Raw genomic sequence first — 126318 nt, 5'->3', positions numbered from 1 at the left:
GATGTCTTTTAAAAGCTGGAAGTCAAATCCTGCTGAGGAAAATAGAAAGGAACAAAAACTCTGGCAAGTCAAGTGTAAAAATCTAGTTAGGCAGGTTAAAAAAGAATTTGAAGAGCTACTAGGAAAAGACACAGAAACTAACTGCAATTTTTTGTAAGTCCATCAGAAGCAGGAAGCCTGCCAAACAATGAGTGAGGCCACTGGATGACAGAGGTGCTAAAAGAGCACTCAAAGAAGACAAGGCCATTGTGGAGAAGCTAGATGAATTCTTTGCATCGGTCTTCACTGCCAAGGATCTGAGGGAGATTCTCACATCTGAGCCATTTCTTTTAGGTGACAAATCTGAGGAATGTCCCTGACTGTGGTGTCAAGAGAGGAGGCTTTGGAACAAATTGATAAATTAAGCAGTAATATGTCTCCAGGCCCAGATGGTAGTCACTCAAGAGAACTCTGAAAGAACTCAAATATTAAATTGCAGAACTACTAAACTATGGTGTGTAACCTATCACTGGAAATCTACTTCTGTACCAGATGACTGGAGGATAGCTAATGTAACACCAATTTTTTTTAAAAGGCTCCAGAGGCAATCTGGCAATTACAGGCCAGTAAGCTTAACTTCAGTACCTGGCAAATTGGTTGAAGCTACAGTAAAGAACAGAATTATCAGACACATAGATGGATGTGATGAATTGGGGAAGCGTCAACATGGCTTTCGTAAAGGGAAATCATGCCTCACCAATCTATTAGAAGTGTTTGAAGGGGTCAACAAATGCAGACAAGGGTGATCCAGTAGATATAGTGTACCTGGATTTTCAGAAAACTTTTGGCAAGGATTCTCACCTAAAGCTGTTAAGCAATGTAAGCTGTCATGGGATAAGAGGGGAGGACCTCTCATGTATCAGTACCTGGTTAAAGGATAGGAAACAAAGAGCAGGCATAAATGGTCAATTTTCGCAGTGGAGAAAGGTAATTAGTGGTGACCCCCAAGGAGTTGTGCTGGGACCAGTGTTGTTCAACATATTAATAAATGAGCTGGAAAACGGGGTAAACAGTGAGATGGCAAAGTTTGCTGCAAAATTACTCAAGATAGTTAGGTCCAACACAGACCGCAAAGAGTTACAGGGGGATCTCACAAAACTGGGTGACTGTGGAACAAAATGGGAAATGAAAGTCAATGTTGAAAAATGCAAAGTAATGCACATTGGAAAACATAATTCCAACTGTATGTAAAAAGAAAGAGATCTTGAGATCATTGTGGATAATTCTCTGAAAACATCTGTTCAGTGTGCAGTGACAGTCAAAAAAGCAAACAGAATGGTAGGAACCGTTAGGAAAGGGATAGATAAGAAGACAGAAAATATCATATTGCCACTGTATAAATCCATGGTATGCCCACACCTGTAATACTGCATGCAAATGTGGTCACTCCATCTCAAAAAAGATATTTTAGAATTGGAAAAAATATAGAGAAGGGCAACAAAAATTATTAGGGGTACAGAACAGCTTCCATATAAGAAGAGATTAAAAAGACTGGAACTGTTCAGCTTAGAAAAGAGACAACTCGGGGAGATATGATGGAGATGTATAAAATCACGAATGGCAATGGCATGGAGAAAGTGAATCAGGAGGTCTTATTTACCCTTTCATGTAACACAAGAACCAGCGATCACCCAATTAAATTAATAGGCAACAGGTTTAAAACAAGAGAAAGTACTTCTTCACACAATAATGCACAGTCAACCTGTGGAACTCATTGCCAGGGGATGTTGTGAAGGCCAAAAGTATAACAGGGTTAAAAAAAGATAAATTCATGGAGGATAGGTCCATCAGTAGCCAATATGGTCAGGGACACAACCCCATGCTCTGGGTGTCCCTAAACCTCTGACTTCCAGAAGCTTGGACTGGCTGACAGGTCTGGATCACTCAGTAAAGTGTCCTGTTCATTCCTTCTGAAGCACCTGGCACTAGCCACTATTGGAGGACAGGATATTGGGTGAGATGGACCACTGATGTGACCCAGTATGGCTGTTTTTATGTCAGTGGGAGAAATGTACATTACTGCTCTTCATGCTGCATCTGTTCTATGTATTTCGTGAGGATTTCATTCCACAGGGTTGTGTCTCACAGTAACAATTAATACTCACAATCACTTAGCATTTCTAAAGCACCTGTATAACATGACCTTTATTGAACTTTTTATACAGGTGATCCAACAATATCAGCAATTAATCTTTCTTTTGCCAAATTTGAGCAAAAATTAAAAACAATTAAATATAAACATGAACACTAAGATGCATTACTCTGTTAGGACACGAAACCCTTGAGATGAGATCTGAGTGTGACTCTGAGCACATCTATGTTAGATAGTAACAGACTGACTACAGAATCCAAAGAACCTTGATCATTTCAAGTAGCAGACTGAGCCAGTTAAATTCAGCCTCAGCTGTTTTTCAAGGTCAACAATTGAAACTAAATAGTCTGACAGATTTTGCAAAAGAACTGAGGAGCATAGTGACCAACTCTTCATTTTCTGACTGGTATAGTGTATCAGCCTAGGGATTTATTTGTGGGGGATGGGGAGGTGGGGAAGACATGGAAATACTCTGATGTTGAACAACTGTATCTTCCATGTCTTTTTTCATGCCTGCCACTCCATGGTTGGAATAATTTCCAACATGCAGAATGCCAGTTCCTTTCTTCCTCTCCTTTAACCCCCTCTAATTCTTTCCTGAAGCCTTTCTATGTTGATCTCCTTCCTGATGGCATCTCCTAATGTTCCCTCTCCATCTTATCACATTTGAGCTGTTGTCCTGTGTGTTGTAGTTGCCCAAAACATGTATTTGAAGTCAGTGGGGCTTTGAACTGGTTACGGGGTCCACTCATGCAGAGTCAGTTGCAGAATCAGGGCCTTCAATTGGCAACCTTGTTGGCAACATCACCAGAGAGTCCAAGGAATGAATGGATCATGGGGCTATATGGCATTTCCTGTAAAGCTGTGTGGGTATTGGTGGTGCTAGATTAATAATTATAATTTAAATAACTTCTCACCCAGGGAACGTGGTTCTCTTTTGCCACTTGTTTGTCTGTAGTTTGCTTTATCATTTGCTTAATATCTTATTACATACTCTTCTTTAGCTCAGTCTGCAGCTTACTAACTTTTGCATGGCTTCCTATGACACCTCAGCTTTTACAAATAAGTGACTGAGCCTAACAGCCCTCCTGATTCACATAGGGCTTGGTTCCCATTCTTAAGTGGGGGCTATCCCTCATATGGCTACTGTCTTTTCTCAATCTGAAGATTACTGGCAGAAAAAAAATGTGGCTTCTACATTATCTTGTTCATATAGCATATAAAATCCCAAGAAGTTAAATAGCAGTTATGCATAAATATGATGCAACAGCTGCAATGTAAAAGTTACACAATTTTGATTTTTGGCTGCTAGCCTGGAAAATTTTAACCCCCCCCACACACACACACTGTCCAGCTGTATTGTATCTCATCTCTTCTCCTGAATGAAAGAAAATGTACACATAAAGTATGAGAAACAAATCAGACATCCATTTCTTTTTTATCTGTGTTGCTCAGTTGCTAAAATGGAGTCAGTGTCTCTGTTCTAGGGTTTACATTTAGCTCTTCATGCGTTCTAAATTCTCAGTACAAAATTTCATTAAAAGAATGCTAGGGTTGGGAGACCAACCAACAAATACAAAGGAAGTGGGAAGTAGTCAAGCCAGGCAAAGTAAGCTTACATTGAGAGCAGTGCTTAATTTATGTCAGGGCTTGCCAGGGCTGAGCTCTGGCACCTCTAGGCTTGGCAGTTTGTAGCCTCGGCACCTCTGAGCTGGCTGCGTCAGTTATGAATGTAAAAAAATTGCTTGAATTCCAGCACATAATTGCTTGAGCCGCGGCACCTCTTTCATTACAAATTAAGCACTGATAGAGATGGCATGTAATTGGTCTAGTTCCTGGAAATTCCATCCTGATCTGACTCAAGTATTTTATATGGTGTTTGGGTTATGTGGATACCTGATGTCTTCTATACCAGGAAGAATGTATCTAGTATGGATGCAGTTATCATGTAAGGAAGGTGTTAAGCAGTTTTTCTCTTTAATAAAGCCTGAACCTTGCTTCTCCTTACTCCAGCTCCAAATTAGAACATTGCTCCATCAAAGATTACTTTTATCTCTGGCTCATAAAAATACTTATAAAGAACAATATTATTTTGTTATTTTCTTTTATTTTTCCTGTGAAGTGAGCCAGATTGCACTGGATGGCAGATATTTTATAAATATTTCTCAATCTGTTCCCCTAGACCCTTCTAAAAAGAATTTATTTCTGCCACATCTTCCTACTACTGCAATTTACTAATTTCAAATACTGTTTAACTTTCTCTTAATGTGGAATTTGTTTTATTAGTTTTTTGTTGTGTTTTGATGTTAAGTAACTTTTAATCATTGGGTCGATACATACAGAAACCCTGTCAAATAATATAGTGATAGCATAGATTTATACAGTTAAGATTGTTAGATCATCACATCATTCTGTAAATATGTTGTATAATGATGTCATAATTCTGGGTAAGCTGCATGAGAAGTTGTATTGCCAATGCATGACATACGATTATTTTGTATACAATGGGTGGATGCTCTTTTTACTTCTACATCTCAGCCATTAGAGAATTTTCCTCCCCTCCGCCATGTTCCAAAATGTTAAATTAACAGAATAGATTTATCCTGCATAAAAATTATTAATCTTTGTAGGGGGAGTTGTAAACATTTTTGGATGAAAATGCATTTTCGTAAATAATGTTTTCTTTTCATTTAAATGAAGGTACAATAGAAATAACACAATCCAGGCATAAAGTAGATGATGCTTTACAATATTCACACGTGCACAGCTCTAAAAGACTCCTTAGACATCAATTCCATGTATTATTCTAGTCCTCCACCAATGCATGTCACTCCTGGCCTGCCACGCCCCACACCAAGCATACCTACTACAAGAGTTAGCATGAAGATGTTTCTTTCAGCAAAAGCAATGAGACTTTGGTGTTCAATTCAAGAAATTGCTTGATTTAAAAAAAAAAATCAATCAGAGATCACGGGACAGATTGTATGTTTAGAATACACCACCTAATCTGTAGTAGATCTGTACAGTTATATCCCTGTTAGAGAGCAATTCAAAACAGTTTTTAAAAAATCCTTCCGTCCTTATGGGAAAATTTTATAAAAGGGGCAGACTATCAATATAGGTTCAGTTTGAAGCCTACCAACCTGGCAGTGACCTTTTGAAGTATCCTACATTGGAGGCAGTTTCTGAGCATTGGCTTTGGAGTCAGAGTGTCTATGGTTTTCGTCTGAGCACTGCCACTGAGTCAAACCCCTATTACATGGGTTCATCAAGTCTGTTCCGATGCTGGACTCTTGGGCTATTAAGTCCGTGTAGCCACGCAGGAATGGAACAAATGGCCAACGATCGCTACAGCCAACTGTTCGGCTAAGCATTGAAGAAGAGAGACTGCCACTGAGTGACTATGTGATTTTGGGCAAGTTACTTAATCTTTCTGGGTCAGTTTAATAAGGGATTAATAATAATAGTTAAAATGGTGACAATAATTGTGGGTACTGTATGTAAATTCCTTTATAAATGATAAGTATTGTTACTATTATCATGAAAAAGCACTACACCTTACCTCAAAACTTTAGAACTCTAGCTTAATCTAAAACAAACTCTCAAACACTGGCATGTTAGAAATCAAAGGCAGACATTGGACTTACTTGTGGTAATGGTGATGTCAGTGTTAATTCCAACCAGTGGTAAAGAAACAGCAGCTGGTTTTGTCAGCCCTACGAAGCCATTTCTGAATGAACAGTTTCATTCTTCTATACTCAGTGATTATGACTGTGTTTGTTTTTCTGCTGCAGTACAAGGTTGAAAGCTTTAAACACAAGCTAGATAGATTGAAAATAAAAGGTTTGCTTCCACTGTAGCACCAGGAAAAGAATCAGCTTGCAACTTGCTGCAAGAACAGAGGTTTTAACCTCAGTCACCAGGCTTTGGGTACTTACATTCTGCCTATCTTAATTCCCCATGGAGTTTCAAATGGCAAAATTATTTCCCACTTCCTGAACTAAATGGTTAGTTAGTTCTGTTGTGCTGTATCCAAAAGGAATCATTGCTTTATTATTCTTCTGTACCTTGTTATAAATCAAACAGGGCTAGATTCATCCTTCATGAAACTCCATTGATGCCCTAGGGATGAATGTGGCCTATTGAAATTCATTAGTTCTAATCTGAGTTTTGTGACACGCTTAACATAGCAACATATATGAGATCTTTTGATCCATTTTCAATATTTCTCAAAAACAGTTTACGTTCTAATTAATTACATTTTTTGCAAAGCTTTTCTTACCTACCACAGCCATGCAATGGCAAATAGACAGACACCCACACAGCTGGCTGTGTTCTTTCTTTCTCTACACCTTGCATCAGAAGAGTGTACCTTCCCACCCTGACAGAAGCATTGTACTGTGATAAACTGACCCAATGCCACCAGGGTGTGGAACTTTACAAAACAATTCCTGTTCCATTAACAATGCCTTCAATAACTGCTGGAGTTGTAGAAAAATGTAGTGAGGCCATGGCTAACATTCAAAACCAATTGCCAGTGTGTTTCTCCTGGGTGATTATTGAAGCTAAAGAAAAAAGGTGCAATTCATATTCTAAGCAAAAAGGTTTTAGCTGGAATATTTTCAGGGAGCAGAAAGTTTCATTTCATTTTGATTTTACAACCTGGTATGTAATGGTGTATGAACCAGAGCAGTAGGGGGGCTCCTTGCCATATCAGTAACATATGCTATAAGGTCAGGTACTAATGCTGTTACAGAGCTACACAAGCAAATTTCTGCTTTCATAGTATGGGACTTTCATTTATTTATTTTGTGAGGGGAGACTTCATTCCTATCTCATTTACCTTGCTATTCATCTAGATGCCAGACCATATAGCCCAGCTCCAATAGATAGCTGCAAACCCCCTCTCTTTGATGCTGGTTTGCTCCACCTATTTCTTCTTCATCTGAAAGTCTCAAACTCTACTGAAAACCCGGGAATCACCAATGGTGTTTTGTCTGGACTCGTACTGAAAATGAAAAGTGGTAAATTTTGGATTTTCACTTATTGGAACACTTGGAAAAGCAAGGCTATATCCTACATTCCTTAGTCGTATCAAACAGACAGTTCTAGAAGTTATACCTGAGTAAGGAGTAAAAGTACTGGCTGTAAAAAAGTCTCCTGACTGGAGCTTTATGGGAACCAGAATTTTAATTCTGTGGGAAATTCCACAATTTCAAATTTTTAGTTCCAAATCAGAACAAACCAAAAATTTCTTAATGATACATTGTTTTAAAATGAAAAATTGAAATGTTCCATTCTGAAAAAGTCCTTATTGAAATGCTTCATTTTCATTTTTTTAATGAAATTTTGTTGAAATTGACATGTTCAGGCAGAAAGTTTCAATTTTGATGCAACAGCCTTTTCCTACAGAAAAACCTTGTGTTGTAAAATTTTCAACCAGCTCTAATTCTGGTGAGGCAAACAACTGCACCTTGAACACTAAAGGAGCTGAATCACTTACTTGTCAGGAAGAAGCCTTCCCAAAGGGTTATGTTGACAAAAGGTGTGTGATATGGAATTATAACTAACCATTGAATCCAGCAGCTAGTGTCAGGAGGAGGGCAAGGATTCAAATGAAAGAGGAAAGGAATTTGGTAATGTTAATTACTTAACATCTGTAAAGTGCTTTGAAAATATGAATCTCTGTAAGAGCTCTGTGTAAACTTAAAAGCTTCTCTCACCAGCAGAAGCTGATCCAATAAAATATATTATCTCATTCATTGTGTCTCTCTAATAAGCTACAACACTGTATATAATTATTATATCTTTGCTACTTGCCAAGGAAGTAGCTAACACTTCCAAATCCGTGCACACTCATACATTTCCTTTCAGTGGTATTCAGAGAGAAGACTAATATTATGTGAAATATCAGGTACAGGTGCTCATGGAGATAGTTTGCATATTTAAAATAAATCATAAGAAGGAATAATTGAATTACAGACAGCTGTCAGCACCACTCTTTACCTCCACTGTGGCCTTTGATAGGTTGGAAAACACTACACCAATCTTGTCTTATTTCATGCAAGATAATCTGACTCATATGTTCTGTCACAGATGTTGAGAAGGTCTGGTCTGCATAGGTGTTGTCATATCATCCAGGAAGATGACGAAATTCTCTTAAGTCTGAAAGGAAGACACTGTGGTATTTTGCAGATAGTTCTACTGCTGCAGTGGTCTTTTTTGTGGTGTCATACAGACCTGTGCTACTTCCTTAATAATGCATGAGAGCATAACTGTAGTATTGAGGTTTTAAGCTAAAGTAGGAATACATTGGTCTCAAAGACAAATACTTTTAATTATCTGGTTCATGGGGAATTTAGAGTCAGTGTGGGTTGTATGGTTTTGTGTGCCTGGAGTTTGGCTTTGAGATTAAGCTTTATCCAAATCCAGTGTGATAAAGGAGACCCAAAATAAAACAGGAGTAGCCTTAAAAGCTGTCATTACATGAGCCCTGTAAGGCTTTGTGAGGTTCATGAGGGTTCATTTGACCCAGAAGCTCTGCCATGTGAGAAACAAATTTCATTACAAAAACAAAACCATGATGGTGGAGAGGGGCAAAGAGTAAGCAAAGCTATGGTTCCATCCCCCTTATGCACTGGCCATGGGGGATGGATGGCCATGCAGGGGTAGAGACAGTATATACTACCTTCCCCACTTCTCCCCAGAATAACCTTGAATCTCCATAGACCAAGCATATTTGATTTGAACTAGTGATCTAGAAAAGCAATTGACATAATAATAATAGACACAGGAATATACTGAGGTATTCATAGACATGCAGGTAAATGAATAGAGGAGACAGCTAGATACTGGTAGCTCATACTGCTTCTCCTGCCATCCACGGAGATCATTTGAAACCAATTTGCTGTATGTATCCAAAGATAGAGTTAAAAAGTTAGCCAATGCTGAGAGAGAGAATGCCAAAATCTGCTCTTAGTTATTTCACTGATTTCAGTGGAGCTGCAACATTCACTGAGAGAATTCAGTGGATTTGCATCTGCTTACCCAGGAGTGAAATTGGTCCATATATGTTCATACCATTATTTACTATCATGTGAAGTCTATCGATTGCATAGGCATAAATGGTGACACAACTTGGCCCACATACTATACAGCAATGAAAGAACTAGAAAGGAGAATAAGCTATTACACCAAGAAAGAGGAACAAAATAAAAACTAGCTACAGAAGAAAATTCCTACAGAAACCACAAAACTGAAATGGCAAAACAGTGGCGGAGAAGCTCAGCAACTTAAAATAGAAAAGAAGCAAATGCCAAACAATTAGTCATTTCAGTGATTCAAAGATATAAAAGAGTGAAAGAAATAAATGATTAACTCTTGCAGAAGTAACTTCCACATTTACTATTTCTAAATAGTTCCTGAAATATCATGTAGTTCTTCCTCGTTGCTTAGCAGTATATACATATACAGTACATATATGCACAAAATCACAGGGAGAAAAAGACAAGGATGGAAGTAGAGAGACAGTGTCAACAAACAAAGTTTCAAAATATTTTTACTTTTTTCATTCATGATTTTTAACAGAACCAAGTTAATAACTGCAACTATCTCCAAGCTTTTATTAATGTAGGTTAATTTTCCTTTTATGTTAACTGATAATGAGTGTATTAATGGCAATGAGAATCCTCTATTGCTCCACAAATGTCAAAAATGGTCAAGTTTTCTGTAGCTCTCCTTTTGGATCACTTGTATTACAACAAGGAAAGGGAGAAGTAAGTATCCTATGTTAACAACAGGTTACACCCTAACACTTTCACCTAGAAAATGGATGCTTTATGTGGAATAAGCAATACTGTGTTATTAATATTGGATATCTGTGTTATGGCCATACAGCTGCTATTATTGGGATTAGAGCTGGTGCCATCAGAGGCATTGGGTGATGTTAGTACATATTCAGATAACCTCACTCCAAATGGAATTAACTAAATAATGAAACATCGTTCTCCAAACTATAATATTACTTTGCACTTTTATATCATCTTTCATTCTAGGATCTCAAAGCACTTTATAAATATTAAATAAGTTTCCCAACACCTCAAATAAATATTTTATCCCAGTTTTATAATCGAGTAAACTGTTCTGCAGAGAGTTTAAGTAACTTGCTGACCGACATACAGCAAGTATGCTACTAAGCTGGGGTAGAACAGCTCGTCTGATCCTAGTTTTGTGCTTTAACCATAAATCCATCTTTCTTCCCTACTGTGAGCAAAGTATAATTTAGTATCAGCAGTTGGTATGGCTACACTTGAAACTTCAAAGCGCTGCCGCGGCAGCACTTTGAAGTGCGAGTGTGGTCGCAGCGCCAGCGCTGGGAGAGAGCTCTCCCAGCGCTGCACGTACTCCACATCCTCATGGAGTTTAGATTGCAGTGCTGGGAGCTGCCCTCCGGGCACTGAGGCACTGTTTACACTGGTGCTTTACAGCGCTGTATCTTGCAGTGCTCAGGGGGGTGTTTTTTTCACACCCCTGAGCGAGAAAGTTGCAGTGCTGTAAAGCGCCAGTGTAGCCAAGGCCCTGGTAAATACTGTAACAGATCATCTGTTGCACCAATTGTTGATAAATCCTTTGTACATTTCCGGTGTCACAGCCCACAACCATTTTTCATATGGAATATCCATAGACTTTGGTAGGAATTATGTGATCGTGAGGAATGGAAGCTCAAGCCCTACTTTTGCAGCACACCAATAAAAATTTTCCAGTAGGAGGGGCATTTGGATGTGACTGTGATTTCTTCTTATATCTCAGTGGGGCTATCTTTCTACTACTGTTTTGGCATGTGGATTTTGGGCAACAAAATTTGAGTCCAAACAAATCAGATCCCTTTGAGTAAGAAAAGGCAGACATATCCTCAAAGACCATTAAAAAATCCTACAAAACCAAAGGAAAGGGAAGTGGGAAAAAGCTGCTTTTTGCAAGAAGATCCACCATGCTTTAGTCTCTATTGTGCAGAAGATCACAGAGCCCTTCAGAAATCTTGAGACTCAGATATCTTAGGGTCTACTTCTCTTTCTGTCCCCAATCAGCAAATAGGATGCTTCAGCTGACGAAGACTGTGTTGGCACCTCAGGTTTAGAGTGTTGTCAGTAGAAGGAGCTATGGCTAAGGAATTGACTGCTGTTAGAGATCAGGCTAAGCCCTAATTTTACAACCTCAGGAGTATGGTGAAAGACTCACTTATTCACACAGATTTTTCCCCATTGATCAAGCCATGAGTGTCCCGGACAACGCTTTTCTGGAAGTCAACCGATGGGATATGGTCATTATAAGGGACTGCTATAACTGAGGGAGGTGAGTAGTGTTCTCATTTAGGCTAGAAAGAGGTTTCTCTAAGGAAATTATGAGAAATTAATAATAACTATGTTATTTCAAAAGACAGTTTAAAGCTTATTCCCTTGATTGAAAAAAGCTGTGAAATGGAGAAATTGCAGATGCACTGCTCAGTAGTTAACAGCACCAAGATCTGTACAGAAGCAGACCAGGCATCTCCTAAAGGTTAAAGTGCCTAAAATGTCATTGTCTACTTTTGTCTTGTTTTCACAAACTCTGATACAGTTTTCCAAAGGAAAACAGTGTCTCTTCTACAGCCAAGAGATTTCCTTCCTGAAGCAAAGAACTACTGCCAGCAAATATTACAGCTTCTTCATGAAGTGTCAGGACATGCCAAGAAGATAGCTAATCTAAATAATATCTGTGAGCTATATAATGTTCTGTAATGTTTCATAATCAGTAGATGGTGCTGTTGTTTAAATGGTAGCTTCAGCTATTCCTGGTGTGAGAGACAAGCCAGCCATGATGTTAGGTCTGTGTGTGCAGGTTTTCCTAGCAGATTGAGTGTAACCTGTATTGGGTGAGGGAGACAGGATCAACCTTAATCACAAACAACATCTTAGGGCCCTGTGCTTTGGGGTGCCTCAGCATAGACTAACAATCCCTGGGCCAGTGAAACTGGAAGAGAAGGCATCTCCGCTGACCAATCCTTTGCCCATCTTGAGGCCTCTCTCTTACTTGGGGCCTGCAAACTATAAGGTCACCCCTGGTGGGAGGACTCATATGCATGTGGACAAGTCTCAGCAGAGTGGTGACTGAAAATCTGCAGACAAATTGTTCCTATTTACCTGTTTCTCAAGGCCTTCCTACTCCATGTTTCCATGTAGTCAAAAGGAATGTCGCCCTAATTTTCCCCCCAGGTTGTCCATTTTTGTTGCTTTCAAATGGTAGCAAGTTAATGAGAACAGGGAGCTAGTATCAGGAATCCCGGGTCCAACTCTGTGCACTCTACAGAGGGGGATTAATTAGTGCTTCCATGCTTCACAGGGAGGTTGTGAGGATTACATCATGTTTTAAAAACACTTTGAGATCCTTGAATGTGTCTAGCTATAATGTATATTATAATTACAGAGGGATATGTTAACTGTGGTGTAAAGCAGAAAAATATTATTATCTTTTTCTGAACTAAGGTGTAAATAAAATAATTGTTGTTACATTTTCAGAGAGATCAAAGCATTAAACTTAGCAAGTGAAAGAGGAACTCTGGGAACTGAACTCCTTGCAGGATTTAAATTAAATATTGTTGGTTGGTTGTTTCATTAGCAATGTGACAGTCAGCAGATCTCAGCAGAAAGGATTTAGTTGTTTGGCTTATTTGAAAGCCTTTTGTTCCAAGGGGTCATTAAATATTGCTCTTGGGGGTTGGTATAAAACAGACATTGTGGTTCTCTTCTGTCTTGGAAGCCTGCAGCATCTATTTCCTGAAGAACTAAGGGACATGGTTGATAAAGCAGTTTATTTGGGAGTGCAATTGTTTTAAATTCTATTTACATTTAAATCCAAAGTGGAATGCTGGCCACCTCCCGCAATTTCTATTTGCATGCTCCCTTACTCTTTAGCAGGAAGAATTATCTGAGCCAGCCTTCAAGAGAAGCACTGGAATCCTGAAAAAAGGCATGGCCCTTCTCCTCACATCTCATCAGGAATAAATGTGTGAAATATGCACTGCATTGCATCTCCTCTAGCTACAGAAGGATTTCTGCACCTGCTAGGGTCGACTGCATGAAATCAAAGGACTGAACTTTGCTCTCAGTAGCATCCAGGCAATCCTTTTGCCTTTCACTGAGTTGCATTGGTATTACTGACAGCAGAATTTGGCAAGGATTGAATAAACTACAGAAAGTAAACTATTCTTTCTCCACTGAGGTAGTCCTTCTGTTTGGGGTTCAGGCACAGTAACACGGCAATGTGAGGAAGGTTTCCCGTGCCTCTTCCCTTGTAAATGTTCCTTGGATAAGTAGGGATCTTCAGTCTCCACACATTTCAATGCCACATCTTTCACAAATACTGGCACATATGTTAAATAGTCAAAAGAATGAGGAATATTTGTGGCACCTTAGAGACTAACAAATTTACCTGGGCATAAGCTTTTGTGTGCTAAAACCTACTTCATTGGATGGATGCAGTGGAAAATACAGTAGGAAGATATATATACACAGCAAACATGAAAAAATGGGTTTGCCATACCAACTATAACGAGACTAATCAATTAAGGTAGTGTGACAAAGTTCCTCCTCTACCTTGGTGGGTCCTGCGGTTATTGGCAGATTTGCTCACCTCAGTGATCTTCCCCATAGTCTGGGTCAGCTTCTCCTGTGTCTGATCAGAAGTTGGGAGGTTTGGGGGGAATCTGGGCCTGCCCTCTACTCCAGGTTCCAGACCAGGGCCCTGTGAATTGCAGCTGTCTATAGTGCCTCCTGTAACAGCTGCATGACAGCTACAACTCCCTGGGCTACTTCCCCATGGCCTCCTCCAAACACCTTCTTTATCCTCACCACAGGACCTTCCTCCTGGTGTCTGATAATGCTTGATTGTCTGATAATTCCTCAATCCTCCAGCAGCACACACTCTCACTCTCAGCTCCTTGCACCTCTTGCTCCCAGCTCCTCACACACGCTTCCTCTCCTCTGGCTCCTCCCCGCCTGACTGGAGTGAGCTTCTTTTTAAACCCAGGTGCCCTGATTAGCCTGCCTTGATTGGCTGCAGGTGTTCTAATCAGCCTGTTTGCCTTAATTGGTTCTAGCAGGTTCCTGATTACTCTAGTGCAGCTCCTGCTCTGGTCACTCAGGGAACAGAAAACTACTCACCCAGTGACCGGTATATTTGCCCTCTACCAGACTCCTGTACCTCACTGGTCTGGGTCTGTCACAGTGGGCTATTATCAGCAGGAGAAAAAAAAACGTTTGTAGTGATAATCTGGATGGCCCATTTCCAACAGTTGACAAGAAGGTGTGAGTAACAGTAGGGGAAACATTAGCATGGGGAAATAGTTTTTACTTTGTGTAATGACCCATCCACTCCCAGTCTTTATTCAAGCCTAATTTAATGGTGTCCTGTTTGCAAATTAATTCCAATTCTTCAGTTTCTCGTTTAAGTCTGTTTTTGAAGTTTTTTTGTTGGAGAATTGCAACTTTTAGGTCAGTAATTGAGTGACCAGGGAGGTTGAAGTGTTCTCTGGCTGGTTTTTGAATGTTATAATTCTTGATGTCTGATTTGTGTCCATTTATTCTTTTGCATAGAGACTGTCCAGTTTGGCCAATGTACATGGCAGAGGGTCATTGCTGGCACATGATGGCATATATCACATTGGTAGATGAACAGGTGAACGAGCCTCTGATAGTGTGGCTGATGTGATTAGGTCCTATGATGGTGTCCCTTGACTAGATATGTGGACAGTTGGCAACGGGCTTTGTTGCCAGGATAAGTTCCTGGGTGTTTTTGTTGTGTGGTTGTGGTTGCTGGTGAATATTTGCTTCAGGTTGCGGGACTGTCTATAAGTGAGGACTGGCTTATCTCCCAAGATCCGTGAGAGTCATTTATTCAAAAAATATACAGTCAACATGAATTTTACAACAGGGAAACAAATAATATACATATTTTTTAAATAAAGCCCTCTGTACAAATATAAGGCTGTATTTTTCCTGGGGTTTGTGGTGAGAAAATAAAGAGAACAATGCGTATGTAACTGGAGCCCTGATTTTAAAATAGAGCTTTGGTATATGTACAGTTTAGGTGTGGTTCTCTCTTTATAGCAACATCAGAAACACAGACACACAGGACAAGATTTTCAAAAGCACTCAGTGTTGACCTAACTGAAAATGCGACCCATACAGGAGAATTCCCTGTGAATCAGGTGCCCCCATCTCTCCTCCTCCCCCACCCAAGAATGGTTCTGGCAAAGGAAGCCCTTTGCTGGAGCCACAGATTTGACTCTATTGGGTCTATAGCTCCAAGCAGTTAACACTCAGCCATTTAACACATTCCAAAGTACAATTTGTCTTGTTTACACTAAAGATTTAGAACCTTTAGTTAGAATGCGGTAGCTAAAATATGCTAAAAACAATCAAACAAACAAAACCCCATCTTGTATCCTAGTTTAGACATATTCTGGCATCATCTTCTGCAACAATATATCATAAATATGGTGCTGACCGTAGCATTTTTTGACAATAGATTTTAAGTTACTAGACATTTGCATTTAAAGTATTTTTCTCAGAAAAGTGTTACTAATTCCTGAAAATGTTTTGCTTAATATATTACAAGTAATTATATTAATGACCATACTTGAATAGTTGGTTTAATTGACTTTACTGTTAGAGTTAATTATGTTTATTATATTATTATTGCTGTGGAAATTAAAATGTGTATAATGCTTAAAAAGAAAAACGTGAAACATTAAGTATGAGTCATATAAGAGTATCTGCATTTTTGTTGTATTAACATGCAAATGCAGTGGTAGAACTACAAAATATGTCTCTCCCTCCCTCCCACCATAAGAAAAAAATGTAATCAGTTCTGTAAGTAAATTTAAACCTATTATTTAAAAGTAACTTATCCATAGTTACTATCAAAGTATTCTGAAGGTATGAACTAGCAACTTACATAAACTAAACAAAGTGTCCAAAAGAATGACATAATTTCCCTTGCCTACATACTAATGATGGGTAAAGAACTAGTATTTGGCATAGTCCGTACTTTCAGATTTCTGTTATCTTTACTGGACAATATATTTTTTAAACAATGCAGTAGTTACATAAAGCAGGACACATAATTTAACAGTCTCTGCTTGCTACTGTGAACTCTGTTTCTGATATGTTGAATTCCTGCACTGCCTGTTAAAATAGTTTGAACCATACAAGCCACTAAATTCTGCCTCTTGCGCTCTTTGTAATGTGAAAGTGATGAAACACTGAAGACAAGATTTTGTTACATTTCCACTATTAGCTGTTCTCTTGTAGTATATAACATTTCCTTCTGAATAGTCAAATTACAAGTTTCCTATTGCAATATGCAATCCACATAGAAGGGTAGAGCAACATAGTCCTTGGTGGGTTTTAATTATTGTTGTTATATTCGTCCCAGATGTCCAGAATGAGTAGGCTGAAGTCAGCCTTTTCTGAAAACTTCAGTTAACAAGACTTCTACAGGCTTTCAAGAATAAACTAGAATAAACAGGTCAAAAGAAAAATAATACATGCCATTTTTCAATCTTTGCAGTGTTTTAAATGTGTTTTGTGTGCTTTAAATACAGGATAAAAGTTCACAAAAACAATGTCTAATTCAAATCCACAAACACAAGGAAAGTTTAATGTAAAGCTAAACTGTACTGTTCCTTATCTCATTTGACAATATGTTGTAAATAAGGTCATGTCTACACTATAAACTTCAGTTGACGCAAATTACGTCAGCATACAGCTGCTGAAGCTTGTACTGTATATCACTCGGATGCATGCAGACTTGGTTGCTTGCATTGGCCGTTTGTTCTTGTGACAGATCTAAGACCTGGGAGTTCAAAAGACTATATAGAAAATGTGCCAGAAAAGTATGGACTTTTAGGAGAATAAGCGTTAAGTGGATTTCCTGGGGAATCCCTTTGGAGAGGTTAATACAAATTTCCTAACTCTGGAAAGGAGAAAGGGTCATTGTCCACTCATTACCTGTTACAGAAAGCCAAGATCAAAGGCCTGAGCTGTATAAAGAAACAGCTGACATGCACAGTCTGGGTGATGGTTTGAGATCTAAGATGGATGAATTTGTAACCAAGGGGAAAACCCACTTGTAGGTTTTGAAGGACTCAAATCTACCAGCGTCCTACGTTGGAGCTGGGGGTGGCCTCTGGTGACCTTTTTAATATGTGTGTAGGTTCTTTTATTGTTTTAATGTTTTCTCTGTAATGCTTTTACCTTAAAAATAAATGTGCTTGCTTACAAATTGCTGGCTGGTAACTTATAATAGTGAGCAATACAGGGGTTGTAGCCCTCAGAGAGAAAGCAAAGTGCAGGCACTGGCTTATTAGGCAGTCTGGTTTGCTGGGGATATCACAGTGTAAGGCAGAAAGCTATATAGCCTTAAAATCCTCGATCAGAAGGGAATAAGATGCAGGTCTCTGCCCAAAAGACAGGATGGCATGTAGCTGGAAGCTTATCTGGGAATACAGAGAGGGAATACAGATGCAGTTGCTTTGAAACGGTGACAGTACTTACCAGGAGTGCTTGAGTCGATGTAAAGTGTGGTGCACCATGAGTAGCTATCCCAGTGTGCTGCATGCTGTGGTCTAGTACAATGTCCTTTGTTTTATACGACAGTAATGATTCACCCAGAGATTTCTGGGAGCTAAGAGTCAAGTTCCCAGGATGCAATTTTTTCCTTCCCATATTACCTTCCACAATCCATAATTTTTGTTTTTTTTAAATATCTCACAAACCTGTGCAGCACTTTCAGTCTCAGCAACTATAACATGCAGTTAATTGTAAAAGAGGCTGGTGTGCAGGGCAACACCAGAGGTTTAGTTGCCCTCCCTCACTGGGTAGTATCCTTGGAGAAGTTCCTTCGCTTTCATGCTGCACTGCAGCTGATCTCTGTCATGCCCTTTGCCCGTGTCCTCCATGTCTGCGTCTGCTCATAGATGTCCACATTTCTATGGCTGTTCCATAGCTATGCTTGTACAGACTCTTCTCCCCGCAGGCCCAGGAGATCCAATACTTCTTGCCTGCTCTGAGCAGGTGCATGTCTAGTACATCTTTATGTGCATGGAGCCACGGTTGGCTGGAAGCAAGCAACAAAAGTGAGCTGCTAGGTGTGCTTGTCAAAGTGGGCAACCAGGAAAGAGCATTTAAAAAACACACAGGGTTTTTTAAAGGTCAGGGGAGCTTCCTGTCTCTGCAGCCCCTTAGCAGTGGAGTTTAAAATTATGAGCAAAGCAGTTACTGCTGTAGGGACTGAGCCAGTGGCAGGAGGACTGTTAGAGTCGACACAAGTCATGCAGTATTTACACTCACACTGTGTACCCAAGTAGTTGACTGTGGTTCTAAGCTGTTCAGGGAAGTTGTTTCACTGTATCTCTATAATGGAGTGCTTACGTCAGCCGGAGACAAATTTGATTATAGACACATGCCTAAATAGGTTGATGCAAGGCGATGTACAACAACAGTTAACGTCACTTTGCAGTGCAGACCGTGCAGTGCATGTGGGGATTGGATGGGAAGTAATCACAAAGGTTTGAGTTACAGATAAAATATCTGATCTTGCTCCCACAGAAATAAATGGTTCTGATTTTCCCCTTTGCTGAAAAAGAGTAACTAATTATTTTATCCTGAAATAGTTTCCGTACTCAGGATTAGAATATGCCTTTCAGACACAAACCCATGGGTTAGCGGGTGTTGGAGACACATTGTCCTAGCAAGTGCTCCTGAAGTCAATGTGCCTGAGTAGGGGAAACAGGGTCACTGCTACAGCCACTGCATGGATGAAAACATATGCTGTCTCAGTGGTGCACCAGCTCTTCTGCTCTGTGCAAAGGCCTTGTTTTCTTCCTTTTGGAAAGCCAGTGTCAGCCACTCTGTGCACTATTCTCAAGCAGGCCTTGTTCTGCCAGAATTAAGGACTGGGGTTGTGTTTGGCCTTTGCACTAAGGCACAAGATAGGGCAAATCATCTAGTCTATTTAGATTCAGTACATCCATGTAATCTGTACTCTTCACAGGCTATGCCTAAAATGAGTACAGCTACTGGTGAGGCCCCTTTTATACACAACACTTGCAACCCTTAGGTATATGGTATTGCCATTGCAGCCTTCAGGAGAGCAAAATCTGGATGCCTATATCTTGCATCTCAAGTGCTGTAGTATTACTTAAATGAATGATTAATCATTTACAGTACAGTCAACAAAATAATACAGTTTACAAAGCAAGCAGCTGTGAACTATTAACTGTAATTTCTGTCTTTTAGTTCTGTGTCAGATGCTGAATTTTTCATTCACTTTATTTGTAAATATAGGCAACACTGTATTCGTATCCTTTGGTTATTATTTCTAACTTACTGAGCACGACAATACAAAGTGCTGATGCACTCTGCAAAACTCATATGTAGTTTTAAACTATAATGAACTCTTTTTTCCACAGAAGACAGACAAGGATGTTGCTTCAAAGCTCGAATTTTATGCTCAAATATTTACAGTGGAGCCTGACCTTATAGTATTTGCTTGAGTCATTGAGAGTTTGCTTGTTAAAGAACTGCCGGATGGGGCCCACTGAGTAGCCAGACCCCACAATTCAGAGATTTTAGTCTTCATCAGAGCTTCTTTCTTCTCTGAATTTCTTAAGACCAAATCTTCTACTCTTTATTCAAACAATATCCCCTTCATCTTCAAGAATTTGGCCTCTATTTAGGAGGAATCAGTCAAAGGCAGTTCCCTCTGCCCTAAAAAGTCTCAGGCGCTTCTGGGAGGACTTTCTCCTTTATTCTTTTCAGCCAGTGTCATGCATCTGAACCTTCATTTTTATGTTTTGTGTAAACTTAATAATGAACATTTAATAAAGAATGAATAAATAATAATGCTACATACCTGCTTTCCCCACCAACCAATGTGGCAGAGTGGGGTCAGTTAGGAAGTTTTTCCCTTTATTCTTCAATAGCTGATGTTCCTGACCAAGACTAACAAAGATCAGGAGGAATCATCTGTTCTGGGAAGGATTACCAAACAGTATAAAATAAAAATATTTGGGCAGTCCTGTTTTTTTGGTTTTTTTTTGTTTTTCCTCCTCAGTTGCGATCTAATGGTTGAAGGTGTAATCAATCCTTGTGCTGAAGACAACACACAAAACTGTTAAATAAATCACACACATATGCCTCAGAAGTTAGGATTAGACCTTTTAAACTTCAGATCTAAAAGCACAGTCCGCTACCACTTGAACTAAAGGAGGTCAATTAAACTCATTACCCACACTTCAATCTTTACTGTGTACCTAGTTACTTGAAAATGCATTTTTTACCGAGACGTTACTTTCAGTGTTTTCAATAGCAATTGCTTTTTCACCCCTAGAGTACTAATGGGCTGCAGCTGGTTCTGTGGGCTAGTTGTAATATTTCATTAACGATTTGTTTGATCATTAATACTGATTTTTTAAATCATGATTTTAATTATGTTGAGAAGAATGTGCAGTCCCTCGTTTTGATGTTCCTAGGGTGCCCCAAATAAGCATGGGCTTTCCAAAGCTACCACTTTTAGGCCAACCTGTGAAAAATTCACACCCTTGAGCGATGTAGTTATAGCTACATAACCTGTGGTGTAGACAGTGCTATGTCAATCAGAGAGCTTCTCCCATTGACACAGCTACCGTCTCTCACACAGGTGGATTAACTATGCCGATGGGAGACGCGTCTTCACTAAAGCACTACAATGGCACAGTTGCACTGGTGCAGCTGCAGAGCTGCAGCACTGAAGGTGAAGACAAGCCCTAACTTTGAAAGCTTGTCTCTCTCACCAACAGAAGTTGTTCTAATAAAATATATTACCTCATCCATGGTATGGCTTTAAGAGCTTTGAGTCATTTTCTCTGAGCGACTCCCTCTGGTGGAAGTTCTTCCTAGTGTTTTGTTTTCAATTATATTTCTAGTAAAACTGATTCCATGTATGGTACTGCAACACTGGAATTTATGTCTGTTGCATCTGTGTTATCTGTTTAAAATTATTCTTTATGTATGTTTTATACTGTACTCATCACCATAGTATTTAAAGTATCATAGGGCCTTGACTGTAACAGTTGTGAAGAAAACAAGTTGATGGACATCAGTAATACAAATTTAATAGACTATCTATCTATCTATCCTTTTCTAATGTGCCTATCACTGTGGTATCTGTTTTGTATTGTTCGTACATATTTTGTATTTATTTTTGCTATAGATGTGAAAAAACAAATAAACTTATTATTTCTCATGTAGTTATTTTCAGGCTCATGCCATAACCTCTGCCTACATATTCTTGGCAGTGGAATTCCAGTGTCTGCACAATGAGAGGCTGAATTGTGAGCAGGGAACCACTGTTTCACAGCTGATAGAGGTCAGTTCATTTAGGGAGGATTTTCTACACAGCTGTACACTGAGGGAAAGGAATTCGTAGGGTCAAAGTAGTAGTTAGAAATGGAAAATACTCAATAGATCTCCTGGAAGGATAGGATATTGCCATGGGATCTTTACTATTAATCTTGATGGGCAGCCAGGATCTCAAATTAATGTTTTATGGGAAAGCTGGATTTGTATCTTACTTATGGTGTGCATCATCATATCTTGAAAAATATGCTACTGTACAGGAATCATCATCACAATGTGTTGATTTGTCAGAATCCACGTTGGTGTAGTTCTGTATATCTGAGATCAGAATTAAGCCCTTATGCTTCAATAATTTAGTAGGAAGAAAAATAACAGAATCTAGATTTAGTATCATATATATATATGCAGAACCATTAGCTCTTTCCAAACTCACTTAAAACCTAGTGAACTTTTAATCCTAAAACTAGTAAATGGAATCTCTTCACCTGCCTTCATTGAGGCTTTTGCTTTTGGCACAATTAAGCTGACAAAGCAGTCTGTTCATTCTTGGAATCATAAATCATGCAGTGAAACCATGCCACATGGCTGCCCTCTAGCAGCTATTGTAAGAATCTCTCTCTCTCTCAGTAGAGATGTGTAAATATTCTTAACAGGTTTTCTAGGCTCTAAAGGTTTCTAAACAAAGCAATCCTAAAGACATTTCAGCTGAAATACAACCTACAGTTAAAGTGCTACTATGAAGGTTAGCCTTGAATGCTATTAATCTTGATTTCTAATGTCTGAAGGCAATAAATGTTTCTATAATTTATGTGTTCATATAATGAAAATTCATGTATTGGATAATAATTTTATTAAACTACAAACACATAGAATCCTTCCATAAGGTTACTTTTGACACATTCCTCCATCTTCTGAGTCACTCGATTTCAGTTCTCTTTATTCCACATGTTGTAGATTTCTGTACTTTTAGGCCTTCAATATTGCCAGCTGCAAGTTCAGAAATCCTGAGACACACACAAAAAAAATCATTAAATTGATTTAAAAATCATGAGGCTTTACAAATAATAAATTTTGGGTTCTTTTTAGTTGTGTTCTGGTTTTCAAGCCTTTAGAGTTCATGTTTTCAAGCTTCTCTCCACAATCATGATGGCTAGAAACTTTTCCTTTTTTGTTTTCAATGAAAGGTGAGAGCCTCATGTAATCACATGACTCCAGGAGCTGGAGCTTTAAGAAAAATGCCAATTATTGAAAGCTTGTGATAAAATTGTAAGAGTTAGCAACACAGCCTCGTCTAGACCTTGGTGAGCATAGGGTTCACCTTAGCCAGCTAATGTATTGACACACAACTTTGCTTGTTTATGTTAGGGTTTTAAAGCATATTTGTTAAAACATAATAACTAACGATAAACAAAACAAAACAAAAGCCTTTTTTCTTAATCTATATATACCCATAAAGGTATTCTGTCAAAATGCTCTGGGAAAAAGTTTGGATTTATTAATGTATATACATAAATATGTGAATACAAATGTCATATATTAAGACTGCTTTCCTTGTTCCAGCTACTATTGTTCATTTACATTTTATTCTCATTTGGCTATATTATCAGTTTTCAACTCTTTTAACCATTGGAACACATCCCTTCCTTATCTATCTTTGGAGATATGCAAAGATACTTTGTTAAAGTGTTTTTCATTCATGGGATAGATCTTTCTAGAGGTAAGTCTTCTGCAAGAAGACCTGGTATGACCATCAACTGATTATAGGTTATAATTGCTAGACTTTATTCATTAGTATTGTAGGTGATTTGTTGATAGGAGGGCATGTACTCTAAGGACCCTGATCCTGGAAGGCATCCACTTGGATGATTAATTAAACCTTGGTTGGGTCACAACTCACAATGGACAAACTTCCATAGCTGCAATTGATAGCATCCTTCTTATTGGTCTCACTGATAAGAGATTGTCTCTAGTATAAGGACATTACATTTTTGTTCCAATTTCCAGTTGAAATCCATATAACATCCATTTCCCCTTATAACGTTGTCCTATGAGACTCCTGAGCTCTGAATTGTGCTATTGGTTAGGAAAATGAAAGCTCATTATATTAACGTAGATGAAAATGTTACATTGTGTAAATCTGCATGTAGAATCTTTTATATTGTATAATCTGCACTCAGACCCTTAAAGTATAGAGGGTATTGACCCAACATATAGACCCAACACACTGGTCTAACTTGTGTATCCATAGCATTTAGTGCAATCTGAAGTCATATTATTAACTCTTGAGGTGTGAGTACACATATTTTACCCCTTCCCATAACACAAGAACCAGGGGTCACCCAATTAAATTAATAGGCAACAGGTTTAAAACAAACAAGATAAAGTACTTCTTCACACAATGCACAGTCAACCTGTGGAACTTATTGCCAGGGGATGTTGTGAAGGCCAAAAGTATAACAGTGTTCAAAAAAGAATTAAATTCATGGAGGATAGGTCTATCAATAGCTAATAGCCAAGATGGTCAGGGATACAACCCCACACTTCCTATGTCTGGACAACAGGGGATGAATCACACAATAAATTGCCCTGTTCTGTGTATTCCCCCTGAAGCATCTGGCACTGGCCACTGTTGAAAGACAGGATACTGGGCTAGATGGACCATTGGTCTGACCCAGTAAGGCCATTCTTACGTTCTCAAATTCTTAAGTACTTTTAAGTGTGCACATATTTGTAATAATTTTTTAAAATGTATTATTCAGCCATTTAAAAATAGCTTTAAATGTCCAAAACCCCCACTAAGGACTAAATAGATGTACAATTTCCTTTTAAAAGACAAAAAAGCTTGGGAATAGCAGCAAAAATATTAATAAATTGAAAAAAATGCATTTCCCCCACCCTACAACAGACAAAGAGTGTGGTGGGTAACAAAGCAATCAGAAGGCAAACCAGTGCACCTAGAAACATCTCCCTCATCTTTCAGAGCTCAGATACTAACTCTACTTAGGGTGGATTAATGCCTGATGAGGGTAAACCTTACTCTGGTTCAAATTATACTTTTACTGAAGTAATAATATCGATAATGTGTTGTATTCATATAACAGCACTACTCCAAGTCTGAAGGAAGGTGGGAAACATGATGTGTTTCTATGTCATTAATGGCCTTCTAGGTCATGGCTATTTTGAGTGCCAAAGGTAATTGTCTTTACACTTTTGTTAGTTTATGCTTTACATTATTGTTACTCATGGATCACTTTTAGTCTCTCAGTAGGCCACAACAGCAAATCATAGTCCCTTTGTGAAACTTCTTGATGTACCAGTGTCTCTAAGAAACAATGTATTTGTGTGTTTTTCTTGTGTCGGCTGATTAATTTGTGTGTGTAAGGGAGGGGTGGGGGGAAAGAGCGAGGAGGTCACACATTGAAACCCTGATAGCCATCAGTAAACTATCATTCTACAGTGTAGCATTATGGCCCACTGCCATCTGGCAGCCTGTGTTGTTGCTACCTCCTATTGTGAGGCTGGTGTCTTTACATGTGCTGTTTTTGTGGGTTTCCTTGTGTCCTTTCATTATTGTGTAGGTGGGACATTTGCTCCCTGCTACCCCAGCGACCAGCCAATGGTCATAAAACACAGCGCCTCTCCTTATTGCCATGTTGCCCCTGATGTCTGTGCTAGTGTTTGCCTCCTGACCCCTTTTAATTTGTCAGGGTCACTTTGTGACACTCACCCCTGAGGCAGTCAACAAATTGCCATAACATTGTGGGGCTGGGTTGGGACAGGCTGAGGTGGTTCATGCCAGATCCCCTCACTGTGGTGCCAGGACACTGTGTCTCTGTGTGCGCCAAGTACGTGCCCTCAGCCCAGGGCCGACCAGAGGATTCAGGGGGCCTGGGGCAAAGCAATTTTGGGGCCTCTTCCACAATATTATAGAATACTATGTTCTTGTGAGGGGCGGGCGGGGCAAGTTGCCCCACTTGTTCCCTCTCCCCCCATCTGGGTGGCCCTGCCTCAGCCATTCCTTTGCTTGGGCAGTTAAGGGTCCCCTGCCTCCTCAGCACCGCAGCAGACAGGGAAGAGATGCCGACTGTGCGGCACCGCGCTGCTTTAGGCTGCACCCCCCCATCTGCTGGGGTACGAGCAGCTGTGTTGGGGACACTCTCCCTTGGTGTTCAGCTGGGTCCCGACTCCCCCTTGGGGGCGACGGGCACTGGCTGAGAGGCGGAGCGGGATGGGGGAGCGCACGAAGGAAGAACGGACAGCGTCGATCATCGGCTCTTATCCAGGCTAAGCCTTTTCCCGCCCGCCCCAGCCAGCGCGCGACACTCCCAACGCGCCAGGAGGCGAGAGGGAGCGCGTCACCAGACACGCGCGCGCCTGCTTTGGGCACCGCCCACCGCGTGCTGTTAGGCGCGCCCCACTAGGGCACGCTCGCTCTGTGATTGGCCCGAGCTCTGAGTCTTGCGCATCGCTTTGTGCAGCCGGGGCCCGTTCACAGTGGGAGGGGAAACCCCGCGCACCGAGCACCGCCATCTTGGATAAGGGGGGGGATGGGGGCGCAGTCGAGCCGTCAGAACTGAGCCTGTGGGAGCCCCGGAGCGAGGCAGAGGCCCAGCCCGAAGCAGAGCCGTACAGCGCCCAGAGGGGACCGGGCTGCCGCCGCCGCCGCCACCGAGAGAGCCAAGCTGCACAGCCACCAGCTCCCCGAGCCCAGGTAATAAGGAAGCGGCGGCACCTCCTCCACAACGCCTGGCCCAGAGAGCCACCCCCCCACCGGCGCCCGGCCGGGGATCTGCCCAGGCCCGGCTAGTGAGGCCTCCGCCCGAACCCGGCCGGAACCCCTCCTTGCCTGGCGATTCATCCTAGGGCTGCCCTCGGAAACCCGTCTGCTGGCCCCCCTGCCCTGGAGCCATTCAGATCCCACAGCGGTGCCCTCCTTCCCCGCCCCACAGCCACCCGCGGCCTAGCCTGGTGATCGCTCAGTCCCCAGGCCTCGCGGGGACCTCTGCTGCCGCTCCCCTTGCTGGGAGGCCCGAGGCGGATGCAGCCCGCACCCCGCACCAGTGGGCCCGAAGCGCCGTCCTCCGCCTGCTGCCCTGTCACCCCCCGCGTTCTCATCTGCAGCGATGAGGCACAATGGAAGGGGAAGGAGCCAGAGCTCTGCGGGCTGGGCCTGCCAGGTAGGGTGAGGCTGGCTGGGCAGAAGCTAGGCCTCTGCTGCGCCGGTTCTCTGGCCTTGGCCTCCGCCTTCTCTGCGCCGCTGCACACTCGCATTCCCCTCGTGTGTGTGCCCCTGCATAGTGCGTGTGATTGCACACGTGCGTGTGTGCATCCTGTGTGCACTCAGGGTTTGTATACAGTAGCGTATGTGCTTGCGATGTAGGCTGTTTCTGCTGTCCCTAACGTCAATATTTAAAATTTATGTTGCATGAACCTCTGATAAAGAATCTTTCATAGAGGAATAATAACAAATCCTCCAAATCTTTGTCTGGGAGTCCCCCCCAAACATTCTGTAGTTCACTTTTAGACAAAATTATTCTAAATACTTCACAGGAAAATGGATTAAAAGACTCAGATTGTTGTTTTGTGTGTCTGCCTGTCTCCATCACATTTCTGAATTGTCCTTTAATGATATTCTGGAGTGGGTGAATGACTTATTTTTGGAAACAAGTTTGTGACAACAAAAACACTTGTAATCAATTCTGTGAAGAAGGAAAGGTGTTTGTTAGGCTTTGTCTACAGTTGTAGTGCTGTCAAGTCCATACTGTTGTGGCCTTTTTTGCTACTCAGTTTCTTTCTGATAGTCTTAAATGGAGTGGCTACATGAGGGGTGGGGGACAAACAAATATAGATACAAGGTCTAAGAAGAATTTTTAATTGTGACTATCCTGACCACACTAAAAATTGAAAGGTAATCCAAAAAATTCTTTGTATTGGGTTTTGAACTAGAAACTGATTCTGTAGTGGATGTTTTCTTTGTGTATTAACTTTTTTTAATGGCTAGAAAGTCTTTAGCAGTTTTTATGCAAGATGTTTCAGTTAACATTTAAATTATAGTATTACTTAAAGTTTGGTTCTGTGTTATGCTGAGCAATTTACAAACATAAGTAAAAGAATTTCTGCCCTGGGGGAGTTAACATCTAAAAATGTAACTAACTACATATGGATTAAAAAGGTAAGGTACTAACTCCTGTGAAGGATTGGGAAACCACTTAAATCAAAGCTGTGGTAAGAAACTTCAGTGTCATGTTTTTATGACTTGTTGGGGGTCTTGAAATTGGGGAAACCTGGTATTTACAAGTGTATTGGATATGTTTGTCCTGAATGAAGCCATCATTAAAGAAAAAAATAATTGTTTAGCATATTAAAATTAGAGGTTTTAGAAACCTAGTTAAAACATTTTTATCTTGTATGTTTATTTCCATACTTCAGTGTATCTAGTGGGCTCTCAAGACTTTCCTCTCCCAATGCCTTCCTGGACCAGTGAAATGGAACTTTACCTACTGATCAAGAATGTATTAAACAGCCTAGTAACTAATTGCTAGAGAATCATAGCTAACTTTTGTTATATGTCTAGTTAACAAAACTTTTGGTGTAGTAGGTGATTTGCCTGTTCAGGCTTACCTTGCAATAGATATCTGCTAAGCAAGCAGTAAAAGGAAATGCCTCATATCCAGTTGATTGAATATAAAAATTTATTTTGGTTCAGAGTAGTTGATAAAATGTAGCTTTCTGAAGGTGTGTGTGTGTTTCTTTTTTTTTTTGTTTGTGGTTTTTTTTTTCTTAAGTAAGTTGTCTTACCTTGGGCATTATCTCTGGTTTTGATTGGGTGGGCAGACCCATAATCACAAGATGAAATCTCATTACTATTGAGACTTCTGTACACAGAGAGAAGACATCCAGTGCATCTTCTTCCCCTTACCCCTGTACCCCCTCCCAAATTTGTAGAGTAATATTCTGTTCCATTATTTTGGTGCAATGGGCAATAAAGGCTTGGTTGTAGTGTTCAACATGATTTTTAGTTAAAGGGAGTGTAGGGTTTATTAATTGTCAGTGAATCAATATCAAAATTGTTCCATTTAAATGTTAGAAACGTTCTTCCTAACTGCTAACCCTACAGTCTCGTCCTGGGTTCTTGCAGGATTACACATCATCCATGCATATTAAAGTCCTCTAAGCCAACGTTGTCTTGCATGCAATTCATAGCCTTTAGGTTGGTTGCAAAGGTATAACTGATACCAGGAAGGAAGAACATTAGTTGCTATGGCTCTACAGTGCTAAAGAGGAAAAAAAAAATCATTGAATTATTTGTCAATAAAATAAACAGATTAAAATCAGAAAAGGAAAAACTGCAGTTTCAAGAGTGCTGTCGTATAGTCACAGAAGAACTGCACTCTAAATAAACAAGATTAACTGAGAAACTTTGACTCAGCTTAAATCTTACCAGAAAGCTGCTTGTTATGGTAGGTCAAGTTATGTGCCTACCAGACTTCTTTCTTTATATGCTGCTTTCTCAAAAAGCCTCAAACTTTCTTTATTAAGGAACACAAGTGCCATCAGTTCATTACTCATATACAACTCTACCAGATGAAACCAGTTTGTCACTGGGAAGAGAGAACAAAACCTTAAACTACTGCTATATCAGATAGTTCATAAATGCTTGCAGTTGGAGTCCCACTATTATTAGGAGGGGGGATGGAGGGCAGAGGCACATGTAACTAATTGTCAGGGGGAAAAAAAAACCTCAACAACCTTAAAGAACATTATTGTAACTACATTTCTTTTCCTCTTCTAGTTAGGAATTTAAAGAAAACTAGCATGAAGCAAAACTTAGTGGCCATAAATGGCATATGATTATTAGTAATCTAGACTAAGCTGTCATTCTCTGTGTGTGTCCTTTCCCCTCCCCCCCCTTTAAACAGTCACTCCTACTTTGGCGCATATTGCTGACTATTTAATGGGGATTTGACGAATGCAGATCAGGGGATCTGTCATACTTAAACAGCAGAAAGTATAATACTCACTTTCTCTTATGGAGGAATGTCTGACAGCAGAAGTATAAAATCCCTTACGTATTAGTTTTTCTATTGATGGGAACTTCTCAGGAACAGTGATGTTTCCAGAAAATTGAAGGCAATGAGATGTTTTCTGATAAACTAATAACTTAGAGTTAATTCTGATGGCTCAGTGGTTTGAGCCATTGGCCTCCTAAAGCCAGGATTGTGAGTTCAGTCATTGAGGGGGCCATTTAAGAATTTAGCTGGGGATTGGTCCTGCTTTGAGCAGGTAGTTAGACTAGATGACCTCCTGAGGTCCCTTGCAACCCTGATATTCTATGAAAACTACTATTCATATGCCACTGTGTAATAATGTGGTGTGACCTTGGTACTTCCTCTTTGCTCTGAGTAGTACTAGTAAGATTGCAGAGGTAATCTATTTAGTGTGTCTCCTGCAGTCTGTTATCTTTTTGCACCTGGCTGTTCCAGTACCACCTCCTGTAAGGATGAGGGGGACAAGAATAAAATGTGGTTTAAAAAAAATCTTGTGAACTTCTCGAACACTGACTTTACCCAAGGACTAGGTTAAAAATTGGTACTCTGTTCATCAGATCTGTTCCACTTATAGTCTCACGTCTGCTGACTTCAGTGACACAGTTGTTGCTTGCATTTTAAGCTTCTTGGCTGTCTTGCCTTTCAATACTAAGAGCAAGTGTTCTTCTGTTCAATCATGCACATAAACAGAATTGTTCACAATGTACCAGTTACTCCCATGCAAACCCATTCAGAGCAGTGGAGTTGTGCAGATATAAATAAGGGGCCTAGTTTGGCCTGCAAAAACTACTATTTAATGGTAGTCCACAAGATGAGAAAAATAATCTTGATGCTTTGAGCTCAGGATGAGTTTCCATGACTGCCAATTTAATTTCTTGTTTTGTTTTAAACAGAGCAAACTCTCTGCTTGGAGATCAAGAAACACATGTGAAAACCTATGATGCCATGTTATGTCACTTTTCAGAGTAGAAGTGCATTATAATGCAATAGTCATAGATGGGAGGGTATAGTTGCTTTCTGGAGCTTATATGGGTGTGTGAAGTTAGGTGTGTTTTATATGACTCTGATGGGAACCTGTACCACTAGTAGGAATGTAATTACTGAGACAACATTATGTCTAAAGCACATTGATTATAACTAGTATTCAAATATACTGCTTCAGTTATAACTTGACAAAACCTGATTGTATCAAGGGCTAGTCTACACGGGCAATGCTAAAGCGCTGCTGCGGCAGTGCTTTAATGTGGCTTGTGTAATCGTGGCAGAGAGCGCTCCCGCCGCTCTTAAAAAAAACCCCACCTCCACTCTCTACACTGGTGCTTTACAGCGCTGAAACTTGCTGTGCTCAGGGTTTTTTTCACACCCCTGAGTGAGAAAGTTGTAGCGCTCTAACATGCCAGTGTAGACAAGCCGTAACATGAGAGTAACCACTAGGCCACCTTCAAAGTGTGAGAGATGTAAATAGTAAGTACAAATGTTGCAACACTTATATGGGTAAAGGGGGGTTGAATGGCACTAAGTTGCATAAAGACAAGAAGGCATATTTAAGGTTGCTTTAGAGTAGTTTTTTTGGGGAGCAGGAGAAACAAACTTTACTGATTTTGAACTGTGTCCATGTAGAACTACTGTTGATGAATTGAGGTGGTGGAGAGTGTAAATCACCTGTAGACCACTTTTTCCCTTGAGGATTTAGTACCGAAGACAGTACTTGGGTCATTAAATACATTACTGTTCACTTCTATCCTAGGAATTAACAAACACTTTACAAGTCTCAAATGAATTAAACTTCTCAACAGGATTGTAAGAAAAGTGTTTTTTTGGGTACTTTAGTCTTGGATTTTTTTTTTACCATGTGAATTGATAACTGCAGGACAAAAAATCCCTGGTCTTTTGGGTCTTGAAACTACTAGTTGTTTTAAAATAGCTATTATTGGTCCTGGTCTACACTGGGGTGGGGGATGATCGACTTAAGTGATGCAACGTCAGCCACAAGAATAGTGTTGTTGTTGTTGAAGTAGATGTAAGTCAAACTAAGATACCTCGCATCCTTACGGCGCGGGGTCGATTGCTGTGGCTCCCCTGTCGACTTTGCTTCCGCCTCTCACTGAGCTAGAGTTCAGCAGTTGACAGGAGAGCAATCAGGGATCAACTTATTGCATCTACACTACACATGATAAATCAATCCCCGATAGATAGATCCCCACCTGCCGATCTGGTGGGTAGCGTAGATGTACCCTTGGAGGAAAATGCCTCTCTTCTAAACTAGAAGTCACTTTATGTAGCAACACTCTTGTCCATGATTGGGGAAATAAAGCAACTAACACGAGGAGCTAGAACCAAGAAGATGCTGGGGAGTTTCAACAAGATGAGGATGTTGTTTTGCATTTTTTTTTCTTTTTCCTTAAGCTTGGAATGGTGAGGAAGAAAGCATATGGTCCTAGAAGAGGGCAGAGGAGACCATGCACATGGCGATTAAGATAGTAAAATGTGGTATTTATACATCTGATTTATTCCACTTTAGTGTTTCTCTGAAATTTTCCATAGTCCCTCTGCCATCTGCTGGATTAGTAGTATCTACCTTATCGTTTAATGTTGAAGAGACTTGATAATGAGTACTACTGAGAAGCAGTGTGTCCCAGGGGACAGGGTGCTGGGTAGGGACTTGGGAGACCTGGCCTGCTATTTCTATTTTTGGCCTGCTAGTTGACTTTTTTGGAAGGTCATCCCATGTCTATAAAATTGGGATAATACTGGCTTCCCTTGCAAAGTTCTAGGATCAACTGATGAAAAGCTGTATATAAGAGTTTTTACTATGCTGTAGGGTATATATTCACTGTGGACTAAATGATTTGACCCTTTAAAAATGGAATGCTATAATCAGCATGTCAAAAGGCGTTGTTTACATGGGAAAGTTGAATGGGTTTAATCAAATTCATGACTTTGAAACCCGCACAAACCCCTGAGTGGCTCTTTCGGTGAAGTCACTTGGGAACTGGTTATTCCACTTCAGAGTGTTAAGATGCCCCCCCCCCCCCCAAAACAAAACAAAACACAAATGGTTGCGCTGGTTAACTAACCTAGTTCAAACTAATTCCAGTTAAACTAGTGCAACTATCCTATGTAGACAAATGCTTAATCCTCCATATTTCATTACCCTTCATGTTCCTATGCTCTCCATAGAAAATGAAGTTAGTCATTAAGTAGCCCTCTAATTCTGTTTTAAGAGTGGCCAGTATTAGGTTGAGTTACTTTTTCATGTGGGACTTCCTTGGGCCTGGAGTTCTGTCAATGGAATGAGACTGGATAGAGATGATTCTGTTGCTTTGACTGAAAGCTATGAATATGGGATAAATGCACATAATCTCATCAGATTTGAATACAAATGATTTGGCCTGAAGGTGGCTAGTCAGTTTGTGTGCTGTGGCTGTTTTATTATATCAGGCATGATAGTTCTCTGTGCCTTAACTTCCCCCTCCTAATGTCTGATAACATGTTAAGATTGCAAGCTGTTTTAGGCTCTGTATGCACCTGTAACAAGAAATAATGTGTTACTATCTTTTTCTCTCCATCATGCTGAGATACACACTAACCAACCTTTTATGTGTTTGAGGCACAGACTGTCACTATGTCTGTTCAGGGGTGTCCTGACCTGCTTATGGCCTATAGTTGCTAATGCCATGTAAATGGTGATGAAACACTGCTACTAATAATGTAGGTTAAATAAACTAAATGCTTGTTAGATAAGAGCTGAAGTAATTTAAACCAAAGATCTAAATCAAGTCAGTTTTTTAAAATTTTTAATTGGGTTGAGTCTCGAACTATTTTTATGCGTTTTCAATTATAGATAATTATGAATTGTAAATATTTTAAAATGCCATTACTTAGTAGGGCATCTTATTTGAATTGTACAATATTGCTATAGGCAAAAACCAAAATACTGAAAATTAAGGCCCTGATCCAGTAAACATTTAAGCAGGTACATACCTTAACTTCAGTGGGACTTATCTTGTGTTTTATAGATCAGCACATAAGTGATTGCAGGATCAAGGCTAAAATTGTTTGGGTTGTTTTGTTTGTCTTAAGGCATAACTATAGCTGAACCCCTTGGTAAAAGTGACTATAATGTAATTAATCTTAGCATCCAAAATAATACCAAAAAAATCCACCATGGTAACATTTAGCTTTAAAAAAGGGGAACTACATAAAAATGAGTGTTTGTTACATGGAAAGTAAAACACGTGATCAGAAAGATTAAATGCCCACACACAGCATGGGGACAACTTAAAAACACCGTAACAGATGCTCAGACTTAATGAATACTCTTTTGGTCCTCTTACTATACTTTCTGATTTGGTGTATCACCATGGCTAAGCAGCAGAGTAATGGAGACCATTACAGGCATCCTTTAAAAACTGGAAGTCAGATCCTAGTGAGGTTAATTGGAAAGTACACAAGAACTTGAGAAGCAACTTGCTAAAGAAAAATTCTTACTTTTTTAATTTTTATTTTTTTCCCTGAGTACGTATGGGGTATGCCTACACTGCTATTAAACACCTGCAGCTGGCCCATGTCAGCTGAATTGGGCTTGCAGGGCTCAGGCTGTGGAACTGTAAAATTCCAGTATAGATATCTGGGCTTGGGCTGTAACCTGAACTAACATCTATACTAGAATTTTACAGCCCTGCAGCTTGAGCCCTGTGAAACAGTCAGCTGATGCAGGCAGCTGTGGGTGTTTAATTGCAGTGTAGATGTATATCCTAAGAAGCCTGCTAAAAAGGCAGAGGGGCCAGTAGGTAACCAAGGTGTTGGAGTACTCAAAGAGGACAAGGTTTTAGCAGAGATGCTAAAGGAGTTCTTTGCATTGGTGTTCACTGCAGAGGATGTAGGGGAGATGCCCCAAAAAGATAGCTCTAATATGGGTATCAAATCTGAAGTACTGTCCCACAGTGATGTATCAGAAGAATTGATTCTGGCAACTACAGGCCAGTGAGCCTAACCTCTGTTCTTTACTATAGTTTCAGTCATGTTGGTAAAGACTTTTTGTGTGGGAAGAATCAAGACGGCTTTTGTAAAGCAAAGTCATGCTTCATCCATCTATTAGAATTCTTTGAGGGTGTCAACAAGCATGAGGGTAGGAGTGATCCAGTTGATACACTGTACTTGGTTTTTCAGAAAACCTTTTGATAAGGTTCCTCATCAAAGGCTCTTAAGCACACTAAGCAGTCATGGGATAACAGGAAAGGTCTTCTCTTGGATCAGTACGTGGCTAAAACAGGGGTGGGCAAACTTCTGGCCTGAGGGCCACATCGGCTTTTTGTAAATTGTATGGAAGGCTGGTTAGGGGAGAGGGGTCGTGGCCTGGCCCCCACCTCCTATCTGCCCTTCCCTCCCCCGACCTGTGCCCCATCCACACACCCCTGTCCCCTAACTGCCCCTGGACCCCTGCTGAACCATCCAACCCTTCCTCTCATTCCTGATGGCCCCCCCAGGACCACTGTCCCATCCAGCCACCCCTTCTCCCTGTCCCCTGACTGCCCTGGGACCGCTGCCCTTGACTGCCCCCTGCCAACCCTCCCCTCCTTCCTGACTGCCCTCCTGGGACCTCTGCCCTCATTCAACCCCCTGTTTTCCCCTGACCACCACCCTGAACTCCCATGCCCTCTCTCCAACCCCACCCCCTGCTCCCTGTCCCCTTACCATGCTGCCTGGGGCACTGGTGGTGCTACAGCTGCTCCACCGCACAGCACAGAGACCAGGTCAGGCTTGGCTCTGCAGCTGTGCTTCGCCAGAAGCTCACAGCCCTGCCTCCCAGAGCATTGTGCTGGTGGCAGAGCGAGCGAGCTGAGGCTGCGGAGGTCAGGGGGGCACTAGCCTCCTGGGGCGGGAGCTCGGGGGCTGGGCAGGATGGTCCCATGGGCTGCTGTGGTTTGCCCACCTCTGGGCTAAAAGGAAATAAAGGGTAGGAATAAATGGTCAGCTTTCACAATGGAGAGAAGTGAACAGGGGGGTCCCCAAGGATCTGTACTGGGACCAGTGCTGTTCGGCATATTCACTGTTCGCTCCCTTTTACAGATCATTAATGAAGTGGCAAAATTTGCAGATAATACAAAATTATTCAAGAAAGTCCAGAGCTGACTCCAGAGAGTTACAGGGTGAGTGGGCAACAAAATGGCAGATGAAATTCGATGTTGGTAAGTGCAGAGTAATGAACACTGGAAAAAATAATCCAAACTACACTTGTATAATGATGGGTTCGAAAGTAACTGTTACCACTCAGGAAAGAACTTGTAATAACCATGGATAGTTCTCTGAAAACTTCAGCTCAGTGTTCAACAGTGGTCAGAAAGGCTAACAATGTTAGAAACCATTGGGAAAATGATAGAAAATAAGACACAAAATATTATGCCTCTATATAAATCCAGGGTGCACTCACACCTGAAATACTGTCAAGTTCTGATCACCCCATCTCAAAAAGGATATAGTAGAACTGGGAAAGGTTCAGAGGAGGGCAGCAAAGATGATCAAGGGTATGGAATGGCTTTGATCTGAGAAGAGACTAAAAAGATTAGGGTTGCTCAGTTTAGAAAAGACAACTCAGGGTATATGATAGAGGTCTATAAAATCATGATGTGGAAAAAGTGAATACAGAAGTTATATCTAGGAATGTAAAATATTAAACAGTTAACAGGGAAGTATTACTCTTACCATTAACCCACCCTAACCGTTAACCCTCTGGTCATGGGTCTCGAACAGGTTCTCTTGCAGCAGAGAGGCCATTTGGGGATGCTAGCAAGAGGTAACTATATGGCAACCAGGGAAGAGTGGGCATCACAAGAGGTCACTGGGAGCCCAGCCACCTCTTAAAGGGGCTGGGTTGGTGATAATGCTCTAGTCCAGCTGCAGTGGGCAGCCAACCAGGCTGGGGGAGGCGTGCATCTAAACCTAGGGGGTGGACAAGGGCTGTGGGCCCCATCAGGGGTAAAGTAATCTCCAACCACCCCCATGCCATTGAAAGGGGTTTGGCTGTGGAGGCGGACAGCGCTCTGGTCAGGGAAGTGAAGCTGCTGTTGGGGTGGCATGGAGCATCTGTAGAGGCTGCATCGGAACAAACTAGGTACCTGGGCCCCATACATCCTCAGTATCCAGGAAAAAGTGAGAACAGGTTACTGGGCCCTCTGAACTGCCTCAGGCTTTCCTGGCTAGGCCTGTTGTCACCCCCGGTATGAGCTCAGCTGCCCTTCCCCATCTCTCTGGGGCAATGCAGGAGAGGAGATGTGCATCCTAGGAACAAAGTTCCTGCCTGAAATGGAAAAAGAGAGGTGCCTGCATGCGAGGCCTGAATTGATTAACTGTTTAAATTATTAAAATGATATCGGTTATCTTTTTAAATGACATTTAAATCCCTAGTTATATCCCTTTCCCACAATACAGAAACCAGGGGTCACCTGATGACCCTAATATGCATCCGGTTTAATACAAGAAGACAACAAGAGGAACTACTGTCTCACAATGCACAATTAATGTGTGGAATATATTGCTGTTGGAAGTTGTGATGGCCAGAAGTATAACTGGTTTCAAAAAAGAATTAGATAAATGTATGGAGGATAGGTCCATTAGTGGCTATTGTCAAGGACACAACACTATGTTCAGAATCAGAGGGGTAGTCATGTTAGTCTGGGTCTGTAAAAAGCAGCAGTCTCCTGTGGCACCTTTATAGACTAACAGATGTATTGGAGCATAAGCTATATGGTGCCACAGGACTCTTTGTCACTGTGCTCAGAGTGTCCCTAAACCTCCAGCTGCAAGAGGGTGGGACTGGATGACAGCAGATGAACAGACTAGAGCAATTTTAAGTGATCCATTACCTCTGAAGCATCTGACAGTGGCCAAAGTCAATACTGGATGCTGGGCTGGATGGACCATTGATCTAACCCAGTATAACTGTTTTTATGTTCCCCTTAATATCTTGCTCTTTTGCCATTATTATGCACAATGACGTCTAGGTCTATCTCTGTATATGATTAGCTCACACTATTCTTTCCAGTGTACATTGTGATATCTTACTACTTGCAGCGTAGTCAAGTATGACAATCAGCTAGTTTTGATGGGGCAACCTGATTATATAAACTTGTTCCTTAATGTCTGCCTCAGACTAGTGGTTTTCAACCTTTTTTCGTTTGCAGACCCCTAAAATTTCAAATGGAGGTGCAGAGCTCTTTGGAAATGCAACCTGTGGTGTGCGGACTCCTAACATAGGAGTCTTAGGCAAAAGACTGATTGAACAGAATTCAGCTATAAATGTTGCATGTGCTTGGGATGGCCTTTGATGTAGCATGGAAAAGGGTCTGAACTGTGGGCTTCTATGGTGGTGACAATAATTCTGTGTTTTGACCTGTGGGGGTATTCGCATTTTTTTATCAGAAAGAGTGCCTCATTTGGGATCTGAAACTGTATTCTCCTAGTAACCTTTTGCAGACTCTGGACATAGTCTGTGAATCCCCAAGTTGAAAACCACTGCCTTAGACAATACAAATTTTAAAGAGGTATCCAGTTAAATCAAGAGTCTGACTTGCATGTTGCTCATTCTTTAGCATTTTAAGACAATAAAATAGGAAGGAAGTAAAATGGATGTCTTATACTTGTTTGTTTAATTCCTTAATTGTTAGTAAAGTTTCAGATGTCATAGGTTCTCTACTATAACAAGTTTCCTATAAAATTCTTATCTATGCTGAAGAAAGTTTAGGGCCTCACTAATATCCTGTCTGTTACATAACTTTTGTGTTGAAAAACTTTTCATTGTTAACACCGAAGCAGTTCTGTTTGGAAGGGTCATAAGAACTGGCATACTAGGTCAGACCATTGGTCTATCTATCCCAATATCCTGTCTTGCATAGCGGTCATTACTAGCGCTTCAGGGGGATCATACAGAACAGGGCAGTTGGAAAGATTCCCCCCCCCCCCCCCCCCCCAGCTTCTGGCAGTCAGAGCTTTAGAGCCACATTCCTGAGGGTCTTGTCTAATTGTCATTGATGGATATATCCTCTCTCAGCTTATCTTTGTTTAAAAAGACTTAATTGTACATTTGCCTTTGCATTATCCCATGGCAGAGAGTTCTACAAGCCAATTGTGTGGTGTTAAGAAGTACTTATGTTCGTTTTAAACCTGTTGCCTGTTAATATCATTGGGTGACCCTCTAGTTCTTGTGTTATGTGAAGAGGTGAATAACAATTCCCTATTCACTTTCTCCATACCATGATGGAGGTTTATAAATCAAATATCTGCCCTCCTCCCCTTAGCCTCTTTTATAAACTGGAAGAGAATCTTGAAAACATGCTTCTATTCTATAAAATTGCTGGTACACATAGTTCTTTGGTAGTCTGAAGTCTAGTTTATGCCATTCCAAATAACATAGTAGAAATAGAAAGGTCCTGGGACTGGCAATGAAAATGACTAGAGGTGCAGAAAGTCTTTTGAATGGCATTAAAAAGAGTAGTACACCTCTACCCTGATATAACGCTGTCGGGGGGGGGGGGGATTTCACTGCATTATAGGTGAAACTGCATTACATTCAACATGCTTTGATCCACTGGAGTGTGCAGCCCCCCCCCCCCGAGCGCTGCTTTACCCCATTATATCCAAATTCGTGTTATATTGGGGTAGAGGCATACTAATTAAATGGGACATGAGGTATAACACATGATAAAAGAAAACTAATCAATGGAATGCTGTCTTTATGTTGGTTGGCAAAGAGGTGTAGTAGGAATAAAGGATTAGACATCATGATTTATCCTAATATGATTAACTACTAGTATCAAACTTATGGCCTGACAAATCTCTTGATGTACTTAAAGTAGCTTAATTACTTGGGGTTAAGATTTCCCCTAGCATGTTCTATGGACATTCATTATAAGCACAAAGAGTCCTGTGGCATGTTATAAACTAACAGACGTATTGGAGCATGAGCTTTTGTGGGTGAATACCCACTTCGTCACATGCATGTATAAGGATTTTTACAGCTTTTGGAGTATCTGATAGTCCACTGGTGGAGACAAGATAGTGGCCTAGTAGGGCATTCTTTTATGTTCTGTGTAGCGATCTAACTTTTAGTTGTATAAAACTAACTATATAACTCATCAACAAATTTAGATGCTAATTTCAAATTGGACTTACCTGTATTGGACCCAAACACTTTCAGATATCTGGAAATGGTTAACTGAACTTGACTTGGTCTTCTAGGCTCTTGAGTGGTCATTAAGATCTTGAACTTACTTCTGAATTTGCAGTTGAGATACTATTAATTGGAATGGCAATTCTTTAGCTACTTTATGTAGTGTACTATTTCAGTATTGATTAGACACTTGTAGTGTTACTGATTTGTTTAAAATAATGATTCACAGTATGCATCTGAAAGTTTTGTGGTTTCATAGAATTTTTTTTGAAGTGATATTATAGCAACTGTAGATTGAGGAAAAGCTTTTATGTGGATTAACTTTAAGGAATATTTTGATCATTCAAGAAATATTTGACTTAGGCTTTGTTTCTGAAATATCTATTCTTGATGAATGCTCCACACAATCAAAGTTGTAACTCTTTCTAGTTTTTAAATCTTCCTTTGGTCTAGTTGAAATTTTTAATCATTTTGGTGACATGGTTATGGCTGTTAGAAGTATAGGCAGGGAGTTGCACCCCAAATTGACATCACTATGCTGGCAAAAGCCTGAGGCCTGATCTACACTAAATTAGATCAACCCAGTGAAGTTACTTAGAGCTGTGAAATTTCTTCATGCCCTGAGTGCTGTAGTTAGGTCGACCTAACCCCCAATATAGATGTGTCTAGGTTGATAAAGAATTCTTTATATTGTCCCTATATATATGGGAGAAAAAGCAGGAGCCAAACTTAAGTTTATTCTGATTTTGTTAGTTCAGCAAACCTGTTTAATATTTTTCTGATACTGAATGGTCTTGCTCGTTGGGAATCACTCTGCTTCCTTTCCAGCATATAAAACCTGGAAGATGCAGTCAGAAAATCTACAGCATCAGGGTGTGTCCACACTGTAAAAGCTGCACTGACATTGAACTCTTTATGTACTTGGAGTATTAACGTTCATCTGACATTGAAGTAATCTTTATTTCTAAATATGATGAAGATCTTCAGGAATATAGCAAGAAGTATCACTGCACATCCAGTAACTGGTGGTGTAAGCTTGAAAGAACTTGAGCCTTTTATGTGGAAGGAGAAAGCTCAATCCTGAAGTTACAGCCTACATCAGTAGGTTGTTTGACTCCACAATTGCTCCTCTACCGAGTACAGCAGCAAGAAGTATTGTCCTTGCAAAACTACTGTCTTGCATTGCTTTCATACAGTCTCTAGAGGGGGAACTAAAGATCCCACAATAGTCTGGGGTGGAAGGGGAAGAAAGCTATTGTCCTGACCATTTCCTCTCCAGTTCCCATTCCTCACCCCCCAATAGTATCAAAGGTGTGCTGAGCTACTGAGGAGCATCGCATGGTGGAAACTTACTTTGCTATTACATTACCAGAATAAGTCTTTGTCAAAAATTCCTTTGGACTATCTAGGCTTAGTTTAGGCCTAATAGAATTTAACTTACGATGTTTTAGATCAGTGGCTCTCAAACTTTTGTACTGGTAACTCCCTTCACATAGCAAGCCTCTGAGTGTGACACCCCCCCCCCCGATAAATTAAAAAGACTTTTTAAATATATATTTAACACTATATTATAAATGCTGGAGGCAAAGTGGGATATGGGGTGGAGGTTAACAGCTTGCCCCCCCCACGTTATAACCTCGCAACCCCCTAAGGCGTCTCAAACCCCTGTTTTAGATGATTTGCTTAGCTGCTTGGGGTACATGGAGTGGAAATTGCCTAATTCAAGAGACCTGAGAGAGGTAGAGAAGTGATGTCTGGTTGGACAGAGTGGAATTCCTCTGAATAAAACAGCTGGGGAAGGGGGAAGTCACTGGTACTTCCATGTCTTGTCTGGCACACGTTAAGATTTTAAACTATTCTCTGCACTGCTCTCCCGCCCCCCCCCCCCCAAAAAAAAAAAGTTCCTGCTGAAGTCTTTTCCTTCTGTCCTTCCTGCTGTGCTCTAAACTATTGTCCACACCATCTTTTTGGATTCACTGTATGCAGTTCCTGTTATAGTTTAGTCAGCTCAAGCCTTTTCCTTGCCTTGAGTGGTCATTGGTTTGGATTAGTTTCCTTTATAGGTGAGTAAGAAGAAATGTGTTTTTTGTGTGTGTGTGTATATATATATATATATATATATATATCAAAATGCCATTGAACTGTCAGCACTTCTGTAGTGTTCCCCATTGATTTTACTTGACTGATTCTTTTTGTATATAAACACACTTGTGCTGTCTCTTGAGGTGAAGTTGCACAAAATTGTAATATGACTTAATTGGGCTAGAGAGCCAAATCCCTTATAAAGGGGAGCACCTCTATGTAACTGGTGGTGATCTGACATGCCGGGGGTAGGAAAAGAGAGTGAGTACGGAAGATGTTGAACTAATGAGAATACTTGACACTTAGTCATGTGGGTGAGCAGCACTATCTTCATTTTAAACTGGTGGCTGGGGCGGGTAGGAAATTAGATGCATGAGAAGTGCCACCAAGGGAATTAGCAAAGGGACATGGCTTCCAAGGAAACATCTGAGCAGGACTAGACTCAGACATAGCTGTACTTTGAAGTAGTAAAAGGAGTCTTCATTGAGGCAGAGGAGTCATACGTAAATGTTAAACTCACAAGAACTATAGTTCTAGTTTTTAAGCAGGTATCTGAAATTGTTTGGATCCAAAAATTGCATAAATTAAAGGTAAATAATGGAAATGACTTGGTTTGTCAGGCTAGACAGAACTAAGTATTCCTTACTTCTATGTATTTAGACTTCCCGGAATAAATCACCTTATCTTAGTATACCATTTATAGTAAAGTTTAAGTCAACATTTTTAATAGGTTGATATAAAGTCAGTTCATATAAGAAACTTAATCATGTAAAAGTAGTCAAATTACTGAAGCTTGTTCACTGCTGTCTGGCTGACAAAGCAACAATTATTGACTAGTTTCCTGAACATCTGACTTGTGGCTTAAGTCTCTCAGTGCCTGGGTATAGGAAGTCTAGACTTCTTACTCAACAGAGCATGGGGCCTGAAGTAGCCTTCTCTATAAACTAGAGTGATCTAACTTAGCTGACTTAAAATATGCAAATCTGTAGTGTTTACAAAGAGAGCATTCCATGGTATACTGTAATTTAAGTTATTTGTGATGGCAAAATGGTGTTTATGGCTTTGGTTCAAGTATTAAAGTGCACTTTTTTTAGAAAAGCCTTGGGGACTTTCTTTGATTCCAGAAAAGGTGTTTTAAATCATAACTAGCATTGTATTGTCAAACTGAGACTTCTCGACACATGTGGAAGTTGGAATGTTCTATTTTCTGTCAAACCACCTGCACTAAAGAATCTGATGATATAGTGCAGTGATCGGCAACCTTTCAGAAGTGGTGTGTCGAGTCTTCATTTATTCATTCTAAGGTTTTGCATGCTAATAATACATTTTAACAAGTTTTAGGATATCTCTTTCTAAAGTCTATAATATACAACAATAGTTTAGTTATGTAAAGTAAATAAGGTTTTTAAAATGTTTAAGAAGCTTCATTTAAAATTACAATGCAGAGCTCCCCAGACTGATGGCCAGGACCCGGGCAGCGTGAGTGCCACTGAAAATCAGCTCATGTGTCGCCTTCGGCACACATGCCATAGATTGCCTACCCCTGTTATAGTGTATTATATTATACACTTCCACTGGTGTCAGAAGCTACTTGAGCCTTTCTATAGAGAAGCTAGACTAGTACTTTTAGTGGTGAGAATTTGTTCATGGAAGGTCCCTAGTGCAGAAAATGCTTCACGAAAGGGCCTGTTACTGGATGTCTTGTGTTCTGAGTACTTGAATATGTCAGTCTGTTGGCTGCATGGAAATACAGTAGAAACCTGAGATTGAAATAAAAAGATAGCTCAAGAAAAAAATCATGCCCTCATTTTATACTCTTCAGGGAGAAGGGATATATCTAAATTAGTGGTTTTAGATGGTTAATCTGTATTGCTGATCTATTTTATTTCTTTTCTTTTTTATAGTGCCACAATGGCAACTGCACCTTACAACTACTCCTACATCTTTAAGTACATCATTATTGGTAAGTATGAACTTGAAAAATGTTTTTACTTTAAAAGCAGATGTTGGGATAAATACATATGTATATACATGGATGCTTGCTTACAGATATTTTAAAGTGTATCTGAACTCTGGGTGAGTTCTTACTGAAAGGATAACTTTCTGTTAAGTGTGCATCTAGAGCAATGTTCTTCATTAGGTACACTTCACCTTGCATCTCCTATCGTTCCTTTTTTTTTTTTCCTCCAGCCCCACAAAACTTCATCTATGGAGTATTGTGTGTCAAAGTTTAGAGTAGTAAATATGTGCTATTTACTGAAATCCACCTACCTTTTCTTTCTGAGCACCGCTTACCAGGTATTTCTCAGCAGAAAGCACTACGCTTGACACACTATCTTCCAAGGGAAGACAGGTTTATGAGCAGGGAGTGAGTGCAAGTTCAGTATTCATTCCCTTAGCAGGGTGGGGCTATATTCTGGTGTAATCTTACAATACTGAAATGTTTGTCAATCTCAGAGGGTGACTGTAGCCCCCATTTTTGGCTATTCTTGATCTCCAGTATACACTTCCACAGTGTAAAGGGCTTGAAGGTAGCCAGATCTCTTGCTTTTTTTTCCCCCTTCCACCATGTGTAGGTGGCTGAAGTGTAGAATGGACTTAAATCACCAATTTTAATCATGAATTAAATCAGTTTCTTCCTTGCTGATTTAAATGGATTTTTAAATCTTGTTTTGCATCTCTACCATCAGTTTCCCTATAGAGAGTTTGATTCTCAATGGTTGGCATAATTTGGTGATATTCTTGCTGACCAGGAAGATAATTGCTTAGTAAGTATACAGATGTAGTATAAAACTTCTCAGATGCTTAGTTTTTACTGTTTTAGAAACTCAAATGGTACATTTTTATTTGATTAATTTTTGACTAGTGCTGCATTTGGTGAGAATTGGAATTCAGTTAAATACAGACATTTTAAAACTGTTTTTATTAAATTCTTATGTGCTGGATACCGAACATTTTTCTTGTTAAAACACATTTTTACATTTTAAAGCTGATTTTTATTAAACAAAAATAGTGAATTGAATGTTTCTGGTAACTATGTCCTTCAGGATTTTATAACTAGTAAATCTCATCCTCACACCTCATTTTTATTCATAGATGGGAAGAGAGAAAACAAGCTTTCCTGCTTTTTCAACTCCAGTTGGTTTCTCAACTTAAAACTGAAATAGTTGAATAGACAGAAATGAAGAAAACATCCTCTCTGCACCTGCAGAAGAGGCTAATGCTGTCAGAAAGTTGGTTTAGCACTTCAACAAACTCTGGCTCTGGATTCTTGGCCAGTGACTTCTACCAGTTCAGTAGTCTGACTTTTTCTTTAAAGCTTTGGCAGCAATTGTGTACTGCTTTAAGATTGTTTGTTTGTTTTTTTATTGAAATGATTTTAATAGATCATAGTAAGCTTAGGACTTAATATAGGTTGTCATAATTTTAAATTTTTAAATATAAATGGGGTGGGGGAAGTATTTAATTTAAATAAAATTAAAATGTTGAGTCGTCTTAAATCCTTTTTTTGAAAGCCATCCTGGGTGGATGTGGAAAGATGCTGGAAATCAGCTCCCACAACTGCTTTAACTTGTATTGCCAACCATGAATCTACAGACAGCCCAGAATTTGGGAGGCACAAAGGGGTATCTCCACTTTTAGATGAAAAATTCAGAATTTGGGCTGTTATCTTTAATGCAGACTGTACTTGTCTTTATTAGGAAATTAGTGTTCATCTCGGCCTGGGAGAAAGCTTTTGTGCACTCTGTATTTAGAGTTCCAATTAAACAAAACAACAAAACCAAACTAAAAACTAGTTTGCAGTCACAGTCTGACTAAATTCAATTCAGTTGTTTCTTATGTACCCTCAGTGGGAGACTTTCTGTTCACACTTACAAAAAAGTTTCATAGGTAGTGTTTTAAAAATACATGTGAGGTACTTTGTACTGCTAGATTCCACTGAGTGGCCTAGTTCCAGGATTGTACAGGCAAACATATGCAAGTGTATGGTTAAATCAGAGTAATGATTTCTGTAACCCTCTCTAAAATACGCTGCTGCTCTTAAATGTCCCTGTCTTAAAACTGCAACCTTGTATTTATTTAAAAAAAAAAAAAAGCTATGTGAACATACAAATTACCGTGGGTATGAATGCGTGCAGTGCAACTTAGGGGAAAGAGAGGCTACAGTGGCTTTAAGACTCCTTCATTCTCTCAAAGTCTGGTGACCTGGTGCAGTCCTTGGTGCAATTTGGGCAGCTCTGGAGGGTCTGCTCACCCTAATTATACCCCTTCTGCCAAAGCCTACAACATTCTATTTAAGACTGGTATGACGATGACTATGCTGGGGAAATCTTTCCTTGGATAAGTGGCTGTTCTGATACTTTTGCTGCTGCAGCTGCATAAAAGAGCCACAATTATGGTGTGTGTGTGGGGGGGAGGGGCGGGCGGGAAATCTTCTTCATGTTTGTCAGTTGAACTTGGAACCTACAGCATCGAAAACAAATTTTTGTTTCTTTTCATTTATAAAAAACTTAAGTGAGAGATTACGCTGCATAGTTACTGGGGCCAGCAGCTTGAGGACATGATTGCATAGTGTCAAAATTAAGGTACTTGTAGTAAATTTATCTTGACCCTACAAGAGATGTGTGGAGTATTGTGGGTTATCTCTACTGTTGCATTTAAAATTATAAGTAAACTAGGGAAATGGAATGACCATGAAGCAGGTGAACAACTGGTTGAAAGACTATATTCAGAATAGTTACCAATGGTTTGCTGTCAGACTGGATGGACATATCCATGGGGTACTGCAAGATTGTCTCTGATCCAGTACTATTCAATTTCATTAACAACTTGGATGATGGAGAGTAGGTGTATAAAAGTTGCAGATACCACCACACTAGGGGAGTTGCAAGCACACTGGAAAGACAGAATTAGATTTCAGAATGATCTTGATAAATTGGAGAATTTGGTCTGAACTGGAAATGAAATTCAGTAATGACAATTGTGAAGCACTACACTTGAGAAGAAGAAAGTCAAATACACAAAATAACCAGTTTTCCCCATTGTAGGCAGCAGTACTGTATAAGAGGATCTGGGAGTTAAAGTGGAACATAAATATGAATTAGCAACATGATGTAGTTGTGAAAAAAGCAAATCTCATGCTGGAGCGTATTAGTGAGGCTTGGTCTACACTACGCGTTTAAACCGATTTTAGCAGCATTAAACGGATTTAATGCTGTACCCGTCCACACTACGAGGCCCTTTATATCGATATAAAGGGCTCTTTAAATCGGTTTCTGTACTCCTCCCCAACAAGAGGAGTAGCGCTAAAATTGGTATTACCATATCGGATTAGGGTTAGTGTGGCCACAAATTGACGGTATTGGCCTCCGGGCGGTATCCCACAATGCACCACTGTGACCGCTCTGGACAGTAGTCTGAACTCGGATGCACTGGCCAGGTAAACAGGAAAAGCCCCACAAAATTTTGATTTTCATTTCCTGTTTGCCCAGCGTGGAGCTCTGATCAGCACGGGTGGCAATGCAGTCCCAAATCCAAAAAGAGCTCCAGCATGGACCGTACGGGAGATACTGAATCTGATCGCTGTATGGGGAAAAAAATCGGTTCTGTCAAAGCTCTGTTACAGAAGACGAAATGCCAAAGCATTAAAAAAAAAAAAAATCTACAGGGTACACAGTGCCGCGTGATAAGCGTAACGGGAAGCCAGAGACTCAAACGGACGCTCATGGAAGGAGGGAGGGAGGGTGTACTGAGGACTCCAGCTATCCCACAGTCCCCAGCAGTCTCCGAAAAGTATTTGCATTCTTGGCTGAGCTCCCAATGCCTGTAGGTTCAAACACGTTGTCCGGCGTGGTTCAGGGAATAGCTCGTCAACTTACTCCCCTCCCCCCTGTGAAAGAAAAGGGAAAGAAATCATTTCTTGACTTCTTTCAATGTCATCCTATGTCTACTGATGCTGCTGGTAGACATGATGCTGCAGCAGTGAAGAGCAGTATCCGCTCCTCTCCCCTGCCTGCCGGCAGACGGTGCAGTAGGACTGGTAACCGTCCTTGTTATCAACCCCGTGAGTGCTCCTGGCTGGCTTCTGGTGAGGCTGACCGGGGGTGCCTGGGTGAAAATAGGAATGATTCTCGGTCATTCCCAGTAGATGGTACAGAACGGCTGGTAACCGTCCTCATCATAGCCACTGGGGGCTGAGCTCCATCAGCCCCCTCCCTTTCCTGTGTAAAGAAAAGATTCTGTCCTGCCTGGACTATCATAGCAGCGGTATGCTGGGCTCCTCTCCCCCACACCGCTTAATGTCCTGCCTGGACTGTCATAGCACTGGGAGGCTGCCTCCCCCTCATTTTATCTCACTAACAAGTCACTGTTTCTTATTCCTGCATTCTTTATAACTTCATGACACAAATGGGGGGGACACTGCCACGGTAGCCCAGGAAGGTTGGGGGAGGAGGGAAGCAATGGGTGGGGTTGTTGGAGGGGCACCCCCTGTGAATGGCATGTAGCTCATCATTTCTGCGGGATCTGACACGGAGCAGCTGTGCTCTCTGATACACTGGTTCTCTAATACACTTGCCCCATATTCTAGGCAGGACTGACTCTATTTTTAGAAACCATAAAGGAGGGATTGACTCAGTCATTCCCAGTTTTGCTTTTGCGCCTCCGGCAGATCTCACCCAGGGGCACCCATGATAGCAGCAGACAGCACAGAAGGACAGATAACCGTCATCTCATTGCCAAATTACACTGGCAGCAGACGGTACAGAACGACTGATAACCGTCTCTGCTGTCATGCAAAAGCAAATGAATGCTTCTGTGTAGCGCTAGAGTATCGTCTCTGTCCGCGGCATCCAGTACACATACGGTGACTGTATTAAAAAAAGCTGAACGGGCTCCATGGTTGCCGTGCTATGGCGTCTGCCAGGGCAATCCAGGGAAAAAGGGCGTGAAATGATTGTCTGCTGTTGCTTTCCCGGAGGAAGGAATGACTGGCATTTACCCAGAACCACCCGCGACAATGATTTTTGCCCCATCAGCCACTGGTCTCTCAACCCAGAATTCTAAGGGGCGGGGGAGACTGTGGGAACTATGGGATAGCTACGGAATAGCTACCCACAGTGCAACGCTCCAGAAATCGACGCTAGCCTCGGACCATGGACGCACACCGCCGAATTAATGTGCTTATTGTGGCCGCATGCACTCGACCTTATACAATCTGTTTCATAAAACTGGTTTATGTAAAATCGGAATTATCCCATAGTGTAGATGTACCCTCAGACACAGAATGTAATTGTTCTGCTTTACTCTGCGCTGTGAGGCCTCAGGTTGGATACTTGTGTCCAGTGCTTGGGCATTACACTTTTACGAAAGCTGTGAACAAATTGGAGACAGTCTAGAAGAGAGGAATGAAAAGAAGAGACTTGGAAAAATATGACCTTCAAAGAAAAGAGAGAATTGGTCATCTTTAGTCTAGAAGAGAAGGCTGAGGAGGGACTGAAGTCTTCAAATAACTTGCTAGAGGACAGTTATCTATTAACTTTTTGTTCTGTCCTTGGTAGACATGGGGAACAAGAGGTAATCTCGTGTGTGTGTGTGTGTGTGTGTGTGTGTGTTAATTCATAAGGGGGGTCTCACTCAGAGCTTTGCTGTGTGAAAGGGGTCACCAGTACAAGAGTTTGAGAACCATTGGATTAGATGATCTCCTCATGCATCTTCCTTCCCTGTTTTGTCTTTTGATGATTCACAGTAGGATTGGGCTCACTGTGTTGATTATTTAACTCTAAAGCGTTTTGTGTAGATGAATCTGGGGGCAGATTTGCCTTAAAGGTGTGCAGATCAAGGTTGCTATGAGATCTTTGATTGTCTTAAAGAGAACAGACAAACAATTTATCGTTTAGTTCTGTATTACCTGAAGCGCACTGCCATGATTGTGCTGAAGCCTAATACAGGACTAACATGACTGTGTAGCAGCTGCCTCACACTTTCTCACCTACTGGGAGATGCCTACCTTCTGGTGTAAAATGTTTATAATTAAAGGTCTCTGCTCTAATGTCTGTCAGTATGGAATTTTAAAATTTCTGTTGCCCTTCTGAAAGTTGCAAATAACCTGGGTGTCTCTCTCCCACTTAGTGCCTAATGGGTCAGCTTTCTGTATGACTTTGCAGACCTCAAACAGTAATATCGTGTAACCTGAACTCCTTTCCTTCTTGTTTATTCCTTGGATGCCTCTACTACCCTATGCCTGTGAACAAAGCTATAGGGGAAAAGTACTGTCACCAGGTGCACTATGAAACATCATCTTGCGCATACAGGCATAGCAGAGCATGCTCCAGGCACTTGTGTTTTCAATGTAAACCTTGTCAGATGTTTTTAAATTGAAGCCATTGTTACCAGTAGAGTAACATTGTTTTCTGTAACAGGGGACATGGGTGTAGGAAAGTCCTGCTTACTTCACCAATTCACAGAAAAGAAATGTGAGTATCTTCATTTGGAGCCTCTGTTTTCACTGTTGGTATGCTTCCTCCCTCTTTCCTGCTTCTGTAGTTCTGAAAGCTATTTTCCAGCATGCATGAGTTCCTTCTGGTGCTTCACCCATTGCAAATACATAGACTAATCATAGTCAGAATGATGAAGATAGAAGCAAATAGTTATTTAGCATAATCTGCTGCCCATCAGATCATTTGTCTGTCCACATGTTTGGAGAGTGATTTCTGTGAAATAAAGGCTATGGCATTCCCATAGGATATATCTGTAACAGGCATGGTGCTGGGAAAGGTCCTGTTACATGTTGGCTTCTGATAGTGTGCTACTAAACTTCAATCACAAACCCCACTTTAAAAAATATTCCTACACCTTTTTGCATTGGTATTCGGTGAGAGTAGAGCCTCTGTTGGAATGCAAAAGTTCATTTTGAGGGGAGTTAGTACTTTTGACATTCAAAGTGGGATATAACGACTAAAAATCAAAGGCGGCCTCCTGCAGGTTTAAGTAACACTGGAGTTAATTTTATAGCTTGATTGTCATGATTCACAGCTACTGCATCTGAATGATACATATACTCCTTAAGGAGCATGTATCACTGTTTTATAACTGCAATGTCCTTTTTCTCATCTGTGGTTTGAGCATTGGCCTGCTAAACCCAGGATTGTGAGTTCAATCCTTGAGGGGGCCATTTGGGGATTTAGTTGGGGATTGGTCCTGCTTTGAGCAGGGGGTTGGACTAGATCTCCTGACATCCCTTCCAACCCTAATAATCTATGATTCTATAAACATTGACTCAAGTGTTGCTTCCCAGTTCTGAGGCTTTGCTAGTTTTGTTTCTTCAGTGTTGAAAGTTTGCTGTGGCTCTTAATTCTGTCTTATCCTTTCCATGCAGTTTACCTATAGTGGATAATGTAGCTTAGTTTCCATGTCCTTGGGCTTGCAAAGTAGTTACACAGCTTCAAAATGTGCTTGTGTGGTGAGAACTAGGGTTCTGAAAGTGACTTACCTTCTGATTAACCAATTCACACTGGAAATAGCAAGCAATCACTTGCATGTGGCCTGACTTCTGAAGAGACCACCAAATATTATCTGAGAGAATGCTTTAATTGTTTGTAATTCCTCAGAAGTTCTATAAACTTGAAGCAATAGACCTTAAATTTGAGCAAAAGACAGGGCATAAGCTGATCTCTGGTAGGGATTGGGAGGAAGAATTTCCCATTAACAGGTTATCCTAGAACTGTCTTCTAAACGTTCCTCAAACATCAGTTACAGGCAAGTCTTCAAAATGTCTTACTAAACTGGATGGATCTGTCGTGTGATCCAGCATGATCACTCCTATGGTCATGTGCAGGGTTTTTAACCATCTATTGGAAATTTATAAAAAACTTCATTGAATTTATTTCAAGTCATGGTTAGTGTTTCTAAGCCTTCAAGTTAAAGTTGTTTCCACAAGGGTTGGTTCTGCAGCAATCTAAACTGACTCAGTTACTCAGCTGTAGTGCCAAACACATCAATTATGCGTACTTTTGCAACTTCCTTCAGGAATTTTCTGATTTTTTTTTATGAATTGACCATTCTTAAATGCTTGGCAGTGCATTAAAATGCTCGTTTTCAGAAAATAACCAATAATTCAATGCTGCTTAAATTAAAAACAATTTACTATTAGAAAGCTGGTTGATCTAGATTAGATTTTTTTTTTTTCTTTCAATATGAAAGATGGCATTACTAAAATATCCATCTGGAAGAGGGAGGTGACTTCCAGCAGAAAAATGTGAACCTCTGATTTATCTTTCTGTGACAGTTATGGCTGACTGTCCCCACACAATTGGGGTCGAATTTGGTACAAGAATAATTGAAGTTAGTGGCCAAAAAATTAAACTGCAGATCTGGGACACAGCAGGACAAGAGCGATTTAGGGCTGTAACACGAAGCTACTACAGAGGAGCAGCAGGAGCTCTCATGGTCTATGATATTACTAGGTAAGAGATTCTGTCTCTGTGTGTCTGTCTGATTTTTGTCAACTGTAGTTATAGCTAAAATAGAATGTGGTATGACTACCAATTTATTTCCAAGCCTGTTTGGCACACTGCTTTACCATGTCACTACATTGTACGTGACAAATTTTCTCTGGGTCTCAGTCCTTTTGGTTTTCTAAACTAGTCAGGTATCTGGATAGTGGATTTTTTCCACCCTTTCTTATGCAACCTCCCCTTTATTTCTCTCCATTCTACAATCCCCTTTTTAAAAAGTATATAGCACTGGTAGTTTACTTTCAAACTGACTTTGAAGTTTCACATTTATTAACCAGAATCCCGAAGTCCTGCATAAGTAAGCTTCTCCTTGGAAACTTCCATGATTGATTCTCCTCCTTCAGGCATCGTTGTGTTAATGCATTCTGCCAATTTATTTAAACTATCTTATCTAAAAGGTGGTTCTGTGTATTTAAGATTTCAGGGTATGGAACTTAAGTGTCTTATTTTCTCCCCCTACTCCCCCCATCATGATCTTCATGATGGGGGATACGGGAACATTCCCAGACTCAAGTTGTCTCCCTCTGGGGATCGTATACAGTGGAATTCTGGGGTATGGCATTCTGTTACATAAATCTGTTTAAAAAGCTTCTGGCCTGTTCTTGAACTCTCCCATTTATCTGTAGTCTTTCAAACAGAGGTGCCCTACCTTTCCCGGAAAGGGAGGAATACAATAAATAGTGAGTAGCTAGCTGCTTGTATGCACTCATACTCAATGTAGTCATTTTTTATAGCAAAGACTTGGTGTTTTTTTGGAATATGTAGTATCTTCCCTGTCACTGAAATTGTTTTTGTCAGAGTAAAACTAAATATCTTCAGGGTCTTAACTAATGGTCACAAATTACATTGCCAACTACAACTATGTTTCTTTTTGGTGTATAATCTGTAATTGACTTGTATATGGATGGTATACCTACATGCATCTTATCAGTATATTAGATTCAGTGTATGGAAACACAACTGAATATTCACAGTCCAGTCACAGATGAATGAATGTCCTGTACTCTGTGCTTCACTAGGTGATGGTGGTGTTGAGGCACCTATTTGATCCCTTATTTGTATGTATTTAGAGAACTAAAACATTAGTTTTTTTTCTCGTTATCCATGAAGAAATGGATGGTGGGTTTTATAACCATGAATAAAATTATACAATGTATGGAGAAGCTGTTTTGAAACTAAGTTGCATTGCCCTGTAGAAATGATTTAGAGGATACTCAGCATGCATCTGATAGCCTCTAAAAGGAGCTATGGGAATGCAAGATGTTTTCTTACTGTCGTCATTCTTTATGAAATGGTATATAGGCTATTCACAGGGTAAGAAGAACTTGTGAGTTCTTTCCAAAATAAGGAGCAAAGCATATAAAAATCTGCTTATTGCCTGCAGGGATGCAGGCATATACCAGTTAGGTTCCCTCAGAGGAGGTCATTGTCATTTCATGGCTTTGATTCCACTTGCAATCCAGATTTCCCCACAGACCAGGACATAACTCAAAGCGGCACCAGACCCTGCCAGAAAAGATGCAGAACCTGCAGACATATTTGTACTGCTACAATAACAATTTCTTCCCCCCACACCACCAGCACCACACCTTTCAAGATCCATGGATCCTATGCCTGCCTATTACAACGTGGTACACTACATTCAGTGCACTAAATGCCCTAATAACTATGTGGGTGAAAATAGACAATCACTATGCTATTGAATTAACTCACAGGAAAATAATACCACAACACCATATCACCTGTGGATGAACACTTTTTTCACAAAGCAGTCACTCTCTCTGACCTGTCAGCCCTCATTCTCAAAGGAAGCCTGCACAACACTTTCAAAAGATGAGACTGGGAGCTTAAATTCATAACTTTCTTTTCAGTCCATGATTTTTAGTGTCTAGCAGACACTGAATTTATGTCTTCTTATAACAATCTGTAACCCATTTAATCCCCCCCCATCCTGGGGGGGGGGGGAAGGTTTTAATGAGCCACTTCACCTTGAATGGAGTCTTAGAATATGTGCTAATTACTTATGCTAAACAATCTGTTGCACCTTGGGTTTAGTGGTGCTGCTGGGAGTACCTTTCCCAGACTTGGAGAGCTCTGTGTAGCTTTAAAGCTTGTCTCTCTCACCAACGGAAGTTGGTCCAATATAAGATATTCCCTTGCCCACTTTCTCAGTTCAAATTCTCTTCATTTGAGCAAGCTCAGCTATTGATCTGCTGAAGAGTATACAGTCAGATAACAGTAAATATATAATCAGTTTTTTAAAGGAATAGACTTTAAGGTCAGAAGGGACCATTATGATCATCTAGTCTGACTTCTTGCGCAATGCAGGCCACAGAATCTCACCCATCCAAATACAGAATGATCAATGAGACTTGATGGCTTAGGAAAAAAAGCAACCTGAAGGTATTGTCTGGTTTCTAAGCTAGGAACATTCTCTAAGCACCATATAAATCCTCATATGGTTTGGGGCACAGTTGAAGGCACGTCCTTAAGTGTGTAGCTTAGTGTTCAGTTTTTCTGCCACCCTATGCTTTCTCTCTGCATCTCATGCACACTTCTGTATGCACCCTATTTTGCTGGAAATAGTTATTACTTAAAGATCTCCTTTTATGCAGTGTTACCTAAGCAGTATTCTGCAGTGCAGTATTCTTTACGAGTATTAGATAGGAAATCCTTTGAGTTTTATACAACACTGTGTGTCTTAACATGTTACCCTCATGGAAAGCAGTAATATTGCATCTGTGAAGTAGCTAAACAACTCAGCCACCCCAGGAGAATAGGCTAAGTTCTGTTCTGAATTCAGAATAGAACTTCATCGCTGGGACAAATCTATTTTAAACACTAAAATTCTGAAAAGTGGTACTATTGAGAGTGACTACATACTATAGTTAAATTCTCCTCACTTGGCTCTTCACAGAAGAAGCACATATAACCATTTAAGCAGCTGGTTGACAGATGCAAGGAACCTCACCAATCCGAATACTGTAAGTTGCACTGCTTTTTATGTTTTTATAACACTTCTTGTCCCAAAGCAAGAAATCCAAGGTTGAAACTGAAATGTATTTCCTTGATACATAGTAATAATCTTTTAAATATGCTTGCAATGTGCTGTCCTTGCTATATGGCATACTGAGAGTTCATTCCAGGTTTTTCTATTCCTAGTTTTAAACCTTAATATTGAACATACATTTGACTGTCTTCTGCCCCTTTTCTCACCCCAACTTGTTGCTTTTAAACTGAAAGTTTAACTTGTCCTTTACTTAGTAAAAACTTACATTGTTCTCAAAATTTGAACATGGGTTTAAATCTTATCCAAAGGAACTACCCAATGTCTTTCTCCCAGGGTGGTCTTTGCTCCTCCTTGGAGGCCAGAAAGCTTTCTCAGGCCATGTCTCCATCTAAAATTTTGCAGCGCTGGTTGTTACAGATGTATTAGTACAGCTGTATAGGGCCAGCGCTGCAGAGTGGCCACACTTACAGCAACCAGCGCTGCAAGTGGTGTTAGATGTGGCCACACTGCAGCGCTGTTGGGCGGCTTCAAGGGGGGTTCCGGGAACGCGAGAGCAAACCGGGTAAGGAGACCAGCTTCGCCGCGGTTTGCTCTCGCGTTCCCGGAGCCACCCTGCAAACCGCAGGGAAGGAGACCTGCTTGCTCGGGGTTCCGGGAACGAGAGAGCAAGCCGGGGAAGGAGACCAGCTTCGCCGCGGTTTGCTCTCACGTTCCCGGAGCCACCCTGCAAACCGCAGGGAAGGAGACCTGCTTGCTCGGGGTTCCGGGAACGAGAGAGCAAACCGGGAAAGGAAACCAGCTTCGCCGCGGTTTGCTCTCGCTTTCCCGGAGCCACCCTGCAAACCGCAGGGAAGGAGACCTGCTTGCTCGGGGTTCCGGGAACGAGAGAGCAAGCCGGGGAAGGAGACCAGCTTGATTACCAGAGGCTTCCTCCTTCCACGGAGGTCAAGAAAAGCGCTGGTAAGTGTCTACATTGGATTACCAGCGCTGGATCACCAGCGCTGGATCCTCTACATCCGAGACAAAACGGGAGTACGGCCAGCGCTGCAAACAGGGAGTTGCAGCGCTGGTGATGCCCTGCAGATGTGTACACCTCCTAAGTTGCAGCGCTGTAACTCCCTCACCAGCGCTGCAACTTTCTGATGTAGACAAGCCCTCAGCTCCTGTAGTGTGGTTCTAATCTTATGTCTCTCGCTATTTAAAATGCTTTGTAAGGGCTGGTCTGCACTAGTGGGGGGGGGGGTGATCTAAGTTATGCAACTTCACCTGCGTGAATAACTTAGCGGAAGTTGACATACTTAGATCTACTTGACACGGTGTCTTCACTGCGGTGTGTTGACGGGAGATGCTCTCCTGTCGATTTTTCCCTAGGTGCTTCTCACTGAGGTAGAGTGCCAAAGTCGATGCTAGAGTGATCGGCGGTTGATTTATTGTGTCTATACTAGACATGATAAATCGACACCCAACCCCTCTTGTCTCCCCTCCCCCCCAGATTGATCACTGCCTGTCAGTTCTGCTAGTAGTGTAGACAAGACCTAAGACTTCGTATTTGTCTGACTCTGAGAGTAAAGCCGTGTTCTTTCAGTTAGTGCATTTCTGATCGCAGAACAATCCCTTTCCTACTCTTGTTTTGCCTCTGCAATGTTTGTGGGTTTTTTGGGTTTTTTTAATGAGCATTCAAGTTAAATCAGCTGATGACTTTGAACACACACGAGGTAGATATGAGAGAGGACTGCTTTGACATAATCACGTTTTAGAATAAACCTGTATCTTTCGCAAGCCCTCAGGCCATTGGAATCCTATAGTGGAGAAGAGCTGAATGTGGCATCTGGAGTTCCTATCATTCCTGTCTTCATGGTGGAGATGTTGCTAGAGAAATGAGATACTATCCCTAGTCTGCCCTACTTGCTAGAGTAAGGGACTGTGCCTGGGTGACCTGTCACTTAAACTTTTGGGCAGTGTCTTCACTTTTACTGAGTCTTGTCGATCAGATGAATGGGTCTGCCTGTTTTTAGGGGGAGGGAACACTTGGAGTTTAGGGACAGACAGCGATAGCATTGCTCTTTCAAAGCTTGTGGAGGTCCTGGACATCTGCAGACCCTCTGATATGGGAGGTTGTAGCCACTTCCCTTTCCCTGGTGGGGGCGGGGAGGAGGAGGTGAACTTCCTACCCCTTAGCTGGCTATCTTAGGGCTTGTCTACACTGGCACTTGACAGCACTGCAACGTTCTTGCTCAGGGGTGTGAAAAAACACCCCCCTGAGCGCTGCTAGTTTCAGCACTGTAAAATGCCAGTGTAGACAGTGCACTAGCTCTGGGAGCTATTCCCCTCATGGAGGTGGGTTTTTTCAAGAGCACTGGGAGAGCTCTCTCCCAGTGCTATGCTGCGACTACACAAGCCGTGTTAAAGTGCTGCCAGTAAAAATGTGCCCAGAGATACCCTGTGAGTGCTTTGGCATTCTCCCATTTATCATGGGCAGGGTTTGTGTGAGAGAGCTGCCATTATTCTAATTTCATGCCTTAGTTTAATAGTAACTTGGTTTGGGGTGGGGGTAAAAAGGCAGTTGAACTGTTTTTCAGGCTAACGTTTTTCTGTTCTGAACCAGGTGATAATCCTCATAGGAAATAAAGCAGATCTGGAAGCACAGAGAGATGTTACATATGAAGAAGCCAAACAATTTGCGGAAGAAAATGGTGTGTTTGCTTTTGTGCTGTTACGTTTCAGTGAGGTTAGAGGTTTTAAAGTGAACCTTCTGCATTAGTAACTGGAAGCTGTTTAGAGCACGCTTTTCAAAGTAACTTAGTTGTATATAAAACTTTAGACTATTTGAGGCAAAGTAGAACTTGGCCTAGCTTAGAACCAGGAGTGCAATTTGCATATTGATGTCCTACTTAAAAAAAGAACCTTAAATACTTCCAAAGCAGTATTTAGCATGAAATTTCAGTGGGCCCTCACGTGTTTATCTCAGGATTCAAACTTCAGTGACTACAATATGGTTCTCTCGAAGTATGTCATGTATCCTAACCATTTCAATTTTATTTCTAAATAGGGTTGTTGTTCCTTGAAGCAAGTGCAAAAACGTAAGTGGTAGGCCTACTATCTCTTTAAGCAAAAAGACCACATTTCCCATAAAGACCGTCTTAAATTTAGTATGTTTTCATAGAAGGACTTAGTCTGTGGTTTTGTGGATGAAAGTGAACTTGATTTCTCAGGTTAGATTGCAGTAAAAATATCATCAGGAGATGGGGGAATAGAGTATGCCTAGCATTTTTGCTTCATCTTGACCTTAACTTGCAGCAGCCATCTTGTTACTCCACTTTTGGGCAATCTTCCAAGCAAATAGTTGCTGAGTTGTGATGGGCTGACACTTAAAAAACAAAACAACAAAAAACCAACCCCACCTCAATTGAAAACTGAAACTACTAAACTAATTTCACCTGAGAGCTCACGCAACACTTCCTCCATCAGTCTCACTGATAAAATGGAGCACTTTCTTGTGTGTGCTTTAAGCTGCAAGCTGACTGTAAAATTTAAATTATGCTGGTCTAATAGATTGTGCAGCTTCCTCGTTTTAAAGACCCTGCTACTTCTGTGGTGGGCAGAGTTCAGACTTGAAGTGTGAAACCTCCTGTATGGAGTGTTCAGGGTGTTTGCATCTGTACAAGGCTATGCAGCTGCGTGACAGGTGCTATTGCTGGATTGTGGTGCAGTAATTCCAGAAGCTGCTCTGGGCATTTCCTTTTGACCTCCCCAAAATAAGAGGGTGACAAATTGCTCCCCTTAGCCGCAGAGGACAGGACAAGAAGCTGTGGGCTTAAATTGTAGCAAGGGAGATTTAGGTTAGATGTTAAGAAAAACTTCTTAACTGGCAGGGTAGTTAAGCTCTGGAACAAATTACCTAGGGAGGTTGTGGATGCTCCCTTTATTGAAAGCTTTTAAGAACAGGTTAGTCACCTGTCAGGGGTGGTCTAGATAATACTTAATCTTCTCTCAGTGCAGGGGACTGAACTAGATAACTTAGCAAGGTCCTGTTCTACATTTCTGTGATTTCTACAGTTTATTTTGATAAGAATTATGAGATCCAGTTGACCTATATATTTGTGTTCTCACAGTGCAGTAAGCCTAAATGGCTTGGCAAGTCTCGCAACACTGTTAATAGAAACCAGGCCTACCATAGCACCTTGCTGCTCTAACAAGTATCGTTTGGGATTTTTTTTAATTGAGAGGCTTTACTAATAGCATGTCACTGTACAGATAATAAGGGCTTTATGCTATGCTGTGTGTACACTGGTAAAACTTGTCTAGCAGTTGCTAATGGAGCTGGTTGGAAAACTTAAACAAACAAACTCGTTCATTGCAACTTGCTGATTTGTCAGAATTGTAAAGTTTTGTGACTCTTGTCTGTTTTGACAGAATTCAGCTGGAAATCCTGCCTGCTGGGGAGAACAGCTTCAGACTTACAGCATGGCAACCTGGGCTACCAGGGACCCCTGCTCCAGTGTAGGCGATCGGGCACGCTGCTCCAGTGCCAGGTCTGCTGGTAGAACTGGGCAAAGAACAAATAATTCTGTTTTGCTGAGAATTTTGAAATTTTTTTCTTTCAAACTAGAATGAAAACAAATTCTGAAATCTCAATCCTCCAAACCAGAACTACAGTTCTTTGCCCATCTGTAGCTGCTGGTCTCGCTACTAGCTCAGTACTAACTCACAAAGATCAGTGCTATGCAACAGGATAGCTGTAAAGGTGCTATGGTAGATGATCTAAATAAACCCTAACTTAGAAAGAGTTACAGAATCTAATAGAACAGTTGATGCAAGTTACTACCACAGATCCTCATTATTGTGCCTTTTATTATAACCGTCAAAACCATTATATGAAAATGCTTGGGAGGGGAAAAAAGCCCATCTCTGTTGTGTAGCCTATTTTAAAACTGATGTATTTGAAATCCAAAAGTACTAATGGCTAATCTACGTCAAGGGTGAACTGACAGATTTGATTCTTTCCCCCTAAAGCTGGAGATAGCATCTGAAAACTGTCCCCGGTGCCAGGTAATCTGTAAAAGACGTCATTAAGCAGTTTACTTTTTCAAAATCTTTTGAGGGGATAGCTGCTTCAGGTGGGGAACATTGGATTGTACCCAGCTTTGTGTGTCTTTTTAGCCATTCTTACAGAACATCTAATCAATGCACAATTGCTAGTGACTGAAAGAGGTGGATGGTAGGCCAAGCACGTTCATGACTTCTCATTCAGTCTAGAATGTAATGTAGTGCACAACTTGAATTAATTTTGCTGCTTCTTTTGAAGAGGAGAGAATGTTGAAGATGCATTCCTGGAGGCTGCCAAGAAAATCTACCAGAATATCCAAGATGGAAGCCTGGATCTGAATGCTGCAGAGTCAGGTGTACAACACAAACCTTCAGCTCCACAGGGGGGTCGACTAACCAGTGAACCCCAGCCCCAGAGAGAAGGCTGTGGCTGCTAGTGACCTTTCTTCCATGGCTCCATTTTTGACCTTTCACCTCTGTTGGAAGCAGTACTTTTGACTGCTTCATTGTCTTCTGTACATCTTACTGGGTTTAATTAAACTCCGAGACAACAGTTTAACACAGTACTAAACTGCTAAACAACTTTAGATGTAATCAGGTTATCAAAGGCAAGTAGAGTAATAAAACCTCTCCTGCATGGTAAATCTAGAATTTTTTTTCCAGTTGTCCTTGTGATAGTGTCACCAATACATGATTTAAACTGAGCACTGATGCTGGACTCATGATTTTACATTTTTGCAGGGCCTTTTCTTGTACGGTTTAATTTTATGGTTCTTCAGCCTTCCTTCCCCATCTGTAACTGTTCTAAATCTGTCCATAGTAACTGATGTTTATTTGCTGTGAAATAACTTGATGGTAGAAAGTGGGCTCTATAACAGTGTGCTTTTGTTGGAGGAATTCCCTGTGGCGGGTGTGTATGTTGGTGGGATAACTTGTTGCAGGAGTATACTTCTTGCTTCTGTCTTAGTCTAAAACAGGGAAAACAGTCCACTCTCTCTCTCTCTCTCCTTGTGCTCAGTGGCTTTACATCATTTTTTGCCATTTTATCCTTTACATTTGTTAACAGAACGTAAATATGTATAAAATTTGAAGGAACGGAGCTAACAGTTAAATACATTGTGTATATGATTTTAATGAAGAAAATAAATTGATTACTGGCATTAGAACAGTATATGAGAAAATATCAGTTTGTACAGTATGATCTATGTGACCACATTGCCCCTTTAGTACAAAAATAGATGTAACTGCAGTTCACTAACATAGGCGTAACTCCTTGGTGTCAGTAGTGGGCATTGTGCTGGGAACTTGACTCCCAATGCAACAATATTAACACTAGTGGAATATCAGTCTCTGTTCCATCTTTGCACTGTGGTATATCGATGCCTCTTTATTAACCCTGTTTTTTGTGCAATCAGTGTGCTAACCTGCTTTTTCTCCTTCTGTACGCATTTTGCATTGGGCTTAATTTCCTGCCTTGCACTGTATAGAATGGCTGGTTCTATTACACATTTTATGCTTTTATACCTTTTTTTTGGAGTGGTCTAATTCTGAACTGGGCAGTCAGAACTCTCTAGGGATTTTTAACTACTTCTGCATTTTTATTTACACTACAGTGAAACTTTTTTAAACAATTGGGTCCCCTCTTACTAAAAGCATTTAGAATACTGCCTTCATGAAATTACACATGTTGAAAGTACTCTTTATAAAATCGTACTCAGACATATGCAGACCTTGTAAAAGTACATGTGATATTTTCTATTTAAATCTACACACAGTACCATGCTTCATGTGAATTCTGATTTTCATTTCTGAAACTTCAGATTTGATTTAGAGGTGGCAGGGGGAAAGAATAAGTGGCTAAGAAAGATAGAACATGCGTTTGTACCTACCATTCATTCAATATTTAGTCAAACTGCAGTGTTTAAAATACAAAGTAGTCTTAAAATCCCTCTCTACAGACACTAAGAGAAACTATCCAATGTTCAGACTTGTAAGCAAACAGTGGTACCAGAGTATTGTACAGTCAATGTTAAATAAAAGCCAAAACTGAAATGTGCAGACAATAGGATTTGGGTGACTTGTGCACTGTCCCTTGTTTTTGTCTGGTTAGTCTTTTTTTTAAACCTAAGATTATTAAAGTAGATTGGTATAATGTTAAAAATTTATGGCTGATGCATTTTGCTAAAACAAAGTTGCACTGCATAGGGGTTGCCCAGGGACCATGACCTGCTGATGAAACAAAATTTGGGTGAAGTAAACAGCATTCTAATGACTACAGCTTGTTGAGGTGCAATGCCCTTATTCCCAAAGTAGGTTACAGTAGGTCTCATTGTGTCTGTGACCAGAAAGGACTTGTTTGGACTGCTGTACTCTTTTGGTGTAACTATGCTATTAATCTAAATATTTGTAAATAAAGTACCTGTATCTAGATAAATTATAGTGGACTGCCTTATTTGAAACTTTCACGAGTTGGTTCAGTCATCCCATGGACTTTTAGAATCTGAAATTAAAATACTTTACCTATCCATCTTGCTGCTTCTGACAAGGCTTGGTTTACGTAAGTGATGCTTTACTACGTTTCTTGCTTTGCACTCTTATAATCTCAGTAGTCAGACAGAAACTGACTTCACACATGGATCTCATCTCAGAACTTTATTCAGAATTACCTAAACTTGCATTTCTCAGTACCTCTAACTGCTAGCGAAGAAGGGCCCTCTGCCTTTAACTGTTGTGCTGTGGTGTAGTACGCCACAGGTGATGGCTGGGCACTAGCTATTTTTCAACTGCTTGGAAGTGCAAGAACCACTTGAAGCCTTCATCAAGCAGGTGGGTTCTTCCCTTTAAGTTAAACATGAAGGCAAACAATTTTTCAACCTCTAAGTAGATCCAAATACTTGGAGTAGAGAACACTCACCTCTGTAATAAGTCATTGATGTGACACAATGTGCTTGAAGGTGAAATGAATCTGGTCAGTAACACTTAAGTGCTGATTGTACAGCAGTTTAAAAAAAATCTTTAGTTCATTGAGTAGGATTTGTTAACTACACATACTATCTAGCTGCACTAGAAAGCTTGAAAGCAGGTCTTAAACACCTAGTGGATTTAGTCATGTTGGCTTGCTCCGTAAACTCGTAGGAGCATGACCTAGGACTACTGCCTATAAAAGCATTTGTGTTGGTAAAAAGATTTCTATATGTTCACTTTATAAAGCAGTACTTGCTGCTTCTACTTTCCTTATTGCTTAGTTAAGAACACCTTAGAGTTGTACATTATTTCATGTGATTGAGTCATAAAATGGTACCTTGAAGCGAGTTCATTTATCTTATGAATGTTTAACAAGTTAGAGTGAGATTTAAGGTGGGCCACTTGCATCTTCCAAAGTCAATAGTAGGAGCAGTCATGTACTTCAGCTTGAGAAGCTACTCATGGGCACTGCCAGAAAATGAAGTTATTAACTGAATGCCTAGTTAACGGCCAGTAACAGTTATACTTAAGTGAAAGTGCATATTCTGTTTGTATCCATATGTATTGCATAGTATTCTTGGAATTTAATACACCAGAGCTGCACAATCCTAGTTTTATTTGTGCTTTTCTTTCTGTACCAAATCTCTGAGGTGAAAGGAGTTTGGGGCCTGTAGCCCTAAACACTGCCTTAATAGCAACCTTCCACATTGCTGGTATTAAAGTGACTGTTTGGTACAGGTCTTACTACAGCTATGCTATGATCTCTTTATGAAAAGTTAAATACCAAATTCATGGAAAAACAAGGGAAAGTAAGGTACATGTAACATCTTAAAATCAAACTTTATTTTGTGTAAGAAATATTCCATTTAAAGTCATGGTGCATAAAGACAGAGGAATAATGGCATTTGTTTGACAGCAGAGGAAGAAACTAACTGTTACCAGATATGTGTCATACCACAGAAATTCAAATTTGTGGTGGTGGTTTTTAAATTAAATGTTAAAGATTTGAGATAATTATTGGAACCTTTGTGCCCCAGAATAAAAAGTTCATCTCTCACATTAACACCAGGCTTTAACATAATAAATATTACCATTATCTCTTGCATAAGTAACTTAAGTTACAGTACCATACACAACTTTAGAGTACTGACAGACTTACAGCCACTATTTACATGGAACAAATATTCAGGAACGGTGGACCATACTGCCTTGACAATTGGCTGTATGGTGTGTCTGGTTATCCAGACTTGTAAGTTAATGAGGTAGCAGTCTTCAGGTTGTATATTTGGACCAGGGGCTAGAAAGAGTGTCATTCCCAGCCACAGAACTGTTAGCATTGCTAAATGTCAGCATTCTTCTACTACAAAGAAAAAAGTTTGGAGAAAGTTAGTGATTCTGCTAGAACACTGGCAAGATATTTTGTTCTGGATGCAAGATGTTCTCTTGTGCTCTAAGAGCAAAGATAGCCAGGACAGCCATTGGATCACATCCTGCCAGCCTTTTTTAAATGCCCTTGTGTATTATGTTCTTCTTGATGTACATGTTTCCAGCTTCACTGTATAGAAAAAACTGGCCAGCATGAATTTATTGTAAAACAATTCTTTGTATATCTCCAGTGGAGCAGTCTGTTAGAGACTAGGGTGACCAGATGTCCTGATTTTGGGGTCTTTCTTATATAGGCTATTACCCTCCACGCCCTGTCCCAATTTTTCACACTTGCTGTCTGGTCACCCTAATTAGAGACTACTGCATGAAGTGATAGCTCCTCTCTGAGTAAAGAGTGGCTCAAATCAAAGTACCTCACTAAAATAGCATCATTAACATGAAGGATCTGCATTCATTATAAGCCAGAATTTTTGGCAGTGTAGAACCTACTGCTGAAGTTCTCTTGAAAAACAGAGTACACAGGTTTACAGCTAGACCTTAGCTACTGCCAGATTGAACAGTTGGCAAGCTTAAAGATAAAATGCCCCTGTGAAAAGTAACATCCATAATGCAGAGTACAATCCTCTCTGCTTCCTGTAGAAATGTATAACCTGTTAAACTGGAGGGTTATGGGGTGCTCCCACACAAAAGGCAAGAGTATTTTCACCAAACATGAGCCAAAACCATTTTAAATGGGAGATGAATTTAAAACAAAGGTGGAGATTATTTCCTTGGGAAGCCTGTTTTAGGTCCATAAAGCACCTATTCTGTGGAATCAAGAAATGGTAGCATGTATCAGTATAGTAGTAAGCACTATTAGCTACCTAACTTTGTTCTGAGAAGATGCAGTATATGCTATGCCCTGCTACACACAGGTCTTCAAAGAGAAGTTCTGTTTAACTTTGTCTATATGGATCTATGTGACTTAATGTAACAGCTGGCTCTTACCTCCATGGTTTAGTGGGATTATTTCTTGTGTATGATATTGGTGGAATCGTTGAGATTGAGATGAAATACCTGCTGGCCTCCTGTCAGGAGATCTGACAACTCCTGTCAGAGCAACCTAGAAAAAAGAAACCATTTGAGAAACTATGTGTGAAAGGTAATGCATGTAGTGAGCAAATTCAAATTAATCTCTGAAATACCCCTTTACTCTGGGATATAAACTTCAAGTTTTATGGTAACCTTCCACCTCCAAAGGTTGGTTTGTTTTAAACAATGTCAGACTTACATGTAAGCATTTTTCCACAAGTAGGAGTCCCATACATACAGACAGCGGAATTTAGCATGAAGGTTATAAATACATAAAGTTTAAGCTGCCACCCCCCCACATCCTCCTCATAATAGGACACCGATTTTAGTCAGTGGTCAGAAAATAGATCCACATCTCTTGACAGGCAAATTCTTCCCCACAGACTATTCCTCATGTTGCTATTCTTATGTCAGTTTAGAGGGCCATCTTTGCATTTAGGCTAAGAATCAGGAAGTGTATATATAAAAGGTAGGTAGTCCCTAGTTACAAAAGAAACAGATGTAACTTCCCTGAGGGGGCACTCTGATGTTATAGATTTAGGTACCAGAGAGAAATGGCAGAGATGGTTTTTACTACTGATTTCAGACATGACTTAATTTGACCTTGAGTAGATAATGTAAACTGTGTCTTTGCTTCCTCATCTGTAAAATGGAAGACTGGATATTTGCCTACTTCACAGGGGGTACAATTGGTTGTCACTGTTTGTCATGCAGGTTTGGAATCTTGTACTGCAATGGTACAAACTTCCTAAACTTTGTAAAACCGGCATGCAGAGGTTAAGCTAACGGTGTCCCTCTATCTAGTAACTTTTTTAAAAAGTTTAAAGCTGTTTCAGTTACTATTGCCAATTTTTGTGGATTTGGAGTCACATTCCTGTCTTCTTCTTTATAGGGAAAGGGGAAAAACTGATGATGCACAAAGTGCATGAATTGGAAAAAAACCAGATTCCTCCCCCTCTAGTGTTTTGGCTACAATTATCTTGAATTTACTTGTAACCAATAAAGGTAGGAAATGTTCAGGCAGAAACTTTTAAGTTAGTATTCCTTTAAGAGCTCCCCAGTTCCTGTTATATACAAATTGCTTTTAATATTAAGTCCAAGAAACAGTAAAGTGATTTAAAACAAATTCAGTTTCAGACCCAGCCATTTCAGAGTTGGGACAAATCAAAAGGAGTTACGGAAGAGTACATGGAGCAACTACCACTTTTGCATGCGTTTCAAAACACTCATTTGTATTAAACTTTCCAGGACAATTCTACAGCAGCGTAAGACTATGGCTGTGAAAGCACTAAGTGCATTAGTGTATCTGGCTACGGCAGGTGGCCATCAGAGTTAATAGACCACAATGATTTGAAAATGTGGTATTGTAAAATGCTCTAAAGTGTTACCTGGTTCTGTGTAACATTAAGATCATCGTTAAGGGAGGACATTAGCCCTGATGAGCTTTGGGACAGAAAGAGTGAATCTGTAGCAGTGCTGCTAACCAGTTCATCTAGTGCATCGACTTGTCTCTTTAAGCTATGCAGGGTGCCCTCCGTTTGCCGTTTTCCTTTCATTAATACTTCCACTTGCTTGGACATGCATTGTCGAAGTTGAGCCTTAGTAAAACAGAACAACTAAATTATTTCCTTTATATCCAATTTCTGCTTCATTTCCAGGTTTTAATTGATAGTGGAGGTCAGACTATTAAAAAAAGTAACATAATATGATGGAACCTGTTTTGCCTATTCTCTTCTAATAATCTTTTACCTGTCCTGACCATTCAGGAAAACAATATTTGTATGGTATGGTCTATCATCATAAAACATTACTCAAAGAACAGCAGCAGATGTGTGCTAACCAAATTCTGGTTCCATTTGTGATTGTGGCTAGACTTGCATTACAGGCCATCACACTGGTAATGCAGTGCACTGTGTAAGTTAAAGAATTACGACAACATTCACATAAAAAAAGCCTTTCTGGAAAAGTAGTGTTAAGGGAAGCATGTTTAAATACCGTGAACTTCGCGCAAAAAATTAATTTACATTGAAAATATACAGTGCCTTCCTCTCCTTCCTTTTCATCCCAATGGAAAGAGCTATGATATTGCAAAAAATATTGTATGGTTGTTTAAAATGTATAAAATTATGGTTCAAGAACCAAAAGGAAAAAAGACTCAAGAATTCTTACAAAGGAGCCCTGCTAGACTTAATAAATAAATGCATTATATATAGTGTGTGAGATACAACCTTGAGCCGATCTTCCTGGTGACGCAGCTTTTCTCTGAGTGCTTCTCCACGCCACTGTTCATCCTTGAGAAAAAAGAATCACTGTCAACAGCCAAAACACAAGGTTCTAAATCTGTTTTTTTTTTTAAAAAAATCTATACCCTGCTATATAGACCACAAACATAGATATGTGTAGTAGGACCAATCTTCCATTCCTTTCACATGCAAGTCAAGTCTTCCATTGAAATCAGTGGAGTTTGGGGTGTGTGTGTGTGTAAGGAATGCAGGATTGAGTTGATTATTAGTAACCAAAAAGATGTACCAGAAAAATTTAGTTTAGCTCAACTAAGCAATCCAGTTTTAATGAGAGAGAGAGGTTATTAGAAGTATCCAGTTATGCATCTGAGATTGAAATGAAGTACATAAAATACACAATCAAGGGTTCAATTTAAACAAATAAGGCCACATTTAACCCTGGTATAGATAGATGCAGTGTTTTGATTGTATTTATAAAAGTGTCTTTAAAAGTAATTTTACCATTAAGTGGATTTTGGACAAATCCCTCTTCTCTTCAAATGGAAAGTTCTCTCTTAAGTTTTCTAATTCACACTCTAGACATTCTTTTGCTTCAAAAACAGCTTCCAGATCATCCAACAGCTCTGGAGAAGATAGGCTTACATCTTTAAGGCCAGTTCTCATTTCATCTTTCACCACCAATTTTAGCATCTTCACTGCATCCTTTATCTCCTTTTGTCTGTTTTCCAAATCTTCCTGAGTTTTAATCTAAATAGCAGTACAAAGACAGATTTATGCTCTAAAGAGGGATGAAATCTCAAAATGTTGCTATCAAATTCTTAAAAAGTTAAAGCACCAGCCTATGGTCTTTTTGCATTAACAACCCACGCCTACTTCTAAAACAAACATTTTAATTGAACAGTTATACATGGTTGTAGATTGGTCTCATTACTGCTGTTAAAAATGAACAGTAGTGGCTTTCTAAACAATTCAGAATTTGGGCTGTAAGACCAAGCTAAGAAGTTTTATCCTGATGTGTGTATGAGGCATCTGTAATTCAAAACAGAAGGGAACTTTTGTCATAGCTGTAAACTGCTTTTGAAGTTCCCTTGAAGTGCAGATTGGCAACATTAAAACAAGAACATTTTGTTTCCTATCTTCTGTTAGTCCTCTTGAATTGCTGTATAGGTACTGATAGCATTCCTCTCTGAAGCACTCTCAAGTTAAAATTAATGGACTAGGATAGTTCAATCAATACAGCAATTTTACTGGCTGAATGTTACAGTTTAAGGTAAACTAAGTATAATAAGAGGGAGACTGCATTTTTGTGAGATTACTGCACACATTTCAAATCTGAAGTACAAAAGAGACAGTATCTTTGACCTGAAAACTGCAATCATTCTTTAGAAACAGACAAAGTTCTACAGAGATTGTGAAAATTACATCCTAAAAAAAAAAAGCATGTATTTAATGGGAATTATTAAAATACATGACATGACAGAGTTTGAGGCTTCAGTTTTTTCCAGAGTTGTAAAGTAATTTCATGGTTATACTCTAAAACCTAGCCATGCATCAGTAATTGAAGTTGGCCCTCAAGAGCATACTCCATTTCAGGTATGCAATAAGCATTTCACTGAATAGTTTCCTTTCAACAGATGGCTCTATTTAATCTTTAACGTGTTAGAGGTTTTAACTAAACCAATAAACACGTGCTTGATAACGTTACTAGTGCTAGCCTGACTGAAAGACAGAGATACTAGGATTTCCATTGATGTGCACATAATAAATAAAAGCAGGTTCACAAAATCACATCAATTTAATTTCCAAAAACACTGATTCTTGAGACAATTAGTGCCTAATCCTGTAGTCCATGATTCAATGCAAGTTTTGCATAAGTAAGGACTGCAGTATTAGGCCCTCAATAGATTATGAGCTGTTTGGACATTTTAAATGCATTTATTCATGCTAATAACAGAAGTGAACATAGACTGAAAACGAACTTGTTTAGAAGATACATAATTTCCATGCAAAAACTTCCCATTGAAAAACATGGAATTATGGTTAGGTACTAGACTATACCTGTGACTTGAGATCCAAATAATCCTGTTGGATCTCACCCAGCTCCTTAATCAGGCGTTTTGCTCGTTCATGATTATCATGTGCCACTCGTTCTACTGATGCCATTTCTTTCTGCAAAAAACTGTTTTCATGCTCTTTTTCCTAAGAGATAAATGTGAAAATTGCTGAAACGTTACTTTGTTCCCCTATGGACAAACTCATTTAAGAAAAACCCATTCATGTCAATATAAACCCATTTATCTGACTTAAAATAGTGTTGTTCTGAACAGTTAGTACACTCTAAATGGGATCAGCTAAGAGTATTTGCATGGCATCGTAGGAACAGCCGAGTGTGGGTGGCTGACTTCTGAGCTGATTGCCTGAATTGTATCCTGTACGCTCGAAAGGACATACAGGATTTTTCTCTCTAAAGAAAAATGCCAAGTAATTATTTGTATAGCAACACAATGAAAACATACATTAAGTGCTCTCTCAAGCTGGGTCCTTTGCGTTTTGATTGCTTCCTTCAGACCTGTGATTTGCTTTTCTGCTTTCTTCCTCTCTGATAGGATCTGATCTTGGACATGGTTTAACTCTGCCTTTGAGAGTTCCAGTTCTTTCTGGAGGGATGAAATCTCTTGGTTTTTTTCTTGTAACTGTGTTTCTCTTTCTGAGAGCTGATGTCCTGGAATTAAATAAAATACAAAAAAAAACCCCACTTTAATCAGCAGAAAGTCAATGTATCCACTCACACTGGGTGTATGGCACTAATTGCAGAATCATCGGGGGAGGTGGGGTAACATGCAACAAAAGCTCTAGAAGTCCCTAGTTTAAAGGTTTCAGAGTCATTACACATATTGAATCTATTTCCCGTATTAAGTATCCTCACACCTTGTCAATATACTTGTTGACTGGGCCATCCTGATTATCACTACAAAACTTTTTTTACATCCTGCTAATAGCTCATCTTAATTAGCCTCTTACAGTTGGTATGGCAACTTCCACCTTTTCATGGTGTGTGTGTGTGTATGTATGTATATCTCCTTACTATATGTTCCATTCTATGCATCTGATGAAGTGGCCTATAGCCCACAAAAGCTTAGGCTCAAATAAATGTGTTAGTCTCTAAGGTGCCACAAGTACTCCTGTTCCTTAATTTAATTTAAAGTTTCTAAACACAAAACTCATAGTTTCTTCAGTTTTCAGGGACCCGCAACTTCTCCATACTGCTGTGCTAACTGCTTCTTTTATGGTGGAGAAACTGAGCAAGACTGAAAATAATAACTTCTGTTTTATCTTAAAAAAACCTCAAACTCTTGCCACTAAAAAAGTGCAAGAGAGCACTGAAATGAAATTCCATTGGTCTTCAGTGGTTGAAGTTGTATCTAAAGATTATTCTCCAATTATTACCAAGTCCCCTTAAGAGATCATGACATTTCATTTTCAATTCGATTTCATTTTACAGTTCTTCACGCTCGTCTTGCTGGTTAATAGAACAGAGGAGGAATTGCTTTTTCCTTCTGTTATATTCATGCTGTCAAGATCAAATCCTATGAAAATTACTACCATGCAATTTTTCCCATTTTCATGAACACTGGTCTAAACAAACAGTAAAACAACTGGGTCTAGCGAAATCAACCTGGGAACTCTCCATTCCCAAGTAGGGAAGCTCAATCAATATTTATTAAGAATCCGCTTCAGTGGCCTGATCCAAAGCCCAGCAAAGTCAGTAGAAAGACTCTCATTCACTTCAATGGGGTTTGGATCAGCCCTCATATATCACAGTTATATGCACGTAAGAAGTCTCTTACTGGTTCTTCTCACTGTTTCTTCCAGTGCTGTATACCAGGTCTCCTCCTTCTCCAGTTTCTCAACCCTTTCTTCTGCCAATCTTACTTTAGCTATTGCCTGCTCAAATTTACTTTGTTGGTCTGTCAGCTCCTGTTCCAAGAGTTGTTTCTGATCTTTCAGTTTAGCTGTGTACTCTTCTAATTTTTTTTCTTCACACACAATTTCTGCCTTGAGGTGCTGAAGAATCTACAAAGACAGGATGTCAAGTATTAACTTTTGTTGAGACAGTTGGGTAGTATCAGCTCAATAACAAATACCATCATCATAGATTCTATTAGAAAAAGATGACGGGGGGGGGAGTCAGAACCCCTTTTTTCTATTTTTTAATTTCAAAATTTCCCATGAAATGGTATGTTTTCTTTTTACATAAAATTTTTAACAAGAGTTTAGTTTCCCCCCAAACTCTACTACTGCTCATTAGGCTAGATACTAAGCTGGATGTTTGTACATGACATTGGTGCTCAGAGTTCTCTTCTATAGATGTTGAGTCTCTCAGATGCATCCAGCCACTGCCAATATCAGTGTGTGACAGCACTGCAATAAGCTAACTGTTGACTCATCAGACCAACACTAAGAGCATTCTCTCAGATGCAAAACTGCTGTCCATGAAACACAGCTGTTAAGTATGATGATTTATTTCAATAAGATTGTGGCTTGTACACATGGAAAAAAATAACTAATATGAGAAATTAGTTCTAGTTATCTACTATTATTGTAGCGCACACAGAGGTCCAGATCTTCATCTGCAGCTGATGAGCTCACATAGCAATGTGGTGTGGGAGAGGGATGTAAAATATGGCATTGAATAGAACTGATGTCAAAAGAAAAAAAATCACAATTAAAAAAACCTGATTTTTCAAAATGTATCAAATTCCAAGTAGCTTTATAGCTGGTCAAAATGTGAAAGGGTAAATTTCATTAACATTTTTCCTGGTTTATTTTTAAAATTTTAAAATTTGTTGAAACTCAATTTTTGATTGTGTCTCAGTTTATCCAGCCTTTATGCTCCCACAATCCTAAATCAGCAATATGCTTGCTTAAGTCCCTGGTGAAGGTCAGAACAGCTTAAGAGCTGCTTTAAGTTCTGCTAACTATCAACAGCTGAGGATAAAAGTGTGCAGAGAAACCTCAGCAATTATCCATTTTCCCTTGAAATACCATCTACACCTGCAGCCAGAAGGGTAGGTGTGAGGTGGAATAGATACCATGTACCAACCTTCTTCTGCAAAAAGATTCCCTTACACTGGGACAATCCTTCCATTGCTTTAAGAAAGCTTTGTGCTGCATTTCAGCACAAGTGGTCACGCCACAGGGGAGAATCTGGCTCGCTCTTATTATTAATGGATTGCTATTGTTTTGTAGTATAAAAGTTTCTGTTCCAGAACGTCAAATCTCATGCTTTATTGCTATTTCTCTCCAAATGAAATAAGAAAAAACATTTAGATAGAAGTATTATATTAAATTGCAAACTCACACCTATGCCCTTTTTGCCAAAATAATTTTAGAAGCATAGAAGCTGTGTCTCTACCAGTCATGCAAAGACGAGAGAGAGAGAATCTGAGTCTCATACCATTTCTTGTTTGGCTAGTTCCAGTTCCCTCTCTCCTATTTCTCTCTGAAGCTGCTGCAGTTGGTTCTCCTTCCTTTTCTGTCTCTCTTGGCAATCCTTATACTTTTTTAAACATTCACTGATGTCTTCTTTTAGGGTTGCCTGCTCTCTAAGCAACTCATCCTGATGCCTTGTGGTATTTTTCAGATCCTGCATTATAGGTCAAATATAAAATCGTGAATAGTGCCTCAAAATATATTCTCTAAGCATCCTACACAAAACAGTCCTCTCACTGGGCCATATTCTGCCAACCTTATGTTGCCTTATTGCCGATGTCCAAAATTAGCTGTTGAGAATTGCAGGATTGGGAAAATTTCTGCAGAGTTGGAAGAGGACATATCTTAAACTGTGAAATTTATACTTTGGACATGAACATTGTCACAGGTCACCCTTCCTTCCATGTGTTAACAACAAGAACAAAAAAAAATCTTGGAAGCTAGTTAAAATGGTATTGTGCTCCAAGTGACTCGAGCTCATTTAGGATTTTTTCCTCATGATGGAAGTCTAAAATATCTAAACAATCTATAAAGCCCGCACCCTTGAGCTGATATGCACTAGTGTGACCAGACAGCAAGTGTGAAAAATCAAGACGGGGTGGGGAGTGATAGAAGCCTATATAAGAAAAAGACCCAAAAATTGGGACTGTCCCTATAAAATTGGGACATCTCGTCACCCTAATCTGCACAGATCCAGAAAATGGCTGTATTACAATACATAGATGAAAAAAATATGAAACTGTGGGATTATGAAAAATCATCCCTTGGTTTATGCTTCAGTGTTTGCGTTGTTGTAATGTAGTTTTTAGTTTATGATTAAGCATATATTCAATCTTTAAGCAAAGCTAACCTGTTCTACCAGCTGAAGTTGTTGCCTGGAGTCACTCAGTTCACCCGTCAGTGTATCCAGATCTTCCTTTTTTTCTACGGAAAACAAAACATGTTTGGGAAAAGAAAAGAAAAGAATCTAAACTGACAATCCATGAATTAACCCCACACACTGTGTGTTAGTTATGTACAGAGAAAGAACTTCTTATAATAGTTAAAGAATGAGTCTAATAGAAAACTGTAATTTAAACCATGATATATCACTTAGCATGTTACATTATATAACTGATTGACATACACTATGGTTTTAAGTAAAAATATGAAGCTATAAATTGTCACTTAAACAAAATTCGCAACTTTTCTTTACCTTGAAGATGCTGCTCTATTACGGCAATGTCTTCATTTAGTGATTTTTTGTGTCTGTTTAGTTGATCAATTTCCTGTTGCAGTTTTCTGACATTTAAGTCCATTTCCTCTACATTAGACAGTGCAGCTTTGCTACTATCTTCAATAGCAGTTAAATTTCTGTAAAATGTGAAAAAACAAACATTCTTGGTCTATTTAAAATATTTGGCAAGGATTTTTTTTAAATAGCTGTACTACTGCAGGCAGTTTTATGGGACGTAATATCTCCTGTCCCATTTCAAGACTGAACATGTTGCTTTCAGATTGTCTCTTTCTGCACTGCCATAGTATCACAGATGTAGCAAGTGTTCAACTGAAGCTCTAAACAAAGCTACAAGCCACGGCAGGAATGATTAAGAGAAGACATCTCCACAGTAATGGATAGTATAGTCATTTATCCTTTTTAAAAATGAACAGGTTGTTCACGACAATAAATGTAAACAGTAATTCATGAGAACAAAGGCTCTCCAACCACTGATCTTTGAAAAAGTTTATTTCACCCACTTTTTAGTTTGTGACAATTTTCCGTCCAAACTCTGACAGTTTTCTTCAAGTTGTTGCTTTTCTTTTCTCAAAGATTCAGTACTTTTTTCCAGAGTCCGCATTTGAGAAGCCAGCACCTTCTTTTCTTGCTGGTCTTTCTCAAGGAGCTGTCTCTGCCACTCCACTTCCCCTCTCTGACGCTGGGACAGTTGCTGGAGATTCTCTAACTCTAATTTCTCCTATGAAATAAGACACAAATATAGTAACAGCTGCAGATATTAAAAAAAATAAAATAAACCCAAACACCATCTTTCTGTACATCTACATAGGACCTTTTATCCACAAAGTTCCCAGAGTTCATTGCAGCCTGCATATACAGCACTCACTACTCCTGTCACTAAACTATACACAAAGGCAAATAGCTTGTGATTTTACAAGTTATCATGAAATATAAACTGCACACTGGCACTTTCTACTGCACTGTGTCAGATTTAATTGAGGTTCTTTGAGAGGAAGCACAGTGAAGTGGTTAGAGCATGAACCTGGGACTTGGGAGACCAGAGTTCAGTTACCTATTCCACCACACACCTACCTTTAGTACTGCAACTTGAGTCTTTTCTAATTCATTAACTTTTTGGCTATGTTGTAGTTTTAGACCTTGCAGTTCATTATTTTCAAGCTGCAACATTTCCAGAATGTGCTTCAGTTCTAATTGAAATAAATAAATAAAATCAAGTCAGTTATAGGAAAACTAAAACACCGTGGTTGCAAAGATGCATTAAAACAGGATTCATCTAAATGAACTTTGTTGCCAAGAGTGTCCCATTCACTAAAGGAGCCATTTTAGAATTTTTAAGAACTCACAGTGTGTGAATGACTTTAAAAACATCAGTGGGCGCAATTCCTCTGCACTGAGTGAAGTAGAGAAAATACAATATTTGACAATGTAATGAAAGACTGTCTTACAATGCATATGCACAAGAGTTTTCTAATTTTTGAGTGCTTAATTTTGCAATTCGTGTTTAAATTGAGATTTTAAAATGTAATTCCAAATATACTGTACACATTGTCACGGAGTAGCTGGCCCTTTAAGGGGAGTCAGGGCCTAGTCTACCAATGATGGAATTCATTATGGAGAATGAGCCCATCTTGGTCCACCTGGCTGACTGCCAGGTAGCTGACTAATGAGCACCCAAGCCTGAAAAAAGGCTAACAGAATCAGTTGAATAAGGGTCTCCAAAGGAGGGAAGGTCTTAGAGATCCTAGTGGGATGATGACGACGACTGCCTGCTAATCTCTCCAAGCTGCCTGGTGAAAGGAGTGAATAAAAAGAGAATACCTGCAGAAAAGCTGACTGAGGGCTACAACTGGTCTGAAGTATAACCCAGCTTCAGAAGAGCTGAGGACTCCTGATTTAAGAAGAGAAGCCCCAATCTACAAAAGGTACTTAAGCCCCCAAATACACTTTTAGGCTCTGCTGTGAACCAAAAAACTCCTGCAAACTCCGTAGGTGCCTAAACTGACTTGGCAGGTAAGTTTTTGGAGTAAAAGTGCCCTTGGAGCCTATGTTTCTGCCTCAGGCTGGTGTCTGGATGCCGTTCTCCCACCTAAGCTTCACAGTGGCTCACAAACTGGAGAAGATAAGTGGATGAGTCTTGTGTGCAGGGCCTGATACAGTAGGTGTGCTCATAGAATAGTTACTGGGCCAGACAGTGGGAGGGGGAGGGAATAAGTCTGTAGCATGGTGGGTAGGGAGGTGGGAGATCCAGGGTTCAAGTCTCCCTGCTCTACTCACTCTTTCCTTATTTATCCACAGTGGAACAGCTTCAGCAGGAGAGAGACTGAAGGAGCCCCACATCAAAATATTTCATAGCTGAGTGGTTATAGCACATACCTGATTGGTGGGAGACCCCTGTTCAAATACTTTCTCCTCCTCTGATGGAGATGGGGGAATTGAATATGGGTCTCCCACATCCCAATCCAGTGCTCTGACCACAGGGCTAATAGTTATAAACTAGGCACTGGCACCACCACCACTTCACCTCACTGACCCTCCTCCATTTTGTGTTGGATGAGGCAGTACCTAAATCATTCCTGCAAGGAACTACTTTGGTGCCTACGCCGCCTGACTCTAGGAGACAGGTTCCTGTTCATAGGTCACTAAGCAGAGATAGGCACCTCTCTGAAGCCCAGGCTTAGGCCCCCTGTAAGAAAGGTGAGGCTTATGATGCATCTCTCTTGTTGCCATCTTCCATTGGCTAGCTTAGGCAGCTCCCCACCTAGCACATTGGCTTTTGTGGATTGTGTTCTAAGGTGCTTATTTCTCCCCAGTCACTGTACACTGAGCTTAAGTGCTTAACCCAGGCTTTGTGGATCAGTGTAGTTCCTGTCTTTTTTTTTTTTTTTTTTTCCCTAGATGCTCAGTGCTCGAATGCCTAAGTCCCTTTGTGGCTCTGGGCCAGTGAGACTCTTTGAATGATAAGCCAACTCGGGGAGGATTGCTGGGGACTCTTGAACTTGGAAGAATATGCTTGTCATTATTAGCGCCAGGGTCAAAAGTAGTGCTGGACTTGAGGAGGGGTTTTGTGCACTATAAAAGGAGTTAATGAGATCCCGCATATGGTGAATTTTGGTTTTAGAACCCATGTCTGAGTAAATGATTCAAACCGCCAGAAGGATGCTGTGACTGTGTAAGTGTAAGGCCACAAGGGGAGGAGGTGTGCTTGAGGGCAGTGCCCCATCTCACACTTTTAGTGAAAATCCATTCTTAATTGAAGGGGGGAAAACAGGACTTTCACTTCTGAAACTTCTAAAGATATTTAACCCATGACAGGTTTTCAATAAAACTTTCATTCAAATTTTGACTTCATTCCAGAAAAGAAATGTAAAGCAGTGTGTTGTAAGCAACTTCTTTGACAAGTGTCTGATAATAATGTTAACTTGAAACAGTTTAAAAATCAATATGAGCTGGAAAAGGAAAAAGCAGAACTTTAAGTGTTCTTAAAAAAAAAAAATCAATGCACAGTCCAAGCCTGTACAAAGTAATGTATCACGGCATTAGAGACATACCTGTCTTATGTGTAGTTATTTGTCCTAGTACACCCTGCAGATTTTCTTCTTCTTTTCCAACGTCCTGCTTTATGAGGGAAAGGTGTGTTCTTTTTTCATTTATCTGGGCATTCAGCTGTTCCAGAAATGACCTTACTTCCTATAGCAACATGCCAGGGTTAAAATGTTTAAAAAAATCCTTAGCTGTATTACTAACGAGAGATTAATTCACTTTGAATTTTTTTTTTATGATCACCATTCTTGCTGTGTTTACTTTTTGCATTTAATTTAGTTTGGATAATAAAAACAGACTAGTCAGTTTCACTTGAGCTCATGTTTTAGCAGAATGCTGCAGTGTTTGGGTTGCAAACATGAAAGAATGTAATTGCAGATCTTCTTTGAAGAAATATTTTAACTGAAAACATTTCTATTGCTCTTGAAGTCTGTAAAATTTTGATTTTACAGACTTACATAAATCTAACAATATCCCTTAAATAAACTTAAAAAGAGAAAGCTTTACAATATCAGTCTTGGTGCTGAATTTTAATTTCACAATACCAGGGCAGAACTGACAGCCGGGGCCACTAAGATTTCTCTTTCCACTAGAAATGTATATACCTAGAATCACCAATTTTCTTCCAGAAAACTGAGGATAGAAGACCGATTATTTTGTTGTTGTTGTTATGGGATATTTTACACAGACTAGCCAGATTAATTTTTCTTCACCAACCATTTGTCCCAGCAACAGAAATTCTAGCTACATTCATCCAGACCAGTGGTTCTCAACCTGTCGCTGTGGGCCACTTGCAGCCCATCAGCAGCAGCCCGATATGACATCCTCAGGGCCATACAGGGTGGGTGGATGCGGCCCACAATGGTAAATAGGTTGAGAACCACTGATCCAGACATTTCTGTTTAATAACAAACATACCCACTACTGAAAAGTAACCAAGGGACTAATTCTGTACTTTAACTGATCCGGATCAGGCCCTTTATGCATTAGTACCATCAAAACAGCAATTTTTTTTAGGGGGTGGGGAAATTTTTTTCAAAACTTTTAATATTTTAAACTTTTTTTCTTTCACTAAACTACACACACAGTTAAGAACTGTAAAAGACTTTTGAAAATTTACCTTTATTTGTCGTCGTTTATCAGTAACTTCAATCTCCCCTTCTTGAAGAGCTTCTTTGAGGTTTGCTTTCTTCTGAGCAATGCCATCTTGAAGCAGGTGCAGCTCTTCTTTTTTTTGACCCAACAGTTGGTCCAAGAGCAGCAGCTCTTGCTGGTTAGCTGCTATCTACGGTACAAAAGAAAATTTAACAATCTTCTGCCTAAACTACTTTCACATCTACATTAAAATATGCCAGGGTGTCAAATTATTGCTAAAGAAAGTGTCTTTCTTGGAAAGTTTTCAAAATATTATTTGTATTGTGACAGCATCTAGCAGAACCTGTTGGAGCCCTGATCCTCATTGTGCTAGGCACAGTATAGAGAGACAGTTTAATTAAAAAAAAAAGTCCCTGACCCAAGAAGCTTGCAATCTACAACCCCAATCCAGCAAATATTTATGCCCATGAGTAGCTTTTATGCATGTGAGTTGTTCCATGGAGCTCACCAAGATTACTGATGTGCACAAGTTTTTTTTGGGATGGGCCTTAGTTTTTACTAGAAGCAACAGGTGGAAGAGAAGTAGTAGTAATATATTCAACTGTCACATTAAGCTTGTCTTTACAGCATATTTTCTGCAAAAACTGTACACACTAATATGGAAGGCCTACCTGCTAAGTATTACAGTAACACCACATTTTTGTAGATTTTTTTTGGTACAAAAATGGAACATATCTTCAATTTTAATATATTCAAATTTGAGATTAAAGGAAACTTGGATTATAACATTATTTCTACAGATAATTTTTATATACTGTTCAGCTCTGATTTCTTGACAAGTACTTGACAATAAGTGATAAAGAGTGCAGAATGAATGGGTATGTAATGTACACGTCAAGAAGATTTTGGCTGGTGTGAAAATTCATTTATCAATGCGCTGGTGTATAAGTGAACATTCTTAGGAGCATGTGCATATAGTATTTAATTTGTAATACGTATTGACTAGCCATTTAAAAATAGTATTAACTTCATGTTGAAGAGATACTGACACTAAAATAAACCTACAAAATTAGGTGCTTCTGACAAAAAATAAAAAATCAGAACATAATGGATTACACTTCCAGTGCATGGAGTGGGCAGATTTTTTTTCTTTAAAATTTACCTGATCTTTCAATCTTTCCAGCTCAGTTTTTTTGCCTTGAAGAATATTTTCTGCTTCTTTAAGAATCTGGAGATGATGATCTTCATTACCTTCTGCAAACTGAATATCTTCCTGCAGCTTCTGAAGACTAATGATTAAATTTAGGGTTAAAATATGTTCAAGAACACTTAAGTAGTCCCTTCTCTTTGCCATTAGATGAACTAAACGTATGTGTTTAAAATAAATTAAATACTTACCTTTCAGTCAACATTTCTATCTTCTGGCTTAAGGACTGGAACTCAGAATCTCTTGCTGATACAACTTTATCGATTTCTTTCAAGATACCTTCTTGTTTAGTTTTGTGCTGTTCTAAATCCCTTGTATCTGCCTGAAGTAACCTGAAATACATTCATTATTTCCCAGAATATCACAGCATTAGGTCTCCAAAAGCAACATCATATTTTTCAAACATGAAACACACCTTCTTTTGTTCCTTCCATTTCATGAATCTACACTACAATGTAACCAGAAATATGAAATGTACCTTAACTGATGATCTGCTTTCACAAGCTTAACAGCCATCTCCTGTGCTCTTCGCTCTAGCTCCTCAGCATCAGTCTCAGTACGAGACAAGTGTTGCTTGGCATGATTGTACTTCTGAATAGTTTCTTTGGTCTAGAAAAGAAATAGATTTTTTTTTTAATTACTGAAACAAGATTCACAGCAATTCCATTTGGTGGTGTCACTTAAATAAAAAGGCTTAATATCTAAGTATGGCAAATTGGCATACCTGGTTTGAGGGAAGTTTAATCAATCACCCCTCCCTCCTCATTACTAATAATGTGCAAAAATTAAGTCATAAAATGAAAAATTTCCCCAGGCTTTAAGTTCTTCACAGAAACCGAGACAGTTGCTATTTATACTTAAAATAATGAATAAGAACTTGCCTTCACATCTCCCTCTCATCAAAGCAAATGAACAATTTTAGATTCAGATCTAACCATCCTTGGCTGCATCTGCCTTGCACCATGAAAATAAATATTCTATCCATTTAAACACAAATATCTTCCTTAAACCAAACAGATACAATACAGAACAACTTACTTTTCCCCGGGTACTTTCAAGTTCAGTTTCAGCTTCCGCAAGAAGTCGATCTGCCTCCCGTAGCTCTGCCCGTCGTTTTCGAAGAGTCTTTTCTATACATTCAATTTCATCTACAATGTCTTCGTGATGTTTGAGAGATTTTTCTAATTCTAGCTCTATAATAAGACTGTCAACATGTCCTTCAGTGAAGTCCCTAAAAGAAAGGGAGGGGAGAAACCAAACAAACCAAATAATTCAAAATTCAAATGCAAAAGGTCTGACCAATCTTTCAAAAAAGGTATACACTCTTACACAGAGACTACAGAAACATAAGTTATGCATAGTAATACAGTGGAACCATCTTTACTAACAGATTTTGAAAAGTCTATTAATCTGAATAGGCATACTTTTAAATAATACATATAATATCTACTCTTACTTGCGTTTACTGCGTTTCTGGGCTGTCTTACGTAGCTCTGCTACTTCACACTCCAGCTCTTCCCTTTCATGCAAGAGATCTTCAATGTTTTGATGCAATTTTTCCATCTCTTTCTTAGGTTTATGCTCAGATACTCCTGTCCACTTATATTCACATCTCTGAGATCTTAAATGATACACAGTATCTTCTAGTCTTGAGATTTCCTTCTCCTGAATGCACGCAAATACAAAGTTAGAACAAGACTGACTCCACAAAATCCTCCATAACAAATATGTTCCAAAGCAAAGCTAATGATGTTGTTTGAAACTAGAGGAGCTGCTGTATTCCTATGCTGTGGGACTATATAAAACTTAGTCTGTAGGTCTCAGAACACTTAAGAAACGCAAGGAAATATCAATGTCCCTATTTTACACATGGAAAAATGGAGGCACTGAGGATCAAGAGATTTACCCAAGATATAACAGTGATCTAGCTGCAGGGTTCTGACTAAAAGTCACATCTTATTACTTCTAGGCCTGTGCCTTTATCTGCTGGGCCATATAGCCTCCACTTGTATAACTCCAACTGTATATTTTCCGTTCAGACACCACCCAGCAAATTCCTGTGCAGTCTCTTGAAAAACATATCCTTAGGAACTGTCTCCCAGTACGCTCTTAAAGTCAAGATGATACTCTGCAGGAGCATATGGATTTAAGTCAAACCTTTTTACGCTTTTCAAATCTATAATCTATGAAATGGTAAGATGGAATAATGAACACTGTTAGCTAGAGAAAAAAATGTTGAGAGGGAAAAGTTAAGAGAGGCTTATAAGCAGAGTCAGTACTATTTGTGTAGTTTTACAAATTTATTTTCAAAACCAAACAACAGATGATACTAAAAAACCACTACCACCTATTCTGAGTCAAGTGTATACAGCTGGGCCTGTGCCATACACGTACCAAGTCATGATGTTCAGGCACATTGCAGTGAAGCACTCCAACAGGAATGAGAGGGACAGAAAAGTTAGTAGGTACAGGGCCATAAACAATCTGAGTTCCAGCAGGAGGTGGTCCAAAGATAACTGTTCCAGGAGCAACTGGTCTACCATTGGTTGGTATAGGAGGAGGTCCATAAACTACAGTCCCCTGAGGTACAGGGGCACCATCTGGAAGGACAGTATAAATAACTGAACCAGAAGGTGCTACAAAGGGAGAGTCACTGGGAGCTTTCATTTCACCATCTCCTCCATTATTTTCTCCATGTTCACCATCTTTAGAGGGGAAAAAAAAAACAAAATTGTAATTTCTTTTTTAGTTAACAACATTATTAATAATGTAAAAGCAGCAAAGAGCTCTGTGGCAGCTTATAGACTAACAGAAGTATTGGAGCATGAGCTTTTGTGGGTGAATACCCACTTCGTCGGGTGCATGTCATCCGACGAAGTGGGTATTCACCCACAAAAGCTCATGCTCCAATACTTCTGTTAGTCTATAAGGTGCCACAGAACTCTTAGTCTGGATCTGTAAAAGCAGCAAACTCGGCTACCCCTCTAATACTTGACATTATTTATTATGCATCTCCTAAAAAAAGGCCCTAATCAGCAGTTATGTTAAGTATTCAGATTGAATAAAAAGCTCAACACTAATAAAACATTTTTTTTAAATTCAGTCATTGATGCTAAGAAAATTCTCTCTGAACTTTAGGGAAATACAAACTGCTTATTTATTTAAACAACATAGTATGATCAAACTAACATACCTTTATTGGAATCTGATTTGGAGAACCCACTCCTGACTGGGGAATAAACCCAGCATCCTCTTGCAGTGGGTGAGACACAGTCTTTCTTCCTTATTTGCCTGCCCTGGCAATGCCAGGATGAGACAGGATACTGTAAGCCAACTCCAGAGTCTTTTGTGCTGTGAGAACCAGGAGTTGAGACCTAAAAACCCAAAGAGCAATGCAAGTTTAAATTCTAGAAGTAACAAATAATGAAAAATAAACATCTGATTGAAGACCAGTTTGCAAACTGGTCTTCAAAGAACAGGTTGATCACATGGTGCTTTTTACTGTTTATCCAGCTGCTACACTGAATTAAAAGATAGGGAAGTATTTAAGGAATACTTAATTGTTGTTATGTCCATGTAAGCAACAAGTGTGGCTGCCATGGGGTTGTTATGGGATCACAAGTTGAAAGGCAGATGACAAACAAGACAATCTCTGTACAAAAATTATCTGCACTTGAAAAAGTCTGGGAATTTGTCTTATTAGATATGGCTCCTTTTGGCCTATCATCAATAGTTAGAGCAGAAACAGTGATTAAAAACTAGATTTGGAGGTCTGCAATATTTTAAAATCTCCACACAACTTATTTTTTGTTCGAGCTTTTGGTGATGTCTCTTCACTATTCCAGTTAGTGAAGTTGACATTGAGTTAGATGGGGATTTAAATGGGCTATTAGGTTAGCAATAAAGGACGTGTGCTCTGCTTGAAATGTTCAGTAGCTTTCAAAACAGTTAATTAAATTAAAATGAAATTTGAATACAAAATTGAGAAGGATGGAGTCAGTAGACAAGCTATTTTGAGAACTGTCTTAGCTTTAAATAAGTGTATAGTTTAGATTCTGTGCTAATCTGGGATTGTTCAACATTGTTTTTAAAGGACAACTGTCAAGATTTTATTTAAGTTACATGTTCTTTGCTGTCTCAGGTGTGGCTTAAATTAAACCCTGAAATACTATAACATGCACTGAAATGCTGCTAATTTGTATGACTAACTGGGAAGCCCCTTGCAATGTACTGAATTTTGCAAAGAGCTGACCTGTAAGAGACAAGACGGTGTATGACAGTACATACTTCAATGTAGTATAAGAGATCGCATGTGTGTTGTGGACAGAACATGCTAACATAAATATGCAAACATCAACTATCATGAAAATGACTGGATTTGGAAGCTATGGTATGTACATGATCCTGGAGGGGGTACCTGAAAAGAGTTTTGTCTGCGTGAAGTGCCGCCTGAGAGCTGATGGAAGAAAAGATCCGAGGACTGGAGATGCAGGTGGAAATTCTGGTTTAGTTTGGAAGGGGGTTCGAGCACATGATGGAGCAAAGACATGAGGAGGCTGAAGGGATAATCTCAGACTTGCAGATGGAAGCAGGACCAAAGAACTCTGAGGGGAGATTGTTGGGTGAGGAAATTGACAGTGGAAGCATGTGACCAAGAGAACCAGGCAGAGGAAAAGATGGGCTAGTGAAAGAGAAACAGAGCTCAGGAACAGGTGTGCGGAGTTGGAAAATGAAGAAGGGGCACAAGCAGGTGGTCACTGAAGGTGGGAGGGCAAGGAAGAAGAGAAAAGTAGCTAGTTCTATAGGAAGAGGGGAAGAAGATACAGGATGGGTTGCAGAGGATTGCAAGAGAGAACAGGAATCGAGAGGACTTGCAGCCAGAGGGAATAGGGGATAGACCAGAGAATTGCACCATCACGAGGAAAAGACAGGTCTACGTGATTGGGGACTCCTTACTGAGAAGGATAGACAGGCCTGTAACCAGAGCTGATCCAGAGAACAGAAGGGTGTGCTGTCTGCCGGGTGCTAAGATACGGGATGTGGACCTGAAGCTGAAGAGGATCTGAGCAGGAATGAATCCACTGGTTGTCCTTCACGTGGGAACAAATGAAATGGCTAGATTCTCGCTGGAACGTATCAAGGGAGACTATGCCAGGCTGGGAAAGATGCTTAAGGAAATCGAGGCTCAGGTGATCTTCAGTGGAATTCTGCCTGTTCCTAGAGAAGGGCAACAAAGGTGTGACAAGATGATGATGATGATCAACAGATGGCTCAGGCAGTGGCTTTGGGAGATATGGCCACTGGAGGCATTCATGGACAGAGGACTGTTCTCTTGGGATGGACTTATCCTGAGTAGGGAGGAAAATAGACTTCTAGGGTGGAGGCTGGCACAACTGATTAAGACAGCTTTAAACTAGGAATTTGAGGAAGATGGTTGGGAGATGTCCAGGTAATCTCCATGCCAGATTCTAACACTGAGAAGGAAGAAAATGAAGTAAGAAAAGATACAGCTGTGGGTAGGAGAATGGACATAAGGAGGAAGGGTAGTGTAGATACCAGTCTAACAGGTGATACTGGCAGTAGAATGTATGTGGCTAATCGGGTAAAGAATGTGAGCGAAGCCAAACAGCAAAAATTAAGGTGTTCGTACACCAATGCAGGAAGCCTAGGGAACAAAATGGAGGAACTAGAGTTACAGTGAAACCAGATATTATAGGGATAACAGAAACATGGTGGAATAATAGTCATGACTGGAGTACACGTATTGAAGGCTATGTGCTGTTTAGGAAAGACAGAAATAAAGGCAAAGGGGGTGGAGCAGCATAGTATATCAACGATGAGGTAGACTGTAAAGAAATAAGATGTGATGGAATGGATAAGACAGAGTCTGTCTGGGCAAAAATCACATTTGGAGAAGCTACTAGAGCCTTTCCTGGGATAGTGCTTGGGGTGTGCTACAGACCGCAGGGATCTGATTTGGATACGGATAGAGACCTCTTTAATGTTTTTAATGAAGTAAATACTAATGGGAATTGTGTGATCACGAGAGATTAACTTCCAAGATATAGACTGGAGGACAAGTGCTAGTAATAATAATAGCGCTCAGATTTTCCTGGATGCAATAACTGATGGATTCCTTCACCAAGTAGTTGCTGACCCAACAAGAAGAGATGCCATTTTAGATTTGGTTTTGGTGAGTAGTGAAGACCTCATAGAAGAAATAGTTGTAGGGGACAACCTTGGTTTGAGTGATCATAAGTTAATTCAGTTCAAACTAAATGGAAGAATAAACAAAAATAGATCTGTGACTAGGGTTTTTGATTTCAAAAGGGCTAACTTAAAAAAATTAAGGAAATTAGTTAGGAAAGTGGATTGGACTGAAGAACTTGTGGATCTAAAGGTGGAGGAGGCCTGGAATTACTTCAAGTCAAAGTTGCAGAAACTATCAGAAGCCTGCATCCAAAGAAAGGGGAAAAAAAATCATAGGCAGGAGTTGTAGACCAAGCATCTCAGAGAGGTGATTAAGAAAAAGCAGAAAGCCTACAAGGAGTGGAAGATGGGAGGGATCAGCAAGGAAAAGGTATCTTATTGAGGTCAGGACATGTAGGGATAAAGTGAGAAAGGCCAAAAGCCATGTAGAGTTGGATCTTGCAAAGGGAATTAAAATCCAATGGTAAAAGGTTCTATAGCCATATAAATAAGAAGAAAATAAATAAAGAAGTGGGACCACTAAACACTGAGGATAGAGTGGAGGTTAAGGATAATCTAGGCATGGCCCAATACCTAAACAAATACTTTGCATCAGTCTTTAATGAGGAGCTTAGGGATAATGGCAGGATGACAAATGGGAATGAGGATACGAGGTAGATATTACCACATCCAAGGTAGAAGCCAAACTCGAACAGCTTAATGGGACTAAATAATTTAGTTTAATTATGATCGGGGGCCCAGATAATCTTCATCCAAGAATATTAAAGGAATTGGCACATGAAATTGCAAGCCTATTAGCAAGAATTTTTAATGAATCTGTAAAGTTAGGGGTTGTACTGTATGACTGGAGAATTGCTAACATAGTTCCTATTTTTAAGAAAGGGGAAAAAAAAAAGTGATCCAGGTAACTACAGGCCTGTCAGTTTGTCATCTGCAGTATGCAAGGTCTTGGAAAAAAATTTGAAGGAGAAAGTAGTTAAGGACATTGAGGTCAAGAGTAATTGGGACAAAATACAACATCAGGCGAGGGATTTCCAGTAGAGATAAGGAGGTGTTAGTACTGTTGTAGAAGCCACTGGCGAGACCTCATCTGGAATACTGTGTGCAGTTCTGGTCTCCCATGTTTAAGAAGGATGAATTCAAACTGGAACAGGTTCAGAGACGGGCTACTAGGATGATCTGAGGAATGGAAAATCTGTCATATGAAAGAAGACTCAAAGAGCTTAGCTTGTTTAGTGTAACCAAAAGAAGGCTGAGGGGAGATATGATTGCTCTTTATAAATATATCAGAGGGAGAGGAATTATTTAAGCTTGGTACCAATGTGGACACAAGAACAAATGGATATAAGCTGGCCATCAGGAAGTTTAGACTTGAAATTGGACAAAGGTTTCTAACCATCAGAGGAGTAAAGTTCTGGAACACTCTTTCAAGGGGAGCAGTGGGGGCAAAAGACATATCTGGCTTCAGGACTAAGCTTGATAAGGGGATGGTATGATGGGATAGCCTAATTTTGGCAATTAATTGATCTTTGATTGTTAGTGGTAAATATACCCAATAGCCTCTGATGGGATGTTAGATGGGGTGGGATCTGAGTTACTACAGACAATTCTTTCCTGGGTATCTGGCTAGTGAGTCTTGCCCACATGCTCAGGGTTTAGCTGATCACCATATTTGGGGTCAGGAAGGAATTTTCCTCCAGGGCAGAGTCTCTGGGGGCTTTTCACCTTCCTCTGCAGTGTGGGGCACACATCACTTGCTGATTCTCTGCACCTTGAAGTCTTTAAACCACGATTTGAGGACTTCAATAGCTCAGACACAGGTTAGGGGTTTATTACAGGAGTGGGTGGGTGAGATTCTGTGGCCTGCATTGTGCAGGTCAGACTAGACTATCATAATGGTCCCTTCTGACCTTAAAGTCTATGACTCTCTGTGTTGAAAAGACAAAAACCCAAATTAACAAGGTTCTGAGCAGCTGTATTATGAAACATACATTTTGTACAGAATGAGGTATGAAAGTTTTAAGTTGGTATTGCAACATTTGTCTTTTTTACACCCATCAGCTTTCCCTCTAGTTCCTCCTCCAAATATTAATGAGGTTCATAATAGAATTTTTCCATATCAAATTACTTTCCACAAAATCCCATGTTAGTTTTCATACTTGTGGTGATGATGGCATATAATACCAATATCCCCTTCTTTTGAATGGATCTGCTATACCGGTGATGTAATCATTCTGGTAAGAAAGGGCATGTCTGAGTGCTGCAATTTTATCCAGTAAATTGTCTATTTCATCCTTGTTACCTGTAAAATAACAACATGGTTACATAACCTTAGAATGTACTTCAGTAAAGCTGAATGCTCTATAGTTATGGAGGTACCCACAGGTCTATATATTTAAGATAATGAAAATGCCAATTTAAAGTCTGCCACACTCCAATACATTTTATTTCTATGTTATTTCGTACCAATAACACAATATATTGAAGTTATTACCCAACACTTCAAATAAACACCAGATACAGTAATTTCATCTTTAGATGAAAGAAATGTGAGATCAGAAACACAGTAATTTAGTACTGTATATACTTGATCATAAGCCGGTTCATTTATAAGCCGACCCCTGCAAGATGGATAAGTAAAAATGGAAATTTTTTATGATCCATTCATAAGCCAACCCTATAATTCAGGGGTTGGCAAACTTTGGCTCCCAGGCCATCAGGTTAAGCCACTGGCGGGCTGAGATGGTTTATTTACCTCGAGCGCCTACAGGCATGGAGGTAAACCTAAGTAAACAAAGCATCCCGGCCCGCCAGTGGCTTACCCTGATGGGCCGGGACAGTAACTGGTGGGGAAATTTTTGTGGGGGAGAAGCTGGGGGTCAGGAGAGTAACCCCTGTGACCACTCCCTACACGACCCCACCCCTAGTCCGGGACCCCCACATTCTTCCCATCCCACCCATTCCCACCTTAGCTGGGGCAGGCCAGGGGAGGATGTCTCTGGCCTGGCCAGAACTGCTCCGGCAGGCTGGGCGGCATGGCTGCAGCCTGCCAGCCCTGGAGCTGCAGCTGCTTTGGAGTCTGCGGGGAGAGCAGCGTGGCCAAAAGTGGAGAGACTCTGGCCCTGCCTCTTCCCTTCTGGCTCTGTTGCCTCTCCTTATTCCCTCTGTTGGGGGGGAGGTGCTATGTCCCCCCCCCCCACATACCCATTCATAAACCGACCCCCTTCTCTGATGCTTCCCTTTTTTTACTAAAAAATTTTTGCTTATGAACGAGCACATATGGTACTTAAATATAGAGGGAACTTTAAGAGTTCTGAAATTACTTAAAATGCTTCTAAATTCTTTCTTTTTCATTACACTTGGTCATGAATAGACCTCTGATACCAGTTGTGAAATGTGATTTCCACACTTCTGCCGCAGCTACGAGCTAGGTTTCTGCAATAACTGCTGAATGTGTAACCCAGTTAATGTGGCTTGGCCAATAAAGTTGGGCACCAGTATTCCTAGACTGTTTTTTAGGTCTGCCACTTATGTGCTGTGAGACCTTGGTCAAGGTTGCAGAGGTTAAGTAACATTTCCTCATCTGTGGGTGTGATGATAATATGCACCTATATCACAGGAAGGGTGTGTGGTTTAATCCAAGATCCTTCATCCTGGATGAAAGAAGCTACATAACAGCATTATATGCAAAATAAGCACATTATGGAAGTGCAAACTTACTACATCCTGCTCACTTCACTTCCATACACCCATACCCTTCTCTTCACTCGCTCCTCCCCCACCCCCCAAAGTTAAAAACAAATCAAAAAAACCCTGACCAGGAGGAACAAAGTGTGCATCTTAGAAACCCACTTTCAGAAGCCTCACAGAATAGACTGAGTTTTGAATACATCCCCAGGTATATGAAGTGAGCAGGTGGTGAGAAACATGGGGTAGAAACTTATTTCCTTTAAGCCTGTGCTGGAATGCAAGGTACAGAGACAAAAAAATAAAGTATTACCTGCCCTGCCATTGTCTAATAAGCTTTTCAGTCGGTCAATTTCTGCTTTCTGACGTTTCAGAATCTGGTTTAATTTATCAATCTCAAACTTCTGAAAACTTGATGCAACAGCTCCAGCATCAGGTTTTTCCATTTCATACTGAAACCATTTTTAAAAAAAAAAGTTTAAAATCAAAACTTGGTCTAATTTATAAAGCCCATTCTAGAAACACATCTCATTAAATAAAAAATCACAAATTCAGCATGTGAATTAATTGGCTGTAAGAATGATTTCCCCTTCTCCTCCCAAATGATTGTGATTATGCAATTACCTACATAAAGACATTGTAATGAATGATAGTCCAGCGGATTCTCTCTTATGTCTAACAGAAATGAGTATGCGGAAAAGTCCAGCACTAAGTTTAAAAAAAAAACCAAAACCCTAAAAATCTAAAATTGTAATTAGGAAGTCAGTAATTTAAAAAGTTATCATATAATCAAAGAACTGGAAGGGACCTCGAGAGGTCATCTAGTCCAGTCCCCTGCAGACGTGGCAGGACTAATTAATTATGTTAGGCTGTTTCAGATATTCATTTAACCATGCGCCTATGTTCAAATTGATCTCTGCATATTTCACTCTTACCCATTTAGCATTCATATCTTGATGTACAGCAAAAACTACTACAATTTACCTGTCCTTCTTTTTCTTTTAAAAGTCTCTGCAACAATTCTATTTCTGCTTCTGCTTGGGCAAGATCCTCAGCTGCACGAGCTGCTTGCATACAGAACTTCTCTGCTTCCTGAAATTCCTACAACAATAAACAGAGCAAACCTTTAATTTTAAAAGCTTATTTTACAGAGCTGCTGATGCCTCATACAGCATTGAGAAGAGCATAGTAACAAACAATCATGCTGGTCTGTTTTCTTTTTCTTTTTTCACCTTTTTCTTCATTCCTATTATCTACATGAAAAACCAGATTCTGTTTCTTTTTTAACATGTTAGATAAATACCCACACTTATAAATATGGAGACAAGGTTCCTGACCTGAATAACTTGAAGTCTTAAGAATGTACTTACATTGTATCTATTCCTGTTAATTTATCATGACCTTATGTCACAATATTACTGCAATCTGCTTTTCATTTGTTAAATGGCTATTATTCAAATCATTGTAAAAATTATGTATTCATAAGCTTTCAGAATGTAATGAGACAAATTATCCAACCTGGAAATTACCTACACTACCTTCCCAGGCTACATCAACTATTTATATATTTTACAATAAATAAGACTTGCCCTCAGACTGAGACCTTATGTGCCAAGTTTCAGTCCAGTGTGAGGATTTGTGGTTGAGCCTTAAACTCCACATGATAAAGGCACCACCAAGAACCCTCCAATTATAACAGCATTAGTAAACATTATAAAAATGTATTATTTATATGTTGAATTACCTCGGCTCGCTCTTGGTTAATTTTGAGAACAGTTCCATGGAGAGATTTTAGCTGATCTTTGGCAATGGAGAGCTCTGTGGTTGCCAGTTTATCCGAAGTGGCTATTACTCTTCTTAATTCCTTCAATTCTTTATCTAGGCCAAGAATTTGCTTTTGTGCTCGGGCATCGTCTAAGTTTTTCTGAAATAGAGGAAATATACATTGTTAGAGTTTTTATCCTGTACTGTTTTTACATTGTTAATATTTTATAGCTTTCTTCTGGTGTCTCTACAGGACATTTTACCTTACAGCCTATAGGAGTCACTATGCCCCATTTTGTATAGTGCTATCTCATATTATTTTTCATTTAAAAGTACTTTTGAGATGCTTTGCAATTTTTTTTAAATTTAAAGCAGAATCAAACTAACATCACTGGTAACAATCAACATCTACACTTGAAGTCCCAGGTAACATACCATAAATCCTAGAAATCAAAACTGCCAAAACACTTAAAGGGTTTTTTTCTGTTTTTTTTTCCCCAGGCAACTGAGTTCAGTGTGTGTGCTTCTTCTTGCTTATCTACCTCCCACCTTATTCTCTAAATCTTCCAGCTGAGTAAGAATTTTCTCCTTCTCCTCATCAGCTTCTTGAAGTTGTTGATCTGCAAGACCCTGTATTTCTTCCATACTCTTTATTTTTGCATGCAAGTGCTGGATTTCATTCTCTAGCTGATGAACTCTAGTCTCATTCTTCCTCTTCTCAGATTTTATCTGCAGTTTAAATAAAATTACAATGAACAACATGAAAGAAGCCTACACAATGCATGTTTTGATTCACAATTTTGCTGAAGTTTAAAAATACCTGTTTCTCAAAACATGCAATTAGCAGAATGCTATTTATCAAAAGAGAGTGACAACTACCAAATCATGATTTCAATAGCGTAAAATTTTAAAAGAACCTAAGTGACTTTTTAAAAAATGGGACTTCAGAGCTTTTGAAATTTTTACCCATAATCTTTACTTTTTCTACCTGTATTTACTTTTCTTTGTTCCCATATATTCTGTAGTCTGAACACTGGATAGGCATATAATCAAGTACAGCTGTTGCATGCACACACCAGAAAACGGCTATCCCTATTAATTTTTGGAAGCATGAGAAAATTCTTCTGAGACATTTATGCATAAATGAAAACCTTCTGCAAGCTCTGTGCAATAAAGGATCTCAGAGAGTACACTGGGGCACACAGCATATCAGTGCACAGATGCCTCTTTTAAGCCATTGTTTCTAGAAACAGCATCTCCATACATTTGCATCATTTTTGATGCAAAAAAAAAAAAGAGTCTGTGTAAGGCAAGTCTACTGTAAGACATGAGAACAAGTGTTCATATGCATCCATTTATCCCTACAGTCGCCAGAATCTATTTAAAGTGTGAGATCTGTCAAATTACTTCTGAAGGATTTTTTTTTTTGTTATTCGCAACTGTTTATATTATTTTCCTTTAATGGATAGTTACCACTAAAGAGAAACATGCACTGCTGCAATCAGGTGAAAACCAGAACCACACTACACAAATTAAAAAGAAAACAAACCAGCCCATCTTATCATATCTGAAATGAAATAGTAACATCTCTCTCTACATTCCAGTTGTCCCAAACCTGCTCCAGACAAAAAAATATTTCATCTATATAACCAAGAACTTTTAAAAAGTGCTTTAGTGCTATGTAGGGAGTGAAATTTGATCCTTGTGTTGCCAGTTCAATTTTCTCCATTTGTTAACTTGCAATTCTCTTACTCTTGCTTCTGCAGCTTTGTTACAGGCCTGTCTATATTTTTCTTGTGCATCTCCCAGTTTCTCTTGATGAGAAGCCATCTCTTCTTGTAACTGTCTCTGTCTAGCCCATGCCTCCTCTTTTTCTTGCTGTGAATGAGCAAGGATTTCATTAAATTGTTTCTGCAGGTCTGCAAGGCTTTTCCCTATAATATCAGTTGAATTATAGCATCTGAAAGAAAGACAATGCAATTCATAAGAAAGCAAGCAATAATTTTAGTTCTTGGTGTTAGATGCTGGGATTCTTCCAACCTAATATGCCAGTGCAAGAATTTAAGGTGGCTGATAGAACTAGGTACAGTTCAATAGTGGCCCAGCCCTATAGCTGAAACTGTATGGAGAGGTGTGTCCCTATCTCCAACTCTCCCCTTTCCACTCTGTGTGGCTAGAGGAAAAGCAGCAGGTCTTGTTTACCTACACCCCACCCAGCTGGGTCTCACTAGATCTAGCAGCAAGTGGTCCAACCGGCATACTCAACTGGTGATGCCTTTTTGATTGGTCTCATGGTTCCTGAGCCAACACAGGATATTTAAGCAGATGTGGAGCAAAGGATTGCTCTCTCACTTCCTGCTTGGTGGCAGGATACCCCACCTACTATATTTAAGAGTACTGATACAGGGTGTGTAACTATGAGGATGGAATGCAGGACATGGCAACAAGGTTATTTATGGGCCAGTGTCAGAGCTGTACTCCTCCACAAACGTGGAGAAAGAGTGCTTATCTTGTTACTCCTACATACTTTAGATCTGTGCATACCAACTCATATAATGACATTACTAATGAGTTTATTTTACCCACCTAATTTCTCCAATTCCTGTCTCCAGTTTTCTCTTGAGCTCACTTACACGAGCTGTGACTTCTTCAGGATGAATTGTGTTGTCAGCTGCATGGTTTAGCTGATTTTGAAGATTTTTAAGCTGTTGTTTCAAAAAGTTATTGTCTCCCTGTAAAACCAAATTTAAGGGGTCAAATTCCAGTACACCTCTACCCCAATATAATGCTGTCCTCAGGACAAAAAATTTTACCGCGTTATAGATGAAACTGTGTTATATCAAACTTGCTTTGATCTGCTGGAGAGCTCAGCCCTGCCCCCCCTCCCCCCGAGAGCTGTTTTACCGTGTTATATCCAAATTTGTATTATATCGGGTCGTGTTATATCAGGGTAGAGGTGTACTTTAGAATCTGACAACTATTTTCCCAATATGAAACGCATCTTTCCTTGCAATTATTCCTGAATGTTGAAAATATTTTGATGCCAGTTCAAGAATGGGCTTGTTTGTATTGCATCTCCTTCTTAGCAGTCTAATGAAGTAATAAATATATCTTTGTAGAAGTTAAGCCTATCGCCATAAAGGAGCTGATAACAAAAGCAAACTATAGAATTCCCACTTCATTCAAGGACTTAACAGTGAGAAACTTCTCAGAAAAAACAAACCGCCACCAATTTCATCCATTAGAATTGTACAAAGATAACACACAAAGCAAAATTACTCAGTTAAGCCAATGTAACTAATTTTCAGCAAGAATCAGGAGCAGTCTTTACTTTACAAAACTAGACCTTTCCTTTTGTGTCCCTGTTGTCTGTCTGAGGCTCTGAGTTGGAGAGCAGAGACTTCTTTTTGCACCTGTGGTGCTGCCCCTAAGGAATACTTGTTCAGACAACAGAAGGACAAATACACATATCCATATTATCCCTAAGCCAGGAAACAAAAAGTGTAAGGTAGTAAATCAACCTCCAATTTAATTTAATTTCTGATTTGACTAGAACCTACTCCAACATACTCTTGCTATTCAATTTCTCTCTTGCAGGATACTATATTTCTCTCCAAATTTAATGGGAACCAAGTGTGCTCAGCAGTTCTGAAACCTGGAATAACGAAGCCTCTTTCTCACCCACATGCACTGAGCTGGAAGGAAGGACATGTTTTACATAAACCAATAACCAATCCCTCTGGAATATCATGGAGCAGTCTTGATAGCCCAATTCAGACCTCAAAAACAGAAGGATGATGACTGCAACATGGGGCTTTTGGGTTAGGAGTATTAACATTAGGGAGAAAGGAATCAGAGATGCTACTTAAGATTCTCAAACAGATGCAGAGTACATAGAGGAGGAAAATCCATATTATTTTTCCTTTAGGGGAAAAAAAAGAACATTCCAGGTGAATTCTGAGACAAAAAATGAATAAGTATTTAACCTGCAATTGTTTGAGTTGGGAGAGTAGCTTATTGTTTTCCTGTTCCTTCTCTTCTGATATTTGTGCTTTGGTAAGAGCATTTTCTAATGCCTGCCTTTCTTTTTCAAGTTCAGCTTGCAGGGCTGCATGTTCCATCTATAATAACAAAGTTTTCAGATTTAAAAACCAGAACAATTGTACTTTTCAAAACAACAAAATTAACTCAATTATAAAAGGTGCTAAACTAGAGCTGGACCAAAATCCCCTTGTTGACAGGGGTGGCTCCAGGCCCCAGCACGCCAAGCGCGTGCTTGGGGCAGCAAGCCGCGGGGGGCCCTCTGCCGGCGGCGTGAGGGCAGCAGGCAGGCTGGTTTGCCTGCGGAGGGTCTGCTGGTCCCGCGGCTTTGGAGGACCTCCCGCAGGCATGCTATGCTTGGGGCGGCAAAATCCCTAGAGTCGCCCCTGCTTGTTGAAACTTCTAATGAAATTAAAAAAAAAAAAAAAAAGTCAACATTTTCCAAGGGAGTTTTTCAGTTTTTAGCAAAACTGAAAAATTGTGTCTAAAAACGGGAACTGTATTTGACGACTTGTGTCCCCATTCTCTATGGGCAGGATGCCCATCTGGGGAAATTTCTGAAAAACAGTTTTCAGACAAGCCCTATGCTAAACTTCAGAAGACTGTGGTAGTGGCACTTCTTTATGTTTGGGTAACCAATATTCTTCCAACTGTATTTCTGGAAAGCCACAATTGCTAGTCTGTTTTTATTCAGAGTATATTCTCCATGGAGAGCCCAAAATTATGCTGTATCTTGCTTTCCAGATAAAGTTATAAATCATAGCAAAATGGCAACTACGACCCATACTGGTTACATTGCCTTATGAAATAATAATTGCTGCTTGAACATAAGGAACATTTCCTTACTAAACTTGAAATTACCGAATGCAAAAATAAGACCCATCATTAACAAAAGAATTATCATTCATATTTGTTTAAGTTCCTTGCTACATACATTACTTTAAACCATTAAAAGGGGATCTCTTTAAAAAAGAGATTTCTAACTATTACAAAGGAAAGTTCCATCACAGTAACAAAGAAGGAGATGGAAAAAAGTTTTCTAATTAGCATAATATACTAAAAAAAACTCTTAATGGATATCTGAAAGCAGGATTAACTGGATTTTGACATTTGTGTTATAAATAGCCAAAAATGTTTTAATCAAAAACATGGATATTAGAATTTTTATCATGAACTCAGAGGGCTTTAAAAAAAAAAAAACAGTTGATAAGAACAGCTTCCCTGGAACTTCCATTCTTCCCAGACTTCGAAGGTAAAAAAAAATTTCTAGATCTAAAAACAAAAAAAACCCTGAGTAAAGTCCACTTATGTTTTTCAAGCTAGATCATCCTTTAAAAAAAGAACTATTTTCATTTGATGTCACAGTAATTCTATTCTCACCTGACTAAGTCGTTTTAGTCTCTCCAATTCTTCCTTCTGTTGATTGGCTTCAACGTCTCTGACTTTAAGTTGAGCCTCCAGTTCAGCCTCATATGCACTGAGATCACCTTGTGCCTCTCTAAGAGATTCATTTACTTCTCGTTGCTCTTGGAGTGCACATTCAAGCTCTGCAATTTCCTGAAATTGCACATTCAACTTAGAAATACACACATTATTTATGATTCTGTTCATATTTCTAGTTAATTTCTTGATGCTGGCAAATGCAGCATATTCAACTGTCAGGATTTACTGGAGCACATTGCCTGGCTATCTCCTGGCTTCCCGGGATTAACAATTATTACCACATCTAGAAGAGCAGAGTAAGGGTACCATTCATGATCACTATAGTCAGGGACAGTTAGAACTAGTTGTAGTTGACATTCAACTATAACTGTAGATAAAAATAAATATAAATAGTCTAGGGTGCTGTTGTGCAAAGCACTGTACAACCCCCCCCCCACAATAATACAAATAAGAGAACTTCCAGGTTACAACCACAGACATTTGTTTCTCTTAAGTCTAATTTTACTCCAAGCAGGACAATAAAATTGATTTTTAACAACTAGATGACATACCCATCAGCTTAGTGGTAACTATTTGGTGTGGAAAACCTGAGTATAGGAATTATCAGTTAGTTCAGGTTCTGGGCTGAGGAAGCTCAGCTGTGGTGGTCACTTATCTCTGGCTTTGAGAATGATGGTTCAGCACTTATTATTCCAAGAGCAATTCCTGTGGGGTGGTTTCACTGACTAGCCACATAGACGCGCCATACTGATGTTGGAGCAACTTGTGCTAGTGTAAGTGCAAATCAGACTTTTGCTCCTCGGACCAAAGGCTAAGTCTGGATTCTGGGAGAGTTCCACCATAAGAAAAATATACAATATATACAAAATATACCTTGACTTTCCCTTAGAATAATCTCCATTTGCTGTATGCGATTTGTGTTTTAAATATTATAGGCCAAATTCCGTTCTCAGTTACAGTTTTAACTCCCACTGAAATTACCATATAAGAGAGCAGAATTTGTCCCAGGGAAATTTTTATTTTGCAGTTCAGAATTCAGTTTCTACTTTTATTCCCCAGGGATATGGCTTTGGGAAGACACAGGTATTCCTAAATCTTACTTTTCTCAAGTTTTCGGCATCCATGGCAACTATTTCCAGCTGACTTCTTTCCTCCTCCAGTTCAGTCAATCTTTGCAGCAAAGCCTCCTTATCCTTCTGCAACTCCTTACATTCATCACTGGCCTGCTTGGCCTGACCTTTAATACTCTCAAGGTATTCCTGTAACCCAATGATAATACCTTCTAAATCCCTCTTCAGTGCTTCATTTGCTGCTATTTGACCTGCACAAAGATACAAAATGAAATTAGAGTATGCAAGAGAACTCTTTATTTCAAATAAAGGAATATAAGATGAACAAAATAGAGATTCCTAATCCTTCAGTGCCGTTTCTGAATACTGTTACTCTTCTGAATACAAGACATAAAAATGTCACAAGGGAGGTGTTCAATCACAAATTGTCAAGTTTTGAAGATCAGAACATTGTTAATTTAGCTGAATCTAAGTTTTTTTCACTTCTTTTTTTTTTGAGAGAAAACTAGTTTAAAAAAATTAATCACCCATACTTTAGTGTTAGATTTTTGGTACAACTCAAGTCATTACTACTTAGTGGCTCAATTGTACTTACTACGTGAACCAACTTGTGTATGTTACCTAGTTTAGAGTAACTTCTCATGTACTTGAAATATCTAATTCTAGAGAAACAACAATTAGGGTTTCAAAAAATCTCTTCTCTAAAATGTGTCCTGATGTGACATTATACTAGGTTAATATGCAGCCATTTAAGACACATTTCTGTTCTATATTGTTCCCTCTTTGATCTCCTTCAACTCTGTCCACTAAATATTTTCCTGATTTGGAACAACAGCTTAAAATATTAAGTGTGCACAGGGCCGGTGCAAGGATGTTTCGCGCCCTAGGCGAAACTTCTACCTTGTGCCACCTCCCGCACCCCTACCCTGAGGCACTCTCCCCCCACAGCAGCTCCCCTGTGGCAGCTACCCCCCTCCGCCCTGAGGCACCCCCTCTGCCCCAGCTCACCCCTGCTCTGCGCACAAGCACCCCATTGCTGCTTCACTTCTCCCGCCTCCCAGGCTTGCGGCGCCAATCAGCTTAGGCGCCGCAAGCCTGGGAGGTGGGAGAAGTGATGCAGCCACAGCGTGCTCGGAGGAGGTGGGGCAGGGGTAAGCTGGGGTGGGGAGTTCCCCTGCGTGCCGCCCCGCCCCTCTTACTTGATGCAGGCGGCCCTCCCTGCACTCCCCTGCCCCAGCTCCCTCTGCCTAAATGCCAGCGGCGACTGGGACAGCCGAAGATCTGCCAAAGAAAATGCCACTCCCCAAATGCCAGCACCCGAGGCAACTGCCTAGGTCGCCTAAATGGTTGCACTGGCCCTGAGTGTGCATTTTCTAGTTTACTGGAACAAGGATTAAACTATTTAATTTTATTATTTTAATTTATAAAGACAAAATGGAAAGGTCATTTTTATATTCACTGAGTCTAAATCTTTCTGCAAAATTAGTACCATGATATCATGTTAGTATATGTTTCCTTTTGTTCACACTGTCTAAAAGCCAAATCCTGCCCCCCAGTTATTTGAGGCTTCTGTTCATAATATTAACTGCATTTTAACTGTCCAATACATAAGTAAAAGTAAACACTATTTCATATAATATTTCTCACCCCTACTGTAACTCTCATTTTTTCTCTTATTAGAGCTAGATTTTCCCTTTTTCTTTTAGGGAAGAAAAACATCCCTCCTGAATTAATTACTACTGCTGTTCAATAGTGGCCAAAAAGGAATTCTGAGAGATCTTTAGGATGCAATATTCTCCAGGGACAAAGGACGTTGCCTTCGAGATATTATGCCTGTACATGGCTATACAACTTCACCTTTCAATTCACTTAAACAGTAATGATGATTATAAGATTTATTAAGCATTTGAAAATATTTAATCTTTGAGCTAGGAATGTGCTTTCACATAACAGTGATTTATAGTATCTTGTCCATAGTAATACCAATGAATGGGATTTCTTAAATCTGTTTTCAAAACTGAAGTGATCAAATCAATTAATATGATGGTCTTTCCATGCAGATGGTGATATAAGAGGACCCCTTAACAGTCAGCAGAGACTATAGCTTTTCTATCATGTAATAGTTTTCTAAAAGTTCTGACTCTGACAACAGTTTCAATCAACATATAGTAACCGTAACTAGAAGACTTCATAATACCACTTGGACTATCAAGATGTCACATTAATATAAGGAGAAGAGAAATCATGCCATTTTTATGGCTGAAGGCCACTAATTTATGGCATATCCATGATGCTGTCAAGTGATGAAATACACTCAGCTTGTTAAGCAAGAGATCTGAATCTTCCACACAACAGGGAAGAGTGTTGCTGCTGGCTCTCCCCATCAAGATTGTGTATGTAACACCTCCTTATCAACGCAATATTTCTTTGCCAATGAAAGCCTTAGTGGGAAATACATAATGTTTTGGTGACCTTTATTTTCCAGCTCTTTTCCTCTAAGGTGGACTCATTTGAGAATTATCGCATTTTTTCCTTTCAATCTTTTCCTATTAGGGCTGTCAATTAATCACAGTTAACTCATGTGATTAATTTTTTAAATCATTTAATTTTTTTGAGTTAATCGCGATTAATCGCACTGTTAAACAATAGAATACCAATCGAAATGTATTAAATATTTTTGATTTTCTATATTTTCAAATATTTCTATTACAACACAGAATACAAAGTGTACAGTACTCACTTTATATTAGTTTTTATTACAAATATTTGCACTATAAAAACAACAAGAGTATTTTTCAATTCACCTCCTACAAGTACTGTAGTGCAATCTCTATTGTGAAAGTGTAACTTACAAATGTAGGTTTTTGTTTGTTACGTAACTGAACTCAAACAGAACAATGTAAAACTTTACAGTTTACAAGTCCACTCAGTCCTACTTCTTGTTCAGCCAAACACTAAGACGAACAAGGTTGTTCATATTTACGGGAGATACTGCTGCCTGCTTCTTTACAATGTCACCTGAAAGTGAGAACAGGCATTTTGCATGGCACTTTTGTAGCCAGCACTGAAGGTATTTACGTGCCAGATATGGTAAACATTCGTATGTTCTTTCACGCTTCAGCCACCATTCAGGAGGACGTTCTTCCATGCTGGTGATGCTTGTTAAAAAAACAGTGCATTAATTAAACTTGTGACTGAATTTCTTGGGGGAGAATTGTATGTCTTCTGTTCTATTTTACCTGCATTCTGCCATATATTTCAGGTTATAGCAGTCTTGGATGATGACCCAGCACATTTGATTTACAAACACTGTCACTGCAGATTTGACAAAACACAAAGAAGGTACCAATGTGAGATTTCTAAAAATAGCTATAGCACTCGACCCAAGGTTTAAGAATCTAAAGTGCCTTCCAAAATCTGAGAGGGACGAGATGTGGAGCATGCTTTCAGAAGTCTTAAAAGAGCAACATTTTGATGCGGAAACTACTGAACCTGAACCACCAAAACAGAAAATCATCCTTTTGCTGGTGGCATCTGACTCAGATTAAAATGAACATGCATCGGTCTGCTTTGCTTTGGATCATTATCGAGCAGAACCAGTCATCAGCATGGATGCATGTCCTCTGGAATGGTGACTGAAGCATGAAAGGACATAGGAATCTTTAGCGCATCTTGCACATAAATATCTTGCGATGCTAGTTACAACAGTGCCATACGAACGCCTGTTCTCACTTTCAGGTGAAGTTGTAAACAAGAAGCAGGCAGCATTATCGCCTGAAAATATAACCAAACTTGTTTGTCTGAGCGATTGGCTGAAGTAGGACCGAGTGGACTTGTAGGTTCTAAAGTTTTACATAGTTTTATTTTTGAACGCAGTTATTTTTTGTACAGAATTCTACATTTGTTAAGTTCAGCTTTCATGATAAAGAGATTGCACTACAATACTTATATTAGGTGAATTGAAATATACTATTTTTTACAGTGCAACTATTTGTAATAAAACAATATAAAGTGAGCACTGTACACTTTGTATTCTGTTGTAATTGAAATCAATATTTGAAAATGTAGAAAACATCCACAAATATTTAAATAAATGGTATTCTATTAACAGTGTGATTAATTTTTTTAATCGATTGACAGCCCTATTTTCTACATCTCTTGTATCTCAATTATGTTCGAATACAGATTTAATGTTCCTAAGGAAGCAAACAAACAAAACCAGTGCTCTTTACCATCTGTAAGCTGCTGCTCCAGATCCTTAATTTCCTCAGTTTCCCTAGCAATCCTAGAAAGCATCTCATCCAGGCGACTTTCAAGCTGTTTGTAATGTTTGTTCATCATGTCAAGCTGCTGTTCTTTACTTGCTTTCTGAACTGTCATGTGAGCCTGTGGATTACAGATAAATGGATACGTTTTGCATATTTATTAATATGAATTAAAAAAAATATATTAAAACTAAATAAGTTATCTGGCTCATTGCTCCTGAAGTGTCCCATTACTACTGGAAATGAGCTGCACCAACAATTTGTACCTTCCATAGAGTATTATTTCCTGTTTATTGCACCAAAAGGCACAGTCTTTGGACCCTCATCTCAGACACAAGAAGTCTCTATAGCAAACAGAGTTATTAAAAAAAAAAAAAAAACAAATGCAAAACACTACATTCCTGCCCAGAGTAAGAAGGTCATATGTATCCCTTACAGCTCCAAGAACTGCCATTTTCCCAACTAACTCTCACAACTTCATTACCCCTCTCAGCCAAGAAATTACAAACAAGACCCCCTTCAAAACCCATGAACACTGCTCTTTAGTAATTGAGGAACACAAGGCATTCATTCATTCTCTATTTCCCCTAGGGCTGAGCGGCTATCTCCACAGCCCTAGCAGTCTATGGCCTGGGAAGAAATTAGCTAACAAACCAAGATATTCTACATGACAGTACAGAAAACAACTAGCAAGCCAGCTAAGCTTCACACAGTCTAATAATTTTGGCTTCACCTCTGATTAGCCTTTTTTTTTTTTTTTAAAGAGATAAGGTGAGGGAGGTAATATCTTTTATTAGACAAACTTCTGTTAATTAAAAGAGACAAGCTTTCAAGCTCCCTCGAGGTCTTAATATTTTTTCTAAATCTACATGATATGTTCACTTAAGCTGTGATGGCCCAATATCAACTAAAACCAGACAGAAATCTCTCTCTAACTTGAGCTGTGTAAATTATCTGCAGAGCTGAATGCAGTCAGAGTTACAACAGGATACTTTAGTGTAGTTCAGGGGTCGGCAACCGTTCAGAAGTGGGGTGCCGAGTCTTCATTTATTCACTCTCATTTAAGGTTTCGCGTGCCAGAAATACATTTTAATGTTTTTAGAAGGTCTCTTTTTATAAGTCTATAATATAGGATTAAACTATTGTCGTATGTAAAGTAAATAAGATTTTTTAAAAATGTTTAAGAAGCTTCATTTAAAATTAAATTAAAATGCAGATCCTTCCGGATTGCTTGCCAGGACCCAGGCAATGTGAGTGCCACTGAAAATCAGCTCGTGTGCCGTCTTTGGCACACGTGCCATAGGTTGCCTACCCCTGGTGTAGTTGTTCAAATACTGGCCTCTGTTCAAATAGTAAGTTTATATCTGACAGTCTGATTTACCAACATGGGGCAAATCCTGAGGAATACTCAGCACCTGCAGTCTCCACTGACTTCAAATCACACTTCTTAGCAGCATAGTGGCAAACAAAACCAAATAAAAGACCATAAAAATAGAACTACACTGTTTATTGGTACTGAAACATTTACAAACACAATTCATACATAGTTTTTGTTTTATTATTAAAACAATTTCTCTTATACCACTGCCCCAAACATACACATTTCACTTTTATCTAGCTATTATATGAAAGTCTTAAAACTCTGCTAACATTTCAAAATAATTTTTTGAAAGTTATTTTACTGCAAGACATTTTAATTTATAATTAAAGCAATATAAGATTTAACTCATATCTGCTTTACTTTTAAACAAAATTGCAGTCTGTAAGGAAGACATCATACTCAATATATTTTTTAAAGTATGCAAATAAAAACATGACAATACCCAGTATTCATATTACTGTAAATAAACAAACATTGTCACCTATTTAAAAAAAATCCAGTCTAACTTAATTTCTAACTTCCAAAGTATAGTTCTAATTAATAAGATTAAGTACAGCTGCTGTTGCTGAATGATTATTTTGCTATAACTGTTGAATGTCACAAGAGGATTGTTAAAAATAAACACTTACAGCTTTGTCTTTTCTTCCTTTGAAGTCATGTGCAAAAAGCTCCACCCCTAATTTAGAATCCATTTTAATGATGAACTGAAATCTAAATGATGGAAAGCAGCAGCTTAAAATGAAACATGGTTTCTCTTCTGTCTTCTCTTTCCTCCAAACTTCTCTATTTGACGATTACACTCTGGTAAGAATGTGGTTTGAAACCATGGGAAGCTGCAAAGGCTGAGAGCTTTTGACATGACAAAGTAAAGTAACATGCCCTCCAATCTCTACTTGTCTCCACAAGCTGTATTCTGCCCTGTTTGCTTTAAATCACAACACAGGAAGCTGTGTATGTAGCCAATCGACTACAGCGTTAGTAACAGTCAGTTTACTCCCCAAGAGGCTGGGCTTGTCCTCTTGAGAAAGCAGTTTCTCCCTTAAAACACACAGACTGTTACAAGCCTCCTACTTTATTTTCTTAACAGCAGATTTGAAAGTCTGGGTCTCAGATGAAAGCGGAGGCCAGGCATAGGAATACTTTTTTGTGTGTATTCATATAAGTAGACAATAGATATGGAATGCACATCTGAAAAGCTTTTATTTTATAATAGCTTTGATTTTAGGACACATTTAAAAAAAACTCACTATAGTTTAATTTAAACTTGCAGTACATAATATTCACTGAAATTATACACCACAGGTATGTTAAAAGATAAACTTTTAAATACTGCATGTATAGATAAAAAACAGGCCCTTCCACATAGATTCCTTGGAATGTCAGTGTTTGCATTCTAGGCATTCATGAATGGACATTTCTTCTACAACAATGCAGATACCTATGCTCTCCTTGCTGAAGGACGGACGCTAAAGAACACTAATCTTGCACAGACATGGTCCATGCAGGGGTATAGGAAATGAAAAGGCAATTGTGCATTAACCTTTCTGTTGCACAATATTCCTATTGCACAGCCACCACCAGCACTGCTGTAGGAAAGCAGAAGTAGGCATAAATAAGGGCAGAGAGAAAAAAGTCAGGACACTTCGGTTTCTATTTTTCTTTTTTCCCCTCTCCAGCCAACTGTAGCAAACGACATTTGTCAGTTGTACTACCACTGCAAATGGGGGAAAGGTCCTGATTCTGCCTTTCTGGAACAGCATTAAAGGAGCCATACATAGACAGGTCTAAAATCTGTCCCATAGACTGTAAGGGTCTGATCCAGTGCTCACAGAAGTCAATGGTTGTTTTTTCTGACCACTGTAATGAAGGAATAGTTTAAAAATATTCAGGCCTAAAGTTCTCCAAATATTTCAGAATTATAATCTAATACAAGTGTGCGAGTTAGTTGTATTTTTTTGGGGGGGTCTGTCTCCCTCCCATTATCACAAAACCCTTAATGACACCTGACCATTGTGGTAACATGTTGAAAATACTTTCATTTAAGGGAAGGTATTGGGGGGAGAGAAATATAGTCCTCCATAAGACCAATCAGACAAACCTCACTTTTGTCAAAATTAGAGCTTTTAACAGAAGCCAGGTTCCAGCTTTGTTACCCAGTCCTGCAAGATGTTCCACAAAGGCAGACCCCACCATGCCAATGTGCAAACCTCATTGCAGGGTCCGGGCCTTAACTATGGAGATGCAACAGTTACCTCATTTTTAACATAGATTAGTTCAGTGGCTTAATCACTAGGATCCTGATCCTGCAAAGAGATGCACGCAGGTAGACCCTGTACCTACTTGGAACCCCATTGCCTTCAAGGGTCTCCCTGAATACATCTGGGGCCTTAGGATCTCCAGATACAATGTAGCACAGTAATTCTCAAACTTTTGTACTGATGATGCTTTTCACAAAGCAAACCTCTGAGTGAGACACCTCCTCCCTTATAAATAAAAACACATTTTTATATATTTAATATTATAAATGCTGGATGCAAAGCGGGGTTTGGGTGGAGGCTGACAGCTTGTGACCCCCCCCATGTAATAACCTCGCAACCCTGAGGGGTCCTGACTCCCAGTTTGGGAACCCCTGATGTAGCACATAGTAAAAATGAACACAATTCCATAACTTCTATGACTTTTTAGTAACTTGTCTTGAATATTTAAATTTCCACAGATGGAAACAGTTACAGCTTATAACTTAATGTTTATGTCGTTTAACTCAAGAAAGTAAACATTTTTAGTTGAATAGTTAGGCCTAGATCCTCAAAAGATGCCTAGTTTCCATTAATTTCAATGGCAGTTAGATGACTAAATACCTTTCAGAATTTGGACCCTCCTTCCATAAATGTATTTGATAAAAGTGGAAACCAATTTTAAATTTTGAGGAAATTACACATCTTTAATACCAACCAACTAAAGGAAGCAATTATCTTATAAGTAGCTCACAAGCTAAAAGAACCTGTCACAAGCTAAAAATATTGCTAAAATAGTATGAAGAGCATATTATGTTTTATAAAATTAGGTGTAATGAGATTCTAGTTAAATATTTATTTATAATTCTAACTAACAAAAAGTATATCTTAATACAAAAACCTGACATAGAAAAGCTAGGTTTCCATATTTACTTTTTAGTACTTTACTTACATATCTTGGATCTTTTGGATCTACGGAATCTATAAAACTCTGCAAGTCTTCAATCTCCTTTTGCTTATTTCCTATTTCTTGCTTCTGTTTTTCCATCTGTTTTTCTAGTTTCAAAGCTTCCTCTCGTAGCTGATTTAGGAGAAATATCTTGCCACTCAGTTGCTGTTGAAGACTTTCCTTTTCTGCTTCTGAAATCTGGAGTTGAGGCATGGAAAAACAGCTAATTAAGCGTGGAAATGTATAGCTGATTCAGAATCTTTTTGAAAGATATAGTTGATAAACATGGAGTTGTTATAGTCTGCATTAACCTAAATTAAGATGCAAACTAGAAACTCCGGCTTGCTGACATCTTGTTTCTGGTTCTTTTGCTCAGATAGTAAGTGCTTACAGTACTCTCTCTCACAAGTTAGCTATGAAAATAGGAATATGTTGTTAGCTCTTTGGCAACAAACCGTTTAGAATCTCTGAATTGTGTAACCTTGGCCTAGTGAGCCAGGAAGCCCCCTGAGACCTGGTGTCTGAATATTTATTTTAAAAGCCTCATTTAAGTGTATTTTAAAAATTCCAAGGGAAAGTAAAGAAAGGGGGGAAAAAATCTCGTCTTAATCAGACTTCTTGGCAAAACTGGGAGGAGCATATTATTACAGTTTCTATGTCTACATTGCTTCAAACATTTTTATTCTTTATCTTCACATTTTTGTTAGCTTTTACATACTTTCTTCTGAGCCACGGTGTCTTGCAGTTGTTTAAGTTCCTCCTTTGCTTTTAAAACGTGTTGTTCTGCACTTACTATTTCATTTTGTAGTTCTGCTAATTTTCCTTCGGCTGCAAAATTAATAAATAATTAAAAAAATGAAAACACACTTCAATGATTTCTGTATAACATGGATATATATTATCTGTTTCCTCCATATCCTCTCTAGACTATGTCCCCCTGAGGATATGAATGCTGCCTGAGAACTATCCTGCCTGACCCCATGGGTATGTACTTGGGAGACTAGCCCAAGCCACCACCCATGCTGTCGCCACCACAGCCGCATTCCTATTTTAAGTGTGCTAGCTCAAGTAGAGCAAGTGCGTGTCAGTCTACTGTACTGGGAAGCCCCCTCTGAGCTGCTCTGTAGACATACTCTAAGTGAGACCCTGGTGAACAAAGTTGCTATATCTCAAAGCATCACATAAATAAGATCCTTCACAATTACTTTTTGCCATATACTTAATCATAACAATTTTCTTAATTTGATTTCTCCCTAGTATGCTTGATAAATATACAATATATTGCTTTATGTGGTTATCCTAATGAAGTCTAAAACTGACTCAGATGACCCAGCCAACTCAGGCAGAACTCCTGAACTCCTTGAGGATATGGAAGTGAGAAAGATTAAAAAAATAAATAAATAAAATATTCCTGACATTATCTTTTCACCCTAGAGAAACTACTCAAAGAGTGCCCTGTGCGGAAAATTTGGCTCCAATGTGTTTTCAGGATAAGGATGGGAGTTGAACTTGGGACTGGCTATTTAACTTGGCATCATTCCTGGCTGGTATTCCAGTTGTACCATTGGGAACCAATGTTACATCAAGCAGTATCTATTTCTCTGCAGTCCCCGCAGCTGTTACTGCACAGCTGTGAGGGGCTCAGGCAATGGCAGCAACACTCTTACTGAAACCATGATGATACTGGAAAAAGGAAAATCAACAGTGCAAAGATGTAAACTCTTGTAGTCCCTGCAAATCCGGAGGTTCCATGTGGTTGGGATGACTTCTACTGAGCCCCCAAAATTGTTCCAACTGAACAAACTGTCAGGTAACTCACAAATGTGAAACTCACTAAGTGTTGTAGCTTCTCTCTGCCCACACCCCCTCCCAGCCAATGGGTTGCTCATGGAAGGAGACAATCCAGCATTTTTTCTGCAATACAAAGGCATTAACCTTTTTCCCATTTCAGTTTTACTCGTCTTACATTACTGAGTTGACGCGGAGGGATAAGAGAGGGAGAAATCTGCTCTCTAGTGCATTTGAAATCTGCATATGAATCTTGCCCTTAACAGTACATTTTTGTAAGTTAAACATCAAATAATAATATTTATTACCGAGTCCCTTCATGCTAAATTCTCAAAGTAATGTACTGCAGTCCTCATTTTTTGACATTTGATGGTAATTTTGAAATTTAGCTTCATTGGCTAAATATACAATCAAAATACTAAATGTAGATATAACATTAATTCTAAAGTTTGAGCAGTTTGTTGGAAAGTTCAGCATAAATCAAAATGTTCCACTGACATCAGATAAAGTGAACTGGTTTCATATTTTTGCTTGAGAAAATTTAAAACTTTACCAGCTTGAATCTTTTTTTCTTTATCTTCTAGCTGAACATCTAGAGTTTGATGAAGTTTCAATTTAAGCTGCTGGTTCCTATGTAGATCGTCTTCACCTAGTTCAATTTTTCCAACTTGTATTTGTTGAGCTTTATTAGCAATGTAACCTTTTCCGATATACATATTTCTCTTGTACCTGGCTTTACCAATGTAAGGGCTTTCTCCAGGTACATCATCAAGTTCAACATTCTGAAACATGACAAGAACAAACATACTAAATTATTTTTATACACAGTAAATGTTTTGAGGTTTCAAAAGTAATTCATGATTTTGTACATTTAAACTTGAATTTAATCTACATGTAAAGGGCCACCAACTTGAAATCCAGACAGTTCAAAAATATATGAAGAGTTCTTCATTGACAAACCCAGACAAATAACATGGAAAAAAATGATTATGGCTACAATCCTACAGACACTTTGGTGAAACTGACCATATAAAAACTTCTGTCAAATGAACTTAAGGAATTGTTTACTGCTAATTTCTTACAGTTATAGAAATTTAGATTATACTTGTAACACTAAAAATGTAAATTCAAACAAGTGTGATTTCAATTGATGGTGTCCTTTAACTTTACTCATACTGTATCCTTTTGAATATTTAAAAAACTATACATTTGTAGTTCACCAGGAGTATTTAACATCATTGATCTTTTTAAACTTCTGTTGTGATGTCTCCTTCCACTCTAAAGGAGAAGGTCCAAACTCTACAATCCAAAAAGGGATTATTCCTGTAAATAAAATAGTGAATAGAAATCCTGATCCCATTGAAGTCAATGGCAGTTTTACTATTTACTTCAGTAGGGTCAGATTTTCACCCAGACTGAGGAAGGGCTACAGAATCAGGCCAAAAGTGGGCAAATTTCCATTACACAATTATCAGTAAGAATGAATGATCTATTCACTAGCTGTACTCAGCGAAAACAAATTTATAGGTATTAACATTGATAATATTTAAATATTAAATGCCACTTAATAGTAACATTGCAAAATACTGACTTTAAGCCTTTCAAGAAAACATGCAGAGAAAAATATATAACTTGCAATTTCAAACAAGGTTTAATTTGCACAAATGACAAGCCGTAAGTATTTAGAAAGCAAAATCTATTTAAAATTACAGTAAACAACATTTCCTGCCTCATTTTTAGTTTCATTAGAATGCAAAACAACAGAGAGGACAAACACAAAAAAACTCATTATTTTTTAAATAAATTACCTCTAGTGGAAAATAACTTAATGGCTCAAATTTGGCATCAATCTTATAAAAAGCCAGTTCCTGCTCCAATTCGTATTGCTTCTGGCATGCTCGGGTTAACTCCATTGTCTTCTGCTTTAGCTAATGCCAGTATGAAACACAATAAGTCACTTTCACCAGCAAATTACCATACTGAATTATTATATATATTAGCACTTATCAGTGTATGCATTAACTGTATAGTGATGCAAAGCCTATATACAAGAAAACAGTTATGAGAAGGTTTGGTAACAAACGGACATAACATTTATTTATCTTAAAATTAAATTACTGTGAACAAGAAGACAGACAAAAAAAGTAACTGCTGTAACACAAATGATCACATGAGGGTCCTTTGAATCTATATTTCATATTCCTCACAAAAAAGACAACCCAAATATAGCTACTCAATGTACTGAAGGTCTCAAAAAACAGGCATGTTAATAACTAACTTAGTCAAACATCTAATCAATCAACTGTGTCAGTTTTCTGGAAGTAATGGTTTAACAAGCCAGAATAAGAAATTTTCTGTTTCAAGTGCATCTTGTTAAACTACTTTAGGTTTTAGAGAGTGCTAACTAGTGAACAATGACAAGGCTACTAATACAATACACCACTCTTCTGCCATTTTTCTTTTTACGTTCTTGTGCTGAGAGGAACTTAAATTGTGCCATCAAATGATGATACATTTAGCAAGAAATACAACACCCAAAGTTTCCTAACGTTAAACTGAGTTATGAAGATATTTACAGTACTGCTAAAGTCAACTTCAATATATTACACTGTATATCAACCCTATGTTATTACTTAAACTCTTAGCAAAGGTCCATCATGTGATTTTTATTTATTTTTTTGGTCAGCTTTTCATGCTGAATACCTGAGGAAGAGCATGCAGCAAGGCTCCAATAGACAGCAGAATGTAGGACTAATGGAAGAAAAGAAGAGAAATATAGAATAGACTGGAATAAGGGAAAGGCTTAATGAAAGGTTTAGAAATTTAAGTATTTGGTATCATGCAAAAAACTTTAATCACATTCAGAACAAAAAATATTTGAGGAAGAATCATTATAGAAGATTAAGCAAATGACTAGTCTCATTGTAACTTTTTTTAGTTAAGATGTATTGACACTATTGACACATGCAAGCATATCCTATGCAAAAATACAAAATTGTGCAATCCAGCTGTATATGGGGACTACCTTTAGTGAGGAATAAAGGCTCAGTGGAAAGGGAATTGTGACAAACCAAGATACCAGCTAAAGGAAGAAAGAAGCAAGCAAAGTTTGTCACCCAAAGGATAATAGTGGGTTAAGTTGTAAAATATATGCTGCTAAACTCTCACTATACTGAGAACTACTGTACATTTTAGAAATATGCTGCTGTTTGGTAGAAAATAGACTGGGTATACTTATATAAATGTATAGCTCCACTCATCTTTTAGCTGAAATGGAATATTAAATAATAAGATTTTACAGACATGCCTAATGAACGTGTATAAATCAAATGATAAGTTTAATTATTTATTTATACTTTTACATTTTACACCCAGCAATGAAAGATAAGATAATCTTCAAATACAGGCTCCTGGGATGATATGAGCAAAACATAAGCAAATAATGGACATGACCTACAATAACAGTAATGAACAAGAACCCAGTGGCAAACACCTTTTACTATGACAAGGTATGTGTGGATTATTTTTCTTCACTACAGCAGCAATTTAAAAGTTAAACAATGAAGAAACATCAGTACCCTAGAAATTTAGCAGCTATGAGTAACTTAAGTTCTTACTAATACACAAAATTTTAAACAAAAAGTGACTAGAGGCAAACAAACATTAGCTTTTTAAAAATACCAAAGTGATAGGAAACATATAATTTTATAACTTGAAAGGCTTAATTCAGGAGAAATTGTATATCATACACTGCCTATTTCCAGGCAAACTAAATGAAAAGACAACTAAGCAAATGTCCATGTGTTTCTTGGTACTCAATGAGCCACTCAACTTCCACACAGGATAAAAAGTTACAGGAGCAGAAAATGGGGCAAAGAATGTAAGTGGGGAGGGAAAGCGATACAAAAGGGGCAAATAATGCGCTTCATTAAAGAAAAATCTGTACATTTTCAAATGTGGGTGTACAAATTAAAGCTGTTTAGCAAATTTACTTGGGCACATGGGATGAATTCATGCAGATGCTGGATAGAATTACAGAGGTAATATTTTTAGAAAATTTAAAGCTAAAATTTTCAAAAAACTGACTACTCATTTTGGATGCCTCAATCTGTGTATCCAATATTAGATACCTTGGGCCCGATTTTCAGATGAGATGAGAACCCATAGCTTCCACCAAAGTCAGTGAAGGTTCAGGGCCCAAAACTTAACAGAGCTGAGATCTGTCACAGGCCAAAGCAGTCTGTGCAAAGGCCATGTTTCTTCTCCAGCTTCCTAGCATTACAATACCAATATAGTCATGTCGCCAGAGAAACTTCTGCTTTATGGTGTCCATGGACAATACCTTCAAACCACAACAATCCTGTGCTTACCAGTGGCTCTATAACACAGAAGGAATGCATACAAAAGTGTAATAAAGCCTCAGGATGTATTAAGTTTTGTTCTGATTCTTTGTGAAATTGGTAAGGATACAGCATTGCCCACACCCAAGCCACAAAATCTTCAATCCCAGGGAGGATTTTCTGGGAAATGGAGATATAGGTAATGGTGAAAAGGCAGAACCCCCTACTGTGTCAGCAAGGGAAGATCTCACATGGCACATTCAAGTTATAAAACTCATCAAGTTTTCATTTGCAGGTATCTGTAACTATTGGCCATTTAACATGTTTTCTTTATGGGCATTTATGCTGCATCGGCTGGCTTTTCTAGGGCTTGTTTGACTAGGAAGGCCACAAATATTTTGTGCTGGATTGGATCAGTTTCAGTTATTATTCCTGCTTCTTCCCCAGCTGGAGAAATTTAGATGGCAATTTCCCCCCAGAGATACCACTATAGTAACTCCTAGTAAGCCTCCTCTAAATATATAAATTGCTCTAGATTCTCAGTCTAACAGAATACCATTCATGTAAGTCTTAAGCAATCTGAGCAGACTGACTTTATGAATGTAGTGCTTGTGAAAGGTGTCAGATTTAACAACCCTGGAGACTAAAATCCTGTCTTTATCCACAATATAGATACAGCACAGGCAGTGGAAGTGTAAACTTCTCCTGGCAGCTTTACCATTCTGCCTAACCCAGGTAGGGTGACATTAATTACAGTGAGTTAACTCCTATGCCCCATTCCATCTTTGGCCTCCACCCCAAGATTACCAGTTGTGACAGTGGTGGTTTTGGTAATGTGGATCTTTCCCACTAACAACTGGTCCAAGAACATTAACTCACTACACACAAAATACCAGAGACCTTGAATGTGGATTGGTCACTACCAGTCGGCCTGGAGTTAAAGCATCGCCCTGTACCAGAAAAGCTTTATATCCACTCCCAATCCACTGAGACATCTAAATACAAATTTAAACATAAATCCCCAAGCATTTAAACATACATTATATTGCATTTATTGTTGGCGAAACAAAATGATCCTCAAACATTTCTTCAGTATTTATTTTTAACCTAAATGATTAATTTACCAATTCATTTTTGGTGTCCAGGTCCCTCTCAAGTTCTTTGTAGATTTGTTTCTGTTGCAGGGTTTTTTGTTTTAATGATCTGTTCACCTCATCTTGATGCTGAAGTTGTTCAAGCACTTCGAACTGTTTAGTTTTAAGGTCCTCCATCTCTTTTATTGTTTTCTCTAAATCTTTTTCTAATTTTTCTATTTCTTCTGCAAAACAAAATAATCCAAACACTCAAACATTTTTCCACTTGCTTCTTCAATCTGAAACTTGGTAGCAATGATGCTTCTCCACATTAAAAAAAAAATTGTGAAAATATACTAATTGCCATAATCTATTACAGAAATTAATACCTAAGAGAACTTCCTGAAATAAATTCTTATTTTACTTATATTGTGCTTTTACATAAAAGCCTTGTTCTTTAGATGTAAATCAGAATTATGTCTGATCTACAACCTTTCAAATCTTTTGTTTTTAAAACAGACATCTTCAATTAAACCTAAATTTCAAACCCTTTCTAGCTTCTTTTTTCGGTCAGCTATCTCTATGTGCATATACAGAGAATAAGTCTCAGGACACTAAGGCTCCTTTATACCACTCTGACAGTGTAAGAGGATCACAATGTGGGTGGAAATGGTACACTGAAAATATCCTTTATGCAGGGAATCTTTTTAGCCAGTGAAGAGCTGGTATAAGGGCTATACACTGGCCTTCACACAATCTCCAAAGTTAGGAGCACAGCAGAGGTGTAGCTAGAGTGCACTGCACTTCCGCTGTTATTTGCTTTTAAGGGCAGCAAAGCTTAAGTTACACCAGTCTTGCCCACCCAATCCCTGCCCAAGCACAGGGACGGCGTCACCAAGGATCAAGCCCACTATGCTGTGATTTTCCATCTGTGACATAATTTAAAGTGAGATGAGAAATAAAACAGCTTGTGACCTTTTGATGTATAAAGTCAGTCTTCTTAAATATGAATTTAAATAAAAGATAATTCTTCTGTGTCTGCAATAGAATTGGACACTGAGTAGGCTAAAATCCTCCTTTTTCTTCTTGAAGGACCTCTGAACTGTTTTTAGAGGACATAGCTAGTCAGATCACAAGTTGGCAGTAAACTTTAACAGTGTTACCTAAATCTTAATTTTAATAATACATATCAAATCATTATATCAGTAATTGCAAAGCTTTTCTAACCTTCTACATTTGGTATAGTTCACAGTAGCTCTAACATATCATCATGATTACCTAAATTAAACCTCTCAAGAGCCTCCTGCCTGTCATGATTTGTCACTGGCTGTCCGTCAAGATTTTCCAATGAGCGCAGGTGGAATATGGTATACAGGCGGTAATGAGGCAGATTTACAACTGGATTGTCTGCCAGGAACAAAGAAGTCAAGTCTTTTAAGGGCTTCAGCTTAGCTATGTCATGGAGCTAAATCAAAGAGAAAGGTACAATGATTAGACATCTCTCCAAAGACAATCACTCTCCTACCATCCATTTTCTACTTTTTAAATAAAATACATTGTTAATGTAAGTGAAGGCTACATTTCATTGTTTATACAACAATGTAATTTCTGAAAATGATGCCCCCATAAATCTGTATTATTATTATTATATCTTTTCCCCAGAGAGCCTGTAATTTTCATGTTGCTGATCATATTAATTGAGATGTTCAGTATGAAAGGTTTTAGAAATATTTTATTTGTAAACAATTATTTATCCTAGTTAAAGTCACTTACTGATGATATTTTATTTTGCCTCAAATTAAGGATGCGCAGGGACCTTAATTTCTTGCCTACCCACACAGGAATGTGCTCAATCTCATTTCCTGCAAGGTTCAACTTTTGTAGATTCTGCATATGCTCTAGACCTTCAACTTTACTGAAAACAAGAAGAGAAATAGAATTTAGACATCATGAAGCAAATCATATACACTGTGTACCTATGGCCTCGGGGATACTGTATAGTGAAACCTGTCTTAACTGATCACCGAAGAAACCAGCAAAAATGGCTGCACAGTACCTGCCATACATAGTGGTGCTTTACGGACACTGCTGTTATCCCTTCACATTAACCAATCATGTTGCATGAGGGGTGGAATGGTTTGTAATACACATCCATTTCTGGTAAATTTTATATTTAGACTCTCTTTGCATAATTTGTGTAATATTTGTTGTTTAAGTGATCATATGAAATGTGTGAGATGAGATGACACTAATGTACCTTTCACCTGCTTTTTAATAGTGTAAATAAGTATGGAAGATACTTGTATTTTGGGAACACAGAAAGTTGGCTGTCTGTGCTACCTGAAGACATTATGGTGTGAAGAATGCATTTTTATGAAGATAATGAACAACTTCAAATAGGTAGAACATACAAGAGGTTTTGTTTTTTATGGTGCCATAGACATAAAAGAAAAATGTATGCCGTCACATCATTGCCGTTGACTATCTACACTGGTTACTATTGCAGTGCCTATTCTGTTGACTACCATATGTTTAGGAATGGCCACCAATAGAGAAGTGCCTTAATAGCCCAAACAATCATTTTTGTAATTAACCTTAATTCTGCAATATATGTTTCAAATACACAGAAACAGTACAAAACAAGTCATAACCAAGGTGTCAAGTATCAGAGGGGTAGCCGTGTTAGTCTGGATCTGTAAAAGCAGCAAAGAATCCTGTGGCTCCTTACAGACTAACAGACGTTTTGGAGCATGAGCTTTCGTGGGTGAATACCCACTTCGTCGGATGCATGTAGTGGAAATTTCCAGGGGCAGGTATATATATGCAAGCAAGAAGCAAGCTAGAAATAACGAGGTTAGTTCAATCAGGGAAGATGAGACCCTGTTCTAGCAGTTGAGGTGTGAAAACCAACGGAGGAGAAACTGGTCTTGTAGTTGGCAAGCCATTCATAGTCTTTGTTTAATCCTGAGTTGATGGTGTCAAATTTGCAGATGAACTGAAGCTCAGCAGTTTCTCTTTGAAGTCTGGTCCTGAAGTTTTTTTGCTGCAGTATGGCCACGTTGAGATCTGCTATTGTGTGGCCAGGAAAGTTGAAGTGTTCTCCTACAGGTTTTTGTATATTGCCATTCCTAATGTCTGATGTGTCCATTTATCCTTTTCCGTAGAGACTGTCCAGTTTGGCCGATGTACATAGCAGAGGGGCATTGCTGGCATATGATGGCGTATATTACATTGGTGGACGTGCAGGTGAATGAACCGGTGATGGTGTGGCTGATCTGGTTAGGTCCTGTGATGGTGTCGCCGGTGTAGATATGTGGGCAGAGTTGGCATCGAGGTTTGCTGCATGGATTGGTTCCTGAGCTAGAGTTACTATGGTGCGGTGTGCAGTTACTGGTGAGAACATGCTTCAGGTTGTCTGTGGGCGAGGACTGGCCTGCCACCCAAGGCCTGTGAAAGTGTGGGATCATTGTCCAGGATGAGATGTGGCACTCTCACTGAAGGACTGTCTGGATATGTGGACTCTCTACTCAGACCCTATGCCACCAGCACTCTCAGCTATCTCCATGACACCACTGATTTCCTGAGGAAACTACAATGCATTGGTGACCTTCCAGAAAACACCATCCTAGCCACCATGGATGTAGAGGCTTTCTACACAATCATCCCACACACAGACGGAATACAAGTTGTCAGGAACAGCATCCCTGATGATGCCACAGCACAAGTGCTTGCTGAGCTCTGTGCCTTTATCCTCACACACATCTATTTCAAATTTGATGACAATATATATCTCCAGATCAGTGGCACCGCTATGGGCACCCGCATGGTCCCACAATATGCCAATATTTTTATGGCCGACCTGGAACAACGCTTCCTCAGCTCTCATCCACTCGCGCCCCTTCTCTACCTATGCTACATTGATGACATCTTCATCATCTGGACCCATGAGAAGGAGACTCTGGAAAAATTCGACCATGATTTCAACAGCTTCCACCCCACCATCAACCTCAGCCTGGACCAATCTACACAGGAGGTCCACTTCCTAGACACCACGGTGCAAATAAGTGATGGTCACATTAACACCACCCTATATCGAAAACCTACCGACCACTGTGCCTACCTTCATGCCTCCAGCTTCCATCCCGGGCACACCACACGATCCATTGTCTACAGCCAAGCACTGAGGTACAACCGCATCTGCTCTAACCCCTCAGACAGAGACCAACACCTACAAGATCTCCACCAAGCATTCTCAAAACTACAATACCCGCACGAGGAAATAAGGAAACAGATCAACAGAGCCAGACATGTACCCAGAAGTCTCCTACTGCAAGACAAACCCAAGAAAGAAACCAACAGGACTCCACTGGCCATCACATACAGTCCCCAGCTAAAATCCCTCCAACGCATCATCAGGGATCTACAACCCATCCTGGACAATGATCCCACACTTTCACAGGCCTTGGGTGGCAGGCCAGTCCTCGCCCACAGACAACCTGCCAACCTGCAGCATATTCTCACCAGTAACTGCACACTGCACCGTAGTAACTCTAGCTCAGGAACCAATCCATGCAACAAACCACGATGCCAGCTCTGCCCACATATCTACACCGGCGACACCATCACAGGACCTAACCAGATCAGCCACACCATCACCGGTTCATTCACCTGCACGTCCACCAATGTAATATACGCCATCATATGCCAGCAATGCCCCTCTGCTATATACATCGGCCAGACTGGACAGTCTCTACAGAAAAGGATAAATGGACACATCAGACATTAGGAATGACAATATACAAAAACCTGTAGGAGAACACTTCAACCTCCCTGGCCACACAATAGCAGATCTTAACGTGGCCATACTGCAGCAAAAAAACTTCAGGACCAGACTTCAAAGAGAAACTGCTGAGCTTCAGTTCATCTGCAAATTTGACACCATCAGCTCAGGATTAAACAAAGACTTTGAATGGCTTGCCAACTACAAGACCAGTTTCTCCTCCGTTGGTTTTCACACCTCAACTGCTAGAACAGGGTCTCATCCTCCCTGATTGAACTAACCTCGTTATTTCTAGCTTGCTTCTTGCTTGCATATATATACCTGCCCCTGGAAATTTCCACAACATGCATCCGACAAAGTGGGTATTCACCCACGAAAGCTCATGCTCCAAAACATCTGTTAGTCTATAAGGTGCCACAGGATTCTTTGCTGCTTTTATATAACCAAGGTGTCATTTAAGCTATGTATATTGTAATCAAGCAAAAATGGAATGTAATCTTATAGGTATATATCACTTTACTATTATGGCATTAATCATTTTGTTTTCTAACCCTTTTGAGAGAAGAAGTTGCATCACTGCAGTATGTAGAAATACCATTTAGTCAATCTTCTGCACACTTCCTTTATTAACCTCTTTAGTACTATTGTGGCTACTGTACTTGCAAAGCAAGCCTCCTCTAGAAGGAATTAATAAGCCTACTTTACCAGTGGTAAAACTGAGGAAAGCATGGAGAAGTTGCTCTTTAATCCCATCCACTGTCCCCTCAGCATTTTTTCAATAGAGTAACTCCCTCCCAAAACACTGAAAGTTGCCCTTTTGTGGCAAATAGAATAGGAGTTTAATGAGTGCACTGACTGCATGAGCAGGTCCTTTCAGTTTAATCTTTCAGTTTTCTTTTCTGAAGGAGAATCTTTTCCATTCTCACATAACAAACTGCAAGAACATTTTGTATATTAATGCATAAAATATTTTAAATATATCTAACTAACTTTTATACCACACTCCTGACCATAGACTCTGAACAACTTAATTTTTTAAAAATAAGTAACATTCTCCACCCACACCAGAAACCGACAAAAGCTCATGCTCATGCTCCAATATGTCTGTCAGTCTATAAGATGCCACAGGACTCTTTGCTACTTTTACAGATCCAGACTAACACAGCGACCCCTCTGATACAGAAACAGAGTGTCTGCTTACCTGATTTTATTGTAGGACAAATTGAGTTCATGTAGCTTTAACTGTTTATCCAACTTCTCAATCTTCTCTATTTGATTGTTACTGAGATTTAATACCTCTAGTTTAGAGCACTTTTCCAAGTTTTCTATATACTAAAAAACAAATTATATGTAGTAGCTTATCAATACAAGATGGTACATACATTTGCATTCAGAACAGCAGGTTTATGTTTTTAAGAATCATGTCTTCATAAAAGCCACTACAAATCACTATTATGCTCTTTATCATAGAATTGCGAATCTGAGTTCTGAAATTCTGTACCAGGACCCACTGAACACATCTGCAGCTTTCCATACTGCAAAAGAGTGGAAAACTACAGATGCTACTAGCCCTACAGTAGACCAGCCTCATCTACAGAAAGGACTACTTTCCACAAAAAAAAAAAATTAAATTAAAAAAATCCAAAAGTGGCACCAGTACCCAGAAGCTGAGAAATTACAAACATATAGCCAGATTTGAGCTTTGTTCCGTATGTGAAACTCTTATTGATGTCAATGGTAATTTGTACAATGATAAGGCTTGATTCTGTAATTCTTACTTTCATAAGTAGCGGTTGCAGAATTGGGACCAGAGAGGCAGACTATGGCTCTTCTCATCTACTTAAAGTGTTTTCCTAATCATTATTTCCAATGTTTTAAAATATTATTGAACTTTAATACTATTGTGAATTATAATTAATTAATAAGAAATTGCATGCAATAACCCACCTTAAATTTCTTGCCCCCATCCTTAGCAAGAGAAAGATTCAGTGAGTTTACATATGTCAAATTTTCCTGTTTGGACAGGTTTTTAATAAGAGATTCTGTAATGTATCTAACTCCTGGACTAACAGAGTCTTCATCTGCAAACAACAACAGAAAAAGTGTGATTGGATTAGCACTGAAAGAAAATAAAGTGTAATGCTTTTGCTAGTTAGTACAACAAACAAGGGAAACCTGCATAGAGGCTGAGAAGGAGATACACATTGACAGCAGCTCCAAGAAGCATTGTGCCTGAGGAAAGTTCAATGCCTCTGGGAGTCCACCTCCACTGTCTAGTGCAGGAGGATTAAAGGAGCCAGGGCATCATTTTGCTACCCCTGTACAGTTTCTAGTGACAGTTATCAGAGTGCCCTGGTCCTTGTGTGCCAAGAGCTTGATTAACTGAGATTTCTAGGTTCCCTCACCTTTCCCTTCATCATCAATTCCTGTTTGGATTATAAAATCTGGGGGCATGGATCATGTGTCTTTTATTCCTGTAGCTCTTCAGGTCAAGGATTGTCTCTTTGTTATATATTGGTATAGTGCCTATCACAACAGGCCCTAGTTACTGGTTGCTACTTTAATACAAATCATAAGGAAGCACCAAGCAAATTTATGGAGCAAAATAAATATTAATCCAAATCTTTTTTCATCTAATCTTTCAGTTGAAATATTAATATTATATATAATGTGAAAATGTTTTACTGATTTTTATTACATATGTATTTTAATATCAGAGCCCCTTTAATTTAATCTTTTCTATGTAGTAAATACTGATTTTCTCTAGCTGTTTGATTTCTAGTTGAACTTGAAACTAACAAAGATGTCTTGTTTACTGCCATATTTGTACATCACCTTTCACTGATGAAAACTCACAGGTCTAGGATTAGGGGCAATTAGTTAATTTATGCTCCTTCTGCTGCCTAGGGTGTATGCTCTGTATAAAATAGTTCTCAGGGGTTTAAAAACGGAAATATGTTATGTTGATATTTGGAATCTGGATGATGCACAAACAATTTAAGACAGTTTATTATAGGGTAGGTTAAATATGGGGTCTAAAATATGTGACAATGATCCTTTAATACACCTCATAATAGACAGACATGTAGCAAATTTTATTCTGCCAATATTAAAATGCATTCAGGGTTGATTTTTATTATTTACACAATACCTTTGTCAATCTGATATTCAAAAGAAGCTCCTACATCACACTCTACTGTAACATCAAGCTGTTGATATCTCTGTCCCCTTGTTTTGTAAGTAGCAGGTGTGCCCTGCCTGCTAAAGGGAGATGGTGACCTGGTACTTGAAGTGACAGTCGACATTGGACTAGGCGTACGAGAGGGTGATAGCTGTCTTTTTCTGGGTGATGTTCTTTGTAGTGACCCTTTCTTCATTGCACAGAATGCAGTCAGTCATCTGGCAAAAATCTGTAAGGCTAAAAGTGTATATTAAAGATTGTCATAGACTGTACACGTGCATAAATCTTACTGAAACTGTTTAGATGTAAACTGAAGGAGTGTATATTTATTTTTTAATGATGTTTATGCACACACTGTTTTGGTATCTATGTGTTTGATATAAATTCCAAAAATCCCATTAGATGGCACACAATAAAGAGGTAAAAAAAATCCCCTCTCTCCCATCAAAACCTAAGAAAAACCTCTTCAGTAATGATCCTTGAGAAAAAGATGCTTCTTATCCTATTCTCTAATAGTTAGTAAAGTTGAGCCCTGATGAACCACAATGCAGGAAGAGGAAATTCCTCAACTGGAGACCCTCCACTAACAACACACTACTTCTACTTCTGCTGACTTTAATGCATCTGGAAGTAGATTGCAAGCCAATGCAGTTAATATTCATGATAGTCTGAAGATATTTGATTATCTGGTACCTAAATAAAATGCCTTGCATAATAAAATATATTTACTCTAGGTTAATTCTACTTATTAACTAAAGGTTTTATGTATTCTTTCTGTTTGTGGAAGTCCATAAACCCACATCCTCACTCTGGAATGATTTTTACAAAATCAAGCCAGGAGGCAAAAGCATATTTTGGTCTACTCTGTATAAAGCCAAGATGAGAGCACCTGCCTTTTGAAGGCTAATGGTCTTTATTGTGGGTTTTTCTTGCTAGACACAATGTAATCACTCATGTGGCACAAAGGTTTGGATACTTCTTCTTTCAAAAGGGGATGACAGTGGCCATGATTTTATAAATGTCATTCTTCTGGTCCACCTCAAGGCTCCAAAAAAGCCAGAAACTCGTTCTTCATAGACAGAGACCAGAGGAATGGAGGGGTGTATTTTATTTTATGAACTAACATGACATAGTGATTTTTTTTACACTGCACATCCACGTGTCGCCACACTAAAACAACATCAATGTAACTCCACACCCAGCTCCAGGACTTCAGAATCAGCACCCCGCTACCAATCAGTTCTATACAAAACAACACAACTTCACAGTAAACAACAGTTCCCAGAAATGACACTTCGCAGGGCACTGTGACATGACAACTGCACGTCAATTCTGCTACCCTCTGACTGACGCACTACATGCACCAGCACCTCTTCCTGTGGCTCTGAGACCCCGCCAGGACATTGGGGTGGGGTCAGTCCCCAATCACCCGAGCCGCTGGGGACATGAGGATGGGGGGTCGGGCCCCTCTCAACGGACGCGCTGGTGTGGGGGAGCGATGGGGGGGTCGGGCCCCTCTCAACGGACGCGCTGGTGTGGGGGAGCGATGGGGGGGTCGGGCCCCTCTCAACGGACGCGCTGGTGTGGGGGAGCGATGGGGGGGGGTCGGGCCCCTCTCAACGGCCGCGCTACGGGTCGGTCTCGTCTCAGAGACTGGGGATCCCGGTCCCCACCCCGGTAGTTCCCCCCGGCTCCGCTTTGATGACCTGGGTTGACATGGTAACGCCTCGCCGCCGCCTGCTATTTCCCCGGCGTTCTGGGCCTGGGCAAGCCGGGAGCCCTCTTGTGGAGAAACCGGCTTCCCGCCTTTCCCCGCCCTCCCGGGCACTACGACGGCTGCTGCCCGCGGCGCGAGACTTACGGTGCAGCGGCTCCTTTAAGAGCCCGGCGCTGGAAGCCCAGCCATCACCGTCCCGGTATGGTGCTGACGGGAAGGGGCGGGGCCCGTCGTGGCCACGCCCCTTCTTAACGGCCAAAGCCGCCCCTGCCATCATGTTTTAGCGCGGCTACCCCCCCTCCCAGCGCAGGGGCGGGGCGGGGCCCAGTGACCCCCACACCAGGGGCTCTCACCGAGTCGGCTCGGTGTAGGGCCCCGGTGTCCGAGCCGGCCCGTCACCCTGCCTGGGCTGACGCAGGCGGACTGAGCGGCTCCTGCCTGGCTATGTCACAGGAGGCCTCGTCTCCCAAGGCCTGTCTGAGCCGGCGGTGGCCGCTTGGCCTGTGGCTAGGGCTGGCCAGTGTGCGGCGCTCCCGCCCCGTGTGTCCCGCGGGGCAGGGGGGCGCCGCGTTGATCTCCGGCCGCGGCGGGGCGAGCCTGGCCACGTTAACGCGGTGGAGGTGCTGGAGGTTTGACGTTAGGCGGGTGCAAAACGCTGGGAGCCGCGAGTGCGGAGCTAGGCTCGCAGGTCAGGGCCTGAGGCAAGGAAGCGTCTTCCCCCTGCTGAGGGCAGCCGCAGCAATGGCGCAGCTCGTGTGCATCTCTGCGGGCTTGGGCCCCAACTTATGCTGCGTTATTCCTGCGTAGCCTTTTGAAATGGCAGGTGTCACCCACGCCTTGGCCAACATTTCCCCTCCCAACTGTGTCCTAAGCAGTGTTGTTGAGGCCCTACCCAGAAGTGGATGCATGGGTGCAGTGACTGCAGGAATTGCCAACCTGTGTCATTCAAAAACCAGGCTTTGGTCATGAGATCTCTTTAAAAATAATACATCTTGTACTCCTAGGACAATTCTGGGCCACTGCGCCTGTGAAGAATTTATGTCCCCCCGAAGATTTCAGTGCTTCCCCACAGAAAAATGATTTTCTGAGGGGGGGAGAAAAAGGAAGCCACAAGAGCAGTCATGTGACCCTCCACAGCAGTATTTTTTGGGTGCCCAGGGCAACTAGCAGAGAGGTAAATCACTGTGGGGTAGAGGAGTGGGACTGGGGAAGACCTGGCTGGTGACTCTTACCCTGTGCCAGGATCAGCGACTAGTCTTGGTTCAACTAGGGAGGACAGGACTTCCACTTTCTGTGCATGGCACATGGGAGTGGGTCAGACCCACTCCCACATTTCCCCAGCTGCAGGAAACTCTGCAAACTCTCCCTGCCCCACTTGTTTCCTGCACGGATTGCTCATCAGCTGCAGGGGGAAGGATATCTGTACAGGGAGTTGCTCCCCATCCACCCAACCCCTGTGCATTCAGACCCTCTCATACTTCACCAAGCCTGACTCCCCCACACTCAGAACCAGTGAGCCCCCTTCACCTGGACTACGCTGATGAGCCACTCACACCCGGATCCCCACCCCACTGAGCCCCAACCAGTTGCACCTGGTTCCCCACCCCACTGAGCCTTGCTCCCCCAGCATCTGGATGGCCCCACTGATGCCCCCACACCTAGACTTCCCTGCTGAACTCTATCCCTCATACACACAGAGACCCCCCCTGCTTAGCCCCAACCAT

General features: G+C 39.8%; 2 protein-coding genes and 1 long non-coding RNA gene across 11 annotated transcripts; 2 read left to right on the top strand and 1 right to left on the bottom strand.

Moving 5' to 3' along the window:
* Nucleotides 1-26075: 26075 nt before the first annotated feature.
* RAB14 (RAB14, member RAS oncogene family) lies at nt 26076-62869 on the top strand. 3 transcript variants are annotated; one of them, XM_030536141.1, is made up of 9 exons: nt 26076-26278; nt 43770-43828; nt 50286-50339; nt 52151-52328; nt 55297-55363; nt 57995-58082; nt 58439-58469; nt 59803-59921; nt 60695-60781. In XM_030536141.1, the coding sequence occupies exons 2-8, from the start codon at nt 43777-43779 to the stop codon at nt 59891-59893; spliced, it is 561 nt and encodes a 186-aa protein (XP_030392001.1). In that variant the 5' UTR covers nt 26076-26278; nt 43770-43776; the 3' UTR covers nt 59894-59921; nt 60695-60781. The 3 variants fall into 3 exon arrangements, with proteins under 3 accessions (XP_030392001.1, XP_030391999.1, XP_030392000.1); XM_030536139.1 differs by lacking the exon at nt 59803-59921 and having other exon boundaries at nt 60695-62869; XM_030536140.1 differs by lacking the exons at nt 26076-26278; nt 59803-59921 and adding an exon at nt 35725-35767 and having other exon boundaries at nt 60695-62869.
* Nucleotides 62870-64220: 1351 nt separating this feature from the next.
* CNTRL (centriolin) lies at nt 64221-124820 on the bottom strand. 7 transcript variants are annotated; one of them, XM_030536112.1, is made up of 45 exons: nt 124739-124820; nt 122848-123114; nt 121644-121777; nt 120898-121028; nt 116690-116831; nt 116195-116381; nt 114968-115161; nt 112207-112254; nt 111312-111431; nt 110057-110285; nt 108434-108543; nt 107719-107913; nt 103119-103272; nt 98917-99137; nt 97754-97930; nt 96319-96453; nt 94919-95064; nt 94085-94292; nt 92882-93061; nt 92313-92492; nt 91553-91669; nt 90882-91020; nt 89041-89183; nt 83865-84045; nt 83066-83376; nt 82128-82336; nt 81710-81902; nt 81150-81280; nt 80863-81003; nt 80627-80753; nt 79490-79654; nt 78378-78516; nt 75901-76016; nt 75330-75547; nt 74788-74945; nt 74443-74516; nt 73558-73746; nt 71948-72173; nt 70616-70821; nt 70158-70298; nt 68601-68846; nt 68085-68147; nt 67245-67454; nt 65773-65887; nt 64221-64759 (listed from the first exon to the last, which is right to left on the bottom strand). In XM_030536112.1, the coding sequence occupies exons 2-45, from the start codon at nt 123071-123073 to the stop codon at nt 64746-64748; spliced, it is 7089 nt and encodes a 2362-aa protein (XP_030391972.1). In that variant the 5' UTR covers nt 123074-123114; nt 124739-124820; the 3' UTR covers nt 64221-64745. The 7 variants fall into 7 exon arrangements, with proteins under 7 accessions (XP_030391972.1, XP_030391970.1, XP_030391971.1 ...); XM_030536110.1 differs by having other exon boundaries at nt 64221-65887; XM_030536111.1 differs by lacking the exon at nt 124739-124820 and adding an exon at nt 124584-124722 and having other exon boundaries at nt 64221-65887.
* LOC115636256 lies at nt 70885-86673 on the top strand. Its single transcript, XR_003996860.1, has 3 exons — nt 70885-70895; nt 83125-83128; nt 86586-86673. It is a non-coding gene; the product is annotated as an uncharacterized LOC115636256 (long non-coding RNA).
* Nucleotides 124821-126318: the final 1498 nt, after the last annotated feature.

Source organism: Gopherus evgoodei, chromosome 16, assembly GCF_007399415.2.
Source record: "Gopherus evgoodei ecotype Sinaloan lineage chromosome 16, rGopEvg1_v1.p, whole genome shotgun sequence".
Lineage (NCBI taxonomy): Eukaryota > Metazoa > Chordata > Testudines > Testudinidae > Gopherus > Gopherus evgoodei.
This window is presented reverse-complemented; position numbering and strand designations above follow the sequence as displayed.

What these genes read in the sequence shown, in the direction of transcription:
- RAB14 (XM_030536139.1), top strand. Translation starts at nt 43,777, where the DNA reads ATGGCAACTGCACCTTACAACTACTCCTACATCTTTAAGTACATCATT. An exon ending in CCAATTCACAGAAAAGAAAT is followed by an intron (nt 50,340 to 52,150) that starts GTGAGTATCTTC and finishes TTTCTGTGACAG; the next exon opens with TTATGGCTGACTGTCCCCAC. An exon ending in ACCTCACCAATCCGAATACT is followed by an intron (nt 55,364 to 57,994) that starts GTAAGTTGCACT and finishes GTTCTGAACCAG; the next exon opens with GTGATAATCCTCATAGGAAA.
- CNTRL (XM_030536110.1), bottom strand. Translation starts at nt 123,073, where the DNA reads ATGAAGAAAGGGTCACTACAAAGAACATCACCCAGAAAAAGACAGCTA. An exon ending in GGCAAAATAAAATATCATCA is followed by an intron (nt 116,382 to 116,689) that starts GTAAGTGACTTT and finishes TCTTTGATTTAG; the next exon opens with CTCCATGACATAGCTAAGCT. An exon ending in TAAGTTATTTTCCACTAGAG is followed by an intron (nt 110,286 to 111,311) that starts GTAATTTATTTA and finishes GTCATGTTTCAG; the next exon opens with AATGTTGAACTTGATGATGT.